The sequence below is a fragment of the Budorcas taxicolor genome, chromosome 25, assembly GCF_023091745.1.
Source record: "Budorcas taxicolor isolate Tak-1 chromosome 25, Takin1.1, whole genome shotgun sequence".
In the NCBI taxonomy this organism is placed as follows: Eukaryota; Metazoa; Chordata; class Mammalia; order Artiodactyla; family Bovidae; genus Budorcas; species Budorcas taxicolor.
The window spans coordinates 28,360,119-28,488,273 of record NC_068934.1 but is presented as its reverse complement, the minus strand read 5'-3'; the positions used below and the strand labels follow the sequence as shown (position 1 = coordinate 28,488,273).

The window sequence follows — 128,155 nt, the reverse complement described above, 5'->3', positions numbered from 1 at the left end:
AGTTTTCCAAATTTGCTGGCATATTGAGTGCAGCACTTTCACAGCATCATCTTTTAGGATTTGAAATAGCTCAACTGGAATTCCATCACCTCCACTAGCTTTGTTCATAGTGATGCTTCCTAAGGCCCGCTTGATTTCACATTCCAGGATGTCTGGCTCTAAGTGAGTGATCACACCATCGTGGTTATCTGCGTCATTAAGATCTCTTTTGTATAGTTCATCTTTGTATTCTTGCCACCTCTTCTTAACATCTTCTGCTTCTGTTAGGTCCATACCATTTCTGTCCTTTATTGTGCCCATCTTTGCATGAAATGTTCCCTTGGTATCTCTAATTTTCTTGAAGAGATCTCTAGTCTTTCCCATTCTATTGTTTTCCTCTATTTCTTTGCATTGATCACTAAGGAAGGCTTTCTTATCTCTCCTTGTTGTTCTTTGGAACTTTAAATTTAGATGGGTCTTTAGATCTTTCCTTTTCTCCTTTGCCTTTAGCTTCTCAGAAAAATAGGGACCCTTTAATCCTTCTGTTTAAAGAGTATGTTCTTTAGACTGAAAGCTCCATAAAGAAAGAAAATAGCTTTTTTAACCACTCTAACCTTATCTCGATGTATAGGACATAGTGGATACTTCACAAATTCTCTTTTTTAATGATTGAAAAAGGGGTGAAAGAATAATATTATCAACATGAGGTTAGGGGTAAAGGAAAGTGCATATTTCTGTGGTCAAGCATGATCTAATTTGCAGTGGGCGTAGATTCTGTTGAGAGCTTCCCAGGTGGCTCGTGTGTGACAAACCTGCCTGCCAATACAGGAGACGCAGGTTCCATCCCTGGGTTGGGAAGATCCCCTGGAGAAAGAAATGGCAACCCACTCTAGTATTCTTGCCTGGGAAATCCCATGGACATAGGAGCCTGGCGGGCTATAGTCCATGGAGTTGCAAAGAGTTGGACACGACTGAGAAACTCAGCACACACACACACACACACACACACACACACACACACACGATCCTGGTGGAGGCCCAGGTATGTCTTCAGCAAGAATGTAGTAGGTGGGCCTTAAATAGGGAGGCGACTCCTCCACTCTCTGAGATTCAGCCTCAGGGCTTCCATTCTGAGGAGCCGAGACAGGAGACGTTCGGATCTGTGTTCCATGGAAACCCTTGCTGAGATCCCCGCTCCCCACCCCTTCATGGGAGGAGCATGGGAGACAACATGACAGGGCCTGAGAGCCTGAGAAGGAGCTTTGTCTACAACGAGTTTATCTAGTTTCATGATTCTCTTGCTGTTTTATGGTTTCCTTCCTTTAGCTTGGTCGAGCATTTCAGCTTTGTCTTAGCTATGCAAAAGGACATGGAAGGAAGAATGACACACCCCAGGGCTCAAGGTCCAAAGGCCAGCTGGGTGGCAGCATCCGTTAGTAAGAGAGCTTAAGAGGAAATTGGCTGTCAGGGAATCAGAGCCTGACTTTGTGGCCTTGCTGTCCTTTTTCCCTAAAAACAAACAAACAAACAAACAAACAAAAACTTTTGGGCCACACCCCTCCACCTGTGGGGTCTTAGTTCATTGACCAGGAGTAAAAAACACACCGTCTGCATTGAAAGGCAAAGTTTTAACCATGGAAATGTGAGGGAAGTCTGCTGTCCTTTTTTAATTTGGAGGTTTTCTTTACAGTGATAAGCTTAGAGGGTTTTATTTTCATTTTAAAAAGTGGGATTTTTCTTTCATTTGGTGGTCTGATGCAGTTGATCCCTATTCTCTTGAATAATTTTCTATGCTAATGATTTCTGCCTACCAGGCCAAACCAATGGCCGGTTGGGTAGATGAAGATCAGCCTGCCACTGCCATTTATAGGAAAGCAAGGATCTACCTGGTGGCTTTACCTTGTGGTTCAAACAGTAAAGAATCAGCCTGTAATACAGGAGACCTGGGTTCGATTGTTGGGTTGGGAAGATCCCTTGGAGAAGGAAATGGCAACCCATTCCAGCATTCTTGCCTGGAGAATTCCAGGACAGAGCAGGCTGGCGGGCTATAGTCCATGGGGTTGCAAAGAGTCGGACATGACTTAGTGACTAACACTTTCACTTTTCAAGGGCCTACCACAGTCACTTTTGTTGAACCAATACAGATCCGCCATCTGGCTGGAGATGGTGTTAGCAACAATCATCTACTGAATTTTCACACGAACTTGTGCGAGGACGGTTAGTGTTGGTATGGAAAGGTTTCTTACCTAGACTTCACAAGGAAGGGGACACGGACAAATGTGTCCTCACAGACTGCCATCCCATTGGATGGCATATTTGACCCAGACATAGGAGAACAGATATTAGAATTCAGCCATTGTAGGGTCTAGATGGCAGGCCTTCTACGAGAAAAAGCTTCCTCAAGGGCCTTCCTGGTGGCTCAGTGGTAAAGAGATCGCCCGCCAATGCAGGAGACACTGGTTCCACCCCTGGTCTGAGAAGATCCTGCATGCTGTGGAGCAGCTAAGCCTGTGAGCCACAACTATTGAGCCTGTGCTGTAGAGCCAGCGAGCCGCAAATACTGAGCCCATGCGCCGCAACTGCTGAAGCCCATGCACCCTAGAGCTGTGCTCTGCAAGGGGAGCCGCCTCAGTGAGAAGCACACCTCAAGTAGAGAGCAGCCCTCGCTCGCCTCAACTAGAGAAAAAAGACCTGTGCAGCAACAAAGACCCAGCACAGCCGAAAATAAATACATTTTTAAAATTAGCAAAAAGAAAAAAAACTTCCTGAAGTGCACCACCCAATATGAAAGGCATGTCACACACCCCTCAGATTAGACCATGACGCAGGAGTTTGATCGTTTGGTCAAGTGCCTTTCCCTATGTAAAGATGACAGGAGTTCTACCCAGAGTAACCCTGACTCTAACTTTGGTGATGTTTCTTTGGTTTGACTTTTTTCTTTTTCACTCTTTTTGGTCAGACTGAAGCGCTGGAAAGTGAAGGATTATTAACTACAACCTTTTGTTATTCTGCAGTTTGGGTGGAGTGTTTGCATTTAATGAGGCATGAACTGATTGTTATTTGGGTTGATATACTTTTGTTATTTTTGCTTTGCCTGCCGTGGGATCGTGTGTTGGAGTGGTATGAGGGTGGGGAGTGCTGGAACATGAGCTGTTTTGGGGTTGGGTTGTTAGTGGAAATGTTCCTACTGCTTAGCGGAGAAGGCACGTTAGGTAAAACCACTCTGTCCCTTTGACCCTGAAATCTTAAGGTATTTAAAAAGCCTTTCCAGAGGTGTTCAGTGTTCACACACGCCTGGGAGACCGAGTCAACAGTCTGTACAGTAGACACAATCCTGTAACAGATGTTCCTCATAAGTGAGACTACAAAGTTTGGTTCTTTAAAAAAAAAAAAAATTTATTGTAGTTGATTTACAATTTTGTGTTAGCTTCCAGTGTACAGCAAACTGATTTAGTTATATGTATACATATACACACATATGTATAAACACACATACACGCACATGTATATGCACATGTATGTATATGTATACATATATGTATACACACGCATATGTATATACATATATACAACATGTATATGTGTGTACATCTACACACATGTATATACACATACACATATATACACACATGTACATGTATATGTATGTGCTTAATTACTCAGTCGTGTTCGACACAATCTTTTTCATACTTTTTTCCAATATAATTTATTACAGAATATTGAATATAGCTCCCTGTGCTATACAATAGGACCTTGTTGTCTATCCAACCTATATATACTAGTTTGCATCTGTTAATCCCCAACTCCCAACCCATCCCTCCCTGCCAACCTCTCCCGTGGCAACCACAAGTCTATTCTCTGTCTGTGAGTCTGCTTCTGTTTTGTAGATAAGTTCATTTGTGTCAATTTTAAATTCCACATATATGTGACATCATATGATATTTGCCTTTCTCTTTCTGTCTCACTTCACTTGGTATGATAATCTCTAGGCCCATCCGTGTTGCTGGAAATGGCATTATTTCATTCTTTTTTATCACTGAGCAGTATTCCATGGCATACATATGTGTATATATTTATGTCACATCTTCTTTATTCATTCATTTGTTGATGGACGTTTAGGTTGCTTACTTACCTTGGCTATTGTGGGTTGTGTTGCTGTGAATATAGGGGTGCATGTATTTTTTTTGAATTATAGTTTTGTCCAGATATAGTCTTAGGAGTGGGATTGCTGGATCACAATGGTAACTCTATTTTTAGTTGTTTTTTTTAAAAACAATTTTAAAAAAGTCTTTATTGAATTCGTTACAATATCGTTTCTGCTTTACATGTTTTTGTTTGTTTGTTTGTTTGTTGTTTCATTGGCCCTGAGGCAAGTGGTATCCTAGACCCCGACTGGAGATTGAACAGGCACCCCCTGCATTGGAGATGAAGCTTAACCATTGGACCACCAGGGAAGTTCCCTATTTTTAGCTTTTTGAGGAAATTCCATACTGTTATCCATAGTGGCTGCACCAATTTACCTTCCTCCCAACAGTGTACAAAGGTTTCCTTTTCTCCACACCTTCTCCAGCATTTATTGTTTTTGGGTTTTTTAATGATGGGCTTTCTGACTGGTGTGAGGAGATACCTCATGGTGGTTTTGACTGCATTTCTCTAATAATTTAATGTGCTTAGTCATTCAGTCAGGTCCAACTCTTTGCAACCCCATGGACTGTAACCCGCCAGACTCCTCTGTCCGTGGAATTCTCCAGGCAAGAATACTGGAGTGGGTTGCCATGGCCTTCTCCAGGGAATCTTCCTGACCCAGGGGTCAAACTTGGGTCTCCTGCATTGCAGGCAGATTCTTTACCAATGGAGCCACCAGGAAAGCTCAGTACTTTAAAGCCTGGTTCTTAGAGAATAGAGAGCACCGTCTGTCCTACTGGGAACAGAACAGCAGAATTGAGCTATGTTATGATTTGCTAAACATATGTCAGATCATCACAACAGGAAAGGGACCCTCCCCCCACCCCCCACCCCGCTAGCCCAGTGGCTGGGACTTCACCTTCCAGTGCAGAGGGTGCAGGTTTGAACCCTGGTTGGGGAGCTAGTATCCCACATACCTCGTGGCCCAAAAACTGAAACATAAAACAGAAGCAATGTTGTAACACATTCCAATAAAGACTTTAAAAATGGTTCACATCAAAAATGTCTTAAGAAAAAAATAACAACAGGAAAGTTCCACATTTGGGATATTATGTGAGGATGTGTAGATCTTAATCAAACCATCATGGCAGAAGCTATTGGTTACCTAGCCAACAACCATGCATTTCCCCCTGCTTGCTTCCTAACAGAACAGCAGTTTTGTTGGAGCCTGTCATGGGTCCGGACCTGACAATGCGTCATAATCAGTCTAAGCCTATTTCCACTTTCACAGCTTTTATGACAACTAAGGCTGATCACACAGCCCAGATATGGCCAATGAGATATGAGCAGATTTCTGCTGAGAAATCTTCTGGGAAAGCTCTTGCTCTCCAGATAGGAGGAGGCAGAGGCAGCTGGCATCACCAGTTCCTCTTCTTCCTGCCTTGAATACAGACTTGAAGTTCAGAGCTGCATCAGCTGTCTTTTGACCATAAAGCAACATGCTAAAATCATGAGGGAACAACTTCTTATATAGTTAAGCCACTATCAATTCAGGTTTTCTATAAGATATATACAAATGACTCTCTAATATGCTGTAATAATACAAGAGATGTTTGAGTGCCTCACATTAACGTACCCAGCGTTCTGACAGGACAGGGGCAGCAAGTGCGAGTTATTTCCAGGGATTCTTTGATGACAGACCCTGAAGGTTCTAAGTCGGAACAGCTAACATTTCAGACATGAGTTTATTCGATCTTGTACAGCTGGGCTTTCTCGTGTGTTGTCCTAGATTGGCTCTGCTTGGTTAAGGAACCATTGTAGGATTCTGGGTGACCATTTATAGTTTCTCTAGTCACGCTCAAAGCCTTTGTCCCCTGGTCTATCTCAGCACCTCTCTCCCTTGTCCCAAGTCTGTTGTGTCGGCTTGCTATACTTAGACTTACTGGAGAGTCGGGAAAATTCCTTTAAGACAGAGACAAGAACCCAAAGATAGATGAGGCTGGATGGGTTCAGGCATTTTTTCTCTAGTCAGATGGCTGATCTTTATTGGTTTTTAAAAATCGACAGGTCAGAGACCCTTTGCATGCTCAGTCACATCCAATCCTTTGCGACCCCGTGGCCTGCAGCATGCCAGGCTTCCCTGTCCTTCACTGCCTTCCAGAATTTGCTCAGATTCATGTCCGATGAGTTGATTACGCCATCCAATCATCTCATCCTCTGTTGTTGCCTTCCCCTTCTGCCCTCAGTCTTTTCCAGGATCAGGGTCTTTTCCAGTGAGTCGGCTCGTCACATCAGGTAGGCAAAGCATTGGAGCTTCAACTTCAGCTTCTGTCCTTTTAATGAATATTCAGTGTTGATTTCCTTTAGGATGGACTGGTTTGATCTCCCTTCTGTCTAAGGGACTCTCAAGAGTCTTCTCCAGTGCCACAATTTGAAAGCATCAGTTCTTCAGTACTCAGCCTTCTTTATGGCTCAGCTCTCGCATCTGTACATGACTATAGTGCAATGAAGCAAATACAGTTATCCACGTTTTACCAGCAAGGAACTTGTGGGGAAAAAGAGAAGTTAGGTAACTTGAATAAATCACACAAGCTGTAGGCAGCAGAACTGGGATTCCACTCAAATGTGTCTCACCGCAAAGCTCTTCCTTATGGTGCCACCTCTCCTGTCTTTGGGGCTTCCCTGGTAGCTCAGCTGGTAAAGAATCCGCTTGCAATGTGGGAGACCTGGGTTTAATCCCTGGGTTGGGATGATCCCTTGGAGAAGGAAACGGCTGGCTACCCACTCCAGTATTCTGGCCTGGAGAATTCTGTGGACTGTATAGGCCATGGGGTCACAAAGAGTCAGACACAACTGAGCGGCTTTCACTCACTCTCCTATCTAGATGAATTTCTCCCCTACCTGTGTATCTTTCAGTCTTGGAGCCACGTGACCAAATTGCTCTATGTTTGCACATTAGGCAACCACCTTCTGCTCCTCTCTAGGAGAAGATCTTGGTTCTGAGGATTCTTGTCAGGCTTCTGTTTCCTTTTGGAGTTACTAGTTTAAACAAAATCAAGAATTTTATTGGACCACTTTCCTGGGTTGGCATGGGTGGGCCCGGGGCTCAGAATGGCGCTATCAAGTCTGTTTCCCTTGCCATCGTTCCGCAGTGCTTCTCTCAGAGTCTCTCTGTGTTAGATTGACCCTCACATTGGTGAAGAGGCTGCAGACAGGCACCAAACTGCAAAATTAAAAAAAAGAGAGAGAAAGAGAGAGGGAAAGACCATTCTCTGTATGAATCCATATACCAAATTTTGAAAGGGTTCTGTGCAGTCCTTCTTGGGTATTTCTCCACAATACTGACAAGCACTCCAGTAAAACGCAGACTGGACCAAGCCTAGGATGAGATGCTGGCAGCCATAAACACATCCATATCAATGCCTAGCAAGGTGGACTCATAGAGTGGAGAGCTGTGGTCTGTTTCCTCCTCTTCAATATTAATTATACCAGCACTTTATTAGCAGTTATCACTCTGTCTAGAAGCCTCAGGGGGCTCAGGTGGTGCAGTGGTAAAGAATCTGCCTGCCAATGAAGGAGACTCGGGAGACTTGGGTTCCATCCCTGGGTTGGGAAGATCCCCTGGAGGAGGGAATGGAAACCCACTCTAGTATTCTTGCCTGGAGAATCCCATGGACAGAGGAGCCTGGCGGGCTACAGTCCATGGGGTCGCAAAGAGTCAGACATGACGGAGCATAGCACACAAGCCCTGCCTAGCAATTGTTTACATCTTACCTTCCTCACTCATCTGTGAATACCTGTGGAACCAGGATTCCATCTTTCATTTTGACATCTCAGAATCTAGCATATTGCCTCAGATAGAGGAACTCAAAACATATTTACCAAACAGATGAATATAATACAGAATAATCCTATGGTTTGCAATGCTGTGGTTAAGAAAACATTCTCCAGAGTTCTGGGAGGCACCACAAGAATAAAAGCCACTCCTTAGAGGCCTCTGTATAATTTACAAAGTAAATGATAGCTACTTTCCTGAAAACTTTTATATATGCGTCTCATTTAAACCTGAACGCAATGAGAATGCATGTACCAGTACTTAGAAGCCTTGCACTTCGCGGGTGTAGAGGAGGGTGAGAGAGGTGGTAGAGGCGGAGGATGTGATCTGTAAGGAGACTATGGTCCTGAGGATAACTAAGGCGATGAGGAAAAATCACTCCAAGACAGTGGGGGACTAATTCCTTCATTCAAATGGATGCTCAGGTGCTCCCTGGCAAAGGCCCAGCGTCAGCTCAGGTTCCAAGGAGGAACTTCGGGATCTATTCAGAGCGGAGTTAGAAGGGTGACAAGAAGATGAGCTAAAAAACATGACATGTGTGGAAAGGTTAAAGGAACTGGGATGACTCAGGTTGGAGAGGAGAAGGCCAAGAGGAAACTGAGTCATTTTCTTCAAGACAAAGAAGGGATCTCTCGCTGGGGGCTGGTGACCAGCTGTCCTCCGTTGCCTCTGCATGTGGAGCAAGGGGAAACGGGCTTAGACCGAAGGCAGGGCTAAGATTAGAGACAAGGAAGAACTTGGCAGTGAGGGATGTTGTATAACCTACTTTACAGACACTTGGGGACTGAGGAGACTCCCACATTCCTGGTCCCGGCCCAGTGGACTGGATGCGGGGATGGTCTGGCAGGCTGGCGGGGAACGGAGGAGGAAGGGATCCTGGGGGCCCTCCGTCCGTGGCCTGATCTTCCTTGGTGTCCTCAATTTCCCGTTGGAAAATTCAGTTCCCCAGTTTTGGAGCTGGCAAGGCGGCACCTCCCCCACCCACCACGCACTGCACCAGTGTTCTGGGCTGGGTAATAATGCCTGTCATTTCCTCTCCCGGGGGAGTGGGGCTGCAACCGCCCTGACAGCCCCGAGGGATTGAAGGCAACTAAAAATAGTGCATTAAATATAATCTGTTGAGGGGCACGTTTGCATTGCTCTTCTTTCCCCCTCTGGTCTTTTTATCCTGCTGGGCAGGCCAGGCCTGGGTCCAGCTCAGGGGCCCTGGGAATCAGGTTTTGAGCTCCAGCTGCTCTCATTTTGTTGCAGAAGGATTCTCTCGGCAAGAGATTTCAGGGAGCAAATCCACAAAGTACAACCGGGGATCCTCAGGGGCCACCCCTCCTCACTTCCCAGTGGGTGCTCTGGGTCCTTCAGGACCTGAAGGTACAGGGAGAGAAGCTGGAAGTGGGGGAGACAGTGTTGAGAAGGAGAGCCAGCTCCAGCTTTGTTCTCCCATCAGCCACTTCCGTCTGCTGCACAATCTCTCTGAGGTTAAATATTAATTAAGAGCAGAATGACAGTGAGCGCTGAGCAGTGTCACTTTCTGTCCCAACACAAATGCTAATTTCCTTCCCGGTATGAAGTGACTTTGGAGTGGGATTGGCAGCGCAGGAGAAAAGCTGGTGGGGGAGGAGGAGGAGAGGGGAGGAGAGATGAGTAGCCCAGCTTTAGAGAACTAAAGGAATGATGCGAGGGAGGGGGAAGAAGAGGGCTGTCAGGTGACAAAATGTGGTCATGATGCCAGCAGGGCAGTGTGGGACTCCTGGGCACGGATGCCTTTGGTCCCCCATCAATTGTAGGCAAGATTCTAGCCTCCATGACCTTCTCTGAGTTCCAGGAGGGAGAACAGTTTCTAATCAAAGGAGACACAGCAATGAAACCACCTGAGGCAGAGTCTCATCCAGTGTAGGAGATGGACCACTTAGGACCCTACACACACCCTAATCTGTCAGCAACCCCGCCCTTTTGAAACCGCAGAAGAAAGAAGAATGCAAGATTGTTACTGCCTTAATCCTTATCCCATTCTCCTCCCTGACTATAAAAACTTTCCCTACTCACCAGGGAAGGACCACAGTTCTTGAAGCGCTAGCCTACTTACTCTGTTCCCCCTTTGCCTGGCAAAGTAATAAAGCCACTCTTTCTTTCTCCTCCATAACTCTGTCTCCGTATTTCTGTCTGGCATTGGTGCACAGAGAACCAAGATTTTGGCAACAGTCACAACACAATCCTAGACTTTCTTCACTTTATTTTTTTTAAAAAACTTGAAATTTTGTATTGGAGTATAGCTGATGAACAATGTTGTGATAGGTTCAGGTGGACAGTGAAGGGACTCAGCCATACATATCCATGTATCCATTCTCCCCCAAACTCCCCTCCTATCCAGGCTGCCACATGACATTGAGCAGAGTCCCCTGTGCTCTACAGTAGGTCCTTGATGGTTATCCATTTTAAATATAGAAGTTGGACATGTCCATGCCAAACTCCCTAACTATCCCTTCCCCCATAATTCCCCACTGGCAATCATAAGTTCATTCTCTTAAGTCTGTGAGTTTTTTTCTGTTTTCTAAATAAGTTCATTTGTATCATTTCTTTTTAGATTCGGCACATAAGGGGTGTCATACGATATTTCTCCTTTCCTGTCTGATTTACTTACTCAGTATGATCACTTTAACCTGATGATCTAAGAAGCTGGGGTAGAGCTGAGTGTCCCCACATCTATAAGGCAGGGTTCTTGACATGGGTCCATGCGTTGGTTTCAGGGGTCGTGAAACTGGAAGTTGTTTGCAAAATTGTGTGTGTGTACATAAGCAGCTTTTAGAGGAGATTTCTGAATTTCCATCACAGCCAATATGATGTTCCACAGGGTCAGTCCCAGTATGTAGTACCTATCTCATGACTCAAGATGGCTGCTAGAACCTTAGCTGAACATCTGTCTTCTAGGCAGGAGAAGGAAAAAGGTGGGATGAAGAGGGGAGGGCAAAAAAGTTCCACTCCGATTTTCTGTTTCCCTATTAATAAACTGTCTCAGAAATCCCTGGTGGCTCAAATAGTAAAGAATTGACCTGCAATGCAGGAGACCGAGGTTCCATCCCTGGATCAGGAAGATCTGCTGGAGAAGGAAATGGTTACCTACTCTAGCCTTCTTGCCTGGAGAATCCCATGGACAGAGGAGCCTGGTGGGCTACAGTCCATAGAGTTGCAAAGAGTTGGACAGACTGAAGCAACTGAGCTCGGGAGCCCTGGGAGAGGTTAGTAGAGGGGAGAGGGATTTAGGGAGGAACACTGATTTGTGTGCAGCCTTACGGCAAAATCAAGCCCCCATTTTTAGGGCAGCACCTGGAACTGTGGTGTTGGAGAAGACTCTTAAGAGTCCCTTGGACTGCAACGAGATCCAACCAGTCCATCCTAAAGGAGATCAGGCCTGGGTGTTCATTGGAAGGACTGATGCTGAAGCTGAAACTCCAGTACTTCGGCCACCTCATGCGAAGAGATGACTCATTGGAAAAGACCCTGATGCTGGGAGGGATTGGTGGCAGGAGGAGAAGGGGACGACAGAGGATGAGAAGGCTGGATGGCATCACTGACTCGATGGACATGAGTCTGAGTGAACTCTGGGAGTTGGTGATGGACAGGGAGGCCTGGCGTGCTGCGATTCATGAGTCGCAAAGAGTCGGACACGACTGAGCGACTGAACTGAACTGAACTGAGAAGGAAGGGGCAGGAGGAAGAGAAAACATAATCTTTGGAGATCAGGTGTTTTGGCAGGGCTGGGAATTCCTTTGGGAATCTAGAAGTGTTTCTATTTAACACAGGGAAACTATGCTCTCTGTGTTGGGTTGAGTACAAAGCCTGACTTTTTCTTCTGGAAGGAGACTGTGTTATTCTTTTTTATTTTATTTTTAAAAATACTTTTTGTGTTTGCTTATTTGGCTGCCTCTGGTCTTAGTTTCAGCATGTGGCATCTTAGTTCCCCAACCAGGGATTGAACCTGCAGCCCCTGCATTGCAAGGCAGAGTCTTAACCGCTGGACCATGAGGGAAGTCCCTCTTGTTCTTGTATAGCTTGAAAGTGCTGGTCAAGGTGTCAGGATGGCGAGATGGAGGTGTTCAGGGAGAGGAGGCGAGAGGCCAGGGTGGGGGCTGGGATGGGAGCCACCTTGGTCCAAGTGTTTTGCAGGCTTTTGGGAAGGAGATCCCATGCTAGGTCCTTCCCTCGCCCTTCCTTTTTCTATCTTTCTTAAAATATCCTGTGTTTCTGCAGCAGTGCGGCTGCTAATCTAAAATAAAAACAGCAGGAAATGCAAATGGTCAGGTTCTCCTAGCAACAGGAGCCAGCCCACGCAGGGCGTGTGGAGCAGAGAAAACTGTCCTGAGGCTGAGATGTGGGTGGCTGGGCCGAGGAGCAAGTCTCCTCTGACAGTCTCGCCCCTCTCACTGCAGACAGGGGCTGTCTGGTGGGCAGCCACCTGTTGTGCAAAGAAGCCCTCTATGAACTGGACTAAGGCAAAGGATCACATGCTGGGGAGATGGTGCAAGGGTAGGGAGATAGCAGCAGCCTTGGTTTATTTAAGACATCGCCTAACCAACACAACATAAAATGTAAAGCCATTTTTCTCTGATTTAAAAAAAAAAAAGACATCTGTTGATGGCAGTGGCTGGAGTGGCCCCTTGGAACCTGACAGAGGGGTCTAACTAGGTGTGTGATTAGGAAGGGCCTTGATTTATGAACATGTTCCTATATGTCCATTTGAGTCAACCCTCAGAGCCTTGCCGTTCCGAAACAATAGCCATAACCATTTCACAACAAAGGTTATGAAATAAGAGGAAGGAGAAAATGGCTCGGATGCTTAGGTAAGGGGACCAAAACCAGGAGACTGCAAAGACTCTTAGAGACACCTGGTTTAGGGACTTATTTGGTGGTCCAGTGGTTAAGAGTCAGCCTGCGATGCAGGGGACATGGGTTTGATCCCTGCTCCGGGATGATCCCATGAGTGGTGAAGCAACTAAGCCCGAGAGCCACAGTTAATGAGCCAGCCCTCTAGAGCCCATGCTCTGCAACGGGCTTAGGCAACTTACTTAGGTTCTGAGAACTGGATTCTTTATCTCTAAAGCAAGAGCAATTGTGTCTGTTTCACAGAGTCACATCTCACAGAGGTATGTGAAGTGCTAGCACCACCAGGCATACAGTAGGCCCTCAACAGATACTGGTTTTTGCACCTCTTACTTGTGGTTGCGGTTGCTCAAGGGACCAGGTGGGAGTTTTGACTGCTATTGCCAAGGCAGGGAATGCTATTTTCCAGGTAGCCCGAGATGGAGCTCAAAATGGAATTCTCCCACACACACACAAAGGAGCTTGCCTTCATTATTGATTAAATGGCTTTTTAATAGATAGATCTGAGACCATAATGCCTATGTCTGTTTTTCATCATTGTGTCCTCAACACCTGGTACTCAATAAACAACTGTTGAGTGAATGAACCAATGTGGTGTTGTTTCTGTGAGGAAAGGCATTTTAAATACAAGATAGCCAGCTTACAAAAGAATATTGAAGCATATGGACTTCCTGAGTTTGATCTGCTTAGGCAACCTCTTTGAGGTTAGGTCCAGAGAAGACAGGACATGGTCCAGGGTGGGGACCTGACCTGCTAGTGGATTTACCAAGCCATGACCTGCAACCCTGCTCTGTGCTGTTTCCTGGCTCAGACAAGACAACAAGCTGTACTGATTCATATAAAAGGCTGATGAGGGGCCAGGTCTTTTCAGGAGATCTCTGATGGGCTGATGGGCTCAGAAAAGTGAGTCATCACCCTTGGCCTTGGCAACTCCATCCTCCACCCCACTCTTCTAGATGATGAGGGGCATATGAAGCTGAGGTCACCTCCAAGAAGGGGTTTGCTCTTCCGTCTTATTTGTAAACATCTCCCTGAACCTACACTACTGTCTCAGTCCCTCTCTGTGGGTTTTTTTTTTTTTGAATTAATTAATATGGTTGGTTGTGCTGAGTCTTAGTTACGGCAGACCAGAACTTTGATCCTCATTGTGGCATGTGAAATCTTCAGTTGCTGCCTGTGGGATCTTAGTTCTCTGACCAGGGATCAAGCCCAGGCCTCTTGCATTGGGAGCAGGAGTCTTAGCCACTGGACCACCAGGCACGTTGCCTTTTTTACTTTCTTTTCTCTCTATCGCACCCTTCTCTTTCTCTCTCTCTCCCACACATGCACACACATACAGAGACGCATGTATGAATTTGGATATTGATTTTTACTATTTTAACTCCAGGTTCTGATTTTCAAATGTGGATAGTTCCAGCTTATTCATTATTCCCTTGTCGCTGGGGCTGTCATAAAAATGAGTTTCCTGTTGCTGAGATAGTAGCCCCTTGTGTGTCTCAGGGAGATCAGCAAGGGCAAAGACCTTCCCATCGGACCCCTGGGAAATCACAGAGGCTGTTGGAGTGTGGGCTCAGCATGTGAGGTCCCCAGGGAATTATGGCCCACTCCTCCTGGGAATTGTGGACCTGCTGAGCTGATTTGCAATCTCCTTGAATCCCAGACTTACAGGAGTGTTCAGAGTCTCTTTGCTTCCTCCACTTAGCACATTAAAGACCTACAAGAGGACAGAGTACCTAAGGAAGAGACAAAGTCTTTGGCCTTAGTTTTTTTCTTTATAATGTAAGGGTCTTGGTTAGCTCCCTAGAATCCAGCTGCCCGATATCATTATCCATGAAACAGGTGGAGAGTAAGAACTGTCTTTGTCTTCATGGGTAGGAAATCAGGTCATCCTCTCCAAAGGTATAGAATACTCCCCCAGGCTGTGGAGAGCAGGTTCTGGTTTCTACCCAGAAAAGCTAGAGAGGAAAACTGTGGCTGCCTACTAGAGTATCAGGGGAAAAAGCAGAGATATTTTTAACCTACGGAATATCAGTGAACAGAATGCTGAGGAACTAGAAAACTTATTCCAATAAATATGAAGCATATGCTCTTCCTAAAGCAAACCCAGCTTCTGCTATATACAAATTTCATGAAGGAAAAAAAAATGTCAGAAATTGCAGAAATATCTGGCCTGAGGTGGGCTACAACCACTTACTGCAGGAGACCTGGAAGGCTGCACAGATGCCCTGGGAATAGTGACTGGGGGGTTGGGGGTTCTTGGCCATCTTGTCATGCTGGTTGGGGATTGTCCAGAGCCCTCTGGAGTCCGGGGAGACCAGCTCAAGATGGACAGTCGGACACGCAACCACAGCTTGTAATGTCAGAGCATGCGTCACCAGCAATTGGAACGTCCTCTCCAGCTTCGCTACCCAGAATCCCAACACAGAAAATGCCTTTCTGAGTGGCAGAGATTCCTGCCATCAAATGGCCTTTTGGATTCTCTTCAACCTGTTTTTCCTCTTGCAAGCAGGAAAGGCGATTTGTATTCATCTCATTAGTAGGGTGTTGGTAACTGGGGCTAGTATTAATAATTTCATTGCGAAACCTGACAAATATTTCACTCTCTCCTGTAGTGGGTAATTGCATCCCCAACAGCCTCTCTTTTTGTGCCGCCAGATGGAGAGAATGTGTGTTTGCCATTCTCATTAATACAGTTAGTACCTTAGCATCGCGCCTGTCCTCTCCCTAGCCCCACGCTCTCCCGGCTCGGCTCGGGGTGGGAAGGGGAGACCGAGCAGGAGGCCTGCTGGGGTAGGGTGGGGGGCGCCTGGGGCCCTGGGCGGAGGTGGGGAAGGCTGTGGGAGGGGCTGGCGGGCGAACCCTGAGAGAGGCGAGGCACTGCAGAGTGCTGAATCACAATAAAAACACCGCCGCTAACAACAGGATGATGGAGGAGAAACAAATCACGATGCTGCCTAAAACTCCCATTGCAGTATCTCAACCCCAGAACAGCTCCCCCGACTCAGGGCGCCGCTGGCCGCCCTTCCACCCCCGAGCGCCATCCCCGCAGCCAGACTGGTGACACGGTGCAGCCACTTGCGCCCCCGGCTGTCCCCGCGCCCAGCACTTCGCTCCTCCCGCTCGCTCCGGGAGATGCTGGGAGCCCCGTCGGGGAAGGGGGAGCGCTCTCAGCAGGCTGGTATCTGAAAGCCTGTTCCTCTTCCCGGGGAGGAGGAGGAGCAAGGATCGCGCTCCTGTTGCCTGGGCCTCCAAGTCTCTCTCTCCAACCGCGCCCCCCCCCCCCCCCCGCCCCATCCGAAGGCTGCTAACCTGGCCAAATCCTCACGACGTTCCTGGCCCCGCCTCCTCAGCCCCAGCTGGCCCCTGACTAGCAGACGCTGGCCGGATACAGCTTCTCTCCTGGAGGGATAGGGACAAGGGCAGACGCTGGTGAGGGATGTAGCTGCTTCTGCTGCTGCTGCTGCTGCTGCTGCTAAGTCACTTCAGTCGTGTCCAACTCTGTGCGACCTCATAGACGGCAGCCCATCAGGCTCCTCTGTCCCTGGGATTTTCCCAGGCAAGAATACTGGAGTGGGTTGCTATTTCCTTCTCCAATGCATGCATGCTAAGTCGCTTCAGTCGTGTCCGACTCTGTGCGACGCTATGCACAACAGCCCATCAGGCTCCCCCGTCCCTGGGATTCTCCAGGCAAGAACACTGGAGTGGGTTGCCATTTCCTTCTCCCATGAGGGATGTAGCCCAGCCCGCATCTCAGGGTTCCTTTCTGCGGGGTGTCACTCACTGGCTGGAGTCCCCTGGCTCCTGCCTTTTCCCAGTTGTCCGGGAGATGCTTGAGGCTTACCCCTTACTTCCAACTTTGCCTACTCCAAAGGGAAGGCAAAACTAGGCAGGGTATCCTTTCTCTGGTATCTGAGTGTGGATTTGGGGACCTTGAGGGAAGAGTTCCAGAGAGAAACCACCTCGAGGTCAGCCATAGTCTACTCCTAGGAAGGAGTCTGTCCTTCAAGGGGCCTAGGTTGTTATAGAATGAAAATGATTAAAAAAAATCATCCCTGGGTATAGCAGCTAAGAGTGGCCACAGTGCTGCTCCACCCAGGTTTGCCCAGGGGCACCACTTTCTTTTCCCCCATTTTGGGTCACCTACTAATATCATTTGAGCAAGATATGGCATTGGTGGCAAAGACTATTACAGTGGGGTTTGGACTTGAAGAACTTGGGTAGAAGCAAGCCTATGGTCCCTAATCCTGCTAATGTCACCAGAGGGCCCAAAGCTCTGAGCTTTGTGTGACCTCTCTCATTTAAGAGTGATATTTCTTCCTGAGCCTCAGGGTTTAAAACTTTTTTTATTGAAAATAATAAAATAAATTTTTATTGGAATAAACAGTTGCTTTATAACATTATTTTTGCTGTTCAGCAAAATGAATCAGCCATACATATACATAAATCTCCTCTTTTTCGGGATTTCCTTCCCATTTAAAAGTCACCAGAGTTCCCTGTGTTGTACAGTAGGTTCTCAATAGTTATCTATTTCATATAGAGTATCAGTAGTGTGTCTCCCTCATGGTCCATAGCCTTGTTGTGGAGAAGCATCACCGACTCCATGGACATGAAACTGAGCAAACTCTGGGAGACGGTGGAGGACAGAGGAGCCTAGCATGCTGCAGTCCATGGGGTCGCAAAGAGTTGGATATGATTAGCAGCTGAACAACAACAATCAATAGCGTGTATATGTCAATGCCAATCACCCAGTTCATCCCAGCCCTTTCCTTTCTTGGTGTCCATACGTTTGTTCTCTACATCTGTGTCTCTATTTCTGCTTTGCAAATAGGTTCACCTGTGCCTTTTCCTAGATTCCACATATATCATTAATGTACAATATTTGTTCTGAGGTTTTTGAAACAAAACTGAATGAAAATACCTGAGTATTATAGCGGTTTCTCCTGACTTGGATGGACTCATCTTTCCTTTCCAACATATGATCCCATACCTCTTCTTCCCCTCAGAAACTTTCCTTGACCTGTTCTTTTTCATGAAGTCATCTTCATGGAGAAGGCACTCCCTGTCTCACTCACCATTGATCTGACAGCCTTATGATGAGTTTCCTGATATGTGGGTAGGAGCAACATGATCATATGTGGTATGTGTTGCCTCTGAAATTCAGAGGCAAGCACTGTGCCTGCCAGAGCATATCCTGACATGATCTAGACCTCTAATCCTTAGGAATGTTGCTGATGTGGCAAATCCTTGAGCTTTCTGCCATGACACCCATGTGACGGACTAGTATGACGTTCTTAGGGTACCGAGACAATCAAGGTCTCCCCAGACTGTCATGACGAAGAGCAGGTGCCTTTACAGTGAAATATATTGTTGTCTCTGCCACCAGAAGTCAAACTGCTTCTGATTAACTTTGGCCATTGGAATGGGAAGTGGGGGAGAATTTGTTAGGCTACTATCTGCATACCAGCTTCCAAGGGCTCTGTTGCTTTGCTCCAGCAAAGATATCACATCCAGAATCAGCTGCAAATGGCATCACTGATTAAGTGTGTGATAATCTACAGCCATTCTCCAAGACCATCTGTTTTTTGAAAGAGCCAAAAAAGGAAGTTAAATGCGGATGTGGTTGGAATCACACCTCTGCCTCCTTCAAGCCTTTAATGGTGACACTAACTCTGTGATTCCTCCGGCATGGTTTCTAGCTTGTTTTTGGGTTACTAGCTCAGCAGAGGAGAATGGGTTGGGGTAAGGCAGTTCGAGGACCTTCTACTTGGCCCTCCTTTCTGTATAATAGACTGCACTCTATAGGTCACGGAACCATTATGTTATTATGTGTGTCTGTTCCAAGTATATTTTCTGAGACTGGGAACCATGAAAATAGATCCATGGTCCCACTGAGTTTCCAAGAAAGGTTGATCTGTTATCTGACTTTCATAAGCACACTCTGACTAGTGGACCAAGGTGGGGGGCTTCAGATTTTAGCATTTGTGTGGGCATTTTCCAGGCAAGAATACTGGAGTGGGTTGCCATTTCCTACTCTAGGGGATCGTCCCGACTCAGGGATCAAACCCGTGGCTTCTGTGTCTCCAAAGAGTCCTGCCAAGCATTGGGCCTGAGCCACCTGGATTAGGTTACATTTACCACTGAGCCACCTGGATTAGGGTCAGGTTAATTTATTTCTTAATTCCGTGAAGAATGGAATACCTTCCAGGAACTCCTGAGGAAATATGGCTGCCAGGTGGTTGAGTAAGTTGCATATAATAGATCCTTTTTAGCATCCTCACGTTCTTTAGCATTTAGACCTCTATCTATAGCATGTCTGATATTTCAGTCTTACTGGCTATAGCTTACTGTCAAGATTGGCCAACCTAGTTGAATATTAATACCTCTTCCCAAGTGCTCAAACCATGACATTACATCCTATTTTCCAGCTGAGCACCCATTTCAAAAGATTTTAGGTAATCAGGCCTTTGATTACATTCTTGTTTGTCTAGCAACCTTAGAATCTAGTTAAATGCATGTTCCCCGGAACTCTTTACAGGAGTTGATGTAAGTTAGTGAAATCCTGCACTTCTTTTGGCAAACTGTCTCCTCCAGGCACATGTCTTGTACTTTACTATCTGAACTATGCTGCCATTTAACCCTCCTTGAGCATAGTGGAGGTGGATTCTGAAAAAAATCACATTTTCTTGGCGTGGTCATTGAAAGGTTTTCATTTGGGAAGGTTTAGGAGGATTTGAGTATTCAAGGTCTCAGTTTCATCTGCGTCTGCACAAATGTCTCCATTCCATACCTTGGGATCTTCCTTCTTTCTTATCAGTGTGTGCATGCTCACTCACTTCAGTCATGTCCAACTCTTTTGTGACCCCATGGACTGTAGCCCGTGAGGCTCCTCTGTGCATGGGATTCTGTAGGCAAGAACATTGGAGTGGGTTACCATTTCCTTCTCCAGGGGATCTTCCTGACTTGGAGATTGAACCTGGGTCTCCTGCATTGCAGGCAAATTCTTTACCCACTGAGCCACCAGGGAGGCCTTTCCCATCAATACCCTCTGCTTATTGTAAGGGACTTAAACCAAAGGGGGTGAGTATTTAATTGGGTTTGCAACTCTGCCACATTAATATCATTTTCTAGACTTGATCCTCATCCACATCAATCCAGGGGCTACAGGAGGAGAAGTCTTTCTTTAGAGCAAACACTGAGACTTCTTGATTTTCCAGCTGGTTCTGAGTTGGGTACTAAAAGTTTTCGACAGGTCATTTCCCCTTATTACTCTCTTTGGAGCCATCAGAAGCAGCCAGCTGACTCTACAATCTTTATAATAACTATTGTCGCCATGGTGACCAAGTATCACAGTCACTTTATTTCTATTGCCCACCACCTGAACTTCATCCCTTGCAACACCAATGATAAATTGAGTCACTGTGATGCCACTGAATGCCATGGATTATCAGTATCCCATTTTCTTCTGGTAAAAAACTTAGTTGTGTGCTTCTTAAATATGAGAGTAATAGAGACTTCTCTGGTGGTCCAGTGAGTGGCTAAGACTCTGCACTCCCCAGTTCTGAGGGCCCAGGTTTGATCCCTGGTCAGAGAAGTAGATCCCACATGCTGCAACCTAAAAAAAAATCCCTCATGCCCCAGTGAAGATCAAAGATCCTGCCTGCCTCAACTAAGACCCAGTGAAGTCAAAGAAATAAATATTTTTAAAAAATGAGAGCTATAGAATACTAGAATCCCATTTTTAGGGACAGTTTTCTTGGGTCCCTGTTTGATATCTATTCTTACCTTTGTCTAGAGCCTGGAAGGCAACATAAGGCACACTCAAATAATGTAATTGAGGTGGATTTAATAAAAGGGGCTATTTATAATGAAGAAGATGGGACCAGCAGATTGAATAACTGACTTCAATTCTTTATCCTTATTTTTATCCATATCCTTACATGGTATTGTTATTTGTAGAGTGTAATTCCTTGTCTCACTTCTTTGGGCTTAGAGGACTTTTTGGCCAATAGCATGTGGTGGAAGTGAGACCATGCCGGTCCCAAGCTTAGGCTTTAAGAGGAATCCTATGTTTTGTTTGCTCTGCCACTGTCATGAGAGAAACATACCTACTCATCCAAGGAGGGTGAGAGGCCTCTAGAGCAGAGTTGCTTCCATCTCACAGACCTCCAGTGAGAAAAGTAGCTGCCCCAGCTACCTAAGCATGAAGTAAATAAGTCCCGCTGAGCCCATCCTAAGTCATCCCAATTCTAGGTGACCTGGAGATCTGTCAGAACAAATGGATGCTTTAAGACATGGACTCCAGAGTGGTGGAAATGCATTGCTGGTATATACAGCAGATACACTAGAAAAAAAAAAAAAAAAAACCACAGTAAGAGATGGGGCAGAGCCTCAGAGATGATGATGGAAGGCCTTAAAGGACCAAGGGGAGGGAGGAGTTACCAGAACTTGGACAGTAACTGTAGGAGAAGGTGTGTGATGAGAGCTGTGGCCTTTGATAGAGGGATGGAGACAATCCACAGAAGCCAAGTGAGGGGAACAAATTTCATCGCTTTGCTCTTGTTGCATCCTCTGACCTCCTGATGGTGTCTTTTGTTATCAAAACTGGAAGGCAAGGGATCCCACCGATGCAGACCATGAAAAAAATTCTCTGAGTACACAGAGCAGGATGAAGGTCTGGAAGGGACACTGGAAGATATATAACACACTTTGCATGTCTGAGACCATCTTTGTTTACCCTCATACTTGTATGATAGCTTGGTGGAGTATAGAATTCTAGGCTTGAAATGATTTCCTTTAGAAGTTTGAAGAAATTTCCAATACAGTGTAGCTATTGAGAGGCTTGAAAGTCTTCTGATCTCTTACCCTGTATGTGGGACCTATATGTGTCTTGAAATAAGTAGAATCTTCTTGTCCGCAATAGTCACAAATTTTCTCCATGTGCCTTGCAGTGGATTTACTTTCAGTCGTTGTTCCGGACACCCGTAGGGTCCTCAATCTGGAAACCTATGTCCTTCAGTTGTTTCTAGAATGGATAATTTCTCCTATTCTGTTTTCCTGCTCTCTCTAAATTTCTAATTTTCTTTCTCCTATTTTCCATCTTTTTCCTTTGACTTTCCTTTCTGGGAGCTTTCCTCAAGTATTCCCTTCAATTCTATTGATTTTATTTTAATAGCATTTTAAAATTGAAATATGTACACTTCAGTGGTTTTGAGTCTACTATTTTGTGCAACCGTCACTGCTATTAAATTCCAGAACATTCCCAACATCCCTGAAAGAAGCTCTGTGCCTATTAGCAGTTAATCCTGATTGCCTCCTACTTTCATCCCCTGGAAAGCACTGATCTACTTCCTGTCTCCTATGGATTCACCTGTTCTGAACATTTCATATAAATGGAATCATATAATATGCGGACTTTCGTGTCTGGCTTCTTTCACCTGGTTCATCCATGTTCTAGCATTTGACAATATTTCTTTCCTTTTTAGGGCAGAATAATATTCCATTGTAGAGTGGTCCCTCACTATCCGTGGGGATTTCCAGAATCAATCCAAATCCATGGCTGCTCAAGTCCTTCATATGAAATGGCATAGAACACAGTCAACCTTCCATATCTGAGGATGTGAAATCCACAGATAGAAAAGGTTGACTGCATTTATTGAAAAAAAAAAAAAATCCAGGTGTAAGTGGATCCCAGAAATTCAAACCTCTGTTTTTCAAAAGTCAAACGTATAGCTATACCACATCTCATTTACTCAGTCATCAGCTGATGAACCTTTGGTTTATTTCCACTTTTTGGTTATTATGAATAATGCTGCTGTGAACATTCATGTACAAATTTTGTATAAACACATGTTTTCAGTTCTCTTGGGTATGCACCTAGAAGTGGAATTGCTGGGTCATATGGCAATTCTATGTTTAACTTTTTGAGGAACTGCCAACTTCATTGAGTTTTTAAATTCTGTAACCAAGTTTGACATTTCTGAGAGCTTTTCTTTTCATTTCTTGAGTGTTTATCCTTTGAAAAAAATTGATTGTAATATCTCTCCTCTCTGAGGATATCAATGGAATTAAAAAAAAAAAAAAGATTTCTTCTCCCTGAATAGCCTATCTTGTAAAGCTAATTTAACTTTTAAAAATCTCTGCTTTCTAGGGCTCCTTGGTGGTCCAGTGGTTAAGGATCTGCCTGCCAATGCAGGGGACATGGATTCCACCCCTGGTCCGAGGAGATCCCACGTGCCGCGAGGCAACTACACCTGTGTGCTGCAACTACACTTGTGTGCTGTAACTACTGAGTCCATGAGCCACAACTGCTGAGCCTGAGTGCCCTCGAGCCTGTACTCTGCAACAAGGGAGGCCACTGCAGCGACAAGCCCTCACACCTGCTCAGCGCAGCTAGAGAAAGCCTGTATGCAGCAAGGAAGACCCAGCACAGCCAAAAAGCAATAAACACCCCCCCGCCAAAAAAAACCAACACTCTGTTTTTTGTGTTAGTAGCTTTGACCAGCTGTCTGTATCTCATAATCCTTGGCAGATCAAGAGCGATTTTATTCAAGAATTAAAGAACCAGAAAACTGACTGGATCACATCTGCTATCACATGGGTCATCTTGTTGACTTTGAGTTTCAAAGTGATTTGATGGGCTGTTTGTGGAGAACCCTTAATGTCAGTTATTTCCATGACAGGCTTCAGAGAAGGACCTTCCAGTCTCTCATCTGGAAGGTTAGGATTCTTTTTCTTGTGCTGTGGGGGAGGAATGGGAAAAAGGGTTGGATGTCTCTGGACTCACGAGTCTGTGCTCGTGGTCATGCCACACTCTTCTTTGGGTGAGGTGGTTCTGCCCTCAAGGGGGCCTGTATCTCCTAGTCTAGGGACTATGCTATTTTCTCTGGATTGCAAACCTCCAGATTTCTGCTAGTGTGTTGGGGCAGGTTCCCAGTGGCATGAAATGGAGAAAAGAATCTAAGGATCTGACTGCTGCTCAAGCAGCTTTTAAGCCATTTTCTTTTACGTCGCCTGCCACCTCCCCCTTTAACTAATGAGCCCTGCATATTCCTGCCAATGCGGTGGTGCGAATTGTGTTGGTGCTCAGCCTTCCTCGCATTAGGCTTGGGATTTGGAGCTCTCAGTTCAGCTGAATCTAGTTTCCAGCTTCTAAAATTTGTTGATTTTTGCCTCATTTTTGTTTGTTTGTTTTTTACATTCTAGCATGGTCCTATTGCACTAACCATGCTAGAATGTAAAAAACAAACAAAAATCCATTTGCTGTTGTTTTTGTGGGGTTACTGGAGGATACAGAATTAGATGCACGTGTTCAGTCTTCCAACTTCATCCAGAAGTCTGCGTCCCACTCTTCTCAACTAAAAAAAAAAAAAAAAAAAAAAACCCTGATATTTTGATTCCTATCTGAATTAGACACCATGTAATCACGGAACAAAACCCTCTATAGTTATCTTAATAGATAGAATGTAACATGAAGAATTGTTAATCAGGTGTAAAGAACTGTTAACACGGTGACTGAAAAAGTTAATAGAGGAAACTCAGCTATTAAGGAGATAGAAATTGCAGGAAGCAGCTACTAACTGTTAGGCCTGGAGGAACAAAGAGAAGAAGCTGGAGTTTTTAAAACATAGAAGAGACTCACAGACTTAGAGAAAAAACTTATGGTGGCCAGGGGGAAGGAGAAGGGGAAGGGATAGTTAGGGAGTTTGGGATGGACATGTACACACCGCTATATTAAAAATGGATAACCAACAAGGGTCTACTGTAGAGCACAGGGAACTCTGCTCAATGTTCTGTGGCAGTCGGGATGGGAAGGGAGTTGGGGGGAGAATGGATACACGTGTATGTATGGCTGAGTCCCTTCACTGTGCACCAGAAACTACCACAACATTGTTTGCAGCTGTACTACAATATAAAAGTTAAAAACAAACAACCAAACCTACAAACATAGTGAAAGGGGGCTCACGGAGCTGAAAGTCAGACCTCTGAGGAGGAACACATCTCGGCCGGGGTTGGCACCTCCGAGGGGGCATGCTGAGGCCGGCTGTGACTGTTGGAAAGCTGGGCTCAACTGCTTCAGGACTGGAGGCTGCCCTGGGGTGAGAAGAAGCACAGCGAAACTGACGGGCAGAGGAAGCTAACAGGAAGTGGACAGAAATGAGCACGTGTCCCCTTCTCCTTCAGCCTTGCAGCCTCCCTCATGGCCTTACTGTAGGAGCCTAAAAGAGGTCTAAGGCTTCCCTGGTGGCTCAGTCATTATAGCATCCTCCTGCCAATGAAGGAGGCATGGGTTTGATCCCTGAGTTGGGAAGATCCCCTGGAGGAGGGCATGGCAACCCACTCCAGTATTCTTGCCTTGAAAATCCCATGGAGAGGAGCCTAGTGGGCTACAGTCCATGGGGCTGCAAAAGAGTCAGACACAACTTAGCAACTAAACAACAACAAAAGAGTCCAGCTTGCAAAAGACAGGTGTGAGGTGTGGTGTGCGGCGTCCAGTCCCAGCAAGCTGAGGGACAGCCGCTTACTAACTAGTATAGTCTATTCTTTCGGGTACTTGAATGCCTGTGTATCCTGCTGAGCCTATTGTGAGCTTTCATTACAACAAAATCCACATTGTGTCTCCATCTTCTCACAAAACCATTCTTATTCTCTCCCCAAATGAGAAGACGCCAAGTCCAAACAGCAGTTGTATTGACACGTGGGAGATGGTTTCACTATCTATTCTGAGCTATATTAATTGCTGATCAAATTCAGCCACAGTTCCACCCAAATACTCTGTTTCTAAACAATGTCTTTTGATCCCAGTATTCCTCCTTTTTCTCAGTTGGTTCAGAATTTGGGGTGGGAAGAGAGGGGTATTATGTACTGACCTTCTTCCCCACTAATGGGTGTGCTTATTGTTGACACAATTACCAGCTTCTGTGCCAATTTACATTCATTCCCAAGAGCAATGTAAGTGAGTTTCAACTGTTTAACAGCATCCACTCATTACTGTCAGACTTAAATTTTGCCAATTTATAAATGAGAAATTGTATCCCATTATTGTTTAATTTACATTTTCCTTAATGGGGAGGCTGAACATGTTTTTCCCATTTGCTTTTTGGACTCAGGTTTCCACTCATATTTTTTGCCCAATTGTCTAATTTTTTCTTCTTAATGAATTGCAAGAATTCATAAATTTTTTTGGTAAAATGTATATGAAACATATATACATATGGCTGATCCATGTTGACTATGAGGAGACACCCTACATCCAAGGGCAGAGAAGCCCCAGCAAGATGGTAGGTGCTAGAGTGGCGGCTGCGTGGTGCTGGAGTGACTTTGAGGAGATACCTCACGTCCAAGGGTAAAGGAGAAGCCCCAGCAAGATGGTAGGAGGGGCGAAATCACATTTAGAATCAAACCCCATACCCACCAGAAACACTCAAACATACCTGTGGCCACCAGGACCCAGAGAGTGAGACAGAACTGTGTCTGAGTGTCTCCTGAGGAGGGACGGGTCAGCAGTGGACTGTTGCAGGGGCAGGGGCCGGGTGCAGCAGACTTGGGTATGGCACAAACCCTCTTGGAGGAGGTCGCCATTATCTGTGCCATAGAGCCACTGGAACTTACACAGGACTGGGAAACAGACTCTCGAAGGGCACAGACAGAACCTTGTGTGCACCAGGACCCAGGAGAAAGGAGCAGTGACCCAAGAGACTGACCCAGACTTGCTGGTGCAAGACCCAGGAGTTGTGGGTCAGTGGTGGCCCACTGCAGGGTTGGGGGCACTGAGTGTAGCCGTGCGTGCATGGGACCTTTTGTAGGAGGTTGCCATTTTCTTCATTACCTCCACCATAGTTTGGCCTCAGGTCAAATACCAGGGAGGGAACACAGCCCTGTCCTTCAACAGAAAATTGGATTAACGATTTACTGAGCATGACCCTGCTCATCAGAACAAGACCCAATTTCCCTCTCAGTCAGTCTCTCCCATCAGGAAGCTTCCATAATCCTCTTATCCTTCTCCACCAGAGGGCACACAGACTGAAAACCACAATCACAGAACACTAACCAGTCTGATTACATGGACTACAGCCTTGTCTAACTCAATGAAACTATGAGCCATCCCTAGCTCTAACTATCTAGGGCCACCCAAGATGGACTGGTCATGGTGGAGAGTTCTGACAAAACATGGTCCACTGGAAGGGAATGGCAAGCCACTTCAGCATTCTTGCCTTGAGAACCCCATGAACGGTATGAAAAGGCAAAAAAACAGGACACTGAAAGATGAACTCCCCAGGTTGGTAGGTGCCCAATATGCTACTGGATATCAGCAGAGAAATAACTCCAGAAAGAATGAAGAGATGGAGCCAAAACCAAAACAGAAGATGGCATGAGTAAACATTGACATTTTAGGAATCAGCGAACTAAAATGGACTGGAATGTGTGAATTTAACTCAGATGACCATTATATCTGCTACTGTGGTCAAGAATCCCTTAGAAGAAATGAAGTAGCCTTCACAGTCAACAAAAGAGTCCAAAATGCAGTACTTGAATGTAATCTCAAAAACAACAGAATGATCTTTTTTCGTTTCCAAGGCAAACCATTCAATATCACAGTAATCCAAGTCTATGCCCCAACCAGTAATGCTGAAGAAACTGAAATTGAACAGTTCTATGAAGATCTACAAGACCTTCTAGAACTAATACCCAGAAAAGATATACTTTTCATTATAGGGGACTGGAGTGCAAAAGTAGGAAGCCAAGAAATACCTGAGGTAACAGGCAAATTTGGCCTTGGAGTACAGAATGAAGCAGGGCAAAGCCTAATAGAGTTTTGCCAAGAGAATACATTGGTCATAACAAACACCCTCTTCCAACAACACAAGAGAAGACTACACATGGACATCTCCAGATGGTCAATATTGAAGTCAGATTGATTATATTCTTTGCAGCCAACGATGAAGAAGCTCTATAGAGTCAGCAAAAACAAGACCAGAAGCTGACTGTGGCCCAGATCATGAACTCCTTATTGCCAAATTTAGACTTAAATTGAAAGTAGGGAAAACCACTAGACCATTCAGGTATGCCCTAAATCAAATCCCTTACGATTATACAGTGGAAGTGACAAATAGATTCAAGGGATTAGATCTGATAGACAGAGTGCCTGAAGAACTATGGATCGAGGTTTCTGACATTATACAAAAGGCAATGATCAAGACCATCCCCAAGGAAAAGAAATGCAAAAAGGCAAAACGGTTGTCTGAGGAGGCCTTACAAATAGCTATGAAAACAAGAGAAGAGAAGAGAAAGACAAAGGAGAAAAAGAGAGATACACCCATTTGAATGCAGAGTTCCAAAGAATAGCAAGGAGAGATAAGAAAGCCTTCCTCAGTGATCAATGCAAAGAAATAGAAGAAAACAATAGATCAGGAAACACTAGAGATCTCTTCAAGAAAGTGAGAGATACCAAGGGAATGGACGGAGGTTTGTGACATTGTACAGGAGACAGGGAGCAAGACCATCCCCAGGAAAAAGAAAAGCCAAAAAGCAAAATGGCTGTCTGAGGAGGCCTTACAAATAGCTGTGAAAAGAAAAGAAGTGAAAAGCAAAGGAGAAAAGGAAAGATATACCCATTTGAATGCAGAGTTCCAAAGAATAAAAAAGAGAGATAAGAAAGCCTTTCTCAGTGATCAGTGCAAAGAAATCGAGGAAAAAATAAAATGGGAAAGACTAGGGATCTCTTCAAGAAAATTAGAGATACCAAGGGAACATTTCATGCAAAGATGGGCACAATAAAGGACAGAAATGGTATGGACCTAACAGAAGCAGAAGATGTTAAGAAGAGGTGGCAAGAATACATAGAACTGTACAAAAAAGATCTTCATGACCCAGATAATCACGATGCTGTGATCACTCACCTAGAGCCAGACGTCCTTGAAAATGAAGTCAAGTGGGCCTTAGGAAGCATCACTACAAACAAAGCTAGTGGAGGTGATGGAATTCCAGTTGAGCTATTTCAAATCCTAAAAGATGATGCTGTGAAAGTGCTGCACTCAATATGCCAGCAAGTTTGGAAAACTCAGCAGTGGCCACAGGACTGGAAAAGGTCAATTTTCATTCCAATCCCAAAAAAGGCAATGCCAAAGAATGTTCAAACTACCACACAATTGCACTCATCTCACACCCTAGCAAAATAATGCTCAAAATTCTCCAAGCCAGCCTTGAAGAGTATGTGAACCATAAACTTCCAATTGTTCAAGCTGGATTTAGAAAAAGCAGGGGAACCAGAGATCAAATTGCCAACATCTGTTGGATCATCAAAAAAGCAAGAGAGTTCCAGAAAATCATCTACTTCTGCTTTATGGACTATGCCAAAGCCTTGGACAGTGTGGATTACAACAAACTGTGGAAAATTCTTAAAGAGATGGGAATACCAGACCACCTGACCTGCCTCCTGAGAAATCTGTATGCAGGTCAAGAAGCAACAGTTAGAACTGGACATGGAACAACAGACTGGTTCCAAATTGGGAAAGGAGTACATCAAGGCTGTATATTATCACCCTGCTTATTTAACTTATATGCAGAGTACATCATATAAAATGCTGGGCTGGATGAAGCGCAAGCTGGAATCACAATTGCTGGGAGAAATATCAATCACCTCAGATATGCAGATGACACCACCCTTATGGCAGGAAGTAAAGAAGAACTAAAGAGCCTCTTGATGAAAGTGAAAGAGGAAAGTGAAAAAGTTGGCTTAAACCTCAACATTCTGAAACCTATGATCATGGCATCTGGTCCCATCACTTCATGGCAAACAGATGAGGAAACAGTGGAAACAGTGAGAGACTTTATTTTTCTGGGCTCCAAAATCACTGCGGATGGTGATTGCAGCCATGAAATTAAAAGATGCTTGCTCCTCGGGAGGAAAATTATGACCAACCTAGACAGCATATTAAAAAGCAGAGACATTACTTTGTCAACAAAGGTCTGTCTAGTCAAGGCTATGGTTTTTCCAGTAGTCATGTATGGATGTGAGAGTTGGACTATAAAGAAAGCTGAGAACCGAAGAATTGATGGCTTTGAAGTGTGGTGTAGGAGAAGACTCTTGAGAGTCCCTTGGACTGCAAGGAGATCCAACCAGTCCATCCTAAAGGAGATCAGTCCTGGGTATTCACTGGAGGGACAGTTGTTGAAGCTGAAACTCCAGTACTTCGGCCACCTCATGTGAAGAGTTGACTCATTTAAAAAGACCCTGATGCTGGGGAAGATTGAGAGTGGAAGAGAAGGGGACAACAGAGGATGAGATCGTTGGATGACATCATTGACTCAGTGGACATGGATTTGGGTAAGCTCCAGGAGTTGGTGATGGATAGGGAGGCCTGTTGTGCTGTAGTTCATAGGTTGCAAAGAGTCAGACACAGCCGAGTGACTGAACTGACTGATATGAAGGATAGAAATTAGAATAGAGGGTCTGCTGTTGTTGTTCAGTCGCTAGGTCATGTCTAACCCTGTGACCTCTGCAGCACACCAGGCTTCCCTGTCCCTCATCATCTCCTGGAGTTTGCTCAAACTCAGCTCCATTGTGTCTGTGATGCCATCCAACCATCTCATCCTCTGTCACCCTCTTCTCTTCCTGCCCTCAGTCCTTCCCAACATTAGACTCTTTTCCAATGAGTTGGCTTTTCATATCAGGGGCCAAAGGATGGAGCTTCAGTGTCAGCATCCGTCCTTCCAATGAATATCCAGGGTTCATTTCCTTTAGGATTGACTGGTTTGATCTCTTGCTGTCCAAGGGACTCTCATGCGTCTTCTCCAGCACCACAATTCAAAAGCATCAATTATTCCATGCTCAGTCTTCTTTACGGTCCAACTCTCACATCTGTACATGATTACAGAAAAACCATAGCTTTGAATAGGAGATAATATTAAAAAATACTCTCATGTTTCCCTCACCCAGCTTCATTAAATTGTTGTATTGGTTTTCATTCATGGTCTTAATTTGCTTCAGATTAAAGAAAGCAGAGAAACACAGCGGACACTCTGTATCCATGGAGGCTGCTGCAACCAATCCCCCATGGCTCCCAAAGGATGACTATACACTCTTGAGATCCCTTTGGTTCCCTTCTCTGTTCTTACTCTTCTCTGATCCTTCCACAGTCATCTCTATCATGGATTTAGTGTTTACCATTCTCATGCACAGCTTTTATACTGAGTGGGAGTTATATTCTGGATACTAATCTTTTGTTAATTTTATGCATTTTGAATTGCAAATATCTCCTCTCGTTCTGCGCTGTTTTTTTCACTTTGCTTATGGTGTTTTTTTGATATTCGAAAGTTTTAAATTTCAATGTGATCATATTTATCAGCAGTTTCCTTTATGGTTTGTGCTTTTTGTGTCATATTTTTAAAAAATCCTTTCTCTTCTCTCTCCTGTACTCTTTTTTGGTGGATGTTTGGTTTCATTTCCTTGATGAATGTCTGTGGTTCCTGGAGAAAAGACAAAATTATGATTATGTATGTCTTTCATCCTCTACAATGTTAATAGTTCCAGTGACTCCCAAATGGTAGGTGGGGAAGGCCAGATTGGTGGACAGTCGCTTGTTGTCTTTCTCTGTAGATTGGGCTGCAGCTGCTGTTCTCTTTAGTCACTATCTTAGGTTCTTTCCTCTCTTTCTGTTTTTTTTTTTTTTTCATATCTATATTTCTCCTTCCCATTCTTTTACACAGTACTCAAAAGTTTAGAAGAACATCAGTTGCAGCTGCTAAAAATAAAGGGGATTTACCATAAACAGTAAATGCTAGAGAGGGTGTGGAGAGAAGGGAACCCTCCTACACTGTTGAAGGGAATGTGAAGTGGTACAGCCACTATGAAGGGCAGTATGGAGGCTCCTTAAAACATAGAGCTACCATATGACCCTGGACTCCCACTCCTGAGCAGGTATCTGGAGAAAAACATGGTCCCAAAGGACACATGCGCCCCAGTGTTCACTGCAGCACTGTTTACAATAGCCAAGATGTGGAAGCAACTTAAACGTCTATTGACAGAGGAATGGATAAAGAAGATATGGTACATATATACAAGGAAATATTACTCAGACATTAGAAGGAATAAAATAATGCCATTTGCAGCAACATGGTGGACCTAGAGACTGTCATATTGAGTGAAGTGAGTCAGACAGAGGAGGAGAAATATCCTATAACATCCCTTATATGCAGACTCTAAACAGAAGTGATACAAATGAACTTATTTACAAAACAGAAATAGACTCAAAGAATGAATTGACGGTGGCCAGGGGGAAGGATGGGGGAAAGGATAGTTAGGGAGTTTGGGTGTTGGGATGGACGTGTACACACTGCAGTATTCAAAATGGATAACTAACAAAAATACCTACTGTAAAGCACAGGGAATTCTTCTCACTGTTATGTGAAAGCCTGGATGGAAGGGGAGTTTGAGGGAGAATGAATACATGTAAATATGTGGCTGAGTCCTTTTGCTGTCGACCTGAAACTATCACAACACTGTTAATCAGCTATAAAGTGAAAGTCACTACGTTGTGTCCAGCTCTTTGTGACCCTGTGGACTATACAGTCCATGGAATTCTGGACTGTATACTGGAGTGGGCAGTCGTTCCCTTCTCCAGGGGATCTTCCCAATCTGGGGATCAAACCCAGGTCTCCCGCACTCCAGGTGGATTCTTTACCAGCTGAGCCACCAAGGAAGCCCTAATCAGCTATACCTCAATATAAAATAAAAGTTTAAAATGGAATAAAAAAGTCAAGGGGATTAATTGGCTCAAACAAGTAGAAAGTCTTTGAACTTCAGCTTTGATTCAGCAGGTCATTGACGTAACACCATCAGTAAAAGGACAGATACTGTGTCTTTCTACCTTTTTGCCCTACTTCCTACCAGGTCAGTTTTATTCTAAACTTGTTTTCCCTCTCAAGCGCATGACATTTTTAATGCCTAATTTAGGATTTCTTGAACTTGACACTAGTGACACTTGGGTTGTCTAATTTGGGGATGTGGGGGTCTGTCTTGAACATTGTAGGATGGTAAGAAGTATGTGGAGAGAGGAGCCTGGTGGGCTACAGTCCATGGGGTCACAAAGGGTCAGACAGGACTGAGCGACTAACTCTAACACTAACAAGAAGCATTCTGGGCTCTACCCATTAGGTACAAACAGCAGAAATCCTCCCCACCCTGAGCTGTGACAACCAAAAGTCTCCAGACATTGTCCGATGTCTCCTGGGGCGAAAGCACCCCTGGTTGAGAGTTTCTTGCCTAATTAGATAGGCTTAAATCGCATCACATGTCTGGTCTTGGAATAATGAGAGTCGCCTGAAGGGATGAAGGTGCTACTTGGCTTAAGCGGATCTGGATTTATTTCTAGAGAAGGCTCAGCCTTTGGTCTGTGTTGACAACAGGCAGACACTGAAAAGAAGATCTAGGTGAGAGCAGAAAGGAGGATGGTGGAGACGATGCTGAACAGTTAAACGGCTCCCCCAAACAATCTGATATGAAGCCCAAAGTGACAGCTGAGCAACCTTTGCTACTCTTTCCCACTTTAATATTCAATTGTCAATTAAAGGTAAGCCTTCACCATTAGCTCTTCCACTGTAATAGAAAGAGAGGGAAGATGGATGTGTTAGGTAGGTAAAATAGGGAAAAGGAGTCCAAAATGGCGGTGGCGAAAAGACAAGGGAGGGAAAAGCCCGCAAAAATAGAACAAAAAAAGGTCCGAGGACCGGAGTGAGGACCTCAGGTAAAACCAACAACACTCCTGGCTGGCCCAATTTACATAGGACAGGCCCAGGAAGAGAGAAACATATAAATAGAGGAGCCAAAGCCAGCTCGCTCTCTCTCTCTCCCATGCGCTGGGGCGCTCTTCTCCTCATGTCTTTGGATCGACGTGCCCTCACGCCTCGAAGATGGATTTTCCTGCTATCTTCTAAATAAAATAGAGCTGTAACACTGAGCTGTAACACTGATTTGTCTAAGAGCTGTAACATGGTCCATTCGAGACCTGAGAGCTATAACACGGTCTATCCAAGACCTGAGAGCTGTGACACGCTGACGGGGCTTTAATGTCCATCACTCCAAATCTTTGTTGTGACGAGACAAAGAACCGAGGAACATATACTCACGTGACAGATGGATAGAGAAACTGGTGCATACATACAATGGAATATTATTCAGCCTCAGGATTTTCAGAAGGAAATTTGCAACAGCATGGGTAAATCTGGAGGACATTATGCAAAGGGAAATAAGGCAATCACAGAAGGAAAAATACTACATGATTCCACTGGTATGAGGTATTAATAAATAAACTTACGGAGCAGAGAATGCAATAGTCATTGCCAGGGGCTGGGAGAAGGGGATAAACCAGAAGTTGTTTAATTGTTATAAAATTTCCATTAAACTAGATGTGCAAGTTAGAGGGATCTGCTCTACACCACAATGCCTACAGTTAGCAGTACAGTACTGTGCATGTCAAAATTTAAAAGGGGTAAATCTCATGTTAAGTGGTATTACACAAATCTATAAGAAATAAATTTTTTTTTTTAAAGAGACAGAAAACTCTGGACGGTATTGGTTATGTCTATTACTGTGGTTGTGATGATGATGGTGCCTCAGGTGTTTGCATATGTCCAAACTATTCAAATAGTACATGTTAAATATGTACAGGTATTTATATATCAACTGGATGTCAATAAAGCTGCTTATAGCTATTTATCTGTATAAATCCATGGTTCAAGAAAGAGAGGGATGGTTGAAAGGAGGGAGGAAGAGATATCTGGAATTACTTTTGATAAAAGTACTAATTCCATCATGAGGTAAGCCCTTCATTACCTCATCTAAACATAATTATCTCCCCAAAGCCCCCAAATAAATCACATTGCCCATTAGGGCTTCAACATATGAATTTTGGAGGGGACACAATTCAGTATGTAGTGTTACTGTTTGGAATTTCAGCCCTTAGAATTCATTTAGATAATAGATAGAAACATATATTCTTCTGTTACAGATTAGCCTCTGATCAGCAGGTGTGCCCATCACAGAATTTTTTAACAGTTAAAGAAGTTTTATTTATTTTTAAAATGAATCTTTATTGGCCTATAGTTGACTTACAATGTTGTGTTAGTTTCTACTGTACCGCAAAGTCAATCGGCCATACGTATACATATATCCCCTCTTTCTTGGATTTCTCTCCCATTTAGGTCAGCACAGAGCACTGAGTAGAGTTCCTTGTACTTTATAGTAAGTTCTCACTAGTTATCTATTTCATACATAGCATCAATAGTGTATACATGTTGATCCCAATCTCCCATTTCATTCCACCTCCATCACTGAATTTTGATACAGATGACATTAGAGGAAGAAAAGACTTTTGACATGTGCAGATATATCAGAGATTTTCACCTTGCAGGTTAGGTGTCCTGGGAATGGTTTTTGAGACCAATGGTTTGGAGAGTTGGCATGGAGGGCATTTATAGGAGAGTACATTCATTTTGACCAACCTAGATAGCATATTCAAAAGCAGAGACATTACTTTGCCAACAAAGGTCCGTCTAGTGAAGGCTATGGTTTTTCCAGTGGTCATGTATGGATGTGAGAGTTGGACTGTGAAGAAAGCTGAGTGCTGAAGAATTGATGCTTTTGAACTGTGGTGTTGGAGAAGACTCTTGAGAGTCCCTTGGACTGCAAGGAGATCCAACCAGTCTATCCTATAGGAGATCAGTCTTGGGTGTTCTTTGGAAGGACTGATGCTAAAGCTGAAACTCCAATACTTTGGCCACCTCATGCGAAGAGTTGACTCACTGGAAAAGACCCTGATGCTGGGAGGGATTGGGGGCAGGAGGAGAAGGGGATGACAGAGCATGAGATGGCTGGATGGCATCACTGACTCGATGGATGTGAGTTTGAGTGAACTCCGGGAGATGGTGATGGACAGGGAGGCCTGGAGTGCTGCAATTCATGGGGTCGCAAAGAGTCGGACACGACTGAGCGACTGAACTGAACTGAACATTCAGGACTGATATCTGTTAGGATGGTAGGGACGCAGGACTGGATTAGGACTGTGATAAAATTGCAACACAAGCTCAGTCAATACTGTGACTGAGAGCTGGGATGGCCCTGCAGGGTTGCCTTATTTTGAGGCAAAAGGCCAAGCCCTTGTACCACTGTGGTGACTAGTCAGTAGACACAAGCTGCCTTGAAGGAGAGTGTAACCTGGACTGAAGTAGCTCATACTTACTGCTGAAGGCTTAAGTTAGTGAAGCAATCTAAAAGCAAGCAATCTAAACTCACCATCAAGATTGTTTACCATATTGTTAGGTCTGCAGGCAAGCATGCTATTTTCTCAAAAGCAAGTTTTCTGATAGCTTCCAAAATTGGTTTAATGCCTGATTTATCAAACTGAGCCCTACTTTTAAAAAAAATAATTGTATTTATAGATTTTTGGCTGTGCTGGGTTTTCGTTGTTCTGTGGGCTTTTTTCTAGTTGCAGTGAGTGGGGCTACTCTTTCTCGCAGTGCGTGGACTTTCTCATGGCGGTGGCTTCTTTCATTGCAGCGCACAGGCTCTAGGGCACACCGGCTTCAGTAGGTGCAGCTCCCAGTCTCTAGAGTGCGGGTTCAATAGTTGTGGATCTTTGACTTCATTGCTTCACTGCGTGTGAGATTTTCCTGGACCAGGAATCGAACCTGTGTCTCCTACATCTGCAGGCAGATCTTTTACCACTGAACCACCAGGGAAGCCCTGAGCCCTACTTCTTAGTAATATCATTTCAATGGAATAAAATGCCTTAGTTCTTGTTCAGAATCCTTTGAGACAGGAGCCTTCAGGGAGAAAATGATGGCCAATGTTGACACCTTTTCCTTATATATGACCCCCTTTCTGGTAGTGTTGATATACTTCCTCTGGTGATCTCTTGGTTTTGGAGTGTTGACCATCCTTTGCCAAGGTGTGTGGTAATGAGCATGGTGGCTGTTCAGATTTTAGTTACTATGACATCACCACCTGGCGGGCATTCTCTTTTTTTGCTCCACACAACAGAGACTGGTTACTCCCAAGCACGGTTCATTCATGAAAATAATTTCACGTTGTGTAATACTGTATTTTGCATGTTAAGTCTCTTCTGAGAGCCTCATGGGCATAAATAACTGTCAATCCCAGTAGCTATATTTGTCTAAAGTACTTCAGATTTGAAATGTTTATCAACATCATAAATTGATACAAATTGGGTCATGATTATACACTCCTCAGAGACAGATGGGAAAAACAGGATTAAAAATGAAGAGTGAAAGTGCTTGTCCTATGTTTGTAAACTGCTCTTTAGAAACATCCTCATGTCAAGAGAGCTGCATGTGGGAAATTAGTAGCTGGCTCCTGAATGGCCTCTTCTCCTCCCCATAAAATAAGACCATGGGAAAATTTCACAGGAGAAAACCCACAGTTTGAAGAAAATATAGTACCTGCTGAAATGTTTTCAAATGTTAAGAAACTCAAACTCAAGTTGTTTTGAGGTACAGATAGGAATGATTGGATGGATTTCATTGAGAAATTAGGGAAGTAAGTATTTATTTTGCTTTAGGAAAATGACAAAAGTGAATGATATTACTGAGTATGGAAAATTATTAAACATTGAAAGAAATGTTGGTTTAATTAGCAAATTTTGATATTGATGCACGTTCTAAAATATTTTTTTAAAATGCAGTGCTTTAAAATGAAGATTATTTTAAACTCAAGTGTTCTGGGAAATTCCCTGGAGGTCTAATGGTTGACTACAGGCTTCCACTACAGGAGGAATGAACTCAATCCCTGGTTTGGGAACTAAGATCCTGCATACCATGGCAGGGCCAAAATTTTTTTTTTTTAATTTAAAAATTAAAGTATCTTGGACTAGAATAACTGTATGAAAAGGCAAACATATTTTGTCATAGAAAATCTAATCTGACTTAAAAAAAAAAGAATGATACCTGTTTAGATGCAGAATCATAGCAACAGTCAGATTCTTAATCTGGGCCTCATTTCTCACTCACAGAAACACTGATCGAGCTCTGTACATAGCACAACAGAGAACATGTCCCTCCAGATGATATTGGATTTAAATTTACTGAAAAGGACAGACTGATGATCTTGACAGAAGACTTTCTCTCTAGATACAGTGTTCATATGAAATGTTCATATGAACGTTTTATGAAAAATGCATGTTTACAGACTCTCACATGCAGCATCCCACAGAGCAACATTTTGCATGTGTTTTAAAAAATGTTTGTTTTTTCTCTCTCACATGATCTTCATCTTCTCCTAGAATCCAAAGCTCTTTCTTTTGGGAGGTTCCCCTGTCTGCATCGCACAGCTCCAAAGAACACCCATTCAGATTGCAATTTCTGTGGCAGGCGATTTAAATCCCTGCAGGTCTGTGTTTGTTAAGCTCTCATTCACTGTTTTAACTATTTCCTTTTTTTCTCAATACTTCCCCAGCCTTTGCTTGTGACAGAAGATTTAATAGGCAGTACAAGCATAGTGAGAAGCCCTGTAGATTCAAATATTGTGAAGGGTATTGTTTGCTGCCCAGCACCCACTATTCCTTTCCCCTGATAATATTACACTATTTCCTGTAAGGGACTTCAAACTGCCTTGAAATTCAGCCAGGTGACCTCTTACTCCAGAGAAGAGTTATGAGCAAAATCCTGGAATATTCTCCTCTGTTGGTTTTTCCTGCTTGTGCTTCTGTGACCACCATGAGAAGAACATGCCCTAGGTATTCAGCCTAGGCTCTGAATAGGAGACATGAATCAAAGGGACTGCAGATGACTCTTGGGCTCACAGCCTGAAGCAGACCTTCCACAGCCAACCCACAAAGCCTTAGCTTACAGCAGACCTGAACCTGCTCTTGAGCCCGCAGTCCAGCCCAGCTTGCTTCCCAGGTGGCTCTAGAGGTAAAGAATCTGCCTGCCAGTGCAGGAGATGTAAGAGACATGGGTTCCATCCCTGGGTTGGGAAGATCCCCTGGAGGAGGGCATGGCAACCCATTCCAGTATTCTTACTTGGAGAATCCCATGGACAGAGAAGCCTGGCAGGCTATAGTCCATGGGGTCATGAAGAGTTGGACATGACTGAGCATGAGAAAAAAATGTTTGAAATCATTGAATTTGGAGTGGGTTGTACAGCATTAGTGTGTCAATGACCAAGATAAAGGGAACTGCGATGCTTCATGGGAGAGATGATGGGAACTAGAACCAGGGTGGCAACAACAGAAGTGGTTAGATGCCGGGTGATTTTAGCCATAGAATCTACAGATTTTGCTGACAGATTGTAAACGAGGACTCCTGTGTCACACCCAAGACCTGATGCAGCCATAGATAAGTAAATAACACACTAAAAAAAAAAATAATAAAGCCAAGACTGGACGGGATCCACAAGTAAGTGTGATCACTTGAAGAGAGGTCCAAGGACTAAGGCTGGGGGCATTTTGTATTTGGTGGTTGAGGTGTTGAAGAATTAGCAGTGGAGAAGATTGAAAAGGAGCAGCCAGAGAGATAAGAAGAAACTCAAACACATGCTAATAAAAGTTAATTCATATGGCTTGTCCTAACACCACCACTATTTGTTTCTTTTCCTCCTTCACCAAAAATACTACCATCCCTAGATGTGTCTGTGTATGCGTGTGTGTGTCTGTGTGTACACTGACTACATGGAAGACACAGTTTTAATCACTTCCCATGTATAATAGAATTATTGAAAAAGTTAACTGGCATCTTATTTTGCCCTGTTATATATTCACTAGGGAAAAAGTCTTTGTCTCTTAAATCAGGCAGAACATTACCTTAGTCTGCTGGTAGATGGCAACAGCACTAATGAAAAGATAAGACTCCATTTTCTCTCCGTTTTATTCTGGGAAGGGAACTGGAACTTCTGGCCTAAGACATGAACCCTGCAGTCTTTTTGATATTCAAGGGTGGGGAAGCCTCAAAAAAGGAAAACTAAACTTTCTGAAAATAAGGCCCTGAGAGCCTGAATGGTTCACTGAAAAATAAAAGGCATGGGCTCCTGAGTTTGTGAAACATGTATTATCATTTACAATTTAAAGAAACTTGGGACATTTTAGCTAAAGAACAGAGCATCTATGACGTTAAGATAGGTTTTGTTTTTTTGCAAATATTATACATTAGTCTAGTTCTGTGTAGTTCTGGAGAGCAAGACAAAAGAAAAAAAACAAAAAAAACCACAACAAACTGCCAGCTGCATGAGTGTAAGAGCAGATGTTTACTGCTAAATCCCAGCCCATGAATTGTGCTCAATACATTTTTTCAATAAAAGATTGTCTGCATGCATGACAAATGAAAACCAATGAGTGAAACTTCCAGGGAGATAGGTTTTTGACTTAGTTTATCTTTCTAATAAATTTGAGTTACTCAAAAATTAAATGGACTATTCTAGAAAGGCAGTGAAATTCTCTACTACTGGGAGTGAAACAAGAGACAAAGGACTAATTTTCAGGGATGTGATAGAGAATATTTATTCATTAGATAATGGTTAGGCCAGACACTCTAAATCCAGCTTTGTAACTCTAAATCCAAGGGCCTCTAGACATACACTTGGGAGTAGTATAAATAAGACTCATGATATCAGAGAAATCTTCAAGAGGCATGTGTTCAATGGCATGTTTATTAAACAAATGCTCACGACAGATTTTTCACAACAGCAACAAATGTTATTTCATGACATCAAATCTCACTTACTAAGAAAACAGGACAATCACAACAAGGTTGATGGATTTCAATTTTTTTCTTGTTTTCTGTGGGGTAAAGCCAGTCTCCTCACTCGTTTTCCTCTGTTTTCTCTTCTTCAAGATCACTCGATTTCATTTTCTTTACCTCCTCTCTGGCCAAGTGTCCCCGGAAGGCTGCCTGGATTTTGAGAGCAGCATTTTCTTCCATATCCTTGTCTTCTTCAGGAGATTCCTTCCCAGAAAGGAGAACAAGTAAGAGACTTTTAAACATCCCCCATATTTTGATGCCATAAAAATAAATGCCTAAATTTAATCAATTTAGGGATGTAACAGTTGAGATGGGTTGCTTCCTGAAGGAATTTTACATATCATCACATTGTATATGTACCAAATGTTGTCCTTGTTGTTTAGTCACTAAGTTGTGTCCGACTCTTTGCGACCCCATGGACTATAGCCCTTCAGGCTCCTCTGTCCATGGGATTTCCTAGGCAAGAATACTGGAGTGGTTGCCATTTCCTTCTCCAGGGGATCTTCCCAACTTAGGGACTGAACCCTTGTCTCCCATTGGCAGGCAGATTCCTTACTGCTGAGTCACCAGGGAAGCCCATAGGGGTACCGAATAGTGAATGCCAAAATAGTAGGCATTTTGTTTTGTCAATTTTTGATGCGTCTCTGCAATAAAAGATTGCTGTCAATTTCTTCCCCCCGAAATAGCTCCTATTTAACAGCTTCTTATTTAACATTTTTTTTGGGGGGAAATAACTCAGAATCCTTGAAGCAGGGTAAAAATGCCAAGAAGAATAGTAAGTGTGCTGTTCAAAAGAATGGTGATTACACAAAATGGATTAAAGTATTCTTAAATTTTCAATGATTAGCTAATCAGAACCATACATTTAAAATGAAATGCCACAGAGGAATCCATTTAATGTGACAAAATCAGTTTTAACATGATTAGTTGAATTTTTACATATAGTTTCCTTCCTTACAAAAAACAGGTATAATTTACAGATAGTGAAATGCACACATCTTCAGTGTACAGGTCAATAGACATACAGCTTTTAATATATTTTTAAAATTTTAAAAGTGATACATATACATTTAAAAACTTAAGTACAGTGGGAGTGAAGGTTTTCTCTGTCTTACAAAGTTCTATACCTAAGAGGTAACTTATTATAGGTGAAGTAAATATAACCTTATAAAATTTCTCTATATATCAAATGTAATCATATGGGTATATATTTGCCTTTTTATTTAAAGAAATGAGATCATGCTAATCACAATGTTCTGCAACTACTTTTTCCATGTGACAATGAATCTTGCCTCTCTTTTTCTATGTTATTCACTACATAATTCTGCCCACTTTTTAATGGCACTGTTGTATTCCATTGCATTGATGTATTTTGATTAATTTACTCATTTTCCTACTAAAGGACCTTTGGGTTAATTTAAACCCCTTCACCCCCCCATGACAAATGGGCAAGTCCAGCTCTTGAAATTTATTAAAATACAAACAGATTGGTATAAAATTCTCTGAGATGATACCCTAACATGGACAAATGACTTATGCTGAAGTCAGAAATCAATGGGACCAAAATTCAAAGTCAAAAAACCTCTGTAAGAGCATCTATTAGAGATGTAAGGAAAGGATACTCCCTCCCTTATTTCCTGACCTCCCAGTGTATCTTATGCTCATGTTAAGCAGATGGAGTTGCACTGAAATGAATTATAAAGGTTGTAAGGAAAACTCTCACCGCACTGGGGAGGGGGATGCCCATTTTGGGTTTCAATTATTGGGTAATTAACTGGGACATTAATATATGAAAAGAAACTCAGAAGTCTGGCCTTTAACACTATAGACAGTGAGTTCTTCTCACTAGGCTTGGTTCTCTTGGATCTGGACAATGAAGCATATAGACAGTGATATGTTTATAGTAAATGTTTAACAACTGGCTCTTCAGAAAAAAACAGTCCTGATCCATAATATTTATGATGATCTTAATACTCCCACTATAGCTGATTTCAAATATCAAAGTGATATTTGGGGTGGTGTAGATATGTGCACAACTGTCTCGTAAGAGCTAGCTTTAGCACACCACTGAATATAAGCATTTTGAGGGTGGATGGAGCCTAACCCACCATTGCTTGGATGTAGGCCGTTAGGCAGAATTTTGTAGAGTGAAATGTATGGAAGATGAGTAGGACTCACTGAGTGAAGCCATTTAATTTGACTGTAATAAGTAATTCCCCATGAGAATAATTTCCCCATAACAAATTTCCTTTGTTATGTCTGAACCTTTACCACTGTGTGGTGGGGGCAGCCTCGATTAGTGAAAAGTTCCCCCAGTGGAAGAGGAATCTGAAGGATCAAGGCTGAGACTGTGATTTTGGTCTGTTCTTCTCCTTGGGGAGATTTTTCCCATCTGTTGACAAACTTGGAAAATAAGATTTTCTTTATAAGGGGAAGAATAGTTTTCTTTATAAGAGGCAGGGCTAAAAATGATCCAGCAGTTAGTACATCACTGTTGCTAGTTATCTAGAAAGCAAAATCATTATTTTCAGTTCAGTTCAGTTCAGTTCAGGTCAGTCACTCAGTCATGTCTGACTCTTTGCGACCTCATGAATCGCAGCACCCCAGGCCTCCCGGTTCATCACCAACTCCCAGAGTCCACACAAACCCATGTCCATTGTGTCGGTGATGCCATCCAACCATCTCATCCTCTATCGTCCCCTTCTCCTCCTGCCCTCAATCTTTCCCAGCATCAGGGTCTTTTCAAATGAGTCAGCTCTTCTTATCAGGTGGCCAAAGTATTGGAGTTTCAGCTTCAACATGACCACTGGAAAAATCATAGCCTTGACTAGACGGATCTTTGTTGACAAAGTAATGTCTCTGCTTTTTAATATGCTGTCTAGGTTGGTCATAACTTTCCTTTCAAGGTGCAAGTGTCTTTTAATTTCATGGCTGCAATCACCATCTGCAGTGATTTTGGAGCCCCCCAAAATAAAGTCAGCCACTGTTTCCACTGTCTCCTCATCTATTTGCCATGAAGTGATTGGACTGGATGCCATGATCTTCGTTTTCTGAATGTTGAGCTTTAAGCCAACTTTTTCATTCTTCTCTTTCATTTTCATCAAGAGGCTTTTTAGTTCTTCACTTTCTGCCATAAGGGTGGTGTCATCTGCATATCTGAGGTTATTGATATTTCTCCCAGCAATCTTGATTCCAGTTTGTGCTTCATCCAGCCCAGCATTTTGCATGATGTACTCTGCATATAAGTTAAATAAGCAGGGTGACAATATATAGCCTTGACATACTCCTTTTCCTATTTGGAACCAGTCTGTTGTTCCATGTCCAGTTCTAACTGTTGCTTCCTGCATACAGGTTTCTCATTATTTTAGCAATATGGATGAGACTGGATTCATATTTGAAGTATAATTTTAAATTGAGTGAAGTCGTTTTTTTTTGTAGGAACCCAACAGTACATGGAAAATATAACTTACTAAGGCTGTCTTCTCTTTCACAGATGTCTGAGAATTTTCTTTTCCAGGCTCATGTTTTTCAGGCGATTCTTGCTCCTGGAGAAAGGGGAGAGGTCCAAATAGGTAATGTTTCCAAAACAATAAAGTCTTGGATCAAACTCTTTAAAGGTGATTAAAGATTAAATTACTGATAAGTACTAGAAATTAAATACATATTTTTAAACAAAGAAAGCTGGTTGGATAAACAAAGAAAACTCTCAAGGGAATAGCATAAACAAATATTAAAGACCAAGGAATTGGTTAAAAAAAGTTTGACCTTCTGCTTTTGGAATGTGTGTAATATTGTTTTATATTAAAAACAAGCCATTGTCTTATACTAAAACTTCATATGATGCTGTAATGAACCTTGAACAAAGAATAAAAATGAGATGCCAATAGTTCCTCAAATAGAAATGAAATAAATCCTATTTTGTTCCAAAATGTGAAGTCAAGTTGACTTTTTAATGAAGTTTGCAAAGTAAAAACTAAGTCAAAGAAGTAAGTTTTGCTGTGGGGAAGGATTTAAATAGAAAAAAAGGAAACCAGTTCTATCTTGACATGGTTACTGAAATCTTCCTCCAGAAGAGCAGCATTGTTAATTTACAACCTATGGGGAGAGCTTCCTTAATTCATAAAACATAAATTTAAGGACTTATAAGCTAATCAAATAAAGCCTTTAGAATTCAAAAGAGAAGAAAAAATAATCTAAAATTGCTATGTGACTTAAGATTAAAAAATTTTCAACATTATTCCTTTGTTATCAATAAAAAAGGAACACAGAGAATCTAGTTAGATGGAAATAAAAAGAACACCTCTATGTCTGGCAGGCACAAATGGATGGAACTTCACTTTTGAACTCACAGAATAAGTCTCAGTGGGATTTGCCCAGAAAATCCCCCAAATCTACTCTGTAATATCATCAAAATTTGACCTTTGTTTTCTAATTCTAGTACCTGCTGATGCTTCATGGCTAAAGTATTATCATAGTTGTCTAAAGTAGTGCTTCTCAGGCTACATCCAGATTCTGGCGTACCTACAAGTTACTTTGTGGATCTTGTTAAAATTTAACTTCTGATTTGGTAGACCTGGGGTAGAGCTTGAGATTGAATTTCCACCAAGTTCCAAGTTGGTGCCAAAGACGCTGGATCACACATGGCCTTTCTCAACCAGTGTTTCTCATTGGAGTCATAGAACATAGAATGCTTTAAGTGATTATTTTCTCAGTTTTCCCAAGGATGGTACATAAACATAATCATTCTAGATACAAAGGAGAGACATTGATTCCTGACATGCAACGGATGCCTTAGGCTTAGGGCTTAATTATTTCGAGGAGCCTTGGTTGAGAAAGACTGGTTCTGAGAATGCTACTGAGAAGATGGGTTCAGACTCTGAATAGATTGGCTTAATAGAGAAGGCTCTATACCATCTTTAATTCTAATCAGTCTTTTGTAAGATATCAACAATAATGAATGATTGTTTTATTTTATGTGTTTTATTTTATGAAATAGCTTTCATTAGTTCAACCACTGTTTATTGCACATCTGCTATTGATAAGCACTGTGATACTCAATAACATTTGCACAATAAGTGAAAGTAATTATTCTATCTCTTTCAAGTACATTTCTCCTGTTGATCATCTATAAATTTAAGCTCAGTATGGTACACGATTCAGATACCTTAGAAAAGAATTTATTTCCATTAAGAATAGCACAATTAAAAAGATTTCATAAGATATTTGTAATGCCTTTCACAATATTCATGATTAGGTGATCTCTGTACTGGAGACCGAGAGAAGGATTAACCAAATCCAAAAGCTTATCAGGACCATACCTTGAATGCATGGTTGTTATAGAAGCGGTCATCAACCTTAGCCCCCCATTCTGCTGGATCAAAGCTGGTTTCTAAATAACAAAAATATAATTCCAGACTTACTTTGAAGTTCATTAAAGTAAATGCAGACTAGTAACATAAACTGCTTTCTTTTTCAATTTATAGGTCCTTTACTGACCCTTGAAAATTTTATTGACATTGTACAGAGCCTAGTGCTGCAGATATAACCAGTGATGATGATGAATTAAACATCAGATGAACCCTTGAGGATATTTAGAAAGGCAGGCAGTTAAAAAACCTACTTGATGCTTTCATAGAACTTATAATAAAATGGGAGTGGTAGAGAACAAATGCCAATACTTAAATATCAGTATAGAAATATATTATTATATACTTATAGAAACTTATTATGTATTAGTAAACATAAGAAAAATGTATAAAAATAAATGGTGAATAGTGAGGAAATTTGGAAAAATGAAAGATGGGAGAAGTTTTTTCTTAAAAAAAAAGTAGGCATATTATATAGTCAGGTAGACAGAAGAATTTATATTTAAATAGAATTTTTCTTTAACTTTTCATTATGAAGTATTTCAGACTTAGAAAGTAGAGAGAATAGTATAACAAATTTCCAAGTGCACATTACTCAGATTCAATAATTACAAGCTCATGATTGTTCTTATTTTATTTGTAACTTCATTCATTTTCCTGTCCTTTCTTCTGATTATTTTCAAGCCAACCCCAAGCATCTTACTATTTCATTTATAAATATTTGCATCAGCATGCATCTCTGAGATATAAAGCCATAATGCCATTATCACCCCTAAAAATAATAGCAATAACTCTTTAATACCATCAAATATCCAAATTCCTCCCATTATCTAGTATTGCTTGTGCTCAGCTGCTCAGTTGTGTCCCACTCTTCGCAACCCCATTGACTGTAGCCAGGCGCCTCTGTCCAGGGAATTTTCCAGCCAAAGGTACTGTAGTGGGTTGCCACTTCCTACTCTAGGGGATCTTCCCCACCCAGGGATCAAATCCATATCTCCTGCATCTCCTGCATGGACAGTTGTATTCTTTACTACTGAGCCACCTAGGAAGCTCCATTATCTAGTGTATTTTTATTTATTTTTACTGTTGATTTGTTCAAATCAGGACCCAAACGCACAACTTTTGTAATGTCTTTTAAATCCCTTTTAATTGAAACTTCCCTATCTCCCACCCCACATTTTTTCCTTGCCATTTATTTATTGAGGAAATTAAGTCATTTTTCCTTTGGAGTTTTCCACAGTTTGGATATTTCTAATTCCATTCCCATTATGATTTTTTAACAAGTTCACTTGCCTTTGAATTTCCTGTATATTTCCAGTTAGATCTACAGGTTTGATCTGATTCAGGGTTTTTTTTTTTTTCCAAGAATACTTTATAGGTAGCATGGTATAATTCTGTTAGGAAATATTATCTGGTTGTTTCTCTTTTTCACTGTTTTTATGGGCCTGTTGATGATGACTCACTTAGATAATTTCTTTAGGGGTAGCAAAATGGCAGTGTTCTAATTTGATTATTACTTCTCTGTTTCTGGAGTATGCAACAAAAACTACTTTACCTATTTGGTTACTCTGAAATACAGTTCTTAGAGTAAAGGCAGGTTAGAGATTTGACTATTTACCAATTTTTAGATTAGTAAGTAAGTTCCTTAGGATCCTCTCAAGGAGTTTTTTGTTGTTGTTTGTTTTGCTTTCCAGTAAATAATTATGAACTAATGAACATTTAAGAAATGGAATGAATTTCAATCCCCTGCATTTATTCATCTGACCGATGTTCTAGTTGTCCAAAATTGGCCAGTATGAGCTTGTTCAGGTGTTCAGATGTTCCTGAGTCCTATGGAAACAACTCTAATAATTTTTGATAGTTTTCTTACTTTCTGGTACAACAAGGTGAGGCTAATCTTGCATACTTTCTGTTCAGTTCACCGGATTGGTTAGTTCTCCAGGAAGCCCTGGTTTTTGGAAAATAGTAGTTAGAAGCCACAGTCTAGGGACCAAGGGCTCACTGGTACTGGGCTGCTCATTGTTTTGAGGCCTTTAAAAAACTGTATAGAGCTAGAAAATAATATTGTCATTTTTTAAAGAGAAAATACACCATGAAGTCACACTGACACTTTTTAACTCAAATTTAGAATTATGGGAGTTTATTAACTTCTTTCATTTTTATATTTGTATGTACTTTTTCTTACACTAAAAATCCTTTTCCTAATACCAATAGGATAGTTAATTATTTGCTATGTCCTACAATGTATAAAAACTTTGAAATAACTATACTGTAATATTATTAACAGTGATGAAAACAATTTAATATATTTTTTTAAACATCATTTTGTTTTTAGGCTATATCCATCAGGAATGCACAAAGCACTGTGTTATAAAGTAACATGAATAATTTCTTTTTTCTGTGGTCATATTACCCATTTAATACCAGTTAGGTTCATTTATTTCATTTTACTTCTAAATTTAGAAATTGCTATACAATTTTAATTCTATTTTTATAACTATGTTAAACATACATGATTTGATTTAAGATATAGTCAGAGAAGTCTAGCTTCTACGCTATTCCCTCCACTCTTCCTTCTCCTGGTAGGGGTAAAAACTAATTTTTAGAAAGATTTATTCTCCATTTAAAAATATAAGTGAACAGTTATACTTTCATATCAATAGCTCTGTTAGATAATTGGTACATACTAAACACATTTTCTTCTATCTTACTTTTTTCACTTAGTATGCCCTGAAGGTCACTCTATAGCATCATAGAGATCGTCCTCATTTCATTTTTGCTTGTTTTTTACAGCTGCACATTTATTAGTAGTGTAGACTTACTCAAGTTTATTTTTAAAAATCCCCTATGATGAATATTTGGGTTGCTTCCTCAAGTAACAATACAATGAAAAGTGTATAAAATACAGGTCAAAGGTAAAAATAGATGTAATTTGGTAGATATTGCTAAGTCCCCTCCTTGTGGCTGTTATCATTTTGCATCTCCTTCAGCAATGTATATGAGTGCTTATTTCCTCTCTAGTGTTGCCTACAATAAATTGACACACTTTTGGCTTTTTGTCAACTTGATGAGTGGAGTCCTGTTGGTGGGTGGTGGAACTTCACTGTAGTTTTGGTTTGGGCTTCTGTTATTCTGTTATCATGGGTTATTTTGAATACATTTTCATATGTTGAGGGTGAGTCATTTGCACTTATTTTTGTGCAAATTGTCTGCGCATATCACTTGCCCATTTTTAATACAAGGTTGTTGTTGTTTTCCTCTCATGATTTTGACAAGCTTTTCATTCAGTATATTGATTAACCTACTGTAATAGAATTTACAAATTTTTTTCCTGTCATTTGTAGTTTTATTTTCCATGTGGTGATTTTTGTAAAAGTAAAAATCTATTTCTATGTTGCCAATTTTATCAATATTTTAATTGCTTTTGGATTTTTAACGTATAGTAACTTAGCTAGCAAGAATTTTTCCTCTTTTATGTTACAGAGAAATTCATCCATACTTTCTTCCAGTATTTGTATGGTTTCATTTTTTAAAATGTTTAAATCTCTGATCAATTTGAAACTTTATCCTGGTATAGGATGTAAGAAATAGATCCAATTTAATCTTTTAACATCTTTATCTCAAGATCATTTAATAAAAGCCCACCTTTTCCCTAGACGTTTGATACCACTTTATGTCATATACTAAAACATTTCCTGTCACAAAGAAATCTTCAAGATTAAGATGAGTAATTACTTATGAGGAATGCTGGCAAGGGAATTCTTGCACTCTGTGAGAGACTAGGCTAGAGGACTCTTATCTGTCTTTTTGGAAAGGCTAACTTCTGATCCTTGTATCACCTCATTTATATGAGTGGAAATGGGTGTGGTACTTAACATTTTTCAAAATAGTTTTACCCATTTTTTATTAGCTAGAAAGTTTGTATTCTGAGACCATCAATCTGAATCACCAGTTACTTTAATTATCATGATCTGGTGACAAATGACTCCCATGGTTTTGTAATGGGATGTTTCTGAGGTCCAAAATCAAATAAACAAAGACTTTTTAGTCACGTGTTTGTAAAATTGTTATAATAAGAAAATTAATGTTCATTGCAATTCACCTCTTACTCTAAATGATTTCTCTTAATAGATTTTTTTAGTGGCATTAAGTTTCAGATTGGGTAACAAATATTCACACTGACCGGAAATGGAAAAGACCAGCAATTCAGAAAATTGGCAGAGATTCTGAGCTTGGTTAAGGTAGAGCAAAGAGAAGGAGGTGGAGCCACGTAGGGTGTATGGGTGTTATTTCAGTTCAAGCCTCATGGTAGGTTTCCTCCCTCTGCAAAACGATTAAAATGGAATGTTTATTTGCTTTGACTATTTGTTTCTTGTTGTTGTTTAGCCACTAAGTTGTGTCTCTTTGCGACCCCATGAACTGTAGCCTGCCAGACTCCTCTGTCCAAAGGATTTCCCAGGCAATAATACTGGAGTGGGAGCCATTTCCTTCATCAGGTGATCTTCCTGATGCAGGAATCCAAACCAGCATCTCCTGCATAAGCAGGATTCTTTGCCTTTGAGCCACACCTGGGGCACCTTTACTACTCTGTTGGAATACTGTTATCAAACATAATGATAACAGCTTAAACAAAATGGTTGTTCTAGTCAGGGTTTTTAATAGAAACTTAATAGCTGAGAATTTGGAAATTTTACTTATGGAAGTGAAGAAACTCTGCTTTGGCTCTCAGCCGAACAGTTAGCATGAATCTTAGTCTTTGGACAGTATGCGACCTTGGAAATACAGAAAAAGAATATAAATTACTTTCCCAAGCTGGAAGTTCACTTTTCAAAGCAGTTTTTCTCTGTACTTTTATTGAGGAACAGTTTCATATACCCCTGCGAATACCAACTTATTTAATCTAAGGAGTATAAAATTCTTTTTTTTACAACACTTAATACTTTCAAGTGAGGAGAGTCAAAATATAAAGAAAACCACAAACCCTCCTCCCGGGAAGAAGAGACTATCAACTGCCTGGGAGGCATAGGCACAGTATGTAGGAAAAGAGCTAGGCTGGGTGTTTTTAAGAGCCCCGCTTCCACCCCACCTGTCCATGAGAAATACAAAGCAGGTCTGGGTGATAAACTGGTAATCTTCAATAATGTGAATAATGTGATTCAAGGCACCCGCGTGTGTTCTAAGCAACTTCAGTCGTGTCAGACTCTGCGACCCCATGGACTGTAGCCTGCCAGGTTCCTCTGTCCATGAGATATTACTAGAGTGGGTTGCCATGCCCTCTTCCAGGAGATCTTCCCAACTTAGGGATCGAATCTGTGTCTTTTAACTCTCCGGTATTACTGTATAAAGTTGGGTAATTTACCACTAGTGCCACCTGGGAAGCCCCTCAAAGGCTGTTTCAAATAACAAGAACTGTTAGTTGAAAGCTCCCTGCCTCATAAAGGATTTGTATGGAATGATGCTGGTCTTAAACAAGTTTCACCATAATCAAACGTTTAGTCACGCTCTCTTGTTATTTTTTAAAGCCTATTTTTAAAAAGCTTACTTTCTCTTTTCTCTAGAAGATTCTCAAAATATGCTGCGGCAAAAGCTGGTATATTGTCCGGTTGCTCCCTCAGAATCTCACGTGTGAGCCCTTCAAGAAGATTTCCAAATCCTTGTGGAATTCGGTAGTGGGTGTTGGAAAATGGAATCGACATCTCCTTGGGAGGACCAGTCTACTGTACCTAGAGATGCATGAAAGAATTCTGTCTTTAAATTTGTCTCATTTCACTCAAATAATCACAATTAAGACCTCAAATTATTTCTGAGACACCCAAATTTCTGGACTTCAATCCTTTCCCCCCCAGTACAATCCAAGTCCGTCAATTTCTTCCAAAAAGTTTTTGAAATTTTCCATTATTAGAACATTAAAAATATTTAATAGGTGAAATCATTTTTTAAAAATTACAAAAATCACAAATTTTCACTATGATACTAAGTACTTTCTCCTCTCTCCCTTTAAAAGGGTAATTTTTCCTATCCCACAGGAATTTAGGGAATGATTGCTAAAAATTCATCTTAAATTGCCGGAAAAAAACCCTGTTTAAGGTCTTAAAAAAAAAAAAAGTAAGTCATTGAAACTACTCTAAGTTGTCGAATGAATATGTTTCGGACTTGAGTCGTTCCCCTGGCTTTCACTTCTGAAGTATGACCTAGGATGCCTCGTCGAAGCATCTCTTTATTTGTGGACGAGGCAGTGGGCCGAGAGAGCTGGGGGCAAGGTCACGACATAGCAATTCTAGCCTCAAAAGGTTTGGGATTTTTACTTTTTTGTTTGTTTTGTTTTCTCTCTTAGCATACAAGGGCCAGATAAGGATAGCTGCTAAGCAGCGGGTTGGGCTACTGAGTCTGCAAACAACACTCAGGGACCTGGCCTGTATGTGACACCATTACTGCCGAATAAGCCCGGAAGTCGTGGTAAGGGACTTTCTTCTCCTCCTCCTTCTTCTTCTTTTTTGACGGAACAGGAGCTGAAGCATTGAATCACTGGTTGTGAAGAGGAAGAAACCCTAGACCGACGTGAGGAGTGGAGGGAGGTCGGAGAGGGACCACAGGTCTCCTGGGGGGCGGGTCGTCGAGGGTCTCGGATTTCAGACTCGCAGAATGGGCTACTGGGTTCCCAGCCTGACCTCGGCTTCCCAGATTGCGGGAGCGGATCCTGAGAAAATACCTGAGACGAAGGGAAAAGGCGAGGTCTCTATTTCGAAGAGGAAATGGGGTAAACCGCCTCACCTCTCCGTTCTCTCAGAGCTGGAGCCGATGGTTCCGGTTGTTTCTTCTCGTTGCCGGGAAACCGTTTCCTCCCCCGTCCCCGCTCCCTCGTTCCACTACGGTGGCCGAAGAGAGGCACGGGCCCGCCCAGCGGCCGCGGACGGCTTCGCGAATTGACTGGCCTGGGAAGGGCGGAGTCAGGCTTTTTCCGCCCCGCCCCGCGGCCCCGCCCTCGCTGGCGTCCGTGCCCCGAGGCCTGCGTGGCGGGGTCGGCTTCTTGCCGACATGATTGCGTCGGGAATTGTCTTGGGTCTGGTGCTGCGGTTACTCCTGCAGGCCCACGTAAGTGCAGGTGAGGAGGCCGCGCTCGGCCCGACCCCTGCCCATCCGTCGGCCTGCGAGGACTCCGAGATTCCGCGTCCTCCGCAGGACCGCCCCCGGCGCCTGCTTCTCTAGGTCGGGCAAGGATCCCGGGGCAGGAACCGGGTTCTACGGCACAGGCCTAGGTTGCAGGTGTCTGCTAGGCCGGAACTCCGGCCCGTCTGCTTCCTCCACTCCCTTCCAGCGCCCTTATGACGCCTTGCGTGGGGCAGCGAGAGAGTTGGGTTTATCGCAGGAGAGGAGGCCCAGGTGTGCCCAGACCGAGGCTCTCAGGGTCTTTAAAGAACTGCGGGGGAACTCGAAGGGGAGCGGGCGAAGCTAGTTAGATAATATTTGGAAACGGGTGACTGAGTCATCCAAAACTTTTCAGTGCTGCCCCTTCAGTGGTACCGTTGGGGAGGGTTTGCCCCGGGTTGGATTCCTTGGGGGAATTAACTTTACTAGTTTAAGTGGTGATGATGGCTAAGACAGAGCCCCCTCACCAGTTCGGAGTATTTAAGACTCAGCTTTGATTCCTGCTCGCGGGCATTGATAGTGGGATAATAGCCGTTTTCTTGGGGAGGAGGATGACTCATTTTGACTATTTTCTGGTCATATCGTGTCGTTTGACCCCGGGCTGGACGCTGGGTCACAGAAAAGAAAGTTTCAGTGGGAGAACAGACTGCGTGCAGAAAAAGGACTCTTGCTCTGTGTATGAATCTGCCAAGTACATAGATGAAGACAAACTGCAGTTCATGAAGGGTTTTCGGGGTTTAACAAAGGCGTAAACTAGCCTCTGTGTATCATTTCCTGATTCATCCCCACACAGTGACGTTTGAGTCCAGTATATGAAGTGGGGAGAAGGGAAAGAGGGCCATTATTAGTTTTTATGTTAAAGGCTGTTAACCGTAACATCAGTATTTATCTTTGCCTTTGGGTCATGTTGTTACATAACCTTCATTAACAATGACTTTATTTTTTCATTCATTGATGCTCTAGATTTTCTTTCCTTGGTGTTTGGTTGCATATCCGGACTTCTTCAAATCATTCCCTCTCTTCCCATGTTTATCATGTAATATTTGAAATGTACATGAACATATGTAGCAGTGAAGCAATAAAATGAACACCCAAGGGCTTTACACACAATTTAAGAGCTAGACTGTTGCAGTTTTATTGAGACTCCAAGGATATTCCTTCCCAAGGGAGCCAGAAGTAACCACTGCCCTCATGTTGTCAATCTTTTAATGACTACTTTTACCATCCCAGAACACTAATTCCTGTTTTTCTACTCTGACACCAAAATGAAGAAAAAATTGAAGACCTAAAACAAAAAATTCAAATCTTAAGGGTCTTGTAGTTGACAAAAACACTGACCAGTCCCACCACCTTTCTCGTTCTGTTTTGTCCATTGCTCCGTTCCTTGGTAATGGACCACTGTCTACTGTTGTCAGCTTGGAATGTGAGCTTTATAACGACAAGGAATGTGACGTTTCTTTGCTTTACCACCAGTATCTAACTGTGGCAGAGTAGTGATTGCAGTAATCTTGGAATCGGATGGCTTCATTTCCTTTCCTGTCCTGAACTACCTGTGTGATTTGGAGCCAAAGAAGTTTAACATCTGTCACTTGACTAGTTCTCTGCCTGCCACAGTTAAGCTCCCCAGTAGAATGTAAGCTTCCTGCTGGCAAGGAATTTTGTCTGCCTTCCCTGCCCCCACTGCTTTCCCTGTTGTATCCTCAGTGCCTAAAATTGTGCCTGGCACATAGTGCATGCTAAGTTGCTTCAGTTGTGTCTGACTCTTTGCAACTCCATGGACCGTAGCCCGCCAGGCTCCTCTGTCCAAGGGATTTTCCAGGTAAGAATACTGGAGTGGGTTGCCATTTCCTTCTCCATGGCACATAGTTCAGCCGCTCAGTTGTGTCCGACTCTTTGCGACCCCATGAACCGCAGCACACCAGGCCTCCCTGTCCATCACCAACTCCTGGAGTCCACCCAAACCCATGTCCATTGAATTGGTGATGCCATCCAACCATCTTATCTTCTGTCGTCCCCTTCTCCTCCTGCCCTCAATCTTTCCCAGCATCAGGGTCTTTTCAAATGAGTCAGCTCTCTGCATCAGGTGGCCAAAATATTGGAGTTTCAGCTTCAACATCAGTCCTGCCAGTGAACACCCAGGACTGATCTTTAGGATGGACTTGCAGTCCAAGGGACTCTCAAGAGTCTTCTCCAACACCACAGTTCAAAAGCATCAATTCTTCAGTGCTCAGCTTTCTTTATAGTCCAACTATCACAGCATGACCACTGGAAAAACTGTAGCCTTGACTAGATGGATCTTTGTTGACAAAATAATGTCTCTGCTTTTTAATATGCTGTCTAGGTTGGTCATAACTTTCCTTGCGAGGAGTAAGCGTCTTTTAATTTCATGGCGGCAATCACCATCTGCAGTGATTCTGGAGTCCAGAAAAATAAAGTCTGCCACTGTTTCAACTGTCTCCCCATCTATTTGCCATGAAGTGAACATAGTGGGCAACTTAAAATATTTGTTGAAATAAACAATATGCAAATTATTTTAAAAAATTACCAATCTACTTGGGCCTCAGTCTGATGAGTAAATAACATGATTCTACCCTAGGGTGTAAAAGATCCTTTCCATGTCTAAAATTCTGTAACTCAGAACAGAGTTGTGCACAAACAGGTTCAATGGATGTGTGTGGTCAACAACAGACTAACTGAGGGGGTGGGGGAAGGTATTTTTCCCCAGTGTTTGAGCAGGTGGCTGCACACACCCAGGACCCCTCATTTGCATGGTCTCATGCCTGCAGCCAGCCCCCTCCAGTATTCTTGTCTGGGAAATTCTGTGGACAGAGGAGCCTGGTGGGCTATGATCCACGGGGTCACAAAAGAGCCTGGCATGACTTACTGACTAAACAACAATAACAGCTGCAGCAGCCAGTTTTCTTCAATCTCTTCCCTACCCCATCCTCTTTCTGCTTAGCTCTTAGGCCTTGGGTTTTCAGGTCTTGTTCCATTTGAAGTACTTACCCAAGACTAGGTCTTCCCACGCATGCGCCTCTTCCCTTCCCTCCAGCAGGCTGCCAAAAGTGCTTATGCAATTCTAGACTGTTGTAGTCTCATCTTAGAGCGTTTTGCTTCTGGTAGCTGTGCATCTCCAGCTCAGTGGGTCTTCTGGATGATCTTTGATTGCCATGTAGATTTATGATGGAACAAGCTCCTAAGAGAGAGCTGAGGATGTCTAGGGACTGGGCTGTTATTTGAAGTGCAGGACAAATAGGCCACCAAGTCTGTGTAGGAGACCCATTAATGTTGCTGCCCTGTTAAGTATAGCCTGAGGGGCTGCCATCATTTGGAGCTTCCAGGGAGAAAAAAATGTCAACTTTGTTAGTTCTGATTCTCTTTCCTGCCTATCATTTTTATTTAAAACACTCGAAAAAAAAATCTTAATTTTGTTAATTATTTTCTTCTAGGGGGTTTTGGTTTGTTTTCTTCAGATAAAGTGGGATGTAAGTGAAAAAGTTTTTTTTTTTTCTTATTAAGTTTTGATGAATTCACTGAGATAATTTGGATAGATACTTGTTATTAATAAAATACTTTGATATAGGCTAGAGGTTAAAAATAGGAATGATCTCGTTAAAGTGAATTCTTATTCAGCCTTGTTAGTGACTGTCTAGAATAGAATCCACAGTTTCAAGGGCTCTTTTTCTTTTCATATAATTTAGCTTGCAAAATGGGCAAATTGCAAGGAAAGACCTTTGGTTCAGACACTTTGACCTTCTCTCTCTCACTGACCTTATTTTTTGCATCTTAATTGATTTGAATTTACCTTAGAAGGAGTCAGACTTGTCACATATACTCATAAAGATTTATTTAGAATTTTCAGTGGGTTGTCAGAAAAACACAATAAGGAGAGTTATTTGAGGGAAATTGACACAGAGAATGGAAGAGGGGAGATAAAGAGTGGAGGGAAAAGATTAGAAAGGGCTGTGATGGAGAGAGGCAGCCTCTTTATTCCAAGCTATGAGGAGTGGGAGTGGTAATGGAAAGTAGGGAAAGGAAGTGGTTTATTTTTCTCATAAATACCATCTGTGAGATGCATAAAAAGAGCATGTTTGGTGATTTTGGGGGGAGGGAGTCAAGCGTTAGGGCCAGGTCTGAGAGCAAAGGAACATGAGGAGCTTTGAAGGGGAGGAGGCATGTATTAAATGGGTTGTCCCAGGCTCTTTGAATTTTCCTTACTGGTCATCTTGTTCTATGATGCATACTGCTGGAAACTGTCCTTGTAATGCTGCTTACCTAATTAGGAGGAATAAGATCTAGTTTTAGAAAACTGAAAGGACAGGGTAACTTGGAATTCTCACGTATTAAGACTGTGTGTTCCTCGCTGTTCCACCAGATTCAATCTGGCTCTGAATCTCTCCAATGATGCTCTTCTAAATGTTTGCTGGATTTTTCAGATGTTGGTTTTCGCTTTGCTTCGTACATCGATGACTACATGGTGCTGCAGAGGGAGCCTGCAGGGGCAGTGATCTGGGGTTATGGTGCACCCAGAGCCACAGTGACAGTGACGCTGTGCCGAGACCAGGAACCCATCATGAAGAAAGTGACCAGTGTGAAAGGTAAGACAGGTCAGCCTCTGTTCAGCTTTTGTCTTCTTCTGCCACCTGCTGGATGATGTGAAAATGAATGCCAATAGTCCAGCTCAGGTTACCCATCCATCCACCCATCCAAGTTACTTGAATATTTACCATGTGCACTGAGGATACAAAGAAAAATAAGACCAAGTCAAAGCCCCTGTCCTCCAGGGTCTCGTGCAGTATGGGAATAGACATAAAGCCACACAGTGAGTGTGGTCAGTGCTGATGGGAGGTGGATATGGAGTGTCATGGGATGCAGAGGAGAAACACCTCACTCAGGTTGGATGGTAAGGGAAGGTTTCCGCTGGAAGTGACATTTGAACTGAATTGTGTAAAGGAGAGGTTGTCGTACGGGGAGGGTTAAGAACCTAAGCCCTGGGATTCACCGTTCCCGTTCAGATCCTAACTGTTTCTTAATGGCTATATACCCTTGGACATTTTATTTAACATCTCTGCGTCACAATTTCTTTATTTCAAAACAGTGATAAAAATAATATTTAGGATTATTTTGAAGATTAAATGAATTAGCACATATCAAGTACTTCGAACAGTGCCTGGTGCATAATAAGTACTGAATAAGTGTTAGCTGTCGTTATTTCTGGGCTTCCCACTGGCTCAGTGGTAAAGAATCTGCCTGCCACTGCAGGAAATGCAGGTTCCATCCCTGGGTCAAGAAGATCCCCTGGAGAAGGAAATGGCAACCCACTCCTGTATTCTTGCCTAGGAAATCCCATGGACAGAGGAGCCTGGTGGGCTACAGTCTATGAGGTCACAAAGAGTCAGTCATAACCTAGTGACTAAACAACAACAGCATTGTTATTGCTGTCATGATTATTATTATGTTATTTAGTTAGTCACTCAGGTATTTACTGAGTCACTACTAGGTATCAGATACAGGGTTAGGTACTGGTTATCCAGTGATGAGCAAAACAGAAAAGCTTGGAGGTTAGGGGAGGAAACAGAAAAATAATAATCAATTACAGTGAAGCGTGATGCCACAGTGGGGAAGTATAGAGTGCCGTGGGAGTGCTTAGGAGGGACAGTAAACTTAGTCTAACTATCCAGGGTCAAGAAGATCCCCTAGAGAAGGAAATGACAATCCACTCCAGTGTTCTGGAGAATCCCATGGATAGAGGAGCTTGTCAGGCTACAGTCCATGGGGTCTCAAGAGCTGCGCCCAACTTAGTGACTACACCACCACCACCAAGGCTTGTTTTGAAAGCTGAGCAGGGCAGACCAAGTAGAGGGAGCAATCTGGGCAAAGGGATGGAGGTGTGAGTGAGCCTGGTTACTGGAGGAGCGATAGGCAGGTTGCTTTGTCTGGACCGCTAGGGTGTGTGATGGTGGATGGCAGGAGATAAGGCTGGGAATGGAGGGAGGCTTGTTTGTCGTTGCCAGGGAGTATATACACTACTTTGGATAGATGGCTTTTAAGCAGCAAAAGAACATAACCAGATCTGTATTTTAGAAAGATTGCTCTGTCTCTCCACTGGGGAAGAAGAATTGGAGATGGATGAAACGAGAGGTAGGTGGGACCTGTTAGTAGGCTGTTAAAATATTCAGGCGATAGACAGGGAAGGCCTGGCCCCAAGTAGTGGCTATGAGGGGAAGTTCAACAAGGTGAGAATTAGCAGCAGACTTCATGAGCAGAGAGGTCATACAGAGGCGTCTCTGCCTGGAAGAGATAAAGATGTATTAGGTAGTGTGTGGAGAAGCTTGAAGTTCCAGGATGCAGGAAGGCAGGTTCAGGGCTGGGTCAAGTGGAGACCTGGTTGTATTATATCTCAGTTAGAGGTCTCTCTACAGCTATGGGATGTTGAGGTGAGAGTCAGACAGGTGAGGAGGCTTCTCTGGGGTGGGTGGTGTTAATGTGGGAGTTGGTGGCTTGATAAGGGACTTGAATATACATGTGACAGCAAAGCTTGTGAAAATTTTATTGGCCTCTGAAAACAAAGATTACCTGATTAGTTTTGTCAATGTACAGGACCAGTATTCAACCAGAGTGATGCAGACGCTGGTGCAGACTTTTAATAATTCATTTCCAGGGCCTTCCCTGGTGGCTCTGGTAAAGAATTGCCTGTCGATGCAGGAGACCCGGCTTCAGTCCCTGAGCAGAGGAGATCCCACATGCGATGGAGCAGCTAAGCCTGTGCACCACAACTCTTGAGCCCGTGCCCTAGAGTCTGTGCTCTGCTCTAGGAGAGAAGCCACAACCATGAGAAGTGCACACACCACAGCTGGAGAGTAGCCCCCATTTGCTGCAAGCAGAGAAGGCCCGTGCAGCAACAAAGACGCAGGACAGCCAAGGATAAAAAAAATAATGCATTTCTTTCAACAAACATAAAGAAAGTATGTACTAAGTGCTAGGCATAGATGCAAGGTAAGTGCTTCTGGTTCTTGGGTTTTAACAAGACTTTTTAGCAGAAGAAGCTTACTGGGTGAAATTCAGAGAGCTGAAAGGGAAGCTTAAGCTGACTGAGAAGTTGTTCTCCGTTAGATATAAATGCTGTTGGTGACTAGTAGGATATACTGAAAGTGAAGAAGTTGGGAGACTAGTAGTGCTTTTTTTTCGTGTTGTGTCATCTCAGAAATAAGCAATATGGAGTACAGGTAGTGGTACTCAGTGAAATGACGTTGACTTAAAGGAGCTAAAGGATTGATGCAGTTTAATTAAGTTTTGGCTTCCCAGGTGCTTCAGTGGTAAAGAATCTGCCTGCCAGTACAGGAGATGCAGGAGATGCAGGTTTGATCCCTGGGGCAGGATTATTTTTAATTAATTTTAATAATTAAAACAATTTAAAACAATTATTTAAAATTTTCTGACTGTGCCCCACAGCATGTGGATCTTAGTTCCCCAACCAGGGACTGAACCTGCACACGCCCCAACCCCTGCACCCCTAGCATTGGATGCACAGAGTCTTAACTGCTGGACCCCCAGGGAAGTCCCAAGAATTGATGTGGTTTAAAAATAAGAAATAGGATTTCTTTGGTGCTAATAATTAACAGTACCAATTAATACTTAGGAGACAGAGGTTGCACATTACTGTAGAAATAGAGAAAGCACATAATATGTAGCTTTTCAGTCTTAAAAATGTCCTTATGCATTATTTTTAGTTTTTTTTACCCTTTCATGGCTGTTGCAAGACCAATATTTGGAGACAGAGACAACACAGGAGAGTAGGTGGTGACAAGAAGAAATAAAAGCTGATAATTAGGAGATGAGCCCCTCTCCTTCTTTAGTGAACCTGTTCACTTATCTTGAGTTCAATTCTGTAAATGCCAGTTCAGTTCAGTTCAGTTCAGTCGCTCAGTCGTGTCCGACTCTGCGACCCCATGAATCGCAGCACGCCAGGCCTCCCTGTCCATCACCAGCTCCCATAGTTCACTCAGACTCACGTCCATCGAGTCAATGCTTATTATTTATAATAAGCTAGAAACCCTAGAGAATTCAAAGAAGAATGTAAGTCATGTCCACCCTCCAGGAACCCACTCGCTCATGCTGTCCTTTCTTTTCCCATTTAGCAGTTTAGGTTCAGCTTCAGTCGCATCGCTGAAAAGTGACGCATCATTTGGAGTTTGGATGTATAGCAGCAAGTGAAGGGAACCAAGTGATTCATGGACTGTTGATGGGAATTGCACCGGAAAAGGGATTGTTGTTATTGATGGGGTTGGGAAGGGGGCAGATCTATTTGGTAGGCTCTCCACACTGGCTTGGTAGAAAAAAAAAAAGGTACAATAGTTTATACAGATCCATAAAATAACTTCAAAGGACAGCTTGCTCTGTCCTGCCCATGAAGCAACGTGGATAAAGTGATATTTGGAATAAAAAAGATAGACATGTAGGAAATTTCACTGGATAGTGAAGAAAATGTGTCTCAAAGAAAATACTGTGGGGCATTTTGAAGGATTGACTTCTATTTAGATTCTGATGACGACCCTGGATTTTCAGCCAGACTACCTCATTTGGCCACTCTGTCCATCTCTGTTAATATTTAACTTATTACCTATAATCCCCTAAATGCCCATAGCAAAGCGGAATTTAATGACATAAAGGGTTTTGTCCAGTAGACTGACACTTGAGCTTTGAGAAAATTGAGACCTGAGGGATGGCTGGGAATATGGTAAGGTTCTGTGCCTGTTCAAGGTTTGTCGTCCGGTGACGCATAATGCTTCTTTGAGACCCAAGGCGTAAACTTGGGGCATGGAGTCTGTATCCTCTCACTTTGACACACGTGGGGGATGCACCTACAGGTGATAAAATGAAAGTGTATCTACTTGAATTTGTCATCATGATTGAGGTAAACAGGAAAACACACAAAGCCTAAGCCTCTTAGAAAGTCAAGAATCTCCGGCATTAGTTTTCTGTGTCACATACTAAGTTATCGCCAACTTAGATGCTTAAAACAACTTACTTTTACTACCCCTGTCAATCTGAAACTTGGCCATCGTTTAGCTGGGTTCTCTGCTCAGAGTTTCAGAAGGTTGAAATCAAGGTGCTGGCTGGGCTGAGTTCTCATCTGGAGGCTCGACTGGGGAGTGATTAACTTCCAGGCTCCGTTAGGTTGCTGGCAGAGTCCTGTCCTTGTGCCTATAGAATTCATGGCCCTATCTCTGAAGCTTCACATCTCTGACCTCTAGACCCTACTTAAAGGGCTCACCTTCTTTAGGTCAGGCCCACCCAGGACAATCTCCTTTTGAGTTAATTTCAAGTCAACTGATGAGGGATTTTTCATTATACCTGCAACCCCCCTTCATCCTTTCCAGGTAACATAACCTAATCATGAGGATGGCATCGAATCCCCTCTGCCATTTTCTGTTGATTAGAAGCAAATCATGAATTCTGCCAGCACTTGAGGAACTCTGCAAGGGTGTGACTTATTGGGGGTCATCTTTGGCTGTGTCTGCCATAGCAGGCTATATATAGATTAAGGAATTTATAGGAACAGTTTTATTGATAGAAAAATATTTAAGCTTTTTTTTTTTTTTCATTCATGGTGGCAGTGGAGATGAACTTTATACAGAATAATGCAGGTCTGGAAGGGGTAGTTTGGGCAGTAAGGCCTCCTTTGCCTCCAGGTCACTTCCACAAACCAGTGAGCCTGTCTGCGGTTGGTGGGGTGCCAGGGTTCTGTGGGGGAACAGTGACTGGGGGCTTCTTTCTGATCTAGGTTTTTCCTCTTGGAAAGGGAAGAGTTGTTGGATAATTTTCGTTTTTCTTTTCTTGGCTGCTGAGATTTGGCACAATAACCTGAAAAATAATTAACATCTGATGTGAATGGCAAAGAGGAAAAAAGCAAGATGTGCTTTATGACTAATCATGTCTCTAGACCCATTATTTTCTTTCCTTTTTTTTGCCTTTGATTTGTTGATTCTTCCCATTTTGAGGTGGGGGCTGGTCTGGAAGTGAAGAGAAGTGAAGTCGCTCAGTCGTGTCAGACTCTTTGTGACCCCATGGACTGTAGCCTACCAGGCTCCTCTGTCCCTGGGACTTTCCAGGCAATAGTACTGGAGTGGATTGCCATTTCCTTGGAGAAAACATGGAGAGAGTTCTTTTCTTATGCCTGTGGCTGGAAAATGAAGAGAAGAGGGACAGTGAGAAATAGGCCACCAGACACACTAGTGGTTGGGCAGGAAGACACAGAGCCCCAGTCAGTTTGTGTGGCTTTCTTGTCAGTATAACCCAGCACTGGGGTTTGCTCTCTGCCCTTACTTGGTGACGCTCCTGGCACATGGTGAGCATGATGAAGGAAGGACATGTATCCTCCTAGATGGAAGAAGAAAGAATGGAGGAAGCAGATGTTTGATTGCAGCAAAAATGAGCATTTACAGAAACCTGGGCCTGGATTGGTAAGAGATATTACAAGACGGCAAGTGATGGGGGCCTGGAGGAAGGACCCAGAACAGCTGTTGCTCAGAAAGCCCATTGGGGTCAGCAAACGCCGGCTGAATAGTGAGCTTCAACTCTTGGTGGTCAGTCACTCAGTTTTATCACTTGGACTCAACCTAATGGACTTGGTGGGTCAATGGTTTCTGAAATCTACAGCTGGACTTCACTGGCCTATGGTCAGCTCCACTTAAACAGGCAGTCCTAAATGGATGGGCCAAGGCTGAATCAGTGCTCCTTGTGGGCCATCCCACCCTTGCCTTCAGTCTAAGAAACAGTCTTCACGAGGGCTGCTCTCCTTTGTATACACTTTGTTGTTCAGGTGCTAAGTCATGTCTGACTCTGTGACCCCATGGACTGCAGCGTGCCAGGCTTCCTTGTCCTTCACTGTCTCCCAGAGTTTGCTCAGACTTATGTCCATTGAGTCAGTGATGTCATCCAACCATCTTATCTTCTGTCACCACCTTCTCCTCCTGCCTTCAGAATTTCCCAGCATCAGGGTCTTTTCCAGTGAGTCAGTTCTTGGCATCAGGTGGCCAAAGGGTTGGAGCTTCAGCTTTAGCATCAGTCCTTCCAGTGAATATTCAGAGCTGATTTCCTTTAGGATTGACCCGTTTGATCTCCTTGCAGTCCAAGGGACTCTCAAGAGTCTTCTCCCGCCCATGGAAGTAAATCTGCATTGTTTTAAACTGCTTGTTTCTGAGTTAGTTTGACCATTAATAACCTCTCTGTAGTGGAGCTGGTTTCTCCTGCCTTGTGTGGCAGTTAACTTTACTTGACCCTCATTGTGTCAGTTTTTCTTTTATGAAGTAGGAGAGGAAAAGAGCTAGAAACTAAAAGACTCAGGGACTAGAACAGAAGGAAGTTCTCAAGGTCTTTGAGGAAGTTGAGAGGTTTCCTAGAGGGAGTGGTTCTGGAGAACAAGGCTCAGATCTCGATGCCTGGTTCTCTTCAGACGCTTTGGGCTCTAGGCGGAGTGCCTCCTCTGGCTGAGGTAGGGGGGTGGTGCTGTGTTTTGCCCAGCTTCTTCCCTTTTTCCTTCTTTGCCTTTTTATTGCTGGGCAGCAGAGCTTTTCAGAAGCTCTGGGGAAGGTGATTTTCCACACCAGCCATATTGCTTGGATGGAGACTAAGTGCAAACACCTAATTAATAGCAGTGACTCAGAATAGCATGTACTGTAGTAGTAGGCTCAAAAAATAACCCTGTCCTGGGTTTTCCAGAGATTGACCGCATTATCACAAATGAGTAACGTTGATGGCATGAGGACAGAGCTCCGATAAGAAGCCTGGGAAGACCTTGGCAAGGCTGTGGTTGGGACAGATTGGAGAGTCTGCCTGCTCAGACGAGAGCGCCATACGGATCACCTCACACCTGTGCGGTGCAATCTGTGCTCGCTGCCCACTATTTCCAAAACAGTGGTTTTTGTGCTTTAGGTGCATTCTGTATTTAATGTGTTGATGTCTGTGGCTATTGGTGTAAAAACAGTAGCAGACATTCGGTCCTGAGCTCAGTTGACCTCTCACGGGTGGGAATAGCAGACTCAGTCAGCTCTGCCTCTAAGACGAGTGACCGTGAGCCCTTTCATTGTTGCCTAAGGGTTTTGGATATTTCTCCCAGACTCTGAGTAATCCTTTACCATTTCAGCCTTTACCCATCTCCTGCCAGGTGTCTGGACTTCTCCCTTTAGCTCTTACTGACTAGGAGGATCTTAGCATGTGGTACAGAGTAGGTACTTGGCTAGTATTTTTGTTTTTTAGTATTTTTATAATTGATCTTTTTTTCTGGTTGGTACAATAACCTTGGCTTCCCAGGTGGCTCAGATGGTAAAGAATCCTGCCAAGCAGGAGAAGTGGGTTCAATCCCTGGGTCAGGAAGATCCCCTGAGAAGAAATGGCAAGAGAAGGAATGGCGACACATTCCAGTATTCTTTGTTGTTTTCTTCAGTATTCTTGCCTAGAGAATTCCATGGACATAGGAGCCTGGTGGGTCCGTGGGGTCGAAAAAGAGTTGGACATGACTTAGTGGACTCAACAACAACAACGATAACCTTAGGATGCCTCATTTGCAGTTCTTGCCATTGCTTCCCTTTGAATTGATATTGACCTGATGGGCACAAATTATCAATCAGTCCATATTCTTCAACATTATGCCAAGAATATTTCTTTTAAAATGATCATCTCTCTGTTTTATCTATTTTCTCCTTCCACTTCTTCAACTTTGTTCATGTGGTTTGGTTCTCCTAGGCATAATTTTGCCACTTGGAAGATATTCTTCTTAGGTTTCCGAGTATGATGTTGGCAGTGGTGGTGGTATGAGTGGGTGAGAGGTGGGAAGGTGGTGGGGGGGTGGTTCCTAAGGAATATGCAATGAATTTCTGAAATAGGGCCTTGGATGGCTTTTCATCTCCTTAATTGAGTCCGAAAACATTAAGACTGGTAAATAACTCTGTGAAAATAATTAATTGGGCAAGTCTAAATATCTTCTTCAAAGAGAAATGAATTTATTTGCCTCCTACTACTTCTTTGTGTCCGTTTCTCCACTCACCTGTTTAACTGTAGATAGAAGAGCCCAGAACCACTGGTGTTTTTAATCCCCAAGAGCAACATGGGGAGGAGGTGGGGGTGTTGATGACAAGGATGGTACCATCAATGTAAGTTTCAGATGATGAATGGTTTTCTCTAACCTGTGCTCATATTTGATTGGATAGTTACTAGTTTGGGGCACTGTAAATCTGTTAGATTATGATTATGTTGATTCTGACAGTTTGGTGGTATGGTAAGAATTTCCATCTCACGTTTTTATATTAAACTCCCTTGCATTTAATATCTGTATTTTTGTCTGTCCTCGCTTAGGATTATAACTGGGTGATTTACTTTTCTTATAAATGCTTCAGTTAAAAGTAAGGAGGGATTGGTACAGATTAAAGAGAGCCACACTACTGCTTTTGTTATTTCTGTTGACATGTCTAAAATTTGGCTGGTCTTCATAGCTTTGGATCCAGTTCATCACAGAAGAGGGGAATTGCCACAAATAAGCCTGATGCATGACTCTGGGCTTCAGTTTCATTTTGGTGGATTGATTCATTAATTCCTTGGAGGCTTGTTATTATTTCAGCAGACTCTAACACCTGGACTGTGGTACTGGATCCTATGAAGCCTGGTGGACCTTATGAAGTGATGGCACAGCAGAGTCTCGGGAGGATGAACTTCACTCTGAGAGTTCATGATGTCTTGTTTGGAGACGTTTGGCTTTGCAGTGGGCAAAGTAACATGAAGATGACAGTTTCACAGGTAATTTGCAAAGTCTCAGTGATAATAACGTTGATGATAAAGAAGAAAAAGAAGGAAGAGGAAAGAGGAGAAGGAGGTAGAAGCCCAGATCTGTTCTAAGTGCTTTCTCTGCATGTGCTAATTAATTCAGTTGAACAACTTCATAGGGTGAATACTTATGACATTCCTATCTCACAGATGAGGACACTGGCCCAGCTGAGTTTAAGCTCCTGCTTAAGATCACAGCATAATTGTGGAGCCAGGATGTGAATGTGACCTCAAATCCTGCTTTGCTCGTCATGACCAGTGTGCTGTCAGTGTGTGGGGCACTACTTTCTCACTTTCCTGGGCTAAAGGCAGAAGCTAGACAGTATCTGATGGTAACGGAGATTTAATAGCAAATCGAGGGCCGTGTAGGTTACTCTTCTTTTTGAATGGTCTTAGAAGATGAGCTTCTGGAGACGGCCTAGGAGATCAAAACAATTAGATTTTGTTTTGATGCTGAGCAGCAAACACACTCTCTCTTTTGTTGCCATGGAGATTTAAAAATTGAGACTGAATGTTGGCTTTGCCTCTTACTAGTTGTATGGCTTGGAGCAAATCACTTGGTGTTTATGAAACTTTGTTTTTAAAACATGCTTTTAAAAACTGTGGTTAAAATGAATATAACATAATGTTTATCATTTTAACTGTTGGTAAGTGTACAGTTCAGCAGCATTAAATATATTCACAGTGCTTTGTGTACCCAGTCACCACTATCTGTCCCCAGAACTTTATCATCATCTCTAACGTTTACTCCGTACCCATTAGACAATAAATTCCCCTTTCTCCTTCCTCCTGCCACTGGTAACCTCTGTCTTGCTTTCTCTCTATGAATTTGCCTCTTCTCGGTACCTCCTAGAAGTGGAATCATTCAGTAGTTGTTCTTCTGTGTCTGACTTGTCTTTCTAAGGACCATGCTTTCAAGGTCCATGCGTGTAGCGTGTATCAAAATTTTGTCCCTTTTTATGGCCGAATTGTATTCCATTGTGTAGGCCACGTTTTGCTTACCCATTCACCTGTGGACGAACAGCTGGGTTGTTTCTACCTTTTGGCTATTGTGAGCAATGTTCATGGCAATACTGAATCAATGCTGTGAACATTGATTTACGGATAATCTGTTTTAGTTCCTGCTTTCAGTTCTTTTGGATATATGCCTATGACTGGAATTGCTGGGTTAGTTCTATGTTTAACTTTTGAGGACCCATCAAACCATTTTCCACAATGGCCGTACCATTTTACATTCCTGCTAGCAATACACAAAGGTTCTAATTTCACTGGATCCTCACTGACAGGTGTTGGTTTTCATTCTCTGATTATAGCCACGTTAGTAGGTGAGAAGTGGTATCCTAATGTGGTTTTGATTTGCATTTCTCTAACAACTAGTGATGTTGCATATTACTTCATGTACTTATTAGCCATTTGTATGTCTTATTTGGAAAAATGTTTATTTAGGCCTTTTGCCCATTTTTGAATCGGGTTGCTTATTGTTAAATTGTAGGAATTTTTTTATATCTTCTAGGTATTAATCGCTTGTCAGATGCATGATTTGTAACTATTTTGTCTCATTCTCTAGTTTGTCAGTTTCATTTTTTGAGGGTGTCCTTTGATACATAAAAGTTCTCAATTTTTATGAAGTTCAGTTTATCTGTGTTTTCTTTTGTTGTTGTCTATACTTTTGGTATCATCTTGTCCAAGTCCAGTGATGTGAAGATTTTTCCAGTGTTTCTTCTGAGAATATTTTAGTTTTAACTCTTAAGTTCAGGTCTTTGAGTCTTTTTGATCACTTTTTTATATGTAGTGTAAGGTGAGGGTCTAACTTCACTCTTTTGCAAGTGGATATCCAGTTCTCCCAGCACCAATTGTTGAAAAGATGGTTCTTCCCCTGTTGAATGGGTCATAGCACTTTTCTTCAGAAATTCATTGGCTGTATATATGAGGATTTATTTCTTGGCTTTTTAGTCTATTCCGTTGGTCTATATATCTCTCCTTATGGCAGTACGATACTGGTTGAATTACTGTAGCTTTGTAGTAAGTTTCAAAGTTGGGACATGTAAGTCTCCTCCAAGAATTTCTTTTGTTAGTGTCAATTTTTCTCTGTTTTAGTCATGGCTTTGTAGATAAATTTTTCTTAAATTGTGAAAACTAGCATTTTTTTCTCCCAGAGGCTTCACTGGGGTCTGTTTAAACCTGACAGATCAGGAGGAAGAGCACTAAGGGCTCCCAGGTAGGGATGGGTATACTCAGTAAACAGAAAGCCCAGTGCAAACAGGGGGAATGCCAGCCTGTTGAAATGCTGTCAGTGAGGAAACTCAACTTGAAGTATTCCTACCTCCTTTGCTATTAGAGCAATGAGTGAGTCCGACACATAATGAGTGAGTCTCTTAAGTGAAGCAGGATAAAGAGGACATCAGAAGGGCTTCCCTGGTGGTCCAGTGGTTGAGGATCTGCTTGCCAGTGCAGGGGACACAAGTTCGATCCCTGGTCTGGGAAGATCCCACATGCTGCACAGCAGCTAAGCCCATGAGCCACAACAATTGAGCTTGTACTCTAGATCACAAGAGCCGCAACTAACTTTAGCCACTTGCCCTAAAGCCCATTCTTAAGAGAAGCCACCACAATGATAAGCCCGCACACCACAACTAGAGAGTAGCCCCTGCTCGCCACAACCAGAGAAAGCCCGTGCACAGCAGTGAAGACCCAGTGCAGCCAGACATACATTTACAAACAATTTTTTTTTTTTTTTAAAGAAAAGGACATTGAAAAAGTCATCAGAGAAGCAAACTTCTTAATTGTTTACTGGTACTCTAGGAAAACAAGAGTGGTAGAACAAAAGCCTTGGGGCTCTGAGATTTCTTTCTGGAAACAACTCTGCTTTCTGGTTGAACACAAAAACAGTCTAGAATAAAGGGAGTGGATTTCTGGATAGAGTGGGATGGGGTTTTGCTTTTGGGTCTCAGAATTGTCCTTCCTTTGTTTAGTGCAAGCTATTTGATTTGAAAATAAAAGTAAGGGAATCATTGCTGTTTCAATTATATTAGGATCAGGGCTGGACAGTAGCAAGTACATAGTTATGTTTAAAGTTTATCAGCTTAAAACACTGCTGAGAGATTAGAAAATATTTTTTTTTTTACTCACTCTCAGACCTCCAGAGAAATTCATGTGAATTAAATCCTTTGACACATTTGAAATTAGGGTTGATTTTCTTTGCTTGTCTTTATTATCAGATTTTTCTATAATGAGCATGAAATAACTATGGTTTTTAAGACAAAGTTATAAAAACAAGAAATTGATATGCACTTAACTGATACCTTAAATATCTATCAAATATTAAATATCTATCAAAGGCTCAATTTACAATAAAGAGGCACATTATATAAATAGGAATAAATGATTTAACTTGCATTAGGGATCAGAACTAATATGTTTATACTTTGACATATACTTTTATTTGTTCCTATTAATAGGTTAAGATCTTGAAAAGATTATGATCTTCCCTAGTCGCTCTTTCTCTAAAACTCAGTTCCTTAAATTGATTTTTATTTTCTTGCTTTTTTTCATTATCTACTTCTTCATTTTTGAGAGATATTTAAGTTTGAGTTTTAAAAAAAACTCTACAACTAGACCATGATCTCAATTAATCTTTAAAAAAACTGTATAAAATTGAGCCCTTGCACATACTTAAGGTCTCTTGTTTTGCTTCTGTAGCTTCTGCCCCTTCTGGCTTCTTTTTTCTCCTCTTTTTTTTTTTTAAAAAACCAGTTAACAAATAATGCTTTTAAAAATATTCTACTTTGGACATACCTATTTCCTTTCATTATAAGTTTTCTAATTTAAAAATCTAAATTCTTGAATTTATGTCTTCCTAACCAATATTTTACTTAGTCTTGCTTTCTGTACCCTACTTAAATATATGGAAACCTTTTAAATTTAAATGTTTATTAAATTGGACTTAACTGGGCTCCATTTTAAGATCAGTGAATAGAAGCAAAATTGAAGTTTCATCTCTTGATAGAAAGCATGGTTTTATATAGAAGTGGGATTGCTGTTAACTCATTAAGGAAAACAGTATTTTCCTTAATGCTTTAATTGCAGTTCCCTGTTTGCACAGAGAGGCACGGACCAGATCTGTTTGTATCTGCACAGTCAGGTTCTCAACTGCACTCTGTGCCAGGGGATCTCATCCCATTTTCTGTCAAGCTAAGTCACAGTTTGATTGTTAAGACCGAACACATTTTTTCCTGCCTGGAATTTACTCTTAAGCATCTTCTATATCGAACTAAGGCTATACAAGCTCTGAGATACAAGAAAATAGAAAAAAGATTCCATCTGAAAAAGCCAAATGTTAATTTTGTTTGTTTTAAAATCACGCGCTTAGTCTGCAAGACAGCATTCTAGGTGCTGACAGTACCACAAGCCAACTTTTCTAGTCTCTTAACACTCTGTAGAACTTTGTTTTTGGATCATAAAGATGCTTGACATGACTCCTCCTCTATTCATTTTCCTCCCTTCCCCTGAAGACTCCCAACACACACACACACACACACACTCACACACACACACACTCACTCACACTCACGCACACGCATACAGTGCCTCTCTCTTTCCTCTTCTCTCCCTGCATGTGACATTTCTGGGGAGACAAAATTTCCACCATAACCAACCACTCTTCACAGTCAAATGAAGGAAATGGCAGATTGTGTGCCCATCTTGTTGTTAGGGTAAAGTGGAATTTTAAAATCGAGTGTTATTTATAACACCGAGTGAGATGTTTATAAATGGAGGAAAGTCTAAATGCTCATCTGTCACCTTCTAAGTCAGGGTACATCTTAAGACTTGGCTATTTCTAGTTAGGCTCAGAAGAAGATGGCCAGTGTTCGATGGGAAACCCGGTTTTCCATATCTCAGCAGTCCCCACGTTCCTGCTTTACAAATCGGGCGATTAAAATCCAGAAGAGAAGGGCTGGTGCCACAGTACAATAAAAGATTCCGGGGAGGTCTGATGACTGGCTTATTTATAGTTATTCTCTCATCTTTAAATCTGCCATATTGTAATGTGGTAGAAGGTAACGTGGCGCTTCCCTGGCGGCTCCGTGGTAAAGAACCCGCCTGCCAGTGTCGGAGACGCGGATTCAGGCCCTAGGTCGGAAAGATCTCCTGGAGAAGGAAATAACAACCCACTCCAGTATTCTTGCCTAGGAAATCCCAGGGACAGGGCAACCTGGTGTGGTCTACCAGTCCATGGGGGTCGCAAAGAGTTAGACATGACTGAGTGACTAACACCCTCACTTCAAAAGCTGGTATTATTTTGTAAACTATTATTATACATGATAATTACACAGTCCATCACTGCCCTTCGGACACAACTGAGCAACTGAGCATGCCCCACCACCCCCACACACACGTGCCTTGCTTCCCTGTGCAGACCCCATACTATGACTCTCTGAGGAAATAGATTCTTGACGTTTCTTCATTAATTCAAGAATGCGGTGTAAAGGTTACAAAATGAACACTGGCGAGCAGCTGCTTTGATGGTGAACCGTGGGTCCCCAGAGAGGTGGAGGGCTCTCCCCATCGCTGCAGCCTTAATGACTTCAAATACCTTGGTCTTCATTTACATCCTCATTTCAATACTTGGTAGAAAAATAATTACACCGAGGTGTTTGATGAGATGAAATTTGATCTCAGCAGATGGAGGAAGGCTTCCCCTTTCATCAGCAGGGAAACCAAGTGTCATTTAAATGAAAATCTTCCTGAAATCTCTTTATTCCTAAGTTTGCTGCCAATATCCCCGAGGAAATGCTTCCATCAAAAATGGCTTGGTGAGACCTACTGTAAGCACAGGGAACTCTGCTCAGTGTTATGAGGCTGCCTGGATGGGAGAGGAGTCTGGGGGAGAATGGATACATGTATATGTATGGCGGAGTCCCTTCGCCGTCTGTTCACCTGAAGCTATCACAACATTGTTCCTTTATCAGCTATACCCCGATATAAAATACAGAGTTTGTTTTTTTTTTTTTTTTAAAGGCTTGGTGATTCTGGGAAAGGATTCCCATTTCAGAAGTAATTGTCATCAGGTCCAGCAAGAATTCTCCCACCCCCATTTTTTGCTAACACTTTCTGTGGCTTTTGACTTTGGACTTGAAATACTGCACACATGTGAGTTTGAAAATGGACGTTTTCCAGCCAGTGCTTTGGATTCAGCCAGTGCTGTGGATTCAGTTCCATGTGTGCTGGTAACAATAGAGGACGATGCCACTCCCTCCCCCAGTTCATTTGGCCTTGCCATACTCTGGAGTGTTAGCAACGGGTCACCACGCCACCTCCCGAGCTGGCCCTGCAGTTCCCAGTCGGTGCGGACGCTGGTGTGGGTGGAGGGAGCAAAAGCGGTTTCATCCTCCGTTTCCATGGAAGCAGCATATGATCCTTAGCGCTCGGTGCTGAACTGAATTTCAAGGGAGGTGACTTTTTACAGGTACTTGCCGCTGAAAAATAACTTCCCTGCCAAAATATACTGAGTGCATTAGCCTGTTCTTCGTCTTCAATGTTTATTCTGCATGAAACTTGCCAGGCAAGATCCAGAATGGGCAAGTGTAGACTTCCTGTGGAATTTTCCTGAGACCATGTGTAGAAGCCCAGTAACCCTGGCAGCCCGGAGCCACGTCGCCCAGGGAGCGCTACAAGCTGCGGCTCTCACTGGGACCAAAGCGCCATTGCCTTTGCATCTGGCCGGCTTATTGGCCACAGCAGGCTCAGTGGCAAGTCAAAAGGCGATTCCAGGGGCAGCGCATCTCAATGACATGCTCTGTGGGGGCACTGCGGCTGCTCCTGCCCGGTGGGCCACAGGGCCAGCTGTATTCTCTGCGGTGGGTGGGAGGGAAAGCGAGCCAGCTGCACACCCCGTGGCCAGCGGCCAATGGAGAGCGGCCCAGCCTCCTGCAGCCTCCACAGTCTTGTCTCAGCTGGAGCTCTGGTTCCCTGAGGCCAGTGATAACTGGCCTTCTTGAGGCTCCTATTAGGCTTTTGTTTTGGGACGACCAGACTGTCCAGAGGGGTGGAGAGGAGACTAGAAAAAACAAACACTCATTAAAAAGCAAAACAATATTTTTATGACACAATCTTTTATTTTTTAAAAAATGTTTAGTTGGAGGATAATTGCTTTACAAGGTTGTGTTGGTTTCTGCTGTTTGACAAGGAGAATCACCTATAAGTATACTTACATTTGCTCCCTTTTGAGCCTGCCCCTGCCGTCCCACCCAGCTAGGCCATCACAGGGCACCGGGCTAAGCTCCCTGTGCTGGACAGCAGCTGCCCACCAGATATCTATTTTACACGTGGGATGGAGGAGCCTGGTAGGCTGCAGTCCATGGAGTCTCAAAGAGTCGGACTTGACTGAGTGACTTCACTTTCACTTTTCACTTTCATGCATTGGAGAAGGAAATGGCAACCCACTCCAGTGTTCTTGCCTGGAGAATCCCAGGGATGGCAGAGCCTGGTGGGCTGCCGTCTACGGGGTTGCACAGAGTCGGACACGACTGAAGTGACTTAGCAGCAGCAGCAGCAGCAGCAGCAGCAGTGTAAACGCGACTCTCTCAATTCATCCTCCTCCACCCCATTTTTTTTTTTTTTTTAATAAAAACATGCCTACTCAACATCAGGATTGAAGGGAATAGCACTTATGTGTGAGCCCTGAGAGGAAAGATGCTTGATAGGTTAACAAAGAAGCTATTAAGTGTAGCACACATATTCATGTCCATAGGAACCCTAAGCCAGTCCTGTCACGTTCTTGGCAAATGGTGAGGTTTCATACAGTGGTTTGGGAAAAAGTGATGTGCCTTTGGATAGACCCTTCTCTTTGTCTGGTTTCTTGGGACTGATCTCAGCAATCACCCTGGACCCTGCCTTCCAAACTTCCGGGCCTCTTGTGCTTTTCTTGGGCGATTTTCCAGGACTGAGATGAGAAGCGTTTTGAGACTGATTTCAGGATGTTTCAGGAGTTCAGAAATCGTTTCTCAATTGTGTTTCTTTTTAATACATATCTCTTATGGGGTATGAAAGAAAGTGAAAAGTGAAAGTGAAGTCGCTCAGTCGTGTCCGACTCTTTGCGACCCCATGGACTGTAGCCTACCAGGCTCCTCAGTCCATGGAATTTTCCAGGCAAGAGTACTGGAGTGGGTTGCCATTTCCTTCTCCAGGGAATCTTGCCAACCCAGGGATTGAACCTGGGTCTCCCGCACTGCAGGCAGACGCTTTATTGTCTGAGCCACCAGGGAAGCCCAAAATATTTCTTTGAGCCACTTTTTGGCGGGGGTGGGGGAGGGCAGCAAGAATACTGGAATGGATTGCCATTCCCTTCTCCAGGGGATCTTCCCGACCCAGGGACTGAACCCGGGTCTCCCGCATTGTAGGCAGATGCTTTACCGTCTGAGCCACCAGGGAAGTTCTTATGGGGTATGGATTACATAAACCTACCTCTCCATGGCCTTTTTGGTTCCTTTTTTTTTTTTAAGAAGATAATGCTATGGCTTTATTGGATACTTTTCCTGAATGGAAGTATTTTACTTTCAAGGTGTTGACATTTTTTAGCCCAAACCCATCCACAGATCCTCTCGTCCAATACAGACTTGTCTTTGCAGATGTCATGGTGTTCCTACCTTCTTGGGGGATATGACTTATCATGGTGTCTGTGGGTCAAGGTGGATCCAGGCAGTCTGGACCAGCCCATCATGGGTTTCGATTATGCATTCGGTTTCTGTATCCTGAAGGTGCAGAAGGAGCTGCAGGCGTGGGGGGTGGGTGCGGTAGCATCTATGAGGGGGCAGCAGCATCATCAACCGTCCACTTGGTTGGTGTAAGAAACGACGTCCCTGCTTCTTTTCCAGGTATTTAACGCCACAGGTGAACTGTCGAACACGACTGCCTATCAGTCTGTCCGCATCCTCTCCGTGTCTTCCACCCAGGCTCAGCAGGAGCTGGAGGACCTCACCAAGGTTGACCTGCGATGGTCCAAGCCCACCTCGAGTAAGTGATGGCTGGAGCACATGCCAACTCCTCTGTGAGTGATTGGTGCCCTGTGGGCATCTGTTGTGTCTGTCAGAATTTGCCCATCCATTTACTCATTTCTTATTGACCCCCCTGCCCTGCCCTGGTTCCTGGTGGCTCAGTGGTAAAGAATCTGCCTGCAGTTTAGGAGATGCAGGGTCGATCCCTGGGACAGGAAGATCCCCTGGAGTAGAAAATGACAACCCACTCCAGTATTCTTAGCTGGGGAATCCCATGGACAGAGGAGCCTGAAGGGCTACAGTCCATGGGGTTGCAAGAGTCAGACACGACTGAGCAACTGAGCCACCACCACCCACTTCCTGATGGTACTCGTTTGATGCGTTTCTTCCCAGGACTCCACAGTGAATTTGCCCCCTTGCTCTGAGCAGATGGCGCTTCCTCCAGCTTCATTGGCCTCATGGAAGCCACTCAGCACAAACTCTGCCAGCATCTCCTCAGTGCCGGAAGCCCTCCTCTCCTCTTTCTTCCTCCGTTTCTGTCTGAACACAGCTGACTGTTTCCCTCATGGCTGCCTCTGACTCGGGCTCTCACCTTCTCCAGGGCCTCCTCTTAGCCCTCAGGTTCTCTCCTTTTACCCCACCGTGCAGCCTTCAGGGAACCTTTACTCCAGGCTGCTCTGCGCCGGTCTCCGTTCTGGGTCCCCAGGGTGCAGCTGTGATCAGGACCCAGTCCCCACCCTCGGGGCTTCACTTATCTGTAAGGAACACACCCCTTTCTCCCGGAACGACTCCTCTCTCCTTTGCTTTGTTAAACCTTCTTAGGACATCTTTCCATTCTTTTCACTGCCTTCCTGAGTGTGTACTCTTTCTTGTTGTTCATTCACTAGGTTGCGTCTGACTCTTTGTGACCCTATGTACTGCAGCATGCCTGGCTTCCCTGTCCTTCACCATCTCCCAGAGTTTGTTCAGACTTATGTCCATTGAGTTCGTGATGCCATCCAACCATCTCGTCCTCTGTTGTTCCCACTCTTTAACCCTTTATAATCTGGCTGCTCTGTCCAGGTTGACAGCTGGTTCCCCCAGGGTTTCTACTGTTCTTCTGTGATGTGCTCTGGACAGCCCGTGGCATCGGTTCTGCTGATGGCTGCTCCTAGGAGCTGCGCCTCCCTCTGAGCCTGAGAGGTGCTTCCTCTCCATCATGCTCCCTCTCTGTCTGCACCCTGCCTGTTTCTTGGCTTTCTCCAGTCCCTTCCTCCCGAAGGGAGGTCCCTTGTGCTCTTTATAGTCCCTTTTTTCACCTGTACATGCTTTACCTTGGTAACCTCAGTTGCTCCTACATTTTCAAGTATTAATTCATTCAGCAAATATCTGGGTGCCTTTTGTGTGCTCGGCACTGTTCTAAGTCCTGAGGGTGATAGCAGAGAATAAAGCAGGCAGGCATGCCTGGTCTCCTGGATGGAGCTTACAGTCTAGTGGGAGAGTACAGAAGATGAATAAGAAAATTAATAAGTTATATATGAAAGTATTACACTATTGGGTATCATGCTGTCTGAACTTTCCCTTTAAGAACTCAGGAACTGAATAGATTTGGGTAAAATTTTTTAAATGAATCCTTTGGTCTATGAACTCTTCCTGCATGTCCTCCAAAACTCAGGAATCAGTTAGATTCGGACAGGGTATTATACCTTGCTATTGGTTCCCTTTCAGTCTCTGAACTCAGAGACTCAAATGTTTGAACATCAAAGGATAGGCTAGATGGTGGTACGTGCTGAGAAATAAGTTACAGCAGGGGGCAGTACTGCTGGGGCTGGGGTGGGCTGGTGGTTTCCAATTCAGAGTGGACGTGGAGGTCCCGCCTGAGAAAGGCAGCGTTTCCGTAATGACTTGACAGAGGTGAGGCCGCGCAGGTGTCTGGGGAAGAGCCTGGTAGGTCAGGAGCCTCTCACATTTCTAGTCTCTCCTGCCTCTTCTACTGTCCTCGTACCTCTGACTGCAGTTGGGAAAGGTCTCTGATTTTTTTTTTTTGGCTGTTCTGGGTATTCATTGCAGCACACAGGCTTCTCTACTTGTGGCTCGTGGGCTTAGCTGCTCTGTGGCACATGGGATCTCAGTTCCCCAACCCAGGGACCTAACCCACGTCCCCTGCATTGCAAGGTAGATTCTCAACCACTGGACTACCAGGGAAGTCCCCAGGGTCTCTGATTTTAAAGACTCTTGTGTTGAGCTTGGACCTCTCTGGATAATTGAGTACAGTCGCCCCCTCTTCAGGTCCTTATTGTTGAAACATCTGTGATGTCCGTTTAGCCACATACGGTTCACTCACAGGGTCCAGGCCTTAGACTGCAGACACCTTTGCTGCCCACCACACATTCTCATTCCCACGCCTTTCCAAGTGACTTTCCATTTTCTTTACTCCAGCCTCCCTCCAGTTGTCTCTTACACTATTCTCCTTTTGTAATTGATACTCTACTCAAGTACTTGAGAAGCTTTCCAGTTCTGCATGTGTCTGTACATATTGTTTCTTTGGCCCAGAATGCTAGCTCTGCTTACTGCATTCCTGTCTCCCAAGGTCTCCCTACCTCCCTCCCTTCCCTCTTAATTACCTTCTCCCTCTACCTCCCCATCAGCGAGTCCACCCTTATTCCAGTCACCACTGCCACCCAACACCAGCTAGCAAACATTCACTGACTCTGCACTGGGTCCCAGACGCTGAGAACACAGAAGTCCTAATGGTTTAGCGGGGTGAGGGAAACCCCAGGCACAGAGCAGGACCGGAGCACAGGGAAGGAGCCGCCTTTCCTGGGCATGTTACGATCTGCCTTTCGTTTTCTATTCATTATTTTGCTGTTAGAACCTCTTAACACACTTTTGTACTTCTTAAAGCACTAAACTCTATTTTGCAATATATTTGACTTTGCTGAATATTTGTCTCATTCTGTAGGGTAGAAGACCTCTGAGGAGAGGTTCCCTGTCTTTCCTTTTCCTTTTCATTTCTGTATCACACTCATCTAGAAGTCCCTGGCGCCTGGTAGGTGCTCAATCCATTTTAATTGATTTGAAACTGATTTTCAACTCCTGCTATCACACTTTCCATGTTTCCAGAGCCAGAAATGTGTTGTTTGGATCTTTCACGCGCCAAGGCAGTGACTTACACTTCGTGGTTCTTTCACAGCTGTTGGGTTGGGTTGATCCCACCAGTTGCGTGTGTGCCTGTTCCCCTGTTCAGCACCTTCTTCTGATGTGGAAATCACCCTTTCTGGTCTGTGTTGGTTGCTGGGCCACTATATGGACAAATGAGCTTGATGGTGCCGAACTCTGAAATGCTGGTTTTGGTTTCTGTTGCTCTCCCTTTCGGCCAAACTCCCCGTCACTTGTTTATTCTTGGCTTCATTACCGTGGCTATAAGCTTGGATATAAAACCACCTAGAAAAAATATACCTTTCTTCTCAGCATTCTCTGTGCTTGCTGGTCCCCTTCCACAGAGCTAAGTGGGGATGGGATGGATGTTGGGTAAGAGTGTAGGTTGGGGGGGGCGGGGTTGGGGGCCGGCAGCCTTTCTGCTCCTCACCTGTTGCAGAGGGGTATCAATATTCCTAGGTTCTCAGGGCCCTGCATGTGGCAGGGAAGCCTCCTTGCCTGGCTGAATATACATGTATATTCGGCTTTCTGCTAGCCAGCCAGCTGCCTCTCCGTCTTCTCCTGCCCTTGGAAAGTCTTAGAAAGGAATGCAAGGCCTGACCCAACACCCGAGCTTCTCACCTAGGCCCACCCAGGAGCTCCAGGCCGTGTCCACCTACTTTTCCCCTGACTGTCTCTATCTGTTTCTCTGAACAGAAAACTTAGGCCACGGCAACTTCACGTACATGTCAGCAGTGTGCTGGCTTTTCGGGCGTTTCCTGTATGACACCCTGCGGTATCCTGTGGGGCTGCTCTCCTCCTCGTGGAGTGGGACGCCCATTGAAGCCTGGTCGTCTAGAAGGTCCCTTGAAGCCTGTGGGGTCCCGAAGTCAGGGTAAGAAAGCGTCCTCCGGTCCAGGAGAAAGCCTGCCAGGAAATTCTGTGCGAGAGCAGGATCACAGTCTCCTTGGGGAAGTCAAATATGAGCCGAATGTACAAATATGTGTTAAATGTATGTGACTTATTCAGGTGTTGTTTTCACTGTCATCATGACCACAGTCATTTGACACTATGTCAAGAAGTAATTATGACCCTTTTCCTTAATAACAGGGATAGCTAATATATTTTTTAAAACTTATTTTTTTACTCAGATATTTTTAACTTTTTGTATTAGGATATAGCCAGTTAACAGATAATACTGTGATGGTTTCAGATAGATAGAAAGGGGATTCAGTATACATGTATCTGTTCTCCCCCAAACTCCCCTCCTGTCTAGGCTGCTTCATAACATTGAGCCGAATTCCGTGTGCTATACTTTGTTGGTTATCCATTTTGAATACAGCAGTGTGTATACGTCCCTCCCAAACTCCTGAACTGTCAGTAGGGTAATACTTAATAGAAGCTTTCTAAATGCCAGAGACTGTCATGAGCAGTTTATATAATATTAACTCATTTAATGCAGCACTCTCTTGAAATGTGGGTACTGTTAACACATGAGGATAAAGGGACTAATTGGGAGAGGGGTTTGGTGACTTGCTTGGGAACACGACTAGTAAGTGATGAAGTCTGGTGTCAGTGTCTGTGCTCTTAACCGCTGTGAGAATAAACCCAATCTCACAGTTTGGAAGAACACGGTATCCATGTAATCAGAAAACGGTATCGGAAGACTGATGGTGAAAGCACACTCAGGAAAAGCTGGATCAGGAATAGTAGTGGGTCGGGCAGAGGCAGAGAAGAGGCTAGCTGATAACTTCTTGACACTAATGTTGCCATAGAGATGGATACTGTGTGAGCTGCCTTCACAGAACTTGTCTCATCAGTTCTGGCAAAAGCATGGATTTGAGCTCTTGGTGTGTCTTGGGTAAAGGCCGGCCTGCTGGGGAGTGAAGTCATCCTGCTTTGGAACAGAAAGACTTACTCTCAGTAGAGGTGGAAGAATCTAAAGCCAGGCTTCCCAGACCTCAGGGGGCATGGCAGGGACAATACCAAGGGGCCATGGGGGTTCTTGCACACAGCTGCTCCAAGAGAAATCCACACAAGTCTTCTGCAGAGACAACTTAGGGCCACGTTCCAAGTCATCAGAAAATGTACCTTCTGACCTAGCCATCTCATTTCTGGGAATTTAGCTTAAAGAAATAATGAAGACTGTATGTAATGATTCAGCTCTCAGGAAGATAATCATGGCATTGCTTATAAAAATAAAGAACGTAACCTCAGCATCCATTCAGCGAGTGCTGGTTAAGTAAACTTTTTGCTTGTGTGATAGACTCATTAACATCTGCCCTCTCTGCCCCTCGCCCCGCGCCTGGTCTCAGTCACTAGATGAAACCTGGGACAGTGCACTGAACTCACAGAGAGCCAACTGACACATGTTTTCATGGAAACAGAGTGGTTGAATTGGACTCTGAGCGGCTTTCATCAGGGGTTTGCCCCAAGTGAAGCTGGATAGGTACCTGGCTCAGGGCCTATCATGGGATCAGTTCCTGGCGCTCTGCTGACCCTTGTGTGTCTTCCTCATTTTAGGTCCCTGCCATCCGACCTTCAAACTGGTCCTAGCGCGCACTCTGTTCTCTGGAACGCCATGATCCATCCACTCCGTAACATGACGCTGAAGGGGGTAATATGGTACCAGGGTGAGTGTTCACTTTCCTGGTTTTCCATTCATCAGTTAGCTGTTGCCACGTAACAAGCCGCCCTGGAACTCAGTGACTTCGTTGTAACTTTCTTTGGCTTACCGCTTTTTGAGTTAGCAGGGTAGTGTTTCTGTTGGGACTGCTTTGGCTCATTTCTGCTGGGCAATCCTGTGCGTCTTTGGCAGCCTGGCAGGTTGTCTGGTGGCTGGATGACCTAGGATGGCCTCTACCTCATGTCTGTTGACTGGGGCTCCTGGTTCTCATGTGGCCTCTCGTCCTTCAACAAGCTGTGATAGTGGTGGTTTATTTCTCAGTGGTGTCCGGCTTCTTGTGACTCCATGGACTGCTGCTCACCAGCCTCCCCTGTCCATGGGGTTCTCTAGGCAAGAACACTGGAGTGGGTTGCCATTTCCTCCTCCAGGGCGTCTTCCCGACCCGGGGATTGAACCCTGGTTTCTTGCATCGCAGGTTGATTCTTTACTGTCTGAGCCACCACGGAAGACCTTCAGCAAGCTAGTTCAGCCTTATTTTTCATTTGCATGGCAGTGTCAGGCTTCCAGGGGTGTCAGGAGAGAGCAGACTCCAGAGCCGATTTGCTCTTGCAGTCGTGTTTGCTGATGGCCCATTGGCCAGAGCAAACCCGAGGCCAGTCCAGCGAGACCTCAGGATGGAGGCTAGGGAGCAATGTGGGGTCATCTTGCATCTACCCCGACTCCCTCTCACAGTTTGGACTGTTTTCAGGGGAGTCCAATGTAAACGTTAACAGAGACCTGTACAATTGTACATTCCCTCTGCTCATTGATGACTGGCGCCAGACCTTCCACGATGGCTCCCAGGGGCAGACAGAGCGCCTCTTCCCATTCGGATTTGTCCAGGTAGGTGCTAAAAGGAAGAGGGTTTGTGGGCTTTGGTGGGGGAGATGCTGCTGAGATCTCTTCCCTGGAATCCGTATGCCTTTTTTTTTTTGCCCCCATAGCCTGCCTGCTGTTCATCTCGGCTCACTGACAGGACAATTAAATCTTAAAAAAAAATTATTAAGTAACCAGTATTTGGGCTTCCCAGGTGGCTCAGTGGTAAAAAATCCGCCTGCAATGCAGGAGATGTTGGTTCAATCCTTGGGTCAGGAAGATCCCCTGGAGAAGGAAGTGGCAACCCACTCGAGTAATCTTGTCTGGGAAATCCCATGGACAGAGGAGCCTGGTGGGCTACAGTCCATGGGGTTGCAAAGAGTCAGACATGACTGAAGCAACTTAGCACTCACACAACCAAATTCTTAAGTGCTTCTCCTCGCCTCTTCACACGATCCCTCCAGGACCCAGATGTCCTAGCGGTGCGGTAGTTCTGACTGTTCTGGAACACAGGAATTAAACAAGTAAGGTGTGACAAAAACAAGACCCGCCTCACAACATAGGCACGAATCAGGCGTTAGTGTTTGAGCTGGACACCCCTGTCTGTAGGCGTCTGCCTCTGGTAGCCCACAGATACTTACCTCTCACCAACCCCCTTGCCTCCCCTCCACCCCGTTCCTCTACTCTGTCCTAGTTCACAGGCCTTTTTTTGGATAAAAGATTTTTATAGACCTGCTTTCCACTTATAATTACTTTACAATCATTTCCTTTCTCCTTTCTTAACATTTGTTTTGACTTTGAACGAGAATATTCTGCTCATTATTTTCAAAATAGCAACGCCTGTCACCACTTCTGTATTACTGTTGGTAGAAACTACATTTGGTCCTTGGAGGTACTTTTTTTTGCCTCTCAGCCTGTGTACATGATGATTGGAATGTGACTTCAATCAACTCAGGCCAAAAATACGTTTAAGTGTTTATTATATGCCACAACTGTGTGAGCTACTAGAACTATATAGCAGGAAGCACAGAGACCTGCTCCTTGTCCTGTAGCAGAAATGCCTTAGCCTTGGGCGCCAGCTTTATCATCATCAACAACAGTATGTTGGTTGCTTGTGAAAAACGGGGACCATAAATGTTTAACTTCAAAGGGAACTGTCAAATACAACAGTTTAATGGTTCCGAGCGTAGTCCGGGGATTTGCATCTCAGCTCTGGCACTTCCTTAGCTGTGTGATTTCAAATAAGACATCGAACCTCTTTGTTATTTTAAGTATTAAATGAGCTAGTCCATATAAAGCTTGGCACAGGTGAGAAAATGCCTGTGTTTATTATTATTAATGAGAGAAGTGGAAAATCTGGAGGGACAGTTGGTCTGTAAAGGAAGATGGATTGGCTTGACGAAAGGGCGTCCTGTGAAACCATGGCGGCAGTAACGAGCACGCAGTTAGATGGGGGACGTGAGCTCTGGAGAGGGCAGGGCTATACCCATGTGTCTGCGAGTCTAATACTGATGTGTGGTCCGAGGCATGGGGAGAGAGAGGAGCCGGAGTTCAGGAATGGAGACCCTATTATTGTCGCTCAGTTGCTAAATTGTGTCCAGCTCTTTGTGACCACATGGATTGCGGCACGCCAGGCCCCTCTGTCCGCCACTATCTTCCAGAGTTTGCTCAAATTCAGGTCCGTTGAGTCAGTTATGCTATCCAACCATCTCATCCTTGGAGACGGCAATGGCAACCCACTCCAGTACTCTTGCCTGGAAAATCCCATGGATGGAGGAGCCTGGTAGGCTGCCGTCCATGGGGTCTTGAAGAGTCGGACACGACTGAAGCAACTTAGCAGCAGCAGCAGCAGCAGCATCTCATCCTCTGTCGCTCTCTTCTCCTCCTGCTCTCAATCTTTCCCAGCATCAGGATCTTTTCTAGAGTCAGTTCCTCGCATCAGGTGGCCAGAGTATTGGAGCTTCAGCTTTAGCATTAGTCCTTCCAGTGAATATTCAGGGTTGATTTTTACAGGGTTGCCTGGTTTGATCTTCTTGCAGTCTAAGGGGCTCTCAAGAGTCTCCTCCAGCACCACAGTTCAAAAGCATCAGTTCTTCAGCACCCAGCCTTCTTTATAGTCCGTCTCTCACGTCTAGAGATGACTACCAGTCTCGAGGGAATATATGCTTTTTCAGAAGGATTTTGGAGAAACAGTGAACCAGACTACAAAACACAGATACTATTGTAGAATCCTGCAAATGCAGCCACTTTTATATTCTGTGGCTGTGACATGCCTTCTTTAGCAGCAGTGTTTCTTCTAATCCCTGCAAGTGGCCTGCTTTATATCTCAGGGGAAAAACACAGGAATTTCCTGTGGGTGTAGAGTCTGCTGGTGCCCCCATGTGGTCAATCTATAGTAGTACAGCTGATGAAGTAGTGGGGAATGACTGCAGAAATTCTCAGCCAAATGCCATTTTGAAACAACTTCCTTGGCTTGAGTGGCTCTTGGTAGCATTTTTCCCTCAGCACTTTAGGCTGGAACTCCCCCTAGACTCTTCCAGGGGGTTCTTGCAGGGATCTGCGTCATGGCGCCCGTTGCACTTGGCCCCACTTTCAGCCTTCTCTCCTGGGTGTTGTGTGGGAAGCAGCAGGGTTACTCAGTGGATCTTTTTATTGCCATTTTCTAGTTTTCATGACATTTCATTGCGAAGCCCCGCCACCTTTTATCACTTCATGTGTTAAGGCCGATTTGCATAGGAGAGTTTAATAAGAATCAGTGGTGGGGAAAATGTACTCTTTCTTTCAGTGGGAGAAACCTCACGACCAGGTGGCAACAGGGCATGGGTGCTGGAACGTGCGAAGGACTGGGGTCTTTGATGAAGTCTGCTATGTGCTCAGGGGCAGATGCTGAAGCTGAAGCTCTAATACTTTGGCCACCTGATAGGAAGAGCTGGCTCTTTGGAAAAGACCCTGATGTTGGAAAAGATTGAAGGCAAAAGGAGAAGGGGGCGATAGAGGATGAGATGGTTAGAAAGCATCACTGACTCAATGGACATGAATTTGACCAAACTCTGGGAGATAGTGGAGGACAGAGGAGCCTGGTATGCTGCAGTCCATGGGGTTGCAAAGAGCCGGACACGACTTAGCAACAAGGGCAGAGTCCTCTCCACTTCCCTACAGAGCTTTGCCCTGTGTTGTACACAGATGTACAATAGGGCAGTGACCTACCGTTTTGTAACGGACGACCTCAGAACTTTGGGGCTGACAACAGCAGCCACTGTGTTTGCTCCTCGTTCTATGGGTTGGCCAGGCAGGGAGAGGTGGTCCCCCGGCGCGGCTCATTTCTGGTCTGGAACATTACCCAGGCTTGCTCGTGTGCCTGCAGCTAGAACTGAAGGATCCAGAATTCACGTGACTGGACCTTCAGCTGGGAAGGCTGGGACATGAACGCCTCTCTCCTCATTACCTTCCAGTTCCCAAGGCCACTGTCTCCACATTTCTTCAGCAGGGTAGCAGCACTTTTGTTCCGTGGCGATCTCAGGGTTCTGAGCAGATGGAACCAGAAGGCAAGCACTCCTGAGGCAGAGACTCAGTAGCTTCTCACCATCACCTCGGCTGCATGCTGTTTGTCAGAGCAAATCGCAGGCTTTAGCCCAAGTTCAGTGCAAGGAGAAATAGACTCCGGGTCTTGCTGCGAGGAGGGGGCTGGAGGGCGGAGTTCCACCACGGCTTGTGGGATGAGCAGTTCAGCCATGAGGGTGAGAGACTCGGTAAGAACGTGTTGGATCAGCCTGTGGGCGAGTGAGTGAAGCAGAAGCAGGGTCTGCTTGTGAAAGACTCCAGTGTAGGTTTCTTTAAACAATTTTTTTCTTAGTGTTTTTCTAGCTCTTTTGAAGTGTAAGTTTCCGATGCAGTGAAGTTCTGATGCACAGTGTCTACCTTCTAGTTATCTTCCTATTTGTTTGGTGAAGCCCCGAATGATGGACTTCCCCAGATCCGTTGGCATCAGACAGCCGACTTTGGCTACGTCCCCAACCAAAGGATGCCCAACACCTTCATGGCTGTCTCCGTGGATCTCTGTGATAGGAACTCACCTTTTGGCAGGTGGGTGCTTCTCGGGCTCTGCGTGAACAGTAATATGTGTTCTCTGTGGCCTTCTCTTGATGTTCACTTGTGAGGGGGCCTAAGGAGTGGACCCTAGAAGCATATTTATCCACCATTCACACCCTGGATGTGCTGCAGTAACTAAAACCCCTCCCCACGGCGGGGCCTCGATGCCACCGAACCTTATTTCGTGTTGACACTCCCATGTCCCAAGAAGGTCCACCGAGGGGCTCTGCTGTCGTTGTTGTTCACAGATCCAGTGGCAGAGGCTCCGGGGGAATCTGTGCTTCCACAGCTGCCTGACGGTCTCATATTCGCAGCCGGAGGCTTCCACCCGAAGCAATGCAAGTCTCTTCCGCTCACATTGCACTGGCCACGGCGAGTCCCATGGCCATGTCTATTGGTAGTAAGAGTAGGGAGTGGAATTCCACCACAGACTCAGAGGAGGACTAGCGGGCCCGTTGGTGGACAGCCCCGAGGACTACCGCCTACTAGGGTACCAGGGAGTGGCAGTGTGACCTGGAGCCCAGTGCAGAGTGTCCCGATTACAGTAGGAGCTTGACTGAATATTTGTCTTTTGAAAGAATGAATGTTTGTTGAGTGAACACATAAAACCCGGAGGGGGCCAAGGAGTGAAAACCTGATTCAGATGTAACACTCTGAGAACTTTGAGTGCTAGACTGAGAGCTCTTCTGGGTTAGTTCCAAAGTCTGCCCTCCCTCCCTCCTCTTCCCTTATTCCTTCCTTCCAGGCCATCAGTTATCTCAGGGTTGTTGACTCATAGAAGACCCGTCTGTGGTTACAATTCACCATTTCTCTTAGGCTGACTAGCCTCAGGTCACTGGCTATTAGATTCAGTCTCACCTTCTTAAAGGGTTCTTTGTATAAGATTTCCTTTTTTTTTTTTTTTTTAAGTGACTTGTTGAGCCCAGACCCTAAGTTCTCTCCCTGTTCTTCGTCCTGTAGCATTCACCCTCGAGATAAGCAGACGGTGGCCTACAGGCTGCATTTGGGGGCCCGTGCCTTGGCTTACGGGGAGAAGTTGATCTTTCAAGGACCACTGCCTCAGAAGATAGAACTCCTGGCCGACACGGGGCTGCTCAACCTCACATATTCCCAGCCAATCAAGGTGCAGAGGCATGACGACAAGATATTTGAGGTGAGAGCTGCAGAAAACAATAGGGGTTCATCCAGCGTGGGGATCAGGATTTCCTCCACACCGAGGCTCATCTCTAATTATATACGAGGTGGGTCTTGGTTGGTCAGGGGCTAAGTTCACTCAGAGTGACAGGTAAGCAGCTCTTGATTCATTCACTTAGAGGCAATTTTGATGGGACAAAAGCTAATTTAAAAATTAAATCTATATTAAATAAAAAATATATAAATGTTATAAATTTTTTTATTTTATAAAAATATATAATTTTGTTTAAAATTTATAAAATAAACTGAACAATTAGTTAAATAATTAAAAAAACTTATTAAAATTAACAAATGAATTTGAGTCCATATTTTTTTTCAGATTTTATTTTTTTTTTACAATATTGTATTGATTTTGCCATACATCAACATGAATCTGCCACAGGTGTACACGTGTTCCCAATCCTGAACCCCCCTCCCACCACCCTCCCTATACCATCCCTCTGGGTCATCCCAGTGCACCAGCCCCAAGCATCCTGTATCCTGCATCAAACCTGGACTGGCGATTTGTTTCTCATACGACATTATACATGTTTCAATGCCATTCTCCCAAATCATCCCACCCTCTGCCTCTCCCACAGAGTCCAAAAGACTGTTCTATACATCTGTGTCTCTTTTGCTGTCTCGCATACGGGGTTATCGTTACCATCTTTCTAAATTCCATATATATGCGTTAGTATACTGTATTGGTGTTTTTCTTTCCGGCTTACTTCACTCTGTATAATCGGCTCCAGTTTCATCCACCTCATTAGAACTGATTCAAATGTATTCTTTTTAATGGTTATTAAAAAGATATTCCTTTTGTATTTTCCCTCCCAGAGCAACCATTTTTGCTCAGGACAGGTAGCATTATTTGTGAGTACGTATTTGAAAGGAAAGGATCCTGGCTGCAGAATATTTCCCTCATCCTTGGACATTTTTTTTGGTCACACTATCCTAAATTCTGATTTTCTTTTGAGTTTAATCTCTCCTTTAAGAGATTTAAGTGTGGTGATTTGCAGCTTAGTTTGAATTACTGTAATGGGCTTCCCTGGTAGCTCAGCTGGTAAAGAATCCGCCTTCAATGTGGGAGACCTGGGATCCATCCCTGGGTTGGGAAGATCCCTTGGAGAAGGGAAACACTATCCACTCCAGTATTTTGGCCTGGAGAATTCCATGGACTGTAGTCTGTGGGGTCGCAGAGTCAGATAGGGTGGGGCGACTTTCATTTTCACTGTAATGGAACTTTGTACTTGCTTCTAATACCTGGTGAGATCATTTCACTGTGGAACTGGGGCTGTTGATGAAACAGCTTATTTAGGAGTCTCCTAGGTGGAGGCTTCCTTCCTTGGTGGCTCAGTGGTAAAGAATCTGCCTGCCGATGCAGGAGACTCAGGTTGAATCCCTAGGTCGGGGATTCTGATCCCCAGGAGAAGGAAATAGCAACTCACTTCTAGTATTCTTGCCTGGGAAATCCCACGGACAGAGGAGCCTGGTGGGCTACAGTCCATTGGGTCACAGAGTCGAACACAACTGAGCAAGTCAACATCAGCCAAGGCCAGGGTGGTGACTAGAGGCATCCCCAGATGGAATATTTAAATAAGTGACTTTGGGAGTCCTGAGGCCCTTAGGCAGTGGGGGGTGTTGAGTGAAAAGAGGGCATTGGAGGGACAATGAAAGAATGTCGAAGACAAACTGTAATTACACAAGAGATCATGGGGCTGTTCCTCCTCTGGAATCCTCCTGCCTCAGGTGCTTACTTAGCACCTAACTCCACTTAGCTTCCTTGGATGCTGGGTTTTAGGTGAGTCCCAGCTCCCTGCAATCTGTGCATTCTGAGTTCCCCTCTGTAGTCAGCTGCTGGCAATCTGCCCACTGCCTGGCCCTGGAGTCGGAGTTGGGGCCAGGACAGATTTGAACCTTTGGGAACTGGGTATTTTAATACTCCCTTCACCAGAATCACTTTCTGACTTGAGAACAGCTTACTATCCACAGTTCCGTGTGCCCCTTCCTCTCCCCCCAGCTCCACTGGGAGCCAGAGAGCAGCCCAGAGGCTGGCTTGCTCACCCAGATTCCTGCCTGATTGGCGGGAGGACCACAGGAAGATTGTTCAGGGGAGCCTTTCCTAAGTGCTTCATGTCTCCATGCTGTCTTGTCTCTCTCAGTAATTTGCTGTTTTATTTCTTGATCTCAGCTATTGATCTTGTAAACTTTTATTGTCGATCTGTGGCTGATAACCAGACCCAGTTTGTCCTGGTTATTGTAGAAAACATGTCCCTTGGCCAAGAGCAGCCCCACTCTCCCTTCAGGCTGTCTGCAGAGCAGACACCTCTTGGTACATCCTCCCAACTATCCTAACCGTTCCTGTTCGTGACGCTCCTGTTTAGGTCGCGTGCTGCAGTGACCGCCGGTGCGAGTGGCTTCCAGCTCCCATGGACACCTTTTCCACCCAGACCCTGGCCCTGAGCATCACGTCTTGTCATGACAGCCCCGCTGCTCTTCGGTATGCCTGGACCCCATGGCCTTGTGAATATAAGCAGTGTCCCCTGTACCACCCCACCAGTACCCTGCCAGCTCCTCCCTTCATCGCTCCCATTACAAAACTGGGCCCTGGCTACCACAGCAGGACTGCTAAATGATTTCACAGCAGTGTAAACACGTCTTAGACACAAGTGTGGATCCTTTAGATTTGGGCATTTAGGAGTTTAAATGACAACTACTGATTTTTAATGGAAATTAATCAAACTGCCTCATTGAGAGCACCCGGCTAGCACATGGCTGTTTCCATATTCTGAGATGCCAGGGCTGGTAGGCGAATGGAACGCTTGCCTTCTGCCCTCAGCCAGGCCAAGTATCCATAGTAGACTCATTACTGACCACAAACAAGTTGAACCCGTGTCATTCACTTCCTTCATTATTTGGAGTGAACAGTCTTTAACACTTCTGTGTTACCTCCAGACAGTGCAAACTCAGGATTGGAAGAGGTTTCAAGGCTGTGGAGGCGGACTAGCATTTACGTGTTTGTTTTTTAATAAAATCTGACAAGTGGTTATCAAATTTCTGTAGCTTCCATTCTAAGCTTCCCAATAGTTTTTCCTCATGTGGAACTGAAATGTTTCTTCTGGTACACAACAGTCTTTCAGAGAAGTGAAGATGGCCCTGTTTTGTGCTCAGCCAAAACTGATTCTGTTCCTTCAGTCTAAATGATAATGTGAACATTTAAAACAAAGAAACCACAACCACGTGCAGGGATTTTGGGAGGCGAAAGGACGGCCTTGAGGCGGCAAGAGAGGGTGAGGTAGAGCAGCCCGTGCGGGAAGCACAGGACCGCAGAGGTCACGGAGGGCAGACAGCGCTACTGGGCTCTTGACAGGTAAGAGGTTTAACAACGAAAATAATCCAGATGGGAGATCAAAGAGAGTCTGAAAGTAAAGCTACATGATAAGCATTTAGAAAAACAATCCAGATGGGACAAATGTGAAAGAGAGCTTTGGTGTATACTGTTGAGAATCATAATGGTGTTTACTGGCTGATTAAAAACAGCTGAAGGCACTTGATAATTGTCATCTATTAAGAAGCTGGAAATAAAAGTAACATCCTGACTCATGGGTACACATTGATCTCTACACAAAACCGGGTTTGGAACAGGCTTGGAAATTGTCCTTTGAAGCTGAAAAAGGAGCGAGATGTATCTGCGAGTAGTTTCCATTGTCTTAATGTGAAAAACAAGCACAGAAGCACATGCATCACTCGCCACACCTGCCCCAAGGGGTCCTAGTGTAACTGAACAGCAGGAATGCTTTGTTAGTGCCAGGATTTTATTTAAAAATTTATTTATCTTTTAATTTTTTGGCTGTGCCACACAGCAAGCAGAATCTTAATTCCCCGACCAAGGACTGAACCCGTGCCCTCCACAGTGCAATCTTAACCACTGGACTACCAGGGAAGTCCCAGTACCAAGATTTTAGTTAGCAAAAACCAAAACAGCTATGCAGCATGCAAGGAACTTTGGCTCCTTGGAGGACTACTAGCGTACAACTAACTCCTCATTCCTGCACGTTGGCCTCTGATTCATTTGACCTTACAGAAACCACAAACCCTGCACCAACTCCTGAGAAAAAAAATCAATCTACTGTCTACCCCCAACATATAGGCGCTCAGTAGCTGCTCTACTCTGGAAGGAGCAAGAGACAGCCAAGAGCTCTAGGCCTACGTTCCCTTCACTTCTAGTAACCTAGAGTACACCGTATAATTGGTTAGGTTTAGGTAGTGGATATCTTCATGCAAAGTCATGTGAAAATTAATTTACTTTTAATGGTTGAATAATTTAAAACATTCTGTAGGAATTCAGTTTACTTCCCAAATGAAAATAATACTGTTTGAAAATGAAATTTATGATCACTGTAGACGACTTGGATGCTAAAGAAGAGCATAGGCAAGTAAAATCACTCCCAAATTCATCATCTGGACACAGTGTTTTGGTGAACATCACTTGATCTGTTTGGGTCACATTTTACATACCACTATACCATATATTATTCTGTAATTGGTGTTTTTGACTTATTCTAATAAAATAATTTTCCTAGGTAAAGTGAAAAGAGATTTCATTTGCTTTAGTCTGTGGGTGCCCCATACTTTAACCAATTTGCCATGAATGGGCACAGAGGGTTTTAAACTGTGATAACTGTTACATGACAACATCATTCTGCACTTAATCTCTTAGGGTCCTTAATGTGAACTAACAAGTTTAAGGATAAATACGTTTAACATTTTAATACCTACAGCTTAACCCTTCCAAAGGATTCAACAGTTGACATTCCCACCAAGGTAGAGTCCCATATTTCCCCCCTATTCTCACCAACATTGAATACTGTCAGAGTTAAGAAATCTTTAACAATCCAATAGATGAAAAAAAAATTTAAGTGTATAGCTAGAACAGTATTTTTTTCAAGTTATTTAAAACAACAATTCATAGTAAAAACACTTTGGATCATTCCACATATCCCCATGTGTACTGTGTGAATGGGAGATAAACACCTATATACACAATATAGTTGAATTCAACCTTTCAGCATGTGATGCATCCCAGTATGTTCTGTCTTCGAACTTAATTTTAAAAGATGTGGGTCTTGACTGCCAAAGTTGAAAACAACAAACAAGGCTGAGATTTGTAGTCTGAAAAACACTTCTGGGGAAGCTACAAATGAATGCTTATTGAAGTAAACCATGCACTGACTTATGGGCTCCCCTGTGGCTCAGCTGGTAGAGAATCTGCCTGCAGTGTGGGAGACCTGAGTTCCATCCCTGGGTTGGGAAGATCCCCTGGAGAAGGGAAAGGCTACCCATTCCAGTATTTTGGCCTAGAGAATTCCATGGACTGTACAGTCCATGGAGTTGCAAAGAGTTGGACACGACTGAGTGACTTTCACTTCACTTCATGCACTACCTTATAAAAACTTTTTAATATCTTTCTTAAAATGAAGCTCACTGTGAACTTGTAATTAACTTGGGCTGTAACAGAATGAAAAGATACAGGTTATGTGCTAAAAGCAGCAGATACCATTTCTGTGTTAAGTGCAAATGGGTTCTGGCATCTGATGTAGACAAGAAAAATGAAAAACATCCAACAGTTCTGAGTGACCTCCTTTCTATCCCTGATTTGCTATTATCCATATTTTATTATATTTTTGCACTGTAAAAGTTATACAAACTTGTAAGACCATAATTAAGTCATAAAATCAACATTAGTCACTTTCGCTTCTGATACGTTATGGTAGCCAGTGTAATGTGCTCTAAAGGCTGCATTTGATCCATCCCTCGGCTGTCCAGATACAGTCCATTAAAATGCCAGGCCTCCTGTTTGTTTTCTCCATTAGTGGCTATGGATTGTAGCACAGTGACAACCCAGTTCTCACCATTCCTTCCCCATCCTTCTATGTCTGGCCTCCTTTGGTTCCTTCCATTCCAGCCAGCGCTGGTTCCTAGCTGATTGAGAGTGAATCATCACACAAGGTACGGTGGAGGTGAACTGGCTGGGCTTCAGTGATAGGGTAAGCCTCTACCTTAATGCTCTAAGTGGAGTCCAGAAAATTCTGTTATATAGAATGCAGTGTTACTATACAACTAATGAACTGATGGGGTGAGTCTGTTATGGAGGATGGGAACCAATCATGTTATTTGTGTTAGTGTGTGGCTCCAATGCATTAAGCGGAGCCACAGAGGGGATGTAGACAAGGCTAGAGATGATTTTTTACATCCTTTTGTAAAATGTGAAGAAGATGAATAGTGGGCCTTGGACTGGACCTTCCAGCTTGGGGATGAGTAGGATCTGATTCTGATTACACTGACATGAAGATAAAGTACCAGCTGGCTGCAGGGGCTGAGACAGTCAACGACCCAGGCTTAGATCAAGGGTGGAGGGTTGTCAGAAGGTGTAAAATTCTGATTATATCGTGATGACAAGATGAAAATAAGCAGAACTGTCATCAGAAATTTATTACTAAAAATAAAACCAAGTTGAAGTTTTTCCCAGGAAAGCTGTCACCATGGGAACCTCTGCGACAAAATGTGTTAATTTACTATCTTCTTCACTCCTGAGTTGCTGCCTTCTTCTATATAATCTAATTAAGCCAAAATACCCATCCTGATGAGAAAGATGTGGTATCGATCCCTTTTACTTCAATCTGAAGACTGAGATGGGCTACACGGTGATGGAGACTTCAGGTGCTGTAGGTGAGCATCTACCAAGGGTTCATGGGTCAGGAACATGGGTTGGTAAGAAGACACAAAGGCGGTAGGCTGAAGCTCCGGGAGGTCCAAGGATCCTGGAGAAAAAAATTTCTTAAGTTCCAATGCTGCCTGGGAATCTTAGGAGACTGGCTTGATCAGACACACAGATATCCTTTTAATTCTTTCAACTCTTTCACATCTGTCAGACCAATTCTGCCCTTGTTTGATAAGACAGGACAGATATTTACTTTTACAATGAAACAAACTGGCTGAAATACAGCAAGTGGTGCTGGGAAAGCTGGAGAGCCACATGTAAATCAACTGCAACCCTAGACCCTACACAAAAATAAAATGGCAAAGACTTTATATAAGACACGACACCATAAAACTCTTAGAAGAGAACACAGGCAAAATATATGACATAAATTGAATGTTTTATGTTTTCTTAGGTCAGTCTCCCAAGGCAAAAGAAATAAAAGCAAAAATAAACAAATGGGATCTAATCAAACTTAAAAAGTTTTCACATAGCAAAAGAAACCATAAAATGAAAAGACAACCTATGAACTGGGAGAAAATATTTACAAATGATGTGACTGACAATGGTTTTGTTTCCAAAACATACTAATAGTTCATACGGTTTAAAAAAACAAACAAAACAAAACCCAATTGAAAATGAGCAGAACATCTAAACAGACATTTCTCCAAAGAAGACATACGTAAGTCCAACAGGCACATGAAAAGATGCTGCTGCTGCTGCTAAGTCGCTTCAGTCGTGTCCGACTCTGTGCGACCTCACAGACGGCAGCCCACCAGGCTCCCCCGTCCCTGGGATTTTCCAGGCAAGAACACTGGAGTAGGCTGCCACTTCCTTCTCCAGAAAAGATGCCTATCATCCCTAATTATTACAGAAATGCAAATCAAAACTACAATGATGTACCACCTCACATTAGTCAGAATGGTCATCATTAAAAAGTCTACAAAATAATAGATGTTGGAGACTGTGGAGAAAAAGGCACCCTTCTCCACTGTTGATGGAATGTCAGTGGGTGCAGCCACTGTGGAGAACAGTATGGGGGTTCCTCAAAACACTAGTTACAAACCTGATCAAGCAATCCCACTCCTGAGCATACACCCAGACAAGCCCATAACCAGAGGTGTCGTGTGCGCACCCGTGTTCACAGCAACAGCATAGCCAAGCCACCGATGGCTGACTGAATGAAGGTGTGGCATGTAAACATACATACACATAGACACATACAAGGCGATATAATGCAGCAATAAAAAAGGACGAAATAATGCCATTTGCAGCAACATGGATGGACAGGTTAATTATACAAAGTGAGGTAAGTCAGAAAGAGGAAGACAAATTCCATATGATATTGCTTGTATGTGGAATATAAAATACAACACAAATGAACATTATCCACAAAACAAAAACAGACTCATCGACATAGAGAACAGACTTGTGGTTGCCAAGGGAGAGGAAAGGATTGGGAGTTTGGGATTAGCAGATTAGACATGCACCCATAATGGATAAAAAACAAGGTCCTAGTGTACAGCACAGGGAACTATAGTCACTATCCCGTGACAAAACGGAATATAAAGTGTGTATGTATAACTGAATCACTTTGCTGTACAGCAGAAATTAATAGTGTAAATCAACTAAACTTAAATGCTGAAGAAAAAAAAAGGAGAAAACTGTGGCGGAAATAGATTAAGTAACTTGCCTAAGGTTACAGAGCACAGTGGGCAAAGACAGAGAAGTTAATTCTATTTTCTCATTTCTAGTCCAGAGCTCTCCCTATATGACTCCTATGCTGGATCCTCTGATCACTCCACTCATTGGTGGCAGGAATCCATGGAGCACAGGCAGGACCAAGGCCATGGATTTCCTCACTACATGTTATGTTTCAAGTCCCACAGTAAACTTCCCCTTAGAGTTCTGCTGAGGACATCCAGCTTAGAAAATGAACTGCCCTAAGTTCTTGGTGAGCCCTGCCACCCCAGGATCTCAGCCACGTCTTGAGACTTCTGCTAGGGCTACCTGTGGCTGGAGCAGGAAAAGCCCTTGTCACTCACTGCCCAGGTCAGTGGGATACTCAGCAATGAAGGAAGAGGGAAGGCAGCCTAAAAATGGTCAACTTTCAAACCAGAAGGGAAAAATAAAAAAGATACCTTGTAGAATGGGATCACTATGATCTTCATCGAAGGTGTATCTCTGAAAGGCTTCAAAGCTTGTAGCTATGTCATTCTCTAGCTGTTCTTGTGGTGGGGGGCTGTCTCCAGGTTTGCACACATCAAACTTCACCCACTGGTAACTGCAGGACCAAAGGGAACATTATTGAGTCGTCTTTTGGGTGTTAACAATCCATTCGTCCCTCCAAAGGGATCAGGTATTTTTTTCTTTAGGTCTCTCCTATATATATATCGGAAAAACAGGTTGAAAAGCACACAGACAGGCATCTCTAGTGACACTTGTTCTGCAGGACTTCCCCATCCGTTTGCTGTCATGATGCACACAAATGGTGAGACCCTCACGACAGCGGGGAACTGTCCCCAGGCCGCAGAAGACAATCCTGTGCCTTGTGTACAGAAGCAGCTCAGTAAATAGATGAGCAAGCAGAGCCGTGACCACCAGTTTAGTCCCTGGCCCACTGATCATGGAGCTTCTTTCAAGGAAATGGATTCGACTCCACTTACTTGACACATTTTCGAGCTCCTGGACAACTCTGGATCAGGTTGTGGATGGTTGGATGAGAAAACCCAAAAAAGTCAGCTCCAGACGGATGCAGGTTGGGTATTAGTTTTCCCCTAAATGGGAGAGAGAATTTTTGCTTGAGAGCTGAGAGATGAGTATGAACACACAGAGTAGTCTTTCTTGACTTGGAGAGTCTGGAGCCTGTAGCTGCCAAGATACACCAAGGACACAGGCTAGCTTTCTATACAATAAGGGCTCTCTACTCAAAAGCAAGAGAGAAGGTCTCACTGTACCCCAACTGACCTTTCTAGCCTGCCTTCCAGTTATTGGTCAACTTACATAGCCGCGCTGATGGTCTTGAGTAGCTCTGCGTGACAGGCATCAGCAGAGGAGCTGATGATAGCATTCTGGGGGTCGTCTTCAGGAACAATTTCAAACTGAGAAAGATAAAGGAGCAATGAGCCCAGTCTTTAGGGAGAAGGTGGCAGAATCACACTGCTGCTACTGCTGTTCTTCACTCTGGAACCTGAAGCAAGGTGTACCTCTTGTTTAATAGTGTCTTGGCTGTTAGACACTCCAAGCCATAAAACAAAGAAAGGTTTTTCAACTGTTTGATTCTACACCCTTTGTTTAACTACTGTCCAGAGGGCAATGCTTAATTTGTTCCATACCTTTCCAGATGCTTTCTTAGCCACTAACATATTTTAAGCTATAAATACAGATGATATTTTAAAACAAATGAGATTGTTCTCCACATAATCTTACGTTGATTTTACAATATCTAGGAAAAGATCTAGGCCATTTTGACTACAAATCCCCATTTCACGTTATTTTTTGAGTTGTAAAATATCTTGATTGTTTATAAAAAGAAACAGTTAGATCAAAATTCTACTAATACTGAGGAATTTTTGACAGGAAAGTATTTTGTAACAAGTGTGATCTAGCTAACAATTCCCTGACAAAATTTTCTATACTGTTTAAAAGACTTTTGACCAAAAAAAAAAAGAAAATTCTTTTCTGTAACAGGTTCTATATTTAGTCAGTTAAATTCCTTGATCAGTTTTCTATAAAGTTCAATTAAGCAGTTTCCAGTCTTTCAAAGTTTAATCAAATTATTCCACACAGGATTAATCTATTTTCTATATTTCTATATATATACACCCACACACATACACACTATATATATTTATATATAGTATATATGTGTTTACAATTATGTGCATTTTTCATTTTTTTTTTAAAGAATCCAAAACAAACCTTACTGAGTAGCTTCTACTACTGTTAGTTTTCTTCTGTGGTTATTATTTCATGTGATTCAATCTTCCTGTGTCGAATTTCAGAGCCCTTTAAATTTTGTCAATAATAAATTATATTGTCAGTAGTTTCAGTCAGAATGGTTTTGTTATTTCAATGACATTTGTTGCAAATTTAACATTCTGATGGTTTATACTGATTCCTCAGCTAACTCATGAAAAAACTGTGAACAATTATCTTCAAATATTTCAGGGTTGCTCTTCTATTTGATATTGATCACACCAATTCCAATCTTTTATATTGTATATACACTTATATATCCTATCCAAGCAAAGCACAGTTAAAAGCCTAAAATGTATTATTTTGGTCTTGGGAATCTTTCTCTACTTCATTATTTTAACTGTTGTATAATATTACACAAGGTGGATATATCTTAATTTTTAACCGTTCTCCTAATGATGGCTATTTAGGCTACTTTTAAATTCTTGCTATTGCAACAATGTCGCAATTATACTGTTACATGTAACTCTTCTGTTCACATTTGCGCATCTAAGACATTCCAGAATATCTAGAAGGTCGCTGGACCAAAGATTCACACATTAAAATTGTTGATACTACCCCAGCAGCCTTCCAAAAAAAGGAACTTTATTATTTTCACTCCTACTAATGCCATTTGTACTTGTTTTCCTACACGCTGGCCAACATTTGCTATTATCTGATATTTGCGTATGAGAAAAATAAGATTTTTGTTTTGTTTTCATCTCCCTAACTATGAGTGCTGTCTGCTCTCATCGACCATCTGCACTGTTTCTGTGAAATACGTTTTTTTATCTGATTGCTTTTATATCTTAGACTACAAGAGCACTTTATCTGGATTTTAATCCACTGTGATGTTTTCTTCTTGTTTGTTGCTTCAGTTTTAACTTTGATTATGGTGGTTTTTACCATTCAGAAGTGTTTAAAATTTTAATAGTCAAATCTGTTACTATTTTCCATTATGGCTTCTACTTTTCACATCTTGCTTAAGAAAACCTTTCCCCTCACCCTAGGACTATAAAAATATTGTTCTATGTTTTAACATATTACAGTATAGAACCGTCTATGAAGCTAAAGCAAGTAAAAGTCATACTCGCATTTATAGTCAAATAGATGAAATAGAACTGTCTGGAAACACAACAAAGTATTACATGTATTTAGTATACATTAAAGGTGTCACTTGATGTCAGCTAGGGAAAAAAAGGAAAGCTTAGTCTGTAGAATTCTCTAGGCCAGAATATTGGAGTTATGGGTAGTCTTTCCCTTCTCCAGGGGATTTTCCCAACCCAGGGATCAAACCCAGGTCTCCCACACTGCAGGCAGATTCTTTAACAGCTGAACCACAAGCAAAGCCCACTTCACTTCACTTCAAAGGTGTCACTTGATGTCAGTTAGGGAAAAAAAAAGAAAGCTCACAAGGTACCTGAAAATTCTGTCTGGATGGACTAATGGCTTAATAAAAGAAACAAAAAAACCCTACAGAATCTGTGTTTTCAAAAATACTTTAGCATTTGTCTTTCAGGGCTCCTTGGTGGCTCAGACGGTAAAGAATCCGCCTGCAATGCAAGAGACCCAGGTTCAATCCCTGGGTTGGGAAGATCCTCTGGAAAAGGAAATGGCAACCCACTCCAGTATTCTTGCCTGGAGAATCCCATGGGCAGAGGACCCTAGTGGGCTACAGTCCATGGGATGGCAAAGAGTCGGACACGACTGAGGAGCTAACACTTCCAGAGGAAATTAAGGACCAGCTTGTTGGTTGCCATTTACATTCTATTAGGATTCTGATTAGATTTTCCTTAAATATACAGATTTGTTAAAAACACTGCTACAACATCAAGTCTGTCTGTTAGAACACTTTCTAAACAGAAATGCTGCATGGCCAACGTCATCAGAACTCTCAGCTGCATTCAAGAGCCTTCTAACAATGATAGGAGTGATGCAGTATTATCCACAAGTGGCAGGCAGGCTCTCAGCTTCTGCTCCAAGCTTCCACCCCATTTTCCAGCCATTTGCAACATCATCAGACAGCGAAGCCTGCAACTCTGACAACAGTCTATCTTCCCCAAGGATTAGAGGACATGGTGTGGGAAAATGAACCGTCTTGAACCACAGCACTGAGAGGATGCGCAGTCAGGGATTTCCTCGGTAGTCCAGTGGTTAAGAGTCTGCCTGCCAATGCAGGGGTCACGGGCTCAATCCCTGGTCCCAGATCTCACATGCCATGCAGCAGCTAAGCCCATGCGCCAGAACTATTGAGCCTGAACGCCTAGAGTCTGTGTTCCACAAGAAGCCACCGTGATGAGAAGCCCGCACACAGCAATGAAGACCCAGTGCAGCCGAACATAAATGAATAAATTATGGTTCCACCTCAACTGGCAGAGTGTCACACTAATCTTCCCTGAGTGTAAGCCTGCACTCCACACACAAGCAGTTTGGTCAGGCCTCACACGGTCACCAGTAACGTGAGGAGCAGGACGGTTTAGGGGAAGGGGTGTCAGCCAGGGAATCAAACGGATGCAGATTCACATTCCGGCTCCATCACTACTGGCAGAGTGCCTGTCACAGAGAAGGTTCTCAGAAAAAGAGGGGAAAAAGAAACGAAACCCAGCAGTTATCCTTAGGGCGGGTACCTGAGGCTGTGTGCCACCGTCCTTGATCTGACAGGTGTACAGACATTCCTGGTCCGGACTCCGCATGCTGGCATAGACCCGAGTGCTGCAGTAGCCCACAGGGTAGATGGCAGTCTCGTCATGGAAGCCAGGTCGGTCGGTGATGATCTAGAAAAGAAAAGATCCCCCCAACTTGCCACTGAGGTTGCTGGAGAACTGAAAAGCCCAGGGTACTGTGGAAGCCTCTAGAACCACCTTGGGGCTGAAAAGAGTGACTCAGATCAGAGAGACAAAGAGCGCTGGATGTGCAGCCGATGAAAACAATCTGCTTTCCTAGGCACTAGAGGTTTTCAGGGGTTGGTCTGGATCAGCAAGGGACTGCTGCTAATGGGAACAGGGAGGGAAGGCTCAACCCCGCTCCCGAATCTCTGCTGCTCCTCTCTCTTGGTCGCTGGGCTCACTCACCTCCCCCAGGCTATACACTGTTAGGCCCCCCAGTCCGATGGGGAACACAGGCCGTCCTGAGGGGTCCAGGGCAATGGGCTGAACCGGCTTGCGAGCACCTGCCTCCATTTTCTTTTTCTTGGATGTTTTCTTCAGAACTGAAACGCAAATCTGGGGTCACCCACTTTAGGTCCCTCCCAATGCTGAGGGGAAGGGAAAAAATTTACATGATGCTAAGAGCAATGAGACAATCCTGGTTCTACGCACACACTGAAAGGGCAAATGGGGCTCTTCCCCAAAGCCCTGTTATCTTTCTAACCCACCCACCTGGCTGTAACCAATTTCAGCATCAGTTCTTAGGATCTAGAAGCCTTATATTTTGTAAAGCTTCCGGCTTCACTTATAAGGTCAGCAATTTCCCAAGCCATCCGTGTGCTCAAATGCCACCGAGCCCATTTCCCTGTCTCTAGGAAAGACTGAACTGGAGGCTCCCAGACAGTTTGGAGTGTAGAAGTGGGGGAGGCGCTGAACTGCTCTCATTATGTTTAATTAGGTCTAACCATGATTCCTCTACCCGGAGTGGCTCGAAGACACTTGGTTTTCAAGGGCTTTTACCAGGGGTGCTTAAGGACCAGTGAGGATTTACATCATCTCTGTAGCCGAGTGTCTACCAGTCAGGACCAGGTTCTTTTCATTAGTTGCTGAGCCACCAGGACAACTGACATCCTCTTCCCAAGGTACCTTCCAGTTTGTTGTTCTCTTTGCCTTTTTCTTTTTTCTCCTTCTTGGATTTCTTCCCAAATGGTTCCTCAGCCCCAGTGCTCGGCCCAGAAACTGGCCCAGCTCCCTGGAGGGTTCCCACAGAGCTGGCCACACTGTAAGTCAGAGGCAAACTGGAGCTGTGGGAAGGAGCTGCAGCCTGTACGTCCCCTTCAGTTAAGGCCTGTAGCTGGAGGAGCTTCTTTAGCAAGTACCTGAGGTTGGGGAGGAAAGGGAGAAAGGGTATGAGCTGCTGTTTTGTCTCAATTCCATATTTTACTGAAGTACTAGGAAAAGTCAGAAGTACATGCAAAGATGATCACATTCATAAAAGTAAAGTTCTTATTGAACCCTGGGAAAAACGAAGCTCCAGAGGATAACACCTCAAGAAGCTAAGGATAAAGGACTACAGTGTATCCCTTCTGCATATGGAGAGCTCTTCTAACTGCATGCTGGAAGATGTTAGGCTTCCAAAGGGCACATATCATGAGCTGCTCACTCAGAGTACTCAGTTCAGTTCAGTCGCTCAGTCGTGTCCGACTCTTTGCGACCCCATGAATCACAGCACGCCAGGCCTCCCTGTCCATCACCAGCTCCCCGAGTTTACTCAAACTCATGTGTATCCCATCAGTGATGCCATCCAACCATCTCATCCTCTGTCATCCCCTTCTCCTCCTGCCTCCAATCCCTCCCAGCATCAGGGTCTTCTCCAATGAGTCAATTTTTCGCATGAGGTGGCCAAAGTATCAGAGTTTCAGCCTCAGCATCAGTACTTCCAATGAACACCCAGGACTGGTCTCCTTTAGGATGGACTGGTTGGATCTCCCTGCAGTCCAAGGGACTTGCAAGAGTCTTCTCCAGCACCACAGTTCAAAAGCATCAATTACTACAAACTGAATAAATATTTGTAGGGAAAAAGATGTAGCTTTTAATTCCCTGGCTTTTATAATAGCAGCGTTATAATAAGATTACTTATTAGATGTGGTCAGAGGGTTTTGTCAGAAAGATGGAGAGAGCTGTTTCATCATCAATAGTCTACCATAACCTGGGTTGCTATGAATCAGTACCACAGGCTGTGAGTTTCTCTGGACCACACTGGTGGCCGGTGCAAAGTAGAAAAATCTTGATGGAGGAAAAACCCCCCAAGGGCACCAACACCATATCAATCACCAAAAATGTGATTATGAACACAAAGTGACCCCAGCTCACCGTCTCTCTTCTTTTGCTTTAAGAAATTTTTCCTCAAGACGAGCAATTTCATCACAAATAGCAGCATTTTCCTTGAAGAAAAATTTGGAATATAATCACACAAAAGGAATAAAAGATCAAAGTATGCTGAGGAGTTATATTCCAAACCAAAGAGTTATGTGTTGCTAGGGAGAAGAGCCAGTCTACATTGTAGACAGACTGTAAAGAAACCTGTAAGTAAAGGCAGGGCCAATTTCTACTATGGGCAGAGTAGTAATTTGGAAACTGCACCACCTTTTGAGTGAAAAGGGGGAGTTAGTAATGATTTTGCCAGTACAATATGGCAAAGTAGCGTGTCCCAGAAAAATCAACACATATGGTCACCTTAATTAGGGTAGCCTTCAGCAGTGAGAAGGCCATACTGCTCAAATCTATAGATACTTTAGCTCAACCCTTATAACCATGGGGAATGTCCTCATTCCCAAGTGCCTTGACTCTTAGGGAGCTTATAAAGCAACCTAACCCAAAGCAAAGCATACAATAATGAACCTTAAAGAGAAAAATCTGGATGGAACAAATCTGGATGGAACAAAATCAAGTCTAGTTTATAAAATTTAAACTTCACAACCTATTTATATGTATTCAAGCATCATCTTTCTTTACTGATGGCTCCATTCATCTCCCAAACATGAGTCCTGAGGGGACTGTTTCAATCTGGATGTTCCACAGTTGGGACCTCAAATGTTGAACGATCAAAACAACACCTTTTTTCTTCACAAAACTTTCTTCATGGGTCTGATGGAACCAATAGTCTAATTAATACAGGTGCCAAGCTTTAGGTACCGCTAATATTTAGGGATAAAAGAAAGGCAATATCAATTAGATACCAAATCCTTTAAATTCTGCTTTTCTTACTTCTCTCCAGTACACATAGCAGGTGGCAAATAAATCTCCTCAGAATAAGTGTTCTAATTTCCAAACCTTTCTTTGGGCGTCCAAAAAAGCTAAGAGATGTTCAAATTTTGGTATGCGAAGAGGTAAGGTGTTGATTCACATGTGGGAAGACATTTGAGATACTTGCTATCTCCAAGCACTGAGCTGAGCTTGAGCAAGCCACAAATTCGTCTAACAGTTGTGGCTGGCAAACCATAAAGAGTTCATTCATTCAATAAACCCGCTGCACCTACAATAAAAGATAAGCAGAAAACTCGGAAGACTCACAAGAGATCAGAAGCGGGGACTACTGAAAAGTTTCATGTGCCTGTTCAGGGAAGGGGTCTGCTGTGGGTGTGCGGAGTGCGTGGCAAACAGGCTGCGGTAATGGAAGTAACAAACTACAATGAGGTGTTTGACTTGTTGGAGTCAGGGCTCTGCCAGAGTTCTCAAGTTTCTTTGGAGAACCAAAGGCATTTCCAAGGATTCTGTGGCAGAAATGAAGTGGCTCAGTCGTGCCCGACTCTTTGCGACCCCATGGACTGTAGCCTGCACCAAGCTCCTCCATCCATGGGATTTTCTAGGCAAGAGTACTGGAGTGGGTTGCCGTTTCCTTCTCCAGGGAATCTTCCCAACCCAGGGATCGAACCCAGGTCTCCCGCATTGTAGATAGACGCTTTACCTTCTGAACCACCAGGGAAGTCCCAAGGATAATGACTAAAGCTTACTGACATATCTTCTAGGTACTGGCCCCTTAACTTTCCTCATGTAATCTTCATTAACTCAGCAAGGTAGTTGGTTATTAGCGCTCATTTGTAGACAAGGAAACAGAATTACAGGAATTACGTAATTCGCACAAGGCTAACAAGTAATGTACCCTGGAAGAGCTAACAATCTATTAACACTGCCACTCTGGGAAGGGGAACAGTTCAGGGAAAGACTTCGCGAGTTAGGAGGGGCTAAGGGTGGAGAAGGCCCGAGCGGCGGCATACTTACAAACACCGTGGCTTTCGCCGCTCTGCGCAGCCGCAGGTACTTGAGCCGGTACTTTTCGTTCTGGCTCTTCTTCGGGAGCTTTTTCATCCTGGCCTTGCTGGACTGCAGCGGGTCTCGCGGCGAGGAGGCCAGGCTGCCCAGCAGGCTCATGGTCCGGCCCCGCTATGGGGGCTCCAGGGCGCGGCCTGCATCGGCCCTTCCGCTGAGGAGCGGCCCTCAGTGCCGGCTTGGTCTGGGCTGGGCTGGCGGGAGGGGCCCTCTAAAAAACGACCTCTCTGGAAGGTTCACCAGGCGCCTGGATAGGCCAGGCGACCCAGGTAACCGAACCGACTCCAGGCGCCTCCTGCACTTCCGCGTCTGCCTCGGAAGTCAGCCACGACCGGAGGTTACGTCACGGCGTCAACCTCACGTAACTTCCGGTCCTGCGATCCGGGCGGTCTTTGCAGGGCGAATCCGCGGCTCGGGAGGCGGGGCCTGATGAAGAGGGAGAGCGGTTGGAAACGACCGTTTGAGACGTTGTGTATGTTTTTGTGTTTAGCTGAGGCTTGTTACTGTTGAGCTAAAGACCAACACACAAAAATCACACGGTTCCTAAGCCCGAAGTGTTTTAGCACCTGTTTCCCACATTCCTTACAGACTGGCCTTCCCCGATTGTACGACGCGCTGGAGCGCCATAAGGGGACTGCTGTTGGCTTTGCTTCTTTTCATACAGCTCGCATAGATGTTTCCTGAGGGCCTAGTACGCTATCGTTTTACTGGGATTACAGTGGTGAATAGAAAAAAGAAGGCCCCTGGTTTCAGATTAGAATCTAGTAGGGAAGATGGAAGATTTAACCAGCACTTTTAATAAGGAGCTTGCACTAAGTAGGCACTCAGTAAATATTTGCGTAAGGAAACCAAAAGTATGTTTCTGTGCTTAAACTTATGTAGCTCTAACTCTGTAACCAAGGTCTGCCTAAAATCATCAAGTAGAATAGACAGTTCTTTAGAATGCGGTATTGGTAACTGTACTGGGTTGGAAGGTAGAAGGCTTGCAGTATTCTTCCCCCACCCCCAGCCATGCCACTAACTAGAGTGAGCCTCTGGGTCCCAGGTTTCTCAAAACTGAGTATGCTCTTTAGAATGATGAGGTGAAAGAGAGTTATAAACTGAAAATTCTGTACTGATACCTAATTACTGTTGTTTATACTCAAAATTTAGACTTCTAGAATTGTGTATGGAAATTAAGAAAAATATATAGACTGTCAAAACAGTAAGTTACTGGAGAAAAACCTGAAGCTTAACTAAGAAACTTATGATCAGTTAAAAAAAAAAAAAAGAGGTTTAGAATAAAAAATCCAGATACTTCATTTCTGGAAATTGTAAGAATAGTGGCAAGAGTCCTGATAAAATGGCTTTCCCTCAGAGAGAAAGTTTATGAGTCCTTTATGTCCATCTGTAGTGTTTGCTGCCCGATTGGACCTCATGTTTCTAGTGTGCTTTTGCAAACATACTCAAGGCAGCCTTATAGATTCATGTCTGGAAATTGCCAGGAATACTTTCAGCCGACCAACTATCCATACTCATGCCTTTCATACTATAGATTGGCACTTTACCTTGGAACCTGGAAACAGGTAGTTCTAACTGACAGGAAGAGTTTTCTTTCTTCTTTTTTTAACCCTTATGTGCTAACCGCTTGATTTATTTGATGTTCAGCTGTATTGTATTTTGTCCTTGCAGGCTTCGTGATCTGACTTTGTTTTCCCTATTCCTCTGCATATATTACATGTATCCTACCTAGTGGGAGAGAAAGCACTGTCATTTATCTTAGTTTGCAAGCTGCTCTGGCCAATGGATTTCTGTGGCATTTACATTAACATTTTATTTTTCATTAGAAATACTTCCTTATGATTTATAAAACAGTTCATGCAAAATTCAGAAAATATTAAGATTTTAAAAAATTCATACATCTGCCACACGAAATGAATCACTTTTAACACATGTTTACTTTTTTAAATTGAAGTATAGTTGATTTACAATATATTAGTTTCAGGTGTACAGCATAGTGATTCAGTATTTTTGCAGATTATACTTCATTTAAAGTTATTACAAGATAATGGCCATGATTTCCTGTGTTATACAGTATATCCTTGTTCTTATCTGTTTCATATGTAGTAGTTTGTTTCGTATTTTAATGGATATTTACATAGGTTAGATGATACTGAATGTAATATTTCCTCTTTTGTTCACTTACCACTGTTATAGTCATATTGTAGTGTTATTATAACTTCTTTATAAATGTAACTTTAGATGTCTGCTTAATATTCCAGTTGTGGTGTAATAATTTTACATAATTATTTCCATGTTTGACTTTTTTTTGTTTCAAACTAGTTTATTTAAGGGTTCCAGTTTCACTCCTCGATGAAGTGAAAGTGAAAGTTAAAGTCGCTCAGTCGTGTCTGACTCTTTGCGACCCGTGGACTGTGTAGTCCAATAGATCTTATGTATTTCTCACATGCTTCTTTGCTCTTTAGTTCATCTAGTTCTGAAAGGTTACCAAGTGTTATCTTGATCAGTCAACCATCTTCATAACAAGATTTGTTGATACATCCTGGATTTTCTGCTAGAGCTTCATTCATTTCAATTATTTCTCCTGATGGAGAAGAATAGAACTCCCTAGTAGCTTTTATGCTTTCCAAAGCCTCAGAGTCCTCTTGTTCAATTTTTTCCTGACTTCAGGCAGACTACAGCAAAAACACCTCCCAAAGCTTCTTGTTCCCTGTGTATTCAGAAGAATATTTATTTATTAGTGCCTATGATGACACAGCCTCTAGGTAACTTATTTAAGAGGAAAAGACAAGTACATGGGCTATATTACTACAGTGTAATAAGTTGTATCTCAGAGGTAGGTATCAGATGATATGGCAACACTCAGGGGAGGAGCGTGGAGATGGGGATGGCTTCTTGAGGGAGGAAACCCTGGGCAGACTTTGAAGGAGAGCATGGTAAACTGAGTGTTTATCCTAGAAAGGTCATGGAGTAAATACAGTGGGAAAAACCTGCCTCCATGAATAGCCTATAGAACTTTCTCCCTTTTTATAATGTCTAGACTTCTGGTTTCAGTGTTCTTCTTGTCATCATATTATGTTCTATATGTAATATATATATATTTCTTATTCTTCAGCTCCAACTTTCAGGTTTGTTTCCATGTGATGATTTTATCTTCTCATCTTTGGGATAACATAATATAGGATGTTCGACTCAGCTAAATCCAAGCTTAGCAATCCTAACGTGGGTGTTTTTGTGTATTAGCGCATGAGGCTTGTGAAAAAGGGGAGAGATTTTTACTTTCCATAGGACTTCTTGCTTCACAGTTTCTTAACTATGGATTTTCATCACACATCCCGTGGGTGAGATGTTTAGGTTTTGAGGGTTCTAAGCCAGCCAATAAAGTCATGAAATCAACCACGGTGTCAATGTTGTGCTTCTGGGTGGCTGTGTCCTTCAGCGCACAAAGGACACTCAACCAGCTAAAAGAGATGAGCTCAGAGATGTTGGCTCGGAGGAAAAGAAGGATCACATTGAGGTCATTGATGGGACAGCCCAGCATTTTTCTGCTGAGAAGATCAAAAGCTGGGAGCATCTCGTAGATAGAGAGGAGCCGTTTGTCCCACCGGCAGAGCCGTGTGAGGTTGTATAGTATCACTGGAACCAACAGGGTGTAGATGGCTACGCTGGCGAGACTGACAATCTGGAAGACAGACAAAGAGGTCAGCCTACATGTGATGAGGTCAGGGATGTGGGTCTCATCATGTAGCAGCCCTGTCTTGATGGAACAACTGAATTCCTCTTGGAAGAAGACGTCCAGGTGAAAGTGGCCCAGGTACAGGTAGGTGGCGGAGGTGAAGAGGAGCAAGAGGGCGTTCCTCAGGAGGTAGGTGGCCACTAGTGAGTGTGAGCGCTGCTTACAGGCCAGGTACCGCTCCAGCAAGGGGAATTCAAAGTACCGTTCTTTCCGAGCCCTGGGCAGGGGAAGAAAGTGGCCAAGTTTAGGAAGAAGCATTTAAAACTATATCCTGAGGGGGCTTCCCTGGTGGCTCAGTGGTGAAGAATCCACCTGCCAATGTGAGAGACATGAGTTCAGTCCCTGGTTTAGGAAGCTCCCACATGCGGAGGAACAACTAAGCCCCTGGGCCGCAGCTACTGAGCCTGTGCTCTAGAGCCTGGGAGCTGCAACTACTGAACCCATGTGTTGCAGCTGCTGAAGCCCATGTTCCCTAGAGCCTGTGCTCCACAGCAATAGAACCCACCGCAGTGCGAAGCCTGTGCACCACAACTAGAGAGTTGCCACTGCTTGTCACAACTAGAGAAAAGCCCATGCAGCAACGAAGACCTGGCACAGCCGAAAAAAAAAAAAAAATCAACTATATCCTGATGTACTTCCCTGGTTGCCCAGTGGTTAATACTCCATGCTTCTAATATAGGGGTCCTGGGTTTGATCCCTGGTCGGGGAACTAGATCCCACATGCCACAACCAAGACATGGCACAGTAAAATAAATAAAATTTAAAACAAAATTAAAAACAAAGAAACTATATCCTGAGAGCTGCGTGGGGGAAGTAACAAAATCTGTGTATCCAGCATGGTATTCTTGGCTCACAGGAACGTCTGTCTTTTTTGAGCATAACCACTCCTCTCCCCCAAAACAGGTATGTGAATGTATCTTAATTCTCCAAGTTATGAATGCAGTGCAGTAAACCCAGCGAATGGTCAGTGAGTAATAAATGACTGATCATTCTGGATTTCTGCCTAGAAGGGCAGACTAAATCTCTAAGCTGAAGCAGGATTCTTAGGAAGCACTGATTTATTATATTAGCATGGGACTGGGATTCTAAATTACCATGTTCTGGTTTTCAGTCTGCTTTCTTTGTGTGTGATTTTTAGGCCAGTTCATTCATTTTATAAAAATAAGTGTGCTTACAAGTGTTTGTTGAGAGTTGTTATTTAGTATTTATGTATTATTGGTATATGTAATCCAGTCTCTGCTCTGAAGAAGTTTACAGTCTGGCTTTCAGGGAAAGGGCAGAGGAGACATGCAAATATGAAATGAAAATAATGCTTGACTTGTTGCTAAAAATGGATACAAACCACAGTAGTTGTAAAAGTTAGGAGACAGACCACAGTGTGAGCTGGAGTGTTCAGAAACATCTCTGGAGAATGTTGTTTTAGATTGGTCTTCCAAAGGTAGATAGGGTTCAGAAAGATAGACAGGAAGGAGCTTTTTTCAGAGGATAGAAATGTGCACAAACTAGGGTTTCAAATCTTAGCTCAACTGTGCTTAGATGGGGCCTGCCCTGGCCACCCAAATTAAAACTGTGCCTCTCTCCACCTCCCAGCTTTCCTGAGTCCCTTACCCTGGCTCAGTTTTCTTTATCCATTTATCTTCTACCATATACTTTATTTGTGTGTTATGCTCATTCGTTGTCTGCTTACCCTCAATATGATATTACCCCTTCCTCCCTCAACACACATGTACACACACATCTCCATAGCACCCAGAGCTGTGTGTGGTGCTCCATAAATGACAGATGAGTGCTTAAATGAATGAATGGCTTGTTCGGGAGAAAGGAAGGAGACTGCCCAGGGGGCATGGAAGGTTTCTGTTACTTGGAAGTTTGAGAGAATATTGACAAAGTAGTTGATGACAGTGTGTGGAGGGCCTAGGAAAAATATTTGGGAAAACTTGGATCTTTTTGCCTGCAGGCCTGGGAGAAGCCATTCAAGTTTCTGTAAAAGCGATCTTTCAGGACTTCTCTAGTAGTCCAGTGGTTAAGAATCTATCTGCTAATGCGGGGGACACGGCTTTGATCCCTGGTCCAGGAAGATTCCACATGCCGTGGGACAAATAAGCCCTGGTGCCACAACTACTGAGCTCGTTTGCCCACCCTAGAGCCTGTGCTCCACAACGAGAACCACTGCAATGAGAAGCCTGCTCGCTGTGCAGTCAAAAACTAAAATAAATTAATAATTTCAAAAACCTCAGTAGAGATTTTTTAAGAAGTGGTCTTTTAGAGGTTAACCCCTTTGTGACACTTTGGGTTCACCTGTAAACTGGAGGCACACTCCTTTTCCCTCTGCCTGTACAGAGATGATAGTATGTTAATAAGGTGATGTGTTAAGCACTTTGAATTCTAGAGAAGGACGGCACAGAGGAGAGTTTCAAGATTACCCTGCAAGGACCATTTTAGTGCTCGACGGAGTCTTTTGGAAAGGAGTGGAGGAGACAACTCACTTCTCCAGCTCATCCCAGAACACATCAGGGTCCGAGCTCTCCTGTCGGATCTTCAGCATGTGCTGCACCAGGCGGATGGCACGGTTGTAGGACTTGTCCAGCTCACTAATGATGAACAGCAGGTCCGAGGTGAGGGCCGGCACGGCTGCATACTGCCACAGCAGAACCGGCAGGTACATGGCCACGGCCAGGGCCAGCAGCGAGTAAGGGAGGGCCTGCAGGGGAAGAGAAAGCTGAGGAGGGCAGCTCAGGGTTGCCCAGACCTTACAGCCTTGCAGAGAGAGTGCTGAGGGAGGGATCTCATTCGCTGATTCCTGCCTCGGAAGGGGAAGGTAGAGAGACACAGGGAGACAGACAGACAGAGACAGGAAGGAAGGGAGGAAGGGAAGAGAAAGAGCACTAGCAGCCTGTTCCCACCGCCCATGCATGTTATCCTGGGTAGCCACCTAGAGGTCATGGCCATGGTCATCATGGCAGTCTAGGGGAGAGCACCTCATTCTCAATCTTCCACTTTTCTTGCTCTGACCACTCCAGATTCTTAACATTAGACATCCAGAGTTCACTAGCCTTCAAAATGCTGCCAAGGGCCCTGACATGGCTTTTATTTTGACTCTCCAGAGAGGAAGTCAGAGCCCCATTTCCTATATGTAGTCTGCCCACCACCCCTCCCCCCTCCCCTCCCACCTCCGCTCCCTCTCCCCTGCTCCCCCCACCCCCATATGCAGTGGCTTTTTCTCGTCTCTGGATTCTTGGTAAGACCAAACTACACATCAGGCACTGTCTTGGATTCCTTGCGTGCTGTGTCTGGTCTCTGTATGTGGAAGCTGGTGTCGAGGTGTGTATAAATTTGGTGTTCTTCATTATAATGTTTGCTCCCTGAGATGAAGGATTTTTCCTTATGGTTTCTTTTCATACTCACCACACCTAACAGGTTCAGTTCAGTTCAGTTCAGTTGCTCAGTCGTGTCTGACTCTTTGCGACCCCATGAATTGTAGCACGCCAGGCCTCCCTGTCCATCACCAACTCCCAGAGTTCACTCAGACTCACGTCCATCGAGTCGGTGATGCCATCCAGTCATCTCATCCTCTGTCGTCCCCTTCTCCTCCTGCCCCCAATCCCTCTCAGCATCAGAGTCTTTTCCAATGAGTCAACTCTTTGCATGAGGTGGCCAAAGTAGCGGAGTTTCAGCTTCAGCATCAGTCCTTCCAAAGAACACCCAGGACTGATCTCCTTTAGAATGGACTGGTTGGATCTCCTTGCAGTCCAAGGGACTCTCAAGAGTCTTCTCCAATACCACACTTCAAAAGCATCAATTCTTCAGCACTCAGCTTTCTTCACAGTCCGACTCTCACATTCATACATGACCACTGGAAAAACCATAGCCTTGACTAGATGGACCTTTGTTGGCAAAGTAATGTCTCCGCTTTTTAATATGGTTGGTCATAACTTTCCTTCGAAGGAGTAAGCGTCTTTTAATTTCATGGCTGCAATCACCATCTGCAGTGATTTTGGAGCCCCCAAAAATAAAGTCTGCCACTGTTTCCCCATCTATTTCTCATATGGCCTACTGTTTTGCACATAGTAAAAACTCTTATAGAGACTTAGTTAAGGACATGTGTGCTGGGTACTGAATATACATTTTTCATTCAGGGTCAGGTACTATCAGTATTTCTATTTTATAGACAAAGAAATTGAAGCATGAAAGTATTGAGAAACCCCCTCAGGGTTATGTGTCTAGTAGGTGAGTGAGCAGGATTTAGATCCAGGCAATTTGATTTTGGAGTTTAATCCCTTAATAAATGGGCTTCCCAGGTGGCTCAGATGGTAAGGAATCTGCCTGCAGAGTAGGAGATGTGGGTTCAATCGCTGGGTCGGGAAGATCCCTTGGAGAAGGGAACAGCTACCCACTCCAGTATTCTTGCCTGGGAAATCCCATGGATGGAGGAGCCTGGTGGGCTACAGTCCATGAGGTTATAAACAGTTGGACATGACTGAGCAAATAACACACACCTTTAATAAATACTTGACTATAGCTTCTCCAAACTATAGTTTGAAGAAGAAGAGGGAGGGTGCATATTTGGTTGCGTGTGTGTGTTTCTGAACTAAATGAGAGACAGGCTAGGAAAGTCATATTAGGCCACAAGAGAAAATGGGAACATTTTCACTCCTGTGTAAGAAATTATATTTCTAGAAAATGAACTCTTCACCCTAGAGCTTCTGTTTCAATAGGTTTAAAGTGGAGCCAGAGAATATGGGCTTAAAGAGCTCTCAGGACGTTTCATGATTGACAATTTGATTCTTTTCTGACATGTAAATCCCCGCTGCAGTACTTTGAACTTGTTACTGTCTAGATCCTGCTTGAACACTTCCAGAGACAGACACCTCATGAACTCTTTCTATGAAGTCTCTGTTTTTTTTTTTTTTATTAAACTTTTTATTTTATATTGGAGTATAGCCAATTAACAATGTCATGATAGTTTCAGGTGGACAGCAAAGGGACTCAGCCAAACACATACATGTATCCATTCTCTCCTAAACTCCTCTTCTATCCAGGCTGCCATATAACATTGAGCAGAATTCCCTGTGCTATACAGTAGGTCCTGGTTGGTTATCCATTTTAAATATAGCTATGTGTACACGTTGCTCTTAAACTATCCCTTCCCCCCATCTTTCCCCCCTGGTAAAATCTCTGGTTTTGTCTGGGTCCTAGAACTGTGGCATTTTGAGTAAACGTGGCATTGTAAATTGTTATAGCTATCATAAGCTGTAAATTGTCATAACTAGAAAAAGCTATGAGTGACCTCCATTTAAAACTGTAAATTGTACATACATATTACTTATGCTCCCTCATGAAACCTCACTAGGATGAAAATAAAGGGATCACCTCATAATCCTATAAGGACAAGGAAAATAGGAGAGGTGACCGGAGTGACAGAGTGTTGAAACCTGGGAAGCAGTTATGTAATAGAGGGTACCAGCCTGCAGAGAGGATGTGGTGTTGAGGTAGGGGCCACAAGCTGCTTTTCACCACACACAGAAGCAGAAAGGCTTGGGAATGGGAGATACCAGGTATGTCTGAAACTGGGGATGCAAGTGGAGCTGGAAACAGGAATACTGAGAAAACAGACCCACAGGTCCTTTCTGAAACATGATGCCGTCAGCCAACCACCCTTATGGTTTATTCTTTGGAAATGTTAAATCAGACAGATTCTGCACTTGGGTCCATTGAGGGCAGGGGGCCATACTGAGAATGGGGGCAGGGGGCAGTGAGCTGTGTAAGTACTGGATGCTGACACCCACAATTGAGTTCCAAGAGGGTTGGCAGACAAGCTTGATGCCAACTGCCTGCTGCCCCCTCTGTACAAGTTAGGAACTGACCGATTCTTCTTGGGAAAACTGACCAGTCCAGAATATCAGATTGCAGCTGTCATCAGCTGATATTTGAGGTTTTCCTAATGAAATGGCCCATAGGAATCCCTTTAAACTGATTGCTTCAACCCAAGGCAGTCAGATAGAAGCGTGTGAGCAAATATATGACCAGATATTTGAAGAATGCCTGAAACATGAAAGTCAATGACCAAAATTAAATGGCAGGGGCAGGCAAGGAGAGAACTTAATGACTCAGTTCCTCCCCTTCCACCCAGCTGGTAGAGCCCCAGCCACTTTACCTTGTGAGGCCAGAGGGATTTCGTCTTGGACTGGCCAGACTCATCCTGTTCGTGGTGAACCAGGGAGTCCCAACAAGAACTGTCCACGTAGGCAGCCTGCCGGATGCTGAAGTTACTGGGACAAAAGCAGCTGATGGGAGACCCTGAAACAGGAACAAAGCTTGAGGCAGCCCTGAGTAGGGGTGGAGGAACAGGGAGCTGGGGGACAATCAGTTAAGAGCTTTCTGGGGGTCACTTCCAGAACTCTGACCATCTCTGTATCTGTCAGGCACTGTCTTCTTCCCAGGCCCTAGCTTTCTGGGTGAATGAAGAAGTAGTGGGAGGCTGACAAATCTCCCTGGGAAAGGTAGGGAGCTCACTACACAACCAGAAAAGAGAGCCAGAAATCCCAAATCTGAGGGACTCCCCTGGTGGCCCTGTGGCTAAGACTCTATGCTCCCTAAACAGGGGGCCTGGGTTCAATCCCTGGTCAGGAAATTAGATCTCACATGCTGCAACTAAGACCTGGCACAGCCAAATAAATAAATAAATATTAAGAAAACAAATCCTGATTCTGAGAAAGCTCACGCTATCTTTAATGGAGGTGGCAGATTTGCTGAGTTAATCTAGCACCTGGACCACTAGGTATATGTATTTGTTAGTGTTCGTGCACAGGGCGGGGGTTCTTGAAGATGAAAGAGTGGATTTATTGAGCACCTGTGATGCTGTCAGGCTCTGCCAGGCACTTAACATGTGTTCTCAAGTCAATAATCCAGGAGGTGGCGAGTAAGAAAAGGCCCCAAGAAGATAAGAGATTTATCTAAAGCTTGGCTAATTAAAACCTTTAGAGATCCTGGAAAGATGATACCACTCTAATGTCTTTTGTTCACATGAAAATCAAAATAAAACTAATTGTTGTGATGATTTCAAGCATACTGGAATTAAGGCTATTTTTTATTGCAAAATTTTGGAAATGACTTTCAAAGTTTTTCTGCATCTCAGCTTTGCAAGCATCCTAAACAGATGCATAATCTGCCTTTTGGGTGATGCCCCGCCCGAGTCATGCGATCTGGACAGGGTGGGGGCTGTCTTGCTTCAGGGCCTACTGGGGCTTGGAAGCCACTTACCGGAGGAGAACTCCTGGGCAAAGGCCAGTGACACCAGCAGCAGGGGGAAGCCCACGGCTACGAACTTGACCATTCGGTCCAGGGGAAGCTCCAGGCGCAGTCCTTTGAGGCGGGGGCCCTTGCGGTCGGGCAGCAGGGCATCCGAGAGCATGTATTCTGCAGCTGTGTGTGCGAGCGACATGCTGCTGTCGAGCCTGGGCCCAAGGCCGGCAGAAGGGGGTCCTGGTAGGTGGCAGCTTCAGGGAGCCGGCTTTCTGCAGACGGTGCCTGCAGCCTGGGCCTCACGAGTATCTGTGTGAGGAGCGGGCACTGGTTCTCTAAATAACTGGCCAGGCCCTGAGCCAGGCACCTGGTAATTAGAGGGAGGCATCGCCCAGTGTGTCGTTACTGGAGGAGGGTTGGGTGTCGGCTGGGGCTGGTGCCAGGCTGCCCTCTGGACCGTCGAAGGCAGACGCAGTCCCGTGGCTTTAAGCTGCCCTCTCATTAATCAAGTATTTTTGGTGGGGTGGGGGAGAGGAGGAGGGCTGTCCGGCAGGCCCCCCATGTAATTGGTGTGGAATCTGGGTGGAGATTGCTTAAATGTGTGGAAGGCCTTCATTTCGTGGTTTGGGGTGGGAATGGAGCCCCCAGGACTCTGTTAGGGTTGCGGCTCCTACATAGTATTTGTCCCAGTGGTGATTTTTCCTTCGGGCCCAGGCTCTTTCCCAGAAACCGATCTGGTTTTGGCATTACATCCCCTGCCCTGCCTCCAGTCTGTTTCGAAAATGTTTCAACCACGTATTTACAATTTCCTTATGTTTACTTTTTTTTTTTTTAAAGCTCCCATTAGTTCTCTAGAAAGCTGAGGAAAGAGTGGGAGTGTTGACGTGCAGAGAGAACATGACTTGTGAAATCTGGAGGGAAAGTCTTCACTGGACACGTAGCAGCACTGTTCTTTTTTTTAAAATTTTTATTGAGTGACTGCAGGAATCACTTTTGGCTCAGTATTCTCATCTATTGAAAGGTACTATATTGGTTGCGAAAAACTGTAAAGATTGATGAAGAGTATTGTATGGGAAGATGGATTGTAAACTGTAAAGTGTGGTGCAAATGTCAGCGTTTTATTTATTTATTGAAAATTTATTTAGCTGCGCTGGGTCTTCATTGTTGTGCGTGGGGTTTTCTCTAGTTCTGGAGAGGAGGGGCGGCTCTAGTTGTGTTGGTTCGGCTTCTCCTTGTGGTAGCTTCTCTTGTTGCGGAGCACAGGGTCTAGGGGCATGGGCTTCAGTAGTTGCCCTGCGGCATGTGGGATCTTCCTGGACCAGGGATCGAACCCATGTGCCCTGCATGGGCAGGCAGATTCTTAACTACTGGACCATCAGGGAAGTCCAACTCTTAATTTGGTGGGGTTGGATGGGTAATTGGAAAAGCGAACACTAGGGCCTATGGTAATTGTTGAGGCAGTCTGAGGGCGGGTTGGGAAAGAATTTCCAGACAGAGCATTTCAGAAGGGAGTGAGGTTATTAAGAACAAAGAGCAAAGATAAAGTGGGCACTGTGAGCACAGTGGGCAGACCTCCTGACAGATGGGAAAGCTGACAGTTTTCATGGGTTAATAGCCAATTTTTATAGCTTCAAGACAAAGAAAACTCCTGCTGGCAGGTAGGTGCTAGGTGATTGGTTGGGGCGCTATAGGGTATTTACTGGAGTGGGTATCTTTGCCTAATTGGGAGTCAGGAAGCTTGTTAGTGATGATCAGGGGCTTTTGACAAGGTTACAAAGGGGCTCAGTCAGCTTCAGAGGTGACCTTCGTTCTGGGCTCTGCTTCCGTGGCCTTGATATAAAGCCTCACACCTGTGGCCTTTGGGGCAGGACTCAACAGTAATCTCTCTAGTACCTCCCTTAGACTTGGCAAGAGAGGCCTTGACCTTGGCTTTTAGGCTGGTCCCCTTTGGCTGTGGCCTTCCCACAAGGCAAGGAGTGCATGGGGCCACAGGGATGTGCATGTTCAGAGCCCATGCATCTGCTCTAGACCATTCTTCTCACACCTGGGGTGCTGTCATTCCCTGCTCTGATGACCCCCGTCTGCCTCCTGGGCTCGTGCAGGCCTTTTCCTCAGGTACACCATTATGCTGCTGGCGTGCACCCCTTCGCTGAGGGCATCTGGATGGAATTTAGAAGTCCTGGGTGTGTCCACATGTGCAACTGTGAGGCTTCTTGCAATGTGGGACTTAGTTGGGTGGGGGAGATGGGACCTGAGAGATTGCTTATGTAATTTTTTTTTTTCCTTTGGCTGTGCTGTGAGACTTGTGGGATTCTAGTTCCCTAAGCAGGGATCAAACCCAGGCCCCCTGCAATGGAAGCACAGAGTCCTAAGCACTGGACCGCCAGGGGGACCTGGGCAGCTTGAGCATTCTCAGTTTGAATCTGACATTCCTGATCATTATGAAGGGCTGTGTGTGTGTGTGTCAAGGTAGGCAGACAGAGCATATTTTATTTCAGTTTGCTAACTTGATTTATAACTTCTGATTTTTCAGATACATGGCATGCAGGCTGGCATTACCTCTCTCCATCCCCAGGCTAGAGGCCAACTCTGATTCAGAGCTGCCCTGTGTGTACTAACTACAGATCCCGACCTAGGAGCTAGAGAAAGGGTCCTTTATTTTTGTTCCTCATAGCCACACTATGTGTTTTTGCCAAATGTATTTTTGCCAAGCCTTATTGATTTGTATGCATGCATTTTCTTTTGCCTTTTAAAAATACTTTACATTTCAAAAATAGATAGCCAATGGGAATTTGCTGTATGACTCAGGAAACTCAAACCAGAGCTCAGTAACAATCTAGAGGGGTGATATGGGGAAGGATGTGGGAGGGGTGTTCAAGTGGGAGGGGACATGGGTAAACCTATGGCTGATTCATGTTGATGTTTGGTAGAAATCAATGCAATACTATAATGTAATTATCCTTCAATTAACAATAAATAAATTTAAAAACAGTTTACATTTCAATGGCATATAGAGTATATATTAATATATACATATCCCATATATTTTCATCTGATCAAGAAATAGAACCTCAGTTAACACCCCAAAAGCCACCTTTGTGCTCCTTTCCAATAACCATCATTTCCCAAGAGGTAACCATTATCCCCAGGGATTTCGTGACAGTCCTCACTTATTTGGACAAAGTTTGTCGTGAGATCTACAAAACTTTAATAGCTCTGAAGCAGTGGTGTTTCAATACGTAGATGATATTTTGCTCTGTGCTGAGACAGAGAAAGCTTGTTCGCGAGCCTCAGAAGATTTCTTAAACTTTCTGACAGGCTGTGGTTACAAGGCATCAAGAGAAAAGGCTTAGCTTTGTCAACAATCAGTTAGATATCTGGGCCTAATCATATCAAAAGGGACTAGGGCCATAGGCCCTGAGAAAATTAAGCCTATACTAAATCATCCCCTACCTATGACTTTAAGAAAATTGAGAGGATTTTTGGGAATCACAGGTTACTGTTGCATTTGGATTCCGGGTTATGGGGAACTTGCCCGGCCTTTATATAAACTTCTAGCTGAAACTCCAGTACTCTTGCCTGGAAAATCCCATGGACGGAGAAGCCTGGTGGGCTGCCGTCTATCGGGTCGCATAGAGTCGGACACGACTGAAGCGACTTAGCAGCAGTAACAGCAACCGTTATCCCCGTTTCTAAAAGCCTAGATTAATTTTGCCTTCCTTATGCTTTATAGAAATGGAATCATGGGTGTATATGTTTCTGTGTTTTGCCTCTATTGCTTTACATGATATCTAGGAGAATCCAGTTTATTGCTTGATTTTATGCTCTGTGTAAGTGGAATCGTATGTATTTTCTTGTGTGTCTGGATTCTCTGCTCAACCTGTTTCTGAGATTCATCCACATTATTGTATGTGTCAGATTCCCATTCCTCTTTATTGCACAGAAATACAACAACTTGTTTGTTCATTCACCAGTCAATGGACATTTGAGTTTCTCATTTCGGGTTCTTATAAAATAATGCTACTGTAAACATTCTAATTCTTGGTGTCTTGTGGGGAATATATGTATGCATTTCTGTTGGTTATATACCAATGAGAACTGGTATATTGGAATTTCTGGGTCACAATGCTTTGCACATATTTGTTTTCAAATGATTGCTTTTATTTACATTTTCATCAATAGTTTGATGAACGTCCAGTCCTATTTGCTACATATCCTTATGTTTTCGCAATCAAAAATGTTTGGCCATTTTGGAAGGTGTGTAATAACACTGAATTGGGGTTTATCTTGTATGTCTCTGATGATGAATGAAGTTGGTCACTTTGACCATTTGGAAATATTCTTTTCTGAAGTGTATGCTTAAGCCTTTTTTTTTTCTCTTGGGCTGTATATATTTTTGAATATTTATTTGAGAATTTATTTTTACATTCCATATATGAGACCGTCATCAGATGTTTGTTATATTTTTACCTTCTGGGAGTCTCAGTTCCTTGTTGGGGGTTGGCAGGAGGCCTTAGTTTCTCAACAGGTGGACCTCCCCCTGCTTCCCAACCTCTCACAGAGAGAGAGCGAAGAGGGAGCCTTTAATGACCTAACCTCTGAAGTTGGATTTATATTTCTATTTTTTTTCCTATTCAATAAAAGGAAGTCATAAAATTCAACATGTTAAATGTGATGGGAATTGGGCTCCACATTTTGAAGGGAGTGTCAAAGGATTTGTGGAATATTTTAGGCCATGATTCCTGAGGAAATTTTTTTTCGTCCAAATTGTCAAATTTTGTCATCCAAATTGTCAAATTTACTTGCATACCATTGTGCACAATATTCTTTTGTCATATTGTATTACTATCTTATTTTGGAAAAAAATCTTAAAAATACAGCAAAGTTGAAAGAATTTTCCCATGAACATCTGTAATAGTTAATTCTATCAATAACATTTTACTTGGCTTGCTTTGTTAGTTATCTGCTTAACTATCTACTCCTCTGAAGTGTTAGTCACTCAGTCATGCCTGACTCTTTGTGACCCAATGAACTGTAGTCTGCCAGGCTCCTTTGTCCATGGGATTCTCTAAGCAAGAATACTAGAGTGGGTTGCCGTTTCCTTCTCCAGGGGATCTTCCCGACCCAGGGATCAAACCTGGCTCTCCTACCTTGCAGGCAGATTCTGTATCATCTGAGCCAGGGGAAGCCCTTCCACTCCTCTGTCCATCCATAAACCATTTAACTTTTTTTGGATTCACTTCAAAGTAAATTGCAAATATTGATATACTTCTCCCTAAATGCTTCAACATGCACATCACTAACTGTACTTCAATATTTGCTTACAGTTTATATCTTTTAAGGTAATAGTTATGTGCAATGAAATACACAAAGCTGAAGTATGCATACATAGATTCTGACAGAAGCAAACACCTGTGTAATCCATACTTCATCGGGACTAGGACATCATCACTCCAGAAAATTCCCTCTTTTTCTTTTTTAGAGGCCCTGGTTTTCTGATGAAAATCTCCACACTTTCATCTAACTCATTAATCTTCTGTTTTCTTTCAAATTAATTAATTAATTGCCACACCACATGGTTTATGGGATCATAGTTCCCTGACCAGGGATTGAACCTGGGCCCTCGGCAGTGAAGCACAGAGTCCTAACCACTGGACTGCCGAGGAATTTCCATCTTCTATTTTCTTAATCATGTTAATTAGAGTTATTTTAAAATCTTTATTGCTAACTCCAGGATTGGAGTAACCCATAGATCTGCTCCTATTATTACTACTTTTTGCAAAGATTACTGTTTGGAATTTGCACTATGTGGTGAACACCAGGGCTAAAGGACTGTAAGAACCAGAGATGCTCTGGGTGATGCTGTCTTTCACCAAAGACGGTCCCCCTTTCTTCTCTTAGGCGTACAGGGAGAGGAGCTGACCCCTGAATCCTGTCAGGGTCTGAGTTGAGTTAGGTCTGTGCTGGAGTTTAGTGAGAGTCAGCGTACATTTAGTTTTTCCTATTTCTAGAGTCTGATTGTTCTAGGATTTTGACTGAGCCTGTGGCTCAGATGGTAAAGAATTTGCCTGCAATGCAGGAGACCTGGGTTTGATTCCTGGGTTGGGAAGATCCCCTGGAGGAGGGCATGGCAACCCACTCCAGTATTCTTGCCTGGAGAATCCCCATGGACAGAGAAGCCTGGTGGGCTACAGTCCAGGGGGTCACAAAGAGTTGGACATGACTCAGTGGCTAAGCATAGCACACACAGCACAGTTGAGTCTTTGTCTCCTTAAGTTCTGAAAGACTGAGAGGGCCTATTTTTCTCTTCAGAGGATTTCAGTTTAGCTCCTTAGCCTCCTGCTGTATTTAGCCCCGGATCTGGCTAGTGCTTTGAAGCAGAGACTGCCTTGGTGAGTCTGATCAGTGACTTTAATGTGGGACCCTTCTCTTTGCAGTGTATTTGTTTCCCAATTAGCACAGAGTAGAGGAGATTTCATTTTGCATTTTAGAGGCTTTTAGTGTAGGCCACACCTCCCCCGCACTCAGGAAATGTCCTGCAGGGAAGACTGGGCATGCATTTGAAGTCTCTCAAATTTCCAATTGTTCACTCCACCCTTGTAACAACCACTAAAAGCTTTGATGGTTCCTTTTTCCTTGACAGAGGGCCTCTGTTTGGAACAAGATCAATGGGTGAGTTGGCACCCAGAAGCGGAAAATTTTTCCAAGGGAAGACTTGCTGGACGTTGTTTTCTTACCCCAAATGGTTCCATCTCCTGTGGAATTTAACTTCATCCTGTCTTCATTCCTTCCACAGCTTCCCGATTTCCACAAAACATACTTTTTGTAATCAACACAGCCTTTTGTATTTGTTGCTGCAGAAGCATTTGCCTGCTATGACATACTGTACTTCAAAATCTATCCATGATAATTTTAATACACTAAAGTGATTTTATGTTTTATATTTTACTGTTTCTTACTTTTTAAAACTCAGCTCTGTACCTCTCAAGTTCATCCATGTTGCTACATACACAGATATAATGAATTGTTTCTAGTGCTGTAAAATATTTCATTTTATCTACTTAATTGCCTGTTGATGAGCATTTTTCTCGCCTGTATTCCTTGTACCACACATCATGCACATTTTCCCTTATGGTTCCACAAAAGAATTCAAATGGGATATACATCAAGGATTAGAATTTCTAGCTTGTGGGGCAGCATATACTTAGCTCAATTTGCTCCTATTCTAGCAGAAAGTGAAAACTGCTCAGTCGTGTCCAACTCTTTGTCGTCCCATGGACTATATAGTCCATGGAATTCTCTAGGCCAGAATACTGGAGTGGGTAGCCTTTCCCTTCTCCAGGGGATCTTCCAAACCCAGGGATCAAACCCAGTCTCCTGCATTGCAGACAGATTCTTTACCAGCTGAGCTATCAGGGAAGCCCAAGAATACTAGAGTGGGTAGCCTATCCCTTCTCCAGGGGATCTTCCCAACCCAGGAATTGAACTGGGATCTCCTGCATTGCAGGCAGATTCTTTACCAACTGAGCTATCAGGGAAGCCCTAGCTCCATTTGGGTGGTATCATATTGCTCCTAGAATGGCTGTGGTGTGCAAAGTTTCTTATATTCCCACATTTTCACCAAGAGTTGTCATTGTAGTTCAGTCACTCTCATGTCTGACTCTTCGCAACCCCATGGACTGTAGCACGCCAGGCTTCCCTGTCCTTCACCATCTCCCAGGGCTTGCTCAAACTCATGTCCATACAACCATCTGGTCCTCTGTCATCCCCATCTCCTCCTGCCTTCAATCTTTCCCAGCATCAGGGTCTTTTCCAATGAGTCAGTTCTTTATATCAGGTGGCCAAAGTATTGGAGCTTCAGCTTCAGCATCAGTCCTTCCAATGAATATTCAGGACTGATTTCCTTTAGGATGGACTGGTTTGATCTCCTCGCAGTCCAAGGGACTCTCAAGAGTCTTCTCCAACATCACAGTTCAAAAGCATCAATTCTTGGGTGCTCAGCCTTCTCACTTCCGTACATGACTACTGGGAAAACCATAGCTTTGTTAGCACCATCTAACTTGATATTTTTGTCAGTCTGTTGGATGTTCTCAAAGTGTGATCTAGGAACCCCTGAGAGTCCTTGAAGCCCTTTTAGGGAGTCTGCAAGGTCAAAACTCTATTCATACCAATATTGGCTTTATCTGATCTTTAACTCTCATTCTTTCATGAATGTAAACTTTTCTGGAGGCTACAAGATATGTGATATTCAATGGGTTGAACGCAGAGGCAAATATGAGATTCCAACTATTTTTAAATTAACATTAAGCTAGATAGTAGAGAGACATGTAAAAGTACAGAGTAGTATCACTCTTATTACTAAATTTCTGTTTTATTTTGGAATATATAGTTACTTTTCACAAAAATATTTATGTTAACTTGTAATAGATTTGTTATTCTTACTTTAAAATAAATAAAGATTTTCAGCTTTAATTTCTAATGTGGTAAATATAAGTTGATGTCTGTCTCATATATAAAAGCTCTTTGTTCCTTGATGTTGTTTAAGACTGCAGGGGGATCCTGAGATTAAATGTTTGAGAGCTGTTGGTATAAAGATGGTATAAAGCAGGACCTGATAAGAATATGATGATATACTGGTCATGGGTCAGCATCAGGTGGCCAAAGTATTGGGGCTATTTTAAGGGTAAGACCCTTAAAGTACTGATTAACTTTGTGTCAGAGAAGAAGATCCTCTCCTTTGAGGATGGCTTGTCATAGCTCTACTTCTTGCTTGTATTGTTCATGGCTAAGTGTTACATTTAAGGGTTACATTTCAAATCCTGAAAGATGATGCTGTGAAAGTGCTGCACTCAATATGCCAGCAAATTTGGAAAACTCAGCAGTGGCCACAGGACTGGAAAAGATCAGTTTTCGTTCCAATCCCAAAGAAAGGCAATGTCAAAGAATGCTCAAACTACCGCACAATTGCACTCATCTCACATGCTAGTAAAGTAATGCTCAAAATTCTCCAAGCCAGGCTTCAGCAATACGTGAACCGTGAACTCCCTGATGTTCAAGCTGGTTTTAGAAAAGGCAGAGGAACCAGAGATCAAATTGCCAACATCCGCTGGATCATGGAAAAAGCAAGAGAGTTCCAGAAAAACATCTATTTCTGCTTTATTGACTATGCCAAAGCCTTTGATTGTGTGGGTCACAATAAAATGTGGAAAATTCTGAGAGAGATGGGAATACCAGACCACCTGACCTGCCTCTTGAGAAACCTATATACAGGTCAGGAAGCAACAGTTAGAACTGGACATGGAACAACAGACTGGTTCCAAATAGGAAAGGGAGTACATCAAGGCTATATATTGTCACCTTGCTTATTTAACTTATATGCAGAGTACATCACGAGAAACGCTAGGCTGGAGGAAGCACAAGCTGGAATCAAGATTGCTGGGAGAAATATCAATCACCTCAGATATGCAGACGACACCACCCTTATGGCAAAAAGTGAAGAGGAACTAAAGAGCCTCTTGATGAAGGAGAAAGAGGCGAGTGAAAAAGTTGGCTTAAAGCTCATTATTCAGAAAACTAAAATCATGGCATATGGTCCCATCACTTCATGGCAAATATGTGGGAAAAAAGTGGAAACAGTGGCAGACTTAATTTTTGGGGGGCTCCAAAATCACTGCAGATGGTGATTGCAGCCATGAAATTAAAAGACGCTTACTACTTGGAAGGAAAGTTATGACCAATCTACATAGCATATTAAAAAGCAGAGACATTACTTTCCAACAAAGGTCCATTTAGTCAGGGCTATGGTTTTTCCAGTGGTCATGTATGGATGTGAGTATTGGACTGTGAAGAAAGCTGAGTGCCAAAGAATTGATACTTTTGAACTGTGGTGTTGGAGAAGACTCTTGAGAGTCCCTTGGACTGCAAGGAGATCCAACCAGTCCATTCTAAAGGAGATCAGTCCTGGGTGTTCATTGGAAGGTCTGATGCTAAAGCTGAAATTCCAATACTTTGGCCACCTCATGCGAAGAGTTGACTCATTGTAAAAGACACTGATGCTGGGAGGGATTGGGGGCAGGAGGAGAAAGGGATGACAGAGGATGTGATGGCTGGATGGCATCACTGACTCAGTGGACATGAGTTTGAGTGAATTCCAGGAGTTGGTGATGGACAGGGAGGTCTGGCGTGCTGCGATTTATGGGGTTGCAAAGAGTCGGACATGACTGAACGACTAAACTGACTGAAGGGTTACATGCTGACCCATGACCAGTGTATCATCATATTCTTATCAGGTCCTGCTGGTAGTTGCAGTATTTGTAATGCGATTGGTTGGTTTCAACCATAGATATTGTGCCTTGTATTAACATTGTCCTTTGTGAGTTACTCATCAGTCTTTACTTCTGTCGTCCATTAGCACAAATGACACCACCCTTATGGCAGAAAGAGAAGAAGAACTAAAAGGCCTCTCGATGAAAGTGAAAGAGGACAGTGAAAAACCAGCTTAAAACTCAATATTCAAAAAACTAAGATCATGGCATCCAGTCCCATCACTTCATGGCAAATAGATGGGGAAACAACGGAAACAGTGACAGACTTAATTTTCTTGGGCCTCTAAATCACTGCAGATGGTGACTGCTGCCATGAAATTAAAAGATGCTTGCTCCTTGAAAGTAAAGCTTTGACTAAACTAGACAGCATATTAAAAAGCAGAGACATTACTTTGCTGACAAGGTCCGTCTAGTCAAAGCTATGGTTTTTCCAGTAGTCATGTATGGATGTGAGAGTTGGACTATAAAGAAAGCTGAGTGCTGAAGAATTGATGCTTTTGAACTGTGGTGTTGGAGAAGGCTCTTGAGAGTCCCTTGGACTGCAAGGAGATCAAACCAGTCAATCCTAAAGGAAATCAGTCCTGAATATTCATTGGAAAGACTGATGCTGAAGCTAAAACTCCCAATACTTTGCCCACCTGAGACAAAGAACTGACTCACTGGAAAAAACCCTGATGCTGGGAAAGATTGAAGGCAGGAGGAGAAGGGACAATAGAGGATGAGATGGTTGGATGGCATCACTGACTCAATGGACATGAGTTTGAGCAAGCTCTGGGAGATGGTGAAGGACAGGGAGGCCTGGCATACTGAAGTCCATGGGGTTGCAAAGAGTCGGACACGACTGAGTGACTGAACTGAGCTGAATAACACAGTAGCTGCAGAGATCCACAGATGATGAATTTCAGAGGAGAGTAGTAAATGGGAGTGTGAAGCTGAGGATTAAGAAAAGTTGGAGCAGTCAAGACTGGGCACCCCACTGTGGTGCTCCCTGGAAGAGAGGAAGCTCGGCCCCTGGTTGCCTTGTTGATTTCCTGAGAATGAAATCTGTTTTTGTAGAGCCATTTTCTGCAGCCATTCCCTTCTAGGAGGCAGGCCTGTGCCAAGGCCAGGAATGAGCATCTTCCCCACAACTGTTTCACTGTGTTTTCTTCATCTCACTACTGCTAATGTTTGTTAGGAGTCAGACCCGGTGGACAGTGTTTCAGAGGCCAGTATGGTTAGAGGAAATGGGCAAGGCCTGGAGTTTTTCCTGCTTACAACTTCCTCATATATTTAGAGATAAAAGTTTCTGTTTTATTTCTTGGACATGCATTTTGCTTCAGAAATGTAATCTCCCCTTTCCTATAGCCAATTCCAAAATATTCACCAGAACATGATAATGTAAAGCTGACATTATCCCAAATCCACAGAGTACAGTGTG

At 43.6% G+C, this 128,155-nt stretch overlaps 4 protein-coding genes across 6 annotated transcripts; 1 reads left to right on the top strand and 3 right to left on the bottom strand.

Annotated features, from left to right (window-relative positions):
• Positions 1–40,491: 40,491 nt before the first annotated feature.
• On the bottom strand, positions 40,492–52,785 carry SPA17 (sperm autoantigenic protein 17). Its single transcript, XM_052662391.1, has 5 exons — positions 52,696–52,785; positions 51,467–51,647; positions 45,877–45,947; positions 44,029–44,103; positions 40,492–40,762 (listed from the first exon to the last, which is right to left on the bottom strand). The coding sequence occupies exons 2-5, from the start codon at positions 51,618–51,620 to the stop codon at positions 40,619–40,621; spliced, it is 444 nt and encodes a 147-aa protein (XP_052518351.1). The 5' UTR covers positions 51,621–51,647; positions 52,696–52,785; the 3' UTR covers positions 40,492–40,618.
• Positions 52,786–52,930: 145 nt separating this feature from the next.
• Positions 52,931–90,803, top strand: SIAE (sialic acid acetylesterase). Of its 3 annotated transcripts, none has more exons than XM_052662066.1 (10): positions 52,931–53,026; positions 57,507–57,668; positions 66,689–66,861; positions 75,762–75,900; positions 79,716–79,893; positions 81,522–81,631; positions 82,373–82,506; positions 86,405–86,562; positions 87,529–87,721; positions 90,126–90,803. In XM_052662066.1, the coding sequence occupies exons 1-10, from the start codon at positions 52,960–52,962 to the stop codon at positions 90,375–90,377; spliced, it is 1,566 nt and encodes a 521-aa protein (XP_052518026.1). In that variant the 5' UTR covers positions 52,931–52,959; the 3' UTR covers positions 90,378–90,803. The 3 variants fall into 3 exon arrangements, with proteins under 3 accessions (XP_052518026.1, XP_052518025.1, XP_052518024.1); XM_052662065.1 differs by having other exon boundaries at positions 66,686–66,861; XM_052662064.1 differs by having other exon boundaries at positions 57,507–57,677.
• A 1,530-nt stretch (positions 90,804–92,333) lies between these two features.
• TBRG1 (transforming growth factor beta regulator 1) lies at positions 92,334–105,753 on the bottom strand. Its single transcript, XM_052661919.1, has 9 exons — positions 105,385–105,753; positions 103,477–103,547; positions 102,250–102,482; positions 101,530–101,666; positions 101,086–101,232; positions 97,505–97,602; positions 97,168–97,278; positions 96,643–96,785; positions 92,334–94,562 (listed from the first exon to the last, which is right to left on the bottom strand). Exons 1-9 carry the CDS (start codon positions 105,532–105,534, stop codon positions 94,417–94,419), a joined length of 1,236 nt encoding a protein of 411 aa, XP_052517879.1. The 5' UTR covers positions 105,535–105,753; the 3' UTR covers positions 92,334–94,416.
• A 2,992-nt stretch (positions 105,754–108,745) lies between these two features.
• On the bottom strand, positions 108,746–116,609 carry PANX3 (pannexin 3). Its single transcript, XM_052662500.1, has 4 exons — positions 116,429–116,609; positions 115,323–115,465; positions 111,655–111,869; positions 108,746–109,385 (listed from the first exon to the last, which is right to left on the bottom strand). The coding sequence occupies exons 1-4, from the start codon at positions 116,607–116,609 to the stop codon at positions 108,746–108,748; spliced, it is 1,179 nt and encodes a 392-aa protein (XP_052518460.1).
• Positions 116,610–128,155: the final 11,546 nt, after the last annotated feature.

Excerpts from the sequence above, each read along its gene's own strand:
- SPA17 (XM_052662391.1), bottom strand. The coding sequence starts at position 51,620 with ATGTCGATTCCATTTTCCAACACCCACTACCGAATTCCACAAGGATTT. Across the intron at positions 45,948-51,466 it reads TCTTCTAGAGAAAAGAGAAA|AAACCAGCTTTGATCCAGCA; the intron begins GTAAGCTTTTTA and ends TTTGTTATTTAG. Across the intron at positions 44,104-45,876 it reads ATAACAACCATGCATTCAAG|GAGCAAGAATCGCCTGAAAA; the intron begins GTATGGTCCTGA and ends CCCTTTCTCCAG.
- SIAE (XM_052662064.1), top strand. The coding sequence starts at position 52,960 with ATGATTGCGTCGGGAATTGTCTTGGGTCTGGTGCTGCGGTTACTCCTG. Across the intron at positions 66,862-75,761 it reads TGAAGATGACAGTTTCACAG|GTATTTAACGCCACAGGTGA; the intron begins GTAATTTGCAAA and ends CTTCTTTTCCAG. Across the intron at positions 75,901-79,715 it reads ATGGTCCAAGCCCACCTCGA|AAAACTTAGGCCACGGCAAC; the intron begins GTAAGTGATGGC and ends TTCTCTGAACAG.
- TBRG1 (XM_052661919.1), bottom strand. The coding sequence starts at position 105,534 with ATGAGCCTGCTGGGCAGCCTGGCCTCCTCGCCGCGAGACCCGCTGCAG. Across the intron at positions 103,548-105,384 it reads CGGCGAAAGCCACGGTGTTT|GAAAATGCTGCTATTTGTGA; the intron begins GTAAGTATGCCG and ends TTTTTCTTCAAG. Across the intron at positions 94,563-96,642 it reads TAGTGATCCCATTCTACAAG|GATCCTTGGACCTCCCGGAG; the intron begins GTATCTTTTTTA and ends TTTTTTCTCCAG.
- PANX3 (XM_052662500.1), bottom strand. The coding sequence starts at position 116,609 with ATGTCGCTCGCACACACAGCTGCAGAATACATGCTCTCGGATGCCCTG. Across the intron at positions 115,466-116,428 it reads TGCCCAGGAGTTCTCCTCCG|GGTCTCCCATCAGCTGCTTT; the intron begins GTAAGTGGCTTC and ends TTCCTGTTTCAG. Across the intron at positions 109,386-111,654 it reads TTCTGGGATGAGCTGGAGAA|GGCTCGGAAAGAACGGTACT; the intron begins GTGAGTTGTCTC and ends TCCCCTGCCCAG.